At 42.0% G+C, this 144179-nt stretch overlaps 1 protein-coding gene across 1 annotated transcript; it reads right to left on the reverse strand.

The window, feature by feature from the left end:
- Positions 1-31199: 31199 nt before the first annotated feature.
- Positions 31200-112659, reverse strand: ANO6 (anoctamin 6). The gene is made up of 21 exons (XM_075857033.1): positions 112337-112659; positions 100976-101058; positions 91861-91998; positions 75463-75528; positions 73488-73766; positions 67651-67764; positions 66849-66964; positions 63696-63830; positions 61354-61459; positions 60745-60805; positions 58898-59043; positions 58273-58350; positions 55743-55968; positions 51473-51642; positions 50802-50899; positions 50155-50282; positions 46392-46597; positions 42786-42988; positions 35990-36095; positions 34533-34704; positions 31200-33773 (listed from the first exon to the last, which is right to left on the reverse strand). Exons 1-21 carry the CDS (start codon positions 112401-112403, stop codon positions 33697-33699), a joined length of 2775 nt encoding a protein of 924 aa, XP_075713148.1. The 5' UTR covers positions 112404-112659; the 3' UTR covers positions 31200-33696.
- Positions 112660-144179: the final 31520 nt, after the last annotated feature.

A 144179-nucleotide genomic window follows, 5' to 3' on the forward strand; every position in this document is an offset into this window, starting at 1 on the left:
TTACACATCATACCTGTAATGACGGGGGTAGGGAAACGGATAAGTGAGCCCTAATCTACCCGCCACTCTGTCCCTGCCTACTTGCAATGACCCGCCCTAGGCGACGGGGTACAACTGGGCGGCGGTCCCTACGCTCAGTAAGTGCACGAGACAAACAGACAAGGGAACACAAAGCAAAGGGAAAGGGGCAGTTGCCCACGGCAACACCGTGAGCAACAAGAGTGGTGAACGAGCCGAGTCAAACCAGGAGTGCACGAGGTACCAAACGCAGAGCAGGAGAGTAGTCAGTAAGCCAGGGTCAGTATGGAGCAGGATCAAATAGTTAGAAGCTGTAGCTGGGCCAGGAAACCACACGAAAAGATTCACAAGCAAAAGAGGAACAGGAAAGGCAGGTATAAATAGACAGAGGGCGGGAGCTAGCTCCATCTGGCCAGGCTGCGATAGGCTCTCCCACTCCTAAGCCTGCCATCCTGAGTGGTGGAAGATGGAGTCAGTCTCAGAGACATAGACTCAGGTGCAGACTGATTACCTATGGGAGTATACACAGAAGTTGTGCCTGGCAGATCCTTTACAATACCCCTGTTTTTGAACTCCTTGTTGGCTCCATGCATTTGGAGCAGTGCTCTGTACTGTTAATGCAGGGATTATTGTCCGATTTGGTTTTAGGCCTTCCCTGGTTGCAGTTGCATAATCCCACGTTTGACTGGAATTCTGGGGACCTTACCAAGTGGGGTAATGAATGCTTGACGTCATGTTTTTCTGTTAATTCTATTTCTCCCCCTGAGGTGGTGAACACGCTACCTGAGTTTGTTCAGGACTTCGCCAATGTTTTCTCTAAGGAGGCCTCCGAAGTGTTACCTCCTCATAGAGAATATGAGTGCACAATCAATTTGGTACCAGGAGCTAAGCTCCCTAAGGGTAGGATGTTTAATCTCTCTTGTCCCGAACGTGAAGCCATGAGAGAGTATATCCAGGAATGCCTGGCCAAGGGTTACATTCGCCCCTCTACTTCTCCGGTAGGTGCTGGCTTCTTCTTCGTAGGGAAGAAGGATGGTGGTCTTAGGCCATGCATTGACTACCGAAGCTTGAATAAGGTCACTGTAAGGAACCAGTATCCCCTTCCTCTGATTCCTGATCTCTTTAATCAGGTTCAGGGGGCCCAATGGTTCTCTAAGTTTGATCTACGGGGGGCGTATAACCTTATCCGCATCAAAGAGGGGGATGAGTGGAAGACTGCGTTTAACACGCCCGAAGGTCATTTCGAATACCTCGTCATGCCCTTTGGGTTGTGTAATGCTCCCGCGGTCTTCCAGAATTTCATAAATGAGATTTTAAGAGACTACCTGGGGTTATTTCTTGTAGTGTACCATGATGACATACTTGTGTTTTCCAAGGACTGGTCCTCCCACATTAAGCATGTCAGGAAGGTGCTCCAGGTCCTTCGGGAAAACAAACTGTTTGCAAAGACCGAAAAATGTGTGTTTGGGGTGCAGGAGATACCATTTTTGGGCCAAATCCTCACTCCTCATGAATTCCGCATGGACCCCGCCAAGGTCCAGGCTGTGGCAGAATGGGTCCAACCTGCCTCCCTGAAGGCATTACAGTGTTTCTTGGGGTTCGCTAATTATTACAGGAGGTTTATTGCTAACTTCTCAGTCATCGCTAAGCCTCTTACGGATCTCACTCGTAAAGGTGCTGATCTCCTCCACTGGCCTCCTGAGGCGGTCCAGGCTTTTGAGGTCCTTAAGAAGTGCTTTATCTCGGCCCCGGTGCTGGTTCAGCCCAACCAAATGGTGCCATTTATCGTGGAGGTTGACGCGTCCGAGGTAAGAGTGGGGGCTGTCTTGTCCCAGGGTACCAGGTCCCTCACCCATCTCCGCCCCTGTGCCTACTTCTCCAGGAAGTTTTCGCCCACTGAGAGTAACTATGATATTGGCAACCGCGAACTCTTAGCCATTAAATGGGCATTTGAAGAGTGGCGCCACTTCCTGGAGGGGGCTAGGCACCAGGTAACGGTCCTTACCGACCACAAGAATCTGGTTTTCTAGAATCTGCCTGGAGGCTAAACCCGAGACAAGCTCGATGGGCGCTATTTTTTACCAGATTCAACTTTTTGGTTACCTATAGGGCTGGGTCTAAAAATATTAAGGCCGATGCACTGTCGCGTAGCTTCATGGCCAGCCCTCCTTCGGAGGAAGATCCTGCTTGTATTTTGCCTCCCGGTATAATCATTTCTTCTATTGATTCTGATTTAGTCTTTGAAATTGCGGCTGATCAAGGTTCAGCTCCCGGGAACCTTCCTGAGGACAAGCTGTTTGTTCCCCTGCAATACCGGCTAAGGGTACTTAGGGAAAATCATGACTCCGCACTATCTGGTCATCCAGGCATCCTGGGTACCAAACACCTCATTGCCAGAAACTATTGGTGGCCTGGGTTGCCTAAAGTCGTTAAGGCCTACGTCGCCACTTGTGAAGTTTGTGCTAGGTCCAAGACTCCCAGGTCCCGACCAGCGGGCTTCCTATGTTCTTTGCCCATTCCCCAGAGACCTTGGACCCATATCTCCATGGATTTTATCACCGATTTGCCTCCATCTCAAGGCAAGTCGGTGGTGTGGGTTGTAGTAGATCGCTTCAGTAAGATGTGCCACTTTGTGCCCCTCAAAAAACTACCCAATGCTAAGACGTTAGCTACCTTGTTTGTCAAACACATCCTGTGTCTCCATGGGGTCCCTGTCAATATTGTTTCTAATAGAGGGGTACAATTTGTTTCATTGTTTTGGAGAGCCTTCTGTAAAAAGTTGGAGATTGATCTGTCCTTCTCCTCTGCCTTCCATCCTGAAACTAATGGCCAAACTGAGAGGACTAATCAGTCTCTAGAACAATATTTAAGGTGTTTTATCTCTGACTGTCAATATGATTGGGTCTCATTCATTCCCCTCGCCGAATTTTCCCTTAATAACCGGGTCAGTAACTCATCAGGGGTCTCCCCCTTTTTCTGTAATTTTGGGTTTAATCTACGGTTCTCTTCCGTTTCACCTGGTAGTTCCAACAATCCCGAGGTAGAGGTCGTTCATCGAGAACTGTGCACAGTCTGGGCTCAGGTTCAGAAGAACCTAGAGGCGTCCCAGAGCATACAAAAAACTCAGGCAGATAGAAAACGTTCTGCTAACCCCTTGTTTATGGTCGGGGATCTGGTGTGGCTATCGTCTAAAAATTTGCGCCTTAAGGTCCAATCCAAGAAGTTTGCTCCCCGGTTTATAGGGCCGTACAAGGTCATTGAAGTCCTCAATCCTGTCTCCTTCCGACTGGAGTTGCCCCCATCTTTTCGAGTACACAACGTGTTCCATGCCTCCCTCCTTAAACGCTGCTCCCCGTCCTTGGCTCCCTCGAGGAAACCTCCGGTCCCTGTTCTCACCCCTGAGGGGGCAGAATTCGAGGTGGCCAAGATTGTGGACAGCAGCATGGTCCAAGGCTCCCTCCAGTACCTGGTCCATTGGAGAGGATACGGGCCTGAGGAGGGGACTTGGGTACCCGCTCGGGATGTTCACGCTGGGATATTGGTCAGGAGGTTTCACCTTCATTTCCCCAGTAAACCAGGTCCACTTAGAAAGGGTCCGGTGGCCCCTCATAAAAGGGGGGGGGTACTGTAAAGGATCTGCCAGGCACAGCTTCGGGGTTAACGCCCATAGATAATCAGTCTGCACCTGCTTCTATGTCTGTGAGACTGACTCCATCTCCCACCACTCAGGGTGGCAGGCTTAGGAGTGGGAGAACCTATCACAGCCTGGCCAGATGGAGCTAGCTCCCACCCTCTGTCTATTTATACCTGCCTTTCCTGTTCCTCCTTTGCTTGTGATTCTTCTCGTTTGGTTTCCTGGCCCTGCTGCAGCTTCTTGTACCATTGTCCTTGCTTCATATTGACCCCCGGCTTGCTGACTACTCTCCCGCTCTGCGTTTGGTACCTCGTACACTCCTGGTTTGACTCGGCTTGTTTACTACTCTTCCGCTCTGCGTTTGGCACCTGGTACTCTCCTGGTTTGACTCTGCTTGTTCACTTCTCTTGTTGCTCACGGTGTTGCCGTGGGCAACTGTCCCTTTCTCCCCCTAGCTCTCTGTACCCTTGTCTGTTTGTATGTCGTGCACTTATTGAGCGTAGGGACCGTCGCCCAGTTGTACCCCGTCGCCTAGGGCGGGTCGTTGCAAGTAGGCAGGGACTGAGTGGTGGGTAGATTAGGGCTCACTTGTCTCTCACCACCCTCGACATTACAACGTGAAATGAAAAAGAAAATAAAAGAAGAAGAAATAGGGAGAAATAATAACGTGAAAAAGAATTAAGACTGCACCTGAAAAATATATAACACTATTAGTCAGACAGAAACGTTGCATATTTATTGAGCAAATAATTGTACTCTACGTGTTTACTAGAAAAAAATAAATATATATATATATATATATACAGTACTTATATGAAATTCATAAAGGTGCAAAAAGTATTAAAAAATATATAAATACGTAGTGAATATACATTAAGCTATAATCCATATGTGTAAAAATAAAATCTAGATGTGAGGCAATATTAAATTACTATATCAAAAGCACATAGAGTTAAAAATATTGGATATAGATGAAAAGTAAAATAAAGTGCATAGATATAAAAGGTATATGTATCAAAATACGCCAGTAAACGCATATACAAATAATATGATAATATAATATATAAATATGTATAAATATGTAAAGAAGATAAAAGTGCAACTAATGAAAATAATAAATATAAAATAAACTATATATATAATACCATATAAATACATGAAAATATATATTATATTTAATTATTTGATAGGTCATCCAATATGTGGGATTACCACTATTGTATGGTGTAATAAATATAATAGAGTGCAGAAATATAAACGTACAAATATATATCACATTATACCAGTAATGTGTGTATTAGAAATACATGAATATGAGCGTGTAGATATATATCATAATATGCCAATATTAATTTATAGCAGTAGTGAAAATTATAATATAATATAATAGGTACCATAGATACCAATACATACATACCCCTTGAGAAAGCTGAAAAGCGTGCCAAAGAACCAAATGCATATATAAGAAGCTCATCCATATAAGTTCATAGTGTATAAACATAAAATATCACTCCCCTAAATATATAAGAGACCCTCACATAGTCAAAAACCCCTTCCAAAGGACCAAACTACCAGATCAGACAAATGGACTTGATAGACAGTCTCCACTGATGACCTTTCACATAAAGCATGAATAACCATGACACCTGTAAGAGAATGTAAAAGATGGTATAAATAAACAAATAAATACGCCTCAATGCGCCTAGATGTCCATACTACACCAACACAAAATTGCGTCCCAAACGCAGCAATATGGTCATAAGAGTATGACTCTACCATATGTCATCCCATCATACAAATATAGACACAATAAAAGATGATGCTATAGGGCCCAGGGGACACATCATAAGAAGGATGCAAAGGACATCTTTTCATTTAGACCGTAAGGTGAACTGGTATTAAGCTTCGTTATCCACTTACATTCGATGCGCTCAAGTTTACGAAAGGTGTCGCCGCCCCGTGTTCCAGTAATGATTTTATCGATCCCATGTACTTTTAGATCCTGCCACCGGTTGTTATAATGGTCACGGAAATGTCTGGGGATAGATTTAAGTTTGTTAATCATATCCAAGTCATTTACTTCAATTCTTCCTGCCTTTTTTATGTCTCTTACATATTCCTGGATTCGTATTTTTAGTTCTCTCGTAGTCATGCCAATGTAAAAAAGGCCACACGGACATGTTGCCCTATAGAGGACTCCAGACGTACTGCAATTAATAAAATGTACAATCTTGCAACATTTTTTATTTTCAGAATCGGAGAATACATCTGTTTTAACTATCAAATTACAGATGGAGCAATGGCCACAGGGAAAGGAACCCCACTTTGGTCCCTTGGAGCCATACAGATACATGTTGGAATTTGGAGCAGTATAATGGCTCCGGACTAGATGGTCCCTCAAAGTTTTGCTCCTTTTGGCTGTTAATTGGGGTCTTGGAGGTAAATACCTCTTCAAATCAGGGTCTGTCAGCAGGATAGGCCAAAAACGGGTCACAATTTTCTGCATTTCAGACCATTGCGTATTGTATGTCGTAATAAGCCTTACCGTGTCCTCATTATTTTTCTTTTTCAATTGTTGTTGGATAAGAAGACTGTTACGATCAGAGTGATATGCCCTCTGATATCCTCTCTCAATATCATCTTTGCGATATCCACGTTTGGAAAAACGAGCCTTTAGACACTGGGATTCCTTTTCAAAATTCAATTGTGAGTCGCATACACGTCGTGCTCGCAGAAATTGGTCTGTAGGGATGGCACGAATAGTGTGTGAGGGATGGAACGAGGATGCATGTAGAAGGGCATTTACCGCAGTTTTTTTGCAAAAGATGGTGGTACTCAAATTGCCCATAGGTAGTACTGTGATCTTAATGTCCAGGAATTCCATGGAATCCTGACTGATCACATTTGTTAGTTTAATGTTGCATGCATTGGTGTTTAAAATAACTAAGAACCTGTCCAATTCCACTCGTGTGCCCTGCCAAATGAATACAATGTCATCAATAAAGCGCATCCAACTGACATTACCCGAAACCATATCCATGGCTGTTCTCACAATCTCTTGTTCCCAAAAGCCTAAAAATAAGTTTGCATAGGACGGTGCACAAGTGGCACCCATCGCCGTCCCACGTAGCTGTAGATAGTACCTATCCCTAAACGAAAAGTAATTATGCTCCAGGACAAAACGCATTAAACGGATGAGAAAATGAATCAGCTCATGATCATGATCCCCTAACCGTAGAAAATATGAGACCGCGGATAGACCAAGATCATGGTCGATGCACGTGTAGAGAGATTCTACATCGCAAGACACCAAAAACATGTCCTGCTCCATTGTTACTCCATCAAGACGTTTTAAAACATCCGTGGAGTCTTTAATGTATGATTGGAGACCCTCCACACAAGGGCGAAGGTAGAAATCCAGAAAACGGCATATGGGTTCACATAGGCTCCCACAGCCAGATACAATTGGTCGACCAGGAGGCCTCTTCTGGTCTTTATGTACCTTCGATAACAAGTATAATGTGGGAATGATAGGGAATTTGACAGTAAGCCCTTCCAAGATTTTTTTTGGGAATAATATTATCATCAAGTGCATACTATCCAGTTGTCCCTTAAAAGCTTCAGTTGGACTAGAGCTTAGGCGTCTGTAACACTTAACATCGCGCAATTGTCTATATGCCTCGAGTTCGTACATTTCCACCGGCGAACAATACCTTACTAAAGAATTGATCCCTAGAGACTTGCGTGTTCAGGTGTTCCCGTCTTTCCCTTTTGATGACCTGACTTTGCGATCCCGATGGGAGGAAGCCTGCAAATCTTGCTCTCAGACTGTAATGACGGGGGTGGGGAGACAGACAAGTGAGCCCTAATCTACCCACCACTGAGTCCCTGCCTACTTGCAACGACCCGCCCTAGGCGACGGGGTACAACTGGGCGACGGTCCCTACGCTCAATAAGTGCACGAAAGACAAACAGACAAGGGTACACAGAGCTAGGGGGAGAAAGGGGCAGTTGCCCACGGCAACACCGTGAGCAACAAGAGAAGTGAACAAGCCGTGTCAAACCAGGAGAGTACGAGGTGCCAAACGCAGAGCAGAAGAGTAGTAAACAAGCCAGGGTCAATATGAAGCAAGGACAATGGTACAAGAAGCTGCAGCAGGGCCAGGAAACCAAACGAGAAGAATCACAAGCAAAGGAGGAACAGGAAAGTCAGGTATAAATAGACAGAGGGCGGGAGCTAGCTCCGTCTGGCCAGACTGTGATAGGCTCTCCCACTCCTAAGCCTGCCATCCTGAGTGGTGGAAGATGGAGTCAGTCTCAGAGACATAGACTCAGGTGCAGACTGATTACCTATGGGAGTATACACAGAAGTTGTGCCTGGCAGATCCTTTACAGTACCCCCCCTTTTATGAGGTGCCACAGGACCCTTTCTAAGTGGACCTGGTTTATTGGGGAAACGAAGGTGGAACTTCCTGACCAATACCCCAGCGTGAACATCCCGGGCGGGTACCCAAGTCCTCTCCTCAGGCCCGTATCCTCTCCAATGGACCAGGTACTGGAGGGAGCCTTGGACCATCTTGCTGTCCACAATCTTGGCCACCTCGAATTCCACCCCCTCAGGGGTGAGAACGGGAACAGGTTTCCTCGAGGGAGCCAAGGACGGGGAGCAGCGTTTAAGGAGGGAGGCATGAAACACGTCGTGTATTCGAAAAGATGGGGGCAACTCCAGTCGGAAGGAGACAGGATTGAGGACTTCAATGACCTTATACGGCCCAATAAACCGGGGAGCAAACTTCTTGGACGGGACCTTAAGGCGCAAGTTCCTAGACGATAACCACACCAGATCCCCGACCATAAACAAGGGGTTAGCAGAACGTCTTCTATCAGCCTGAGTTTTTTGTACGCTCTGGGACGCCTCTAGGTTCTTCTGAACTGGGCCCAGACTGTGCACAGTTCCCGATGAACGACCTCTACCTCAGGATTGTTGGAACTACCAGGTGAAACGGAGGAGAACCGTGGATTAAACCCAAAATTACAGAAAAAGGGGGAGACCCCTGACGAGTTACTGACCCGGTTATTAAGGGAAAATTCGGCGAGGGGAATGAATGAGACCCAATCATATTGACAGTCAGAGATAAAACACCTTAAATATTGTTCTAGAGATTGATTAGTCCTCTCAGTTTGGCCATTAGTTTCAGGATGGAAGGCAGAGGAGAAGGACAGATCAATCTCCAACTTTTTACAGAAGGCTCTCCAAAACAAAGAAACAAATTGTACCCCTCTGTCCGAAACAATATTGACAGGTACCCCATGGAGACGTCTTGGCGTTGGGTAGTTTCTTGAGGGGCACAAAGCTGCACATCTTACTGAAGCGGTCTACTACCACCCACACCACCGACTTGCCTTGAGATGGAGGCAAATCGGTGATAAAATCCATGGAGATATGGGTCCAAGGTCTCTGGGGAATGGGCAAAGAACGTAGTAAGCCCGCTGGTCGGGACCTGGGAGTCTTGGACCTAGCACAAACCTCACAAGCGGCGACGTAGGCCTTAACGTCTTTAGGCAACCCAGGCCACCAATAGTTTCTGGCAATGAGGTGATTGGTACCCAGGATGCCTGGATGACCAGATAGTGCGGAGTCATGATTTTCCCTAAGTACCCTTAGCCGGTATTGCAGGGGAACAAACAGCTTGTCCTCAGGAAGGTTCCCGGGAGCTGAACCTTGATCAGCCGCAATTTCAGAGACTAAATCAGAATCAATAGAAGAAAGGATTATACCAGGAGGCAAAATTCAAGCAGGATCTTCCTCCGAAGGAGGGCTGGCCATGAAGCTACGCGACAGTGCATCGGCCTTAATATTTTTAGACCCAGCCCTATAGGTAACCAAAAAGTTGAATCTGGTAAAAAATAGCGCCCATCGAGCTTGTCTCGGGTTTAGCCTCCGGTCAGATTCTAGGAAAACCAGATTCTTGTGGTCGGTAAGGACCGTTACCTGGTGCCCAGCCCCCTCCAGGAAGTGGCGCGACTCTTCAAATGCCCATTTAATGGCTAAGAGTTCGCTGTTGCCAATATCATAGTTAGTCTCAGTGGGCTAAAACTTCCTGGAGAAGTAGGCACAGGGACGGAGATGGGTGAGGGACCTGGTACCCTGGGACAAGACAGCCCCCACTCCCACCTCGGATGCGTCAACTTCCACGATAAATGGCTCCATTTGGTTGGGCTGAACCAGCACCGGGGCCGAGATAAAGCACTTCTTAAGGACCTCAAAAGCCTGGAAAGCCTCAGGAGGCCAGTGGAGGAGATCAGCACCTTTGCGAGTGAGGTCCGTAAGAGGCTTAGCGATGACCGAGAAGTTAGCAATAAACCTCCTGTAATAATTAGCGAACCCCAAAAAACACTGTAACGCCTTCAGGGAGGCAGGTTGGACCCATTCCGCCACAGCCTGGACCTTGGCGGGGTCCATGCGGAATTCATGAGGAGTGAGGATTTGACCCAAAAATGGTATCTCCTGTACCCCAAACACACATTTTTCGGTTTTCGCAAACAGTTTGTTTTCCCGAAAGACCTGGAGCACCTTCCTGACATGCTCAATGTGGGAGGACCAGTCCTTGGAAAACACCAGTATGTCATCAAGGTACACTACAAGAAATACCCCCAGGTAATCTCTTAAAATCTCATTTATGAAATTCTGGAAGACCGCAGGAGCATTACACAACCCAAAGGGCATGGCGAGGTATTCGAAATGACCTTCGGGCGTGTTAAACGCAGTCTTCCACTCATCCCCCTCTTTGATGCGGATAAGGTTATACGCCCCCCGTAGATCAAACTTAGAGAACCATTGGGCCCCCTGAACCTGATTAAAGAGATCAGGAATCAAAGGAAGGGGATACTGGTTCCTTACAGTGAGCTTATTCAAGTTACGGTAGTCAATGCATGGCCTAAGACCACCATCCTTCTTCCCTACGAAGAAGAAGCCAGCACCTACCGGAGAAGTAGAGGGGCGAATGTAACCCTTGGCCAGGCATTCCTGGATATACTCTCTCATGGCTTCACGTTCGGGACAAGAAAGATTAAATATCCTACCCTTAGGAAGCTTAGCTCCTGGTACCAATTCGATAGTGAAATCGTATTCTCTATGAGGAGGTAGCACTTCGGAGGCCTCCTTAGAGAAAACATCAGCGAAGTCCTGATCAAACTCAGGTAGCGTGTTCACCTCCTCAGGGGGAGAAATAGAATTAACAGAAAAACATGACGTCAAGCATTCATTACCCCATTTGGTAAGATCCCCAGTATTCCAGTCAAACGTGGGATTATGCAACTGCAACCAGGGAAGGCCTAAAACCAAATCGGACGATAATCCCTGCATCAACAGTACAGAGCACTGCTCCAAATGCATGGAGCCAACAAGGAGTTCAAAAACAGGGGTATGCTGTGTAAAATAACCATTAGCAAGAGGAGTGGAGTCGATACCCACTACCGGGACAGGTTTAGGCAAATCAATCAAAGGCATAGCTAGAGACATAGCAAATTCCACAGACATGATATTAGCAGAAGACCCTGAATCCACGAAGGCACTGCCGGTAGCAGACCTACCACCAAAAGAGACCTGAAAGGTAAGCAATATTTTATTACGTTTCATATTTACGGGAAATACCTGTGCGCCCAAGTGACCTCCCCGATGATCACTTAGGCGTGCAAGTTTTCCGGCTGCTTATTCTTACGCCTAGGACAGGTGTTCCCTTGATGCTTGTCATCCCCACAATAGAAGCAGAGACCATTCTTCCTGCGGAACTCTCTACGTTGTCGGGGGGACATGGAGGCCCCGAGTTGCATAGGTACCTCCGAGTCTTCCGTGGAAGAGCGAAGCAACGGGACCTCGGGAGGCATCATGGGGAGTCAGAGGGGAAAACACAAAAACGTTCAAGCTGTCGTTCCCTGAGACGTCGGTCAAGTCGTACCGCTAAAGCCATAACCTGGTCTAGGGAGTCAGAAGAGGGATAGCTAACTAGCAGGTCTTTCAGGGCATTCGACAGACCCAACCTAAACTGGCACCTTAAGGCAGGGTCATTCCACCGAGAAGCTACGCACCACTTCCTAAAGTCAGAACAATACTCAACAGGTCTCTTACCCTGACGTAAGGTCACCAGCTGACTCTCGGCAAAGGCAGTCCTGTCAGTCTCGTCATAAATGAGTCCGAGAGCAGAAAAGAAACGATCAACGGAGGAAAGTTCAGGGGCGTCAGGAGCCAAGGAGAAGGCCCACTCTTGGGGCCCTTCCTGGAGCCGGGACATAATTATACCCACCCGCTGGCTCTCAGAACCTGAGGAATGAGGCTTTAAGCGAAAGTAGAGCCTACAACTCTCCCGAAAGGAGAGAAAAGTCCTCCGGTCCCCTGAGAACCGGTCAGGCAACTTGAGGTGGGGTTCAAGAGGTGAGGTGAGGGGCACTACCATGGTAGCGTCAGGCTGGTTGACGCTCTGAGCCAGGACCTGGACCTGTAGGGAGAGACCCTGCATTTGCTGGGCCAGGGTCTCAAGGGGGTCCATAGTAGTGTCAGGGAGCAGGGTAGACTAGGTATACGGGCTTGTGATTATGTAATGACGGGGGTGGGGAGACAGACAAGTGAGCCCTAATCTACCCACCACTGAGTCCCTGCCTACTTGCAACGACCCGCCCTAGGCGACGGGGTACAACTGGGCGACGGTCCCTACGCTCAATAAGTGCACGACAGACAAACAGACAAGGGTACACAGAGCTAGGGGGAGAAAGGGGCAGTTGCCCACGGCAACACCGTGAGCAACAAGAGAAGTGAACAAGCCGAGTCAAACCAGGAGAGTACGAGGTGCCAAACGCAGAGCAGAAGAGTAGTAAACAAGCCGGGGTCAATATGAAGCAAGGACAATGGTACAAGAAGCTGCAGCAGGGCCAGGAAACCAAACGAGAATCACAAGCAAAGGAGGAACAGGAAAGGCAGGTATAAATAGACAGAGGGCGGGAGCTAGCTCCGTCTGGCCAGGCTGCGATAGGCTCTCCCACTCCTAAGCCTGCCATCCTGAGTGGTGGAAGATGGAGTCAGTCTCAGAGACATAGACTCAGGTGCAGACTGATTACCTATGGGAGTATACACAGAAGTTGTGCCTGGCAGATCCTTTACACAGACGTTCATAGAACTTCTCATTGGATGGGACAAAAAGCAATTAGAGGAAATTGAAAAACTAATATTACCCTTACAGGATAAAATCAAAACTAATTTAAATCTTGAACTCCTTGCGAAATTCGAACATGAGTTGAGCACTGAGTATACGAAATGGGAAAATGATATAAAAGATTTAAAGTCTAAAAAATTCCAACGTGATCTACAGGTTTTTCAGGAACAAAAAGTGTACAAATGGCAACGGAGGGGTCCCCCTATGATGGGACGTTCTGAATCTCTATCATCATTGGAGAGCACAGCGTCTGGAACATCACAGGAAAGTGTCCCTATGAGAACTAGAAGATATGAAAAGAGACAGACTCCAATCAAAAGAAAATTCAATACAGTGGATGAGAATATGGGAGGCGAGATGAACCTTTCTGATATAATATTGACTCCGAGCCAGAAATCTGTGCTCTCTTTTGGCCTAACATTCTGCCCTGTGTCAGGATTTGATGATTTTACAGCCATCAAGGATGTTTTCTTGTTTGCAAGAAAATTAATATATAAACAATATTTCTCTAAAAATGATCCTTATAATCTATTTACAGCACAGGAGGAATTGGAAGCGGTCCGGGCGTTAGAATCTCTACTTCAGGAACAGGAGGTGAGCACTGGGAAATTTCCAGCAAATATCCGTCCTCGCTCTACCACATTCTCACCCTTGTCTCTGAATCCATCAGTTGACATGTTTGTCAAGATGGTCACTGACGAATTTTGTAAATTACCACAACAACAGGATCATGATAATTTATCATGGGCCCAACGCAAAGCTCTACATGAGCTTAAAGAGATGAAGGGTGTGATCTTCAAACCGGCAGACAAGGGTGGAAATGTGGAGGTATGGCCGGTGGAAGTGTACGAACTCGAGGCATATAGACAATTGAGCGATGTTAAGTGTTACAGACGCCTAAGCTCTAATCCAACTGAATCTTTTAAAGGGACAACTGTATAGTATGCTTGCTGATGCACTTGATGATAATATTATTCAAAAAAAAAATCTTGGAAGGGCTTACTGTCAAATTCCCTATCATTCCCACATTATACTTGTTACCGAAGGTACATAAAGACCAGAAGAGGCCTCCTGGTCGACCAATTGTATCTGGCTGTGGGAGCCTATGTGAACCCATATGCCGTTTTCTGAATTTCTACCTTCGCCCTTGTGTGGAGGGTCTCCAATCATACATTAAAGACTCCACGGATGTTTTAAAACGTCTTGATGGAGTAACAATGGAGCAGGACATGTTTTTGGTGTCTTGCGATGTAGAATCTCTCTACACGTGCATCGACCATGATCTTGGTCTATCCGCGGTCTCATATTTTCTACGGTTAGGGGATCATGATCATGAGCCGATTCATTTTCTCATCCGTTTAATGCGTTTTGTCCTGGAGCATAATTACTTTTCGTTTAGGGATAGGTACTATCTACAGCTACGTGGGACGGCGATGGGTGCCACTTGTGCACCGTCCTATGCAAACTTATTTTTAGGCTTTTGGGAACAAGAGATTGTGAGAACAGCCATGGATATGGTTTCGGGTAATGTCAGTTGGATGCGCTTTATTGATGACATTCTATTTATTTGGCAGGGCACACAAGTGGAATTGGACAGGTTCATAGTTATTTTAAACACCAATGCATGCAACATTAAACTAACAAATGTGATCAGTCAGGATTCCATGGAATTCCTGGACATTAAGATCACAGTACTACCTATGGGCAATTTGAGTACCACCATCTTTTGCAAAAAAACTGCGGTAAATGCCCTTCTACATGCATCCTCGTTCCATCCCTCACACACTATTCGTGCCATCCCTACAGGCCAATTTCTGCGGGCACGACGTGTATGCGACTCACAATTGAATTTTGAAAAGGAATCCCAGTGTCTGAAGGCTCGTTTTTCCCAACGTGGATATCGCAAAGATGATATTGAGAGAGGATATCAGAGGGCATATCACTCTGATCGTAACAGTCTTCTTATCCAACAACAATGGAAAAAGAAAAATAATGAGGACACGGTAAGGCTTATTACGACATACAATACGCAATGGTCTGAAATACAGAAAATTGTGACCCGTTTTTGGCCTATCCTGCTGACAGACCCTGATTTGAAGAGGTATTTACCTCCAAGACCCCAATTAACAGCCAAAAGGAGCAAAACTTTGAGGGACCGTCTAGTCCGGAGCCATTATACTGCTTCAAATTCCAACATGTATCTGTATGGCTCCAAGGGACCAAAGTGGGGTTCCTTCCCCTGTGGCCATTGCTCCATCTGTAATTTGATAGTTAAAACAGATGTATTCTCCGATTCTGAAAATAAAAAATGTTACAAGATTGTACATTTCATTAATTGCAGTACGTCTGGAGTCATCTATAGGGCAACATGTCCGTGTGGCCTTTTTTTTACATTGGCATGACTACGAGAGAACTAAAAATACGAATCCAGGAACATGTAAGAGACATAAAAAGGGCAGGAAGAATTGAAGTACATGACTTGGATATGATTAACAAACTTAAATCTATCCCCAGACATTTCCGTGACCATCATAACAACCGGTGGCAGGATCTAAAAGTACATGGGATCGATAAAATCATTACTGGATCACGGGGCGGCGACACCTTTCGTAAACTTGAGCGCATCGAATGTAAGTGGATAACGAAGCTTAACACCAGTTCACCTTACGGTCTAAATGAAAAGATGTCCTTTGCATCCTTCTTATGATGTGTCCCCTGGGCCCTATAGCATCATCTTTTATTGTGTCTATATTTGTATGATGGGATGACATATGGTAGAGTCATACTCTTATGACCATATTGCTGCGTTTGGGACGCAATTTTGTGTTGGTGTAGTATGGACATCTAGGCGCATTGAGGCATATTTATTTGTTTATTTATACCATCTTTTACATTCTCTTACAGGTGTCATGGTTATTCATGCTTTATGTGAAAGGTCATCAGTGGAGACTGTCTATCAAGTCCATTTGTCTGATCTGGTAGTTTGGTCCTTTGGAAGGGGTTTTTGACTATGTGAGGGTCTCTTATATATTTAGGGGAGTGATATTTTATGTTTATACACTATGAACTTATATGGATGAGCTTCTTATATATGCATTTGGTTCTTTGGCACGCTTTTCAGCTTTCTCAAGGGGTATGTATTGGTATCTATGGTACCTATTATATTATATTATAATTTTCACTACTGCTATAAATTAATATTGGCATATTATGATATATATCTACACGCTCATATTCATGTATTTCTAATACACACATTACTGGTATAATGTGATATATATTTGTACGTCTATATTTATGCACTCTATTATATTTATTACACCATACAATAGTGGTAATCCCACATATTGGATGACCTATCAAATAATTAAATATAATATATATTTTCATGTATTTAAATGGTATTATATATGTAGTTTATTTAATATTTATTATTTTCATTAGTTGCACTTTTATCTTCTTTACATATTTATACATATTTATATATTATCGTATTATTTGTATATGCGTTTACTGGCATATTTTGATACATATACCTTTTATATCTATGCACTTTATTTTACTTTTCATCTATATCCAATATTTTTAACTCTATGTGCTTTTGATATAGTAATTTAATATTGCCTCACATCTAGATTTTATTAGATTTACACATATGGATTATAGCTTAATGTATATTCACTATGTATTTATATATTTTTTAATACTTTTTGCACCTTTATGAATTTCATATAAGTATATATATATATTATTTTTTTTTCTAGTAAACACGTAGAGTACAATTATTTGCTCAATAAATATGCAACGTTTCTGTCTGACTAATAGTGTTATATATTTTTCAGGTGAAGTCTTAATTCTTTTTCACGTTATTATTTCCTCCCTATTTCTTGTTTTATTTTCTTTTTCACTTCACATGCAAGTGTGTTCACTCACCTTATTCACTTTCATCATTTCACTATTTATTTATTTTGAAAATTAATGTTTTTTTTGTACATTTATGTAGTTCTAATCTAGGGTGTTGCCCTTTCGATAGGGGCAATTATGTATACGTATTTATCATATATGCAATCTTTTAATAATTTTTTCTTTTTTCTTCTGTGAGCATATGTATATATATTGATCTATGCATATTTATAAGGGTATAGTGTGTCCAGGTTCTTGGTTGTGTCAATACCTATATGAACTGCCGGTATACATATGTAAATAGTCGATACAAACAGCTTATGATCTAACAATATCTGTCTGTTTGTAGTATAGTTCCCATCTCCCAGTGCTGAGACACGCCTTCTATCCCTTTTCACCTAAACGTAATATTCTGGCATTATGCCAGTCTCCAAGATGGCGTAGCCCTCTTTGTGTTCGACGGACATGGATAGTCTGACTCCTCCTCTACTATTCTGGCTGTTTTTGATGCGCACGCACAGTGCGTACTCTCGTGACTGTTGTCGTCCGGTGCGCTGATTCTGGCGCCCGGATGAGCTTCTGAGCGTCATGTCGCCTGCTGGCACGAATCCAATCTCTGGTCTGTGTTTACATCTTCCGGTCCTTCGATACGGCAGGCGTGCGTATACTGATAATTTCAAATGCCTATAACCTGTGTATGCTCCATGCTTACTGGATGTTGACACAATCCACTCCTAATGCGTCCCATATTTAAGATGACTGTTATCCCATCAGTCAGTACCCCTTGAGAAAGCTGACGGCGAAACGCGCTTCGGGGGCGTCTAGTGTGGCGATACTTGTTTGTGGGAGAGATAATGCAGTCTACGGGTTGGTACAGCTCTCTGAGGCCTTGTCTTTAGGCTCACCTGTATGCTTGCTATGCAGTGTTAGTATATTATCCACTGCTATATCCCTGAATTTGTGTTATGTAACTTGTTTAGGTGTATATGACCATCAGGTTTCTGTCCTATCTATACTGCTTATGCTAGATCTTTTTAGATGGAGAGGTCTGTACCGTACCACATCACATGAGGTTTACATTTTATTAGCATGTTATACGTATATGTCCCTGCTGTATCTCCACGCTATTCTTTTATTGCTTGTATCATTGATTTTATCTTTTGATGGCCAATATATTATGTGTATTTTAATAAAGTTTTTTATATTTTCATGGTACAAATTGTGTGCTGTATATCATTTATCCAATTGTGGATATACTATATATCTTCACATCTCGTGATAGGTATTTAATGTTGTCTTTTTTTATTTGTGTGGACACATAACTCTTTTGGTGAAAGCCCATGGTCTATACTTGAATAGGTATTTATTATCCAAGTTCACAGTAGCCCGTTTTAACTAATAAACTTAGTTCAGCCAAACTCCATATTTCACACATAAGACACAGCAATGAAACCAGCACGCCAGCCGCTACTCTCAAAGAGCAGATTCCGCTCCTGTAGAAGCCCCTGGTGTCACCTTTTTATAAATGGACAGTGGCGTTAGGGACTCTCCTAAAGAGGAATCCACGGCCAGAGCGTTGCCGATGCTCTGGCCGGGGATTCCACCCCTGGGAAAGCACGTGGTGTCACTATCCATTTTAAATTGCCATGGTGCTCTATGGGGGCATTATACAGTGGGGAGGCACTATGGGAGCATAATACTCTGTGGGCTGAGAAACATTGCTTAAAACTGAAAAACTTTGCAGTGACACGCTACTCTTTGTGCTACTTGAATGTGGGGAGGTATGCGTGTGAGGTAACACACGATTTTGTTTTGGGTGGTTGGGTAGTATGCCACTCGTATAGTGAGGGAAAAAGTGTGTTTAGTTACTGCTCAGCTGAGCAGAGGTTATTTTGTGTTTTGTGCCTGAATGTAAAGGCTGTACGTTTTTAATTTGTATTCTGCCACAAAATAAAAAGGACAAACAACGCACCTGTTTGGGAAAAAACCAACAACTTCCGTGGCACTGTCTCGGACTACATTTTGCTTGCCACTGCAGAGCTTATGCCCACAATACATACATGTTTAATAGACTAAACATGTAAATGTAGATGAAAGTTTTGCAGTACTATAGACCTGGTAATTCCAAATCACATCACCATTTCAAATCTACATATGATTTTGAGCACCATCTAGTGGTTTGAGCACTGTAAGACCTATAGCCATTTTTAATAAAAAGTTTCATCTTCCCATTCTCTTTTATGTATATACACTTACTTCCAATATAGATACACATAGTTAAGGTCTCATACAAAAGTTTCTGGAATGAAGTTAAATATGTTGTCCCACAATTCAATTTTTCTTTCCCCAAAAGCCCAGTGAAAAGAGACTCCCCATGCCCAAACGTACATATTTCTACCCATACATGTAATTTCAGCCCTTCTCTCCGGTTTGTGCTGCCATCTCCCTATAACAGAATAGGTCGTCTTGCTTGATGGACCACCGCTTGTTTCTAGGAAACAGGAGTCTCCAGAAGCTCCCTGCGTCTCCTCAGCTGGGCGGCACATAGTGAATACAGGTCTTATTGCAGTGAGAGAGAGTGCATTACATTGGAAGAAACTGCTCATCCGGCGAGTCAAGAACTACTGTAAGACGCGTCCAGTAGCAACATGTGATAATGAAAGCATAGGCAGTGTTTACTTGGGAATACCACTTTAACCCCTTCGTGACCACCAATACGCCTTTTCACGTCGGTTATTAAGGGGCCTTAGGCTAGGCTGCCACCTTTTCACGGCAGCCTAGTCTAAGTTCTGCAAGGGACACTGGAGAGGGTGCTCGGCTGTCTATTGACAGCCAGGCTCCCGCTCTAATGGTAGCAATCAAAGTTTACTTTGATTGTAGCCATTTGAACCCGTTAAACGCTGCGGTCAATAGCGACCGCAGCATTTAATTTGTTTACAGAGGGAGGGAGCTCCCTCTGTCACCCATCGGCGGCCCACAAATGCAACCGCGGGCCTCCGAGGGGGTGCCATGACAGCAGGGGGCCTAACAAAGACCCCCAGGCCTGCCCTGGCTATATGCCTATTAGGACATGCCAGCGGCAGATCCTAATAGATTGCCTGTCAGCTTTACACTGACAGTATACCAAAGCATTATTGCCCAAGTATACCAAAGTATTATATCTACGATCTAAAGACCGCATAGTGAAGTCCCCTAGTGGGACTAAAAAAAATTAAAAAAAAAATTTGAATAAATGGTAAATCAAAATATTATAATTAAAGTGTACAGTTAAAAAAAATATATATATTTTTTTTTATTTAGTAAAAGTGTAAAAAAAGAAATTAAAGTACACATATATGGTATAGCTGCGACCAATGACCCAAACAATAAAAGTCAATATGTAATTAAAACCGCATGTTGAACACCATGAAAAAACAATGGCGGAATTGCTTTTATTTCACCATTGCCCCACAAAAAAGTAAAATGTTAATCAATAAGTCCCATGTACCCCCAAAAATTACCAATGAAAACTACGTCTCATTCGGCAAAAAACAAGCCCACATATAACTACATTGACGGAAAAATAAAACAAAAACTATGGCTCTTGGAAAGAGACGCAAATACAAATAATTTCAGTTCAAAAGTGATTTTATTGTGCAAAAGTTTTAAAACATAAAAGACCTAAACATGTGGTATTGCCGTAATCGTACCGACCCATAGAATAAAGGTAACATGTTATTTACGCCGCATGGTAAACTGTGTAAATTTAAAAATGCATAGAACAATGGCGGCATTTATGTTTTTTCTTCTATCCCCCCAAAAAGTTAATAAAACGTAAATCAATAAATTATGTGCCCCAAAATGGTGACATTGAAAAATACAACCAATCCCGCAAAAAAAAAAAAAAGGCCCTCATACAGCTATGTCGACGGAAAAATGTAAAAAAAATTGATCGCTCCTTAAATGGGATTACGGAAAAGCCAAAAAAAAATTGCTCGGTCATTAACGCCTAAAATAGGCTGGTCACTGAGGGGTCAAAGGGGTTTTCCCCACGAGGGACGTTTAGGACATATCCACAGGATATGTCATAAATGTCAGATAGACGCGGGTCTCACCTCTGGGACCCGCACCTATATCAAGAACGGGGCCCCCTAAACCCCGTTCTACCTCTTTGTATGTCGGCTGAATTCCAACCATGAAGGTGAAAACAGCATAGCTCGCTGAACTACACTGTTTTCGTAAGCCCCATAGAACTGAATGGTTGTTACGGAAACAGCGTAGCTCGCATGCTACACTGCTTCCATAACTGCTATTCACTACTATGGGGGTTATGGAAACAGAGTAGCTCAGCAGACAAAGCTAGAACAGGGTTTAGGGGATAGGTGCGGGTCCCAGAGGTGGACTCCGCATCTGACATTTATGACATATCCTGTGGATGTCATCAATGTCCCACATGGGAAAACCCCTTTAAGTAGTAATTACAGCTATGTATATCAGTGGGTTTCCCTTTAGTTATGGCATATCACTAGTTACAGCCAACCACTGTAAAAACAACTGAACTAGTAGTGATGTTAGACATGTGACATGAAGCCAATGATTGTCAACTCTTATCAGAGTATGGTCACGTTTGATATTTAATCCAATATGCTGCGGACATAAAAACAGTTTTTAAAAGTTGTACAGAGTCTGTAGTGTTGAGATTTTGCTACCAATACGACCCATCATAATGCTGGATGTACACATGCCATAGCAGTCTTGGCCAAAAGCTATATATCTTACGCCTCCCCTATAAACGGTCATGCCTTTCTGGCATAGCTTCTGGGGGAACAGTCAGGCTGGCCCCATACACACTAAATTGCCAGGTTCAGATGACATTTATCGAATGTTTATGGCCAGGTTAAGACTTCTTATACAGTTGCAAACCTAAACACATATTTCTCTATATAATAAAAAAATATATATATAATCTTTACTTATATAGCTCTAACATATTACACAGTACTTTACAGTTGGGGAAGTTTCAAACAAGTAAAATGTCAAATAATCTAAACAAATGAACAATCAATGAGACAAAGGGAGAGAGTTCCCTGCCCATAAGTGCTTACAATCAAAATGGGATGGGAAGAGTGACAATAGGTAAGGCGATAATTTTGTCCAGACCAGCCTCTTGTGTTGGCAAGGGGAATATGAATAAAGTCGCATGAACCCGTCACCCAGCCAGAAGTTGAGCAGACAGGGATATAAAAGTTCCCTTTAGTGAATGGCAGTTATGGAAGCAGTGTAGCACACGAGCCACGCTTTTTCCGTAACGGCCATTCAATTCTATGGGAGTTACGAAAACAACGTAGCTCAGCTCTGACATTTATGGCATATTCTGTGGATATGCCATAAATCTCCCTGATGGGAAAACCGCTTTAGCACAAACTGCATAAAAAAGACTGTTACAAAAACTGCATCTGATTCCAGCATTAAAGCTAGGAGTGTATCCAAAAAGAAGATTTCCACTCCTGTGTTTGGCTAAAAAAAAATGGCCACAAAAACTGCTTGTTTTATTTCAGCCGAAGGCCTTGATCACACGCAGTTTTGATGCAGTTTTTGGCTCAACTTTAAGCCAAAGCCATAAGTGGATCCAAAGGGAAGTCAAGGCATAAAGAAAAAAGACTGATGCATTCGCTCGTGTGTCCACTTCTGGGTTTGGCTAAAAAACCTGAGCCATAAACCGCATCAAAACTGCGTGTGTGATCCTGGCCTAAGGAGGACCTGCCAGCTCTCCTGAAAGCCGCTTTTATTAACACTCAAAATAACAAATTCTGATGCATCTTTTCTTAGAACTCTGCGTTGGGCCCTTGCCAGTAGTCAAATAACTATTCTACCAAGCTAGAAAATACTTTATGCCAAATATTTTCTAGAGACACATTTATTGAAATACAGATTACAATTTACACATTTAGGGTAGGAACACACACAGCGTAAACACTCTGCAAATTTTCCGCAATTAATCCGTTGCGGAAAATCCAGTGTATTACAGTGTGTGTGAGATTTAAACAAATCGCGTCCCCCAGACTGCGGTAAATATCTGCCGAAAAAATACGCACATAAATTTACCTGCGGTGTGGTTACTTCAATTACAGCATGACACTTAATTCTGCGGATACGCAACTCTTCTGTTGCGGGTTAACCCATTGAAATCAATGGGTTGCTTAAACCCGCAACAAAGCAGTGTGTTGCGATATTTGCGGCGGAATCACAGCAACGTACCGCAAAAATCGCAAGTAATAAAAAAAACAAAAAATGAATAAAAGTTACTTACCCAGAGTTCCCTGCTTCTTCTCCAGTCCAGCCTCCCTGGATGATGTTGCAGGCCATGTGACTGCTGAAGCCAATCAACGTCATCCCAGTAGGCCGCACTACGCGCAGAGGGAGGGGGGTAAGTATGAATGTTTTTGGGTTTTCTTCCGGCGCCCCTTCGCAGCAAAAAATTCCGCCGGAAAAACGTATCACAATGTGGTGCCATTTTCCGGATGGCAATCCCTGCGGTGTTCAGGGTGGATACACTCCGCAGCTTAACGCAGTGTATCCGCTCTGAATACGTTGAACACATCGGCACCAGGCGACAGAGGCTACAGTTCATTCTGCAGCAGCATCGGCGTTTGCAGGTAAGTCGATGTAGCCTCTGTCGCCTGGTGCCGATGTGTCCTCGCTCGTCCGACACGATGCAGGACCTGGGGCAGGAAGTGACGTCACAGCGTGATCTCTCGCGAACACGCTGTGTGTCTGAACTGCCAGAAGCTGGGTGTTAACGAAGAGAAGTGGATGATGCCGATTCGTCAGCATCATACACGTCTATTCACAACGCCAAGCTAGTAAAAGAAGTAAAAACGCCCAGATGTACACACATAATACACGCCCACTTGTACTTAAGAAAGCCTCATTTGCATAAATATAAAAACGGTCATAACGTTACTGTAATCTACATTGCAGCGCCGATCTGCTGCAATAGGAGATAGGGGTTGCAAAATCTGGTGACAGAGCTTCTTTAAAAAAGAATCACTGACTAAAACATGTAGATTACCAGCTCTTTGCGATGTCTCGGCAACCCCTTAGTTACTGGCAATAGCTGATCCCCATAGGGCTGTTTAGGATGGCCACCCGGAGCTCAAATGCCCACCAAAAGAATAGAACCACAATTGGCGTCATTTGTATCAGGGTCCTTAGTGTGTGGCACTATTCCACAAAAAGTCTGTGTAGTGCAGGCCTAATAGGCAAATGGGTATTACCAGTCCCTTTGTCAGGAGGATGTGTCCTTACAGTGTGATACGGTCAGTGATGGTTGGAGACTGTCAGTAGGTAGGCTCACAGCCCTTTGACAAGGGGAACCGTAACACCCATTTGTCAATGCTCATGCAGAAAAGTGGGGATGACTATAGGCACAGCGCGACAGGGCAGCGGAGAAGGGGTGGCATAAGTTTGGGGAATGGCGCCATGGTTTCTTGCTCTTAAAATCGCTTGGTTATCACGAAGGGGTCAAAGTTTTTCCATGGTCACATTCAAAGCGCTATAACTTATTAACTTTTTATTGGGGGGGGGGGAATAGAAAAAAAACCCCCAGGAATTACCACAATTTTTTTGTGTCCTAAATTCGGGCCGTTTACAGAGTGCTAGAAATAACTAAATAACACAATAACTTTATTCAGCCGGTTGTTACGATTGCAACAATACACAATTTATATAGCTTTCTTATGTTTCACTACTTTTACACAGTAAAAACACTTTCCATATTTGAAGAGCCATAACTTATTTTTTCGTCGATGCAGTTGGAAGGCTTTTTTTTGTGCTTAATGACTGTTTCTATTGGTATTCTAAATGTTTAAACTTTTCTTTGCATAGTGAAGTCCCCTAGTGGGACTAATAGTTAATCACCTGATCGCTTTTATAATACACTGCAATACTTTTGTATTGCAGTGTATCACTGCCTGTTCATGTAAAACAGACAGGCATCTGCTAGGCCATGCCTCTGGTAGACTCCGGCACCCTGTAATCGTATAGCGGGGTACTGGTGGAGTGAGAGGGAGCCCCACCCTCCAAAACCACTCAGATGCGGCGCTAGCTAAACGGGCAGTAGCTACCTCCGGTAGCTAAGAGCAGGGAGATTTAACTGCTCCAGGTGGTGATTATTCCAATGCAAAAAGGCTACACCTATGGAATAAAGCCCATTAGTGGCCGCCGTAAAAACGCTAATGGACAATCACTAACGGGTTACATTTATACTGTTCACCGTAAAAAAAAAAAAAAAAATGATTTTAGGGGTCTGTACAATTACGTATGGGGCATGGGGAAAAAAAAAGGAACTCTGCCTTGTTTTTTTAAAGTTATTTTACCATGCGTTTTTAAAAACACACATTGAGGGCTTATTTAGACGAACGTGTAATACGTCCGTGCAACGCGCGTGATTTTCACGCGCCTCGCACGGACCTGTTAGTTTATGGAGCCGTTCAGACTGTCAGTGATTTTCACGCAACGTGTCACCGCTGCGTAAAACTCACGACATGTCCTATATTTGTGCGTTGTTCGCGCATCACGCACCCATGGAAGTTAATGGATGCGTGAAAATCACGCGCACCACACGGAAGCAGGTCGGTGGGACGCGCGTGATTCGCGCAACAGCAGTCAAAAGTATGAATGAAAACAGAAAAGCACCACGTGCTTTTCTGTTTAGTGTCAATGATGGCGGCTGCGCGAAAATCACGCAGCCACGCATCATACCCAGCTGACACACGGAGCTGTTAAGTAATTTTTGCGCGTGCAAAACGCAGCGTTTTTTGCGCACGCAAAAGGCACACGCTCGTGTAAATCCGGCTGTGTGCGTCAGGTCATAATCACGGTGATACCATATATATTTGTAAAAAAGGTTACTTCCTATAAATTGTTAGGCATAAAAATTGGTTTGTATAACCATTGAGAAAAGAAGAACTTCAAATAATCTGCCACACTATATCCCCTGGCATCTATATTAATTCCGGTTACAGAAATAAAATCAGGAATCTGGGGATTATATGTGGTTGTGGACAGTCAATTGGGCTCATTAGCGCTAACTTTCGCTCAGTCTCTCCACCTTGCCTTGGGTTCATTGAGGTCACTGGATGACAGCAATAAAAATTGGTCATCAGACTCACTTGCGGTACCCGTGTCTGAAAACATCCTCACAAAAGGCTTCCTCAGCTGTATACACCCGCTGAAACATTACACCTAGCTCTGTTCTCCTCACTACCTCTGACATAAGTGAGATCAGAGCCCTGTACCAGATTTTTCTCCTGCCTCCCTGACATTTAGGGCATGACCACACGTGGCGGATTTCCTCCGCAACTGTCCGCATCAATGCCGCACAGAATCTGCGTTGCAGATTCTGCTGCGGATCTGCACAAAATGTGCAGAAAATTGATGCGGACTAGCTGCTGCGGACTGCGGGAAAAGTGCTTCCCTTCTCCCTATCAGTGCAGGATAGAGAGAAGGGACAGCACATTCCCTCGGGAAAGTAAAAGAATTTCATACTTACCGGCCGTTGTCTTGGTGACGCGTCCCTTTCGGCATCCAGCCCGACCTCCCTGGATGACGCACCAGTCCATGTGACCGCTGCAGCCTGTGCTTGGCCTGTGATTGGCTGCAGCCGTCACTTAGACTGAAACGTCATCCTGGGAGGCCGGACTGGAGACAGACGCAGGGAGTTCTCGGTAAGTATGAACTTATATGTTTTTTACAGATACATGTATATTGAGATCGGTAGTCACTGTCCCGGGTGCAGAAACAGTTACTGCCGATCGCTTAACTCTTTCAGCACCCTGGACAGTGACTATTTACAGACGTCTCCTAGCAACGCTCCCGTCATTACGGGAGCCCCATTGACTTCCTCAGTCTGGCTGTAGACCTAGAAATACATAGGTCCAGCCAGAATGAAGAAATGTCATGGTAGTAAAAACAATACGCTCCGCAGCACACATAAGATCTGCGGACTTCATTGCGGAATTTTGACTCTCCATTGAAGTCATTGGAGAAATTCCGCCATGAGTCCGCCACTGCTCCGCAACAGACAGAGCATGCTGCGGACACCAAATTCCGCTCCGCAGCCTATGCTCCGCAGCGGAATTTTACGCCTCGTCTTAACGAACACTGCTAAATTAAAGTGTAAGTCAATGGACAAACGGCACCGCTGCGGATTAACGCTGCGGAGTGTCCGCAGCGGAATTTTAGTGAAATTCCGCCACGTGTGAACCCGCCCTTACAGCTGTGATAAGGTCAGTCTTCATTGACTGATCAATAACAGCGATCGCCGGGCTGGGTACATTGGGATTGGTACCCCGGCTGCTAACTGAGGCAGCTGTAGGCACAGTCCTGTTTCCTTGTGTTTACACTCTATGACAGTTTAAATTAATGATGAAAATGAACGTCGTGGTGCGCGATCTAGAACCCGACCATGACATTAATTTTAGTCATAAGCCCTTAAGGAGTTAAAGAGCACCTGTCACCATTAGGTCATCAATGTTAAAGGTTTCATTAACAAAGTTTCCAATATTTCAGGAAAATTTACTTCGGAGCAAATGAATCTACAATTGGCAACCAGTCACTAAATTAATCTAAAGACTTGAGCTTTGACCAACAAATATTCAGTGTTGCTCAGCAGTGTATGTAAAGTGACATGTCAGGCTGGGCCATTCATGTAGAGAATATAACAGAACGCTGGCCGCTGCGCATACCTGTGCTGCTGATGTCTCTCTCGTCTCACTGCCACCACCGCCAGTCTCTCCAAAGCAGGCAAACACTTGAAGGTACAGTCCTATGTCAGCTGGTCGGTGCTCAGCCTGTGACTGATCACCTCTGATCATATTAATCTTCTTAGAACTGCCTCACCATGTCTGAGAAAAAAAGGTTATTTGCATCCTGTCAATTTGTGAAGGTGTTTGCCATTTTGGATATGACCCAGCCGGTTCCTAAACCTGCCCTGACCTGTATTTGTCTTATGTTGCTTGACAGTGACAGAGAAGCTAATAAAATACATTGTTTAACCCCTACCCGCACGAGGACGTAACGGTGCGGCGACAGTGTGCACCGGGAAGTCAGCTGTCGCCGACAGCTGACACTCCACTCTTGCCGACCAGCGGTCCTTTGCCGCTGATTTCGGCTAATTAACACCTTAAATTCGGTGATCGGTTGCAATCGCCGAATTTTGGGGGTTTCTAACATATCGGCAGACCCCGGTCCGAAATCGCGGAAGCCAAACAATGGCTTCCGTGTCTGCCATGGACGGAAGCCCATCAGGACCAACCTTCGGCTGGTCCCGATAGGCTTCTTGTCAGAGTGACAGGAAGTCACTGTGTCGTTCCCGACAAGGTGTGCATCGGGAACTTGGAGATCAGCTGTCCCCGACAGCTGACACTCCAGTGTTGCTGATCAGCGGCTCATCGCCGCTGATTTCGGCAATTAACCCGTTACATGCGGGACTCTATTGTGATCTCCGCATGTAGCGGGTTTGTAGCGCATCAGCAGCCCCCATGCAATCGTGGGGGCTTCTGATGCTTGTGATGGCACCCGGGGGCCAGACAACGGCCCCCGCGTCTGCCATGTATGTCAGCCTATGAGGATCAGCCTCTGCTGATCCTCGTAGACTGTCAGTAACTGACGTCACACTGACAGTTGGAATACATTACACTAAATAAAAACTACAACCCGTACCGCAAAAAACAAGACCTCCCACAGCTTTTTTGACGAAAAAATAAAAAAGTTACGGCTCAGAATAGCGTGTCTCAGAAAATATATAATTTTATAGAAAACGTAATTTTATTGTGCAAACCCTGCAAAACGTTAAAAAAAAAAACTATACACATATGGTATCGGCGTAATTGTACCGACCCGCAGAAGTAAAACGTAATTTATTGCGCACGGTGAACGCTGTAAGAAATAAAGAATTTAAAGCGCCAAAATTGCTGTTTTTTGGTCACCTTCGCTCTGAAAAAGATCCTGTGGGGTCAAAATGCTCACTATACCCCAAGAAAAATTCCTTGAGGGGTGTAGTTTCCAAAATAGGGTCACTTTTGTGGGGGTTGCGACTGTTTAGGTATCAGAAGACCTCCTCAAACCTGACATGGTGCCTAAAATATATTCCTAAAAAAAGGAGGCCCCAAAATCCACTGAGTGCTCCTTTGCTTCTTAGACCTGTGCTTCAGTCCATTAGGACACTAGGGCCACATGTTGGATATTTCTAAAATCTGCAGAATCTGGCCAATAAATATTGAGTTGCGTTTCTCTGGTAAAACCTTCTGTGTTACAGATTTTTTTTTATTACAAATGAATTTCGGCAAAAAAAATGAAATTTGTAAATTTCACCTCTACTTTGCCTTAATTCCTGTGAAACGCCTAAAGGGTTCAAATACTTTCTGAATGTGGTTTTGAATACCTTGAGGGGTGCAGTTTTCAAAATGGGGTGATTTATGGGGACTTTCTAATATATAAGGCCCTCAAAGCCACTTCAGAACTGAACTGGTCCATTGAAATTTTCTTGAAAATATGAGAAATTGCTGCTAAAGTTCTAAGCCTTGTAACGTCCTAGAAAAATAAAAGGACGTTCAAAAAACGATGCAAACATAAAGTAGACATATGGGGGATGTTCACTAGTAACTATTTTGTGTGGTATTACTATCTGTTTTACAAGCAAACACATTTAAATTTAGAAAAATGGTAATTTTTGCAAATTTTTGCTAAAATTTGACGTTTTTCCCAAATAAATATTGAATTTATCGACCAAATTTTTTCACTAACAAAATACAATATGTCACGAGAAAACAATCTCAGAATCGCTTGGATAGGTAAAAGCATTCCGGAGTTATTACCACATAAAGTGACACGTCAGATTTGAAAAATCATCTGTGTCCACAAGGCCAAAACAGGCTGCGTCCTAAAGGGGTTGAGGACTGGCCCTAATACAGTTCTCTTAGGGGGCAGTCCCACTTGGCAAATTATGTTGCAGAAATTTACAGAAAATCAGCTCCATTCCTCTTAATGGGGTTGTTTCTGCAACAAGTGCATGTATTTCTGTAAGTCTCATTCTGATGAATCAAACAGATTGTTCTTTTACTGAAAATGTGTGCAAAAAAATCTACTGTGTGTGGCTGCACCCTTATGAATCGGTTGCCAGAAGCTAAAAATTCACAACTAGTGACCATTTTGAGCATGTGCATTGGATGTCACTATCCCAAAACAGGAATGAATGAAGGAAGCAGAATTCATATTATAGCAGCTTTTCTGTCCAACAGATTAATACACCTTGGTCAACCACTTTTGGATACACTTTGTACTGGCCAGTACATTTTTAGTAATATTTATAATAAAACATTTACAACTATGGTAGAATCACATAAAAGTCAGTTCAAACATATAGTATCCAGCAGTTCTGATAACATGATGTGCAATAAGACTTTATACTGCAAAAAGCAAGAAAATAATAAAAATGTTTGAGCAATGGCAAAGTATAAAAAAATAAGGCAAGGCCTCGGATTAGGAAAGTTACTTTAATTTAAGCAGGTTATATAAATTTAAACTGTTCCACAATACAAAGTACACTTAATATATTTTAATTTCGTACATAATTGTGCAGGAAATAAAATGGTGTAGAAAACGGAATATAAATTTAATGCATCACCCTAGATCAGAGTCCTAATGTAACAAACAGAAACTAGTGCATTTTTCTTTAATGTCACAACGTCACCTTGTGCAAACATTACGTATTGGTTTGGCTCATCCATAGAGGGCAGGCACTTTATAAAATATAAAAAAAAAAATAATCTAGTTTTCAAAATCACAGAATGCACCATTTAAATATATACATAAAGGGCCGAGGTTAGACTACAGAGCCAACTTTTCTGGATGTAAATGGAGTGGCAGTATTGTTATGCCAACAACAGCAGCTTATGTTGAAGAGTCCCCATCCAACAGTCCAGGTCATGTTTCTACTGTGTAGCCCCAACAGGATAACGTCTAAGTGTGACACGTCAGACAATAGCATAGTTTTTGACACAGTTGCTTGAACTCTGGACATCGAGCCACTTAAGGCTGTGTTCACATCAGCATTGGCCTTCCGTTCATCAGTTCTGTTCGACCTTTCTGTAGGAGGAACCGATGAACGGAAAGCCAAACGGAAACCATAGCTTCTGTTTGCATTACTATTGATTTATATGGTAATGATTCCGTTGCAGTTGGCTTTCGTTTGTCTCTGTTCCATAAGGTTTCAGCTTTTTTTTACTAGTGGAAACAATAGCGTAGTCGACTGCGCTATTGCATCCGCTAAAAAAATGAAAACCTTACGGCGCGGGAAAAATAAGGGAAACCAATTGCAACTGAAGCACTACCATTGAAATCAATGGTAATGCAAACGGAAGTTATGGTTTCCGTTTGGCTTTTCATTCATTGGTTCCTCCGACGGAAAGGTCAAACAGAACCGATGAACGGAAGCCCAACGCCGATGTGAACAGGCCCTATGAAATGATTTTAGAGCAAATAATATATTGATTAATAACATTGTATCGGGAGATATTTTATGCATGGCAGGCTTTCCATTTAGAAATAAAGAACACAGAAATACATTCTCACACACATTTCTACCGATTGTGTCCCACCTTAATAGGTTGAGCACCTAGGGTGTATTTACAGTAGTTTTTTTAAAAAATTTTAAAAACTGCTGCAGTTTTGCCTTGATTACCAAAAACAAAAAAAAAAGGAATTCATGTAAATACACCCTTAGAGTCCCTATACATTTGTTTTATGAACACATACTCACTCCATGTGCCACTGTATGGTGCATCCATGACCATTGCTTCTAGAGGAAAATACTTCTGTAATACAGCATGCCAGTTTTTTTCTTCTCATGGATCCATATTGATCCTTCAAAAGACATTTGCATGCCTCTTTATAAAATCAGAGGTGCAGAACGGGGCCCGTAGCAGTTTATAGGCACATCATTAAAGGGGTTTTCCCATCAGAGACATTTAGGACATATCCACAGGATAGGTCATTAATGGCAGATGCCGGTGCCACCTCTGGGACTCACATCTATCTCTAGAATGGGGCCCCCTAAATTCCATTCTACTGCTCTGAGTTGTGGCTGAAGCGTGTGATTTCCGACCATGAATTACGGAGCTACGCTGTTTACGTAACTCCCATAGTAGTGAATGACCGTTATGGAAGCAGCATACAATGCAAGCTATGCGGTTTCTTTGACTACCATTCAGTTCTTTTGGGACTTACAGAAACAGCAGAGCTCAGCGAGCTATACTGTTTCTGTAATATTTGGTCGGAAATCACACGATTCAGCCACAACACAGAAGTAGAACGGCATTTAGGGGTCCCGTTCTAGAGATCGGTGCGGGTCCCAGAGGTGGGACCCCCAACTATCGGACATATCCTGTGGATATGTCAAATGTCTCTGATGGGAAAACCCCTTTAAGGATTTGTGCAACATGGATCCATAATACAGACATGTTTCTAAGGCCGGCCACCTGATTAACGTTAAAAAGATTTTCAGATGGAATCAGTTAGTGATTTCGGATCAGTGGTTCTTACAATACAAAATGTATATGAAAACAAAATAGACAAACTACAATAAATACAGAATACCTACATACCCAATATACTGTTAGCTTAAAGGCTATGAACACCTTTGACATGAAAAAAATACAATTCTAAACATGATAGTGGTTACCTGGAGTTAAAAGTTGCACTAAGTTTGAGTGCAATCTTCAATTCTTCATCCATTTTCAGACCCGCTGATATATAGTTTACAAACTACTCTTAGTGTCAGACTTTGCTCATGTGGATGTGTCCCTCCCAGTAACACATGCTGGATTTGAAGTCTGCATGTCCAGGATGCTGCGGTCTTCACTAGTTCTCATGTATTAGCACAGCTTTCTCTCTACACTAATCGGTGTGATTTCCCCCTGTGATCTCCTCCCTATTTCCCTTCTGATACTGACAACCTGTATGATCTGTCCTCCCAGTAATACATGCTAGATGTGAGGTCTATGACTCCAGGATGCTGCTGTCTTCACTAGCTCTCATGTATTAGCACAGCTTTGTCTCTAAGCCAGCCTGTGCCATTCCCCCTCTACTCTCCTCCCAATCTACACTCCTATACATAAAGAGCTCACAGGCGGTCAGTATCAAACTTTCTAGTTAACTAATGCACGTTAAACTGCGGATTATAAAAAAGAAAATAAAGGATTACCACAGTATTCGAGTATATGATGGGGATTCCAAGCATTCCGCTCATAATTGGCACTGGTTATAGAATCATTTAATAGTCAAAGACCTATTTAGTCTCACCAAAGATCTAGCTTTGACACTAAACATATTGGCACACCGATAGGGGATTTCTTTGCAAAAGAGCTGTAAGGCAGTTATTGTTTAATTGATTTTGAAGTAGTTTATCCTTTGGCATAAGAAGAACTTCTATTCATGGCAAAAAGTCATACTTTGACACACAGGTATCTTGTCACAATGCCACTTGGTGCATTAGTGGCTTAGTCCCATTTGATTCACTTCTGACTTGTTGAACGGTCTTGCACTTCAAATGTGATTTCCAAACTAGAATCCGAACAGTAGAATGCTTCCATAATAGCTATGAGAAGTGTGAATATATACTTCACGCGGCCAAAAGTAGGTGTATACACCTTATTAATATTGGATTTAACCCTTTTATACACATCCATAAAAAAAATTACAAGAAATCTACAGCCACGCAACGTCCCTTAATATTAGTCTGAGGATGTGACTAAGAAGTGCTGAAGAGCTCATTTGACTATTAACATGGCACAGTCACAAGACTCAATCACTGTATACAAGTGTAAAGAAAGCGGCCCCTGAATGCTCAAGTGAGTAGTGCATAAAAATTGTCCGGTTAGGTGTTTTCCAAACTGCCTATAGAGGCAATAGTTCCACAGGAGCTTCCTGGATTAGATTTCCATGGCCGATATACTGCACACCACCAATGGATTCTGAAAAAGTGGAAAGTCATTTGTCTTCTATAACAATCTGCTGGACAAATCTAGCTTTAAGGAATGGAGTACTTTCGGTGTAGTGCCTACTTTAAAATTGTATAGAAGAAGAAGAATATTCTAAGGGATTGTTTATGATTTAGGTCCTTCGCTCCAGTGAACGGAAAACGAAATCCTTCAGCATACAATAACATTCTAGTAAAATTTCCCTTACAGCAACAGTTTAGGGAAAGTACTTTGTTTTTTCAGCTTGACCGGGAACCTCATATGCACAAGGCAAGGTTTATAGAGAGATTTGCATAGTTTGGTGAAAGGCTGTAATGGACTGTGTTGAAATTCACACATGGACATAATGGTCAGATATTGACATTATATATATCAGCACCAGAGAATACAATGCATACAAATATAAAACTTCATATAAAACATGTGTCTGAAAACGACCATATTTCGTAAAGAAATATGGTGGTTTTAATTAAAACTGTAAAATAAATGTGATTTTATATATATATATATATATATATATATATATATATATATATATATAGTACATATAGATTATAATATATATATATATATATATATTTATCGTGAATAGACATGCTAGTTCTATTTGCAGGTTATTCTCAATAAACCCTCAAGACAGTCTTCTAAGGATTGATGTGAAGTGATGAGAAACTACAACGTCCTGTACTCTAACACATCACTTAGACACGATGGAGGTCTAATCTAACTTATTCACACTCAGGTTGTCCACACCTTTTAGAATTTTATCAGCCAAAGTTCCCATCTGTTTTTTCGCCAACTTCAGATGTTTCTCATGTAAAAGCTTCTGTATGAGGTACTTTTCTCTCTTGATTTTGTCTTTGGTTTCCTCAGAAATATCAGGAATAATGTATGATATAATGAACTTAACAAAGTAGACAATATGCTGTGGAAGAGAGGATAACAGAGTTAGACCAGAGAATAGAAACACACAACACAGGTAAAAATGCATTCGATATTGTGCTAAAGCCAGTGGGGAGAATTTGTTGTAAAATGCACCTAATTTAGAAAGTAAACTCATGCCAGCTATGAGCTGGCGTAGATTTGTGCTATAATTTATGGTATAGGTCGGGTTGCAGGTGGAAAGTAAAAGGGGTGCGAGTGGCAGGAACAGAGCAAAGTCGCAATTTCTGCGACTTTTGACATTTGCAACTTTTTTTTTTTTTACACTGTAGAAAAGTTGATACACCCCACCGATGTTTATTGGAATTAAACTACTATAGGCATGGCAAAATATGCACAGAACAAGCATGGTCTGCATCTTGACCGATCACCTAAACCCCAGTCTTAACTATTGATTCTGCAAATGCCTCATAAATTCTAAATATAGGTAAGGCCCTGTGCACATTAAGTTTTTGGCCTATGGTTAAACGTAAATGCCGGACGTATACATTAAATGTAGGCGGTGACCGATGCCTTAACAGTGGCATCTGTCACCATAGAGTTTAATATTGTACGTTAAACGTATAAGAGGTCATGAATTCTCCTTACCCTGTTCAACGAATACCATTATAGTCTATGGATGACAGATGTTACCGTTATGCATCTGTTCAACACATACGTCGCGCATAGACTATAATTGTATCCGTTTAACGTACTCGTCATGAAAAGCTAGTAAAAATTCCATGACATTAAACTTATACCTGCGATGTATGCCATACAGTGGAATATGTCAACCATACACTCCCATGTAAACAAAAACGTATACAGCACACTATATTTTATTTTTCAGGATCCCTTGGGATGGAAAAGCATAGTCCATTCTCCAAAAAACGGACAATCTTTTGGCGTTATGGACACATTTAGCTTGCCCGACGTACACGCTAAAAGTAGTGTGCACAGGGCCTAAGAACAAAAGGGAACAAACAAGCAAGCACAATGCAGAGCTTGAGGTTTGACACGTAAGGCTACCTACAAATTTAAAGATACAATTTTTTTAATATATGATTATATGGATATCAAGCGTCAATGGCTATTACGGCTACCATTACTATTTCAAGCACTTAAGATTTTTCCTAACAGGGGAAATTGAGCTACAATATAGTGGAAACCAAGAAATAGTGCAAAGTTTAAAGATGATTTGCTAAAAGGAAAAACTACAAGCTATACCGCTTGGTAGTTTATTTAAACAGTATATTTCCAACACTCAAGAAGAACCTTGATTGACTCACCTCCATAACAATGAGAAAAGACAGCTTGGCTGCTATAACATGCCAGTAAAACATGCTGTGTTCATACTGGTGTTCATGGCCAGGTGGATATCGGAAATCACGGTACCTGGGTAGTGTTAAAAATATTTAGTTACATGTAATACCAAGCAATAACCACAAGATGGAGCAAACCTGTGTCTGGGAAAAGCTTGTGTAATTAGTGTTTACTACGTACAAGAACGGACATTTGCATGTTCTGATGTAAAGGCTTTCTGCATTCTCGGATTTCTGCCTGCTCCTACAGGATTTGTTTTTAAGGCAAAGTTTGACAGAATGCCCAACAAACTATTCCCTTAACTGTGTAGTCTTATTTGAAAACCACACAAATATGGTATGTTGTACAGAAAAAAACAAACGCATTTATTGAGGTTATAAACAATAAGGCTACATTCACACAAGTGTGACAGATTTACCCGTGTAAATCTTGTCGTGTGCATTGCGTTTTTGCATTAGTGTGCTTTGCGTGTGGCATGTGTTTTTCACGCACTTGCAAGCACTTTTTTTTTCCCAACGTAATTGATGCGTGAAACACGGACACCACACGGATGTGCGTCTGTGTGCTGTCCGAGGTTTTCACACACCCATTGACGTCAATGGGCGACTAGGTGCGTGAAAATGCACCAATATGGGACATGCAGTGTGTTTCCCGCAGACAGACACTCGCTGCATGAAAACACGCATGTGTGAATAGCCCCATTGAAATCGATGGGTCCAGGTTGCTGTGCGTTGTTTCAATGCACATCACACGGACGAACCACGCTCATCTGAATGAGACCTTAGCAAGCAGTAAGCACAAATTTCCGAATCATTACACTGCACTTAGAGGCTCTGTCACTAGTTTAGTAATGCCTTATCTCCTTGACAATCTGATAGGAGCGGTCATGCTGATCACGCTAGAGAAAATTGTGTCCCACAAAGTTGTTTTTTTAAAAAGTTAAGCTTTTTTTTCTAAATATCCAAATGAGACTTTACTTGACAAGTGGGCGTCAACACCAGCAATTTTCCTGAGGTGGAGCTACCTCACAGTCTCTGACACTGTCCTATAAGCATGAAGCTGCTTCACACACTGTGAGAGACTGAGGCTGGATGGAAGGGGGATCACTTCAAATAGCCATATCTCCAGCTGTGGATCATCTAGAACAGTGCTGAGATGAGATTCTAATCTTTCATATGCCAAAGAGTTCTAGCTGAGAAACAACCAGAGTTGAAGACACAGCCGGCAATGGAAGCTGTATAGTATATGATCACTCTGCGTTTCTTGGCAGGGAAGGGGGAGAAGCTGTATGCTGATTGGGCAGAGTCGTACAGAAAATATTACACCGCCCAGAGTGAAAAGAAAGAGTAACCTCCCATTTGGCAAGTATAGCCAAATTAGCATATTTAGAAAAATGCTCATAACTTTGCAAATAAAGGACTTTTGAAAAACAATTACGCTGTAGTTATCATCACAGCGCCTATTCGTTGAGATGGAGAATTAATAAACTAGTGACAGATCCTCAAAGAAGCACTCCCAGAACCCCCACCCCCCAATTTTTTTTTCAGGAAGTGCTTCTTTAAAGGGGTTTTCCTATCAGACAACCCTTGTCCATACAGCCGTCATAGAAGGTGGTTCATAAGCAAACGCCCAGTCTCTCGGACCTAGACTGTCCATGTATTAGATGAATGACCATACCTTTCCCAGCTATATGGGCGGATTTACACGAAGGTGTAATACGTCCATGCAACACGCGTGCGTTTCACGCGGGTCGCACTGACCTATGCTAGTCTATGGGGCAGTGCAGACTGTCAGTGATTTTTGCGCAGTGCGAGTCCGCTGCGTAAAACTCACGACAGGTCCTATATTTCTGCGTTTTTCGCGCATCACGCACCCATTGAAGTCAATGGGTGCGTGAAAATCACACATGCCACACTGAGGCACCTCCGTGGGACGTGCGTGATTCGAGCAACAGCAGGCAAACTATGATTGCAAACAGAGAAGCACCACATGCTTTTCTGTTTACAAACATCCAAACAGTGTCATAATGATGGCGGCTGCGCGAAAAGCACGCAGCCGCGCACCATATGATCATGACACACGGAGCTGTTAAGTGCCTTTTGCGCACGCAAAACGGAACGTTTTTTGCGTGCGCCAATTGCACACGCTCATGTAAATCCACCCTAAGGCTGTGTTCACATCACCGTCTGTGTTCCGTGGAGGGGTTCAGTCGGAGGTTTCCGTCGGGTTAACCCCTCAGTGGAAAGCAAACGGAAACCTCGGCTTCAGTTTCCCTCACCATTGAACTCAATGGTGACACAAACCCAGCTGATGGTTTCGGTCTGTCAACGTTGTGACAGGGTTCCGTAGTTTTGACGGAATAGCGCAGTCGACTGCGCTATTGGTTCCATCAAGAACAACGGAACCCTCTCACAGCAGGGACAGATGGACACCATTAGCTAGGTTTCCGTCGCCATTGATATCAAAGGTGAGGCAAACGGAAGCTAGCGTTTTCGTTTGCTTTCCGCTGAGGGGTTAACCCGACGGAAACCTCCGACTGAACCCCTCCACGGAACACAGACGGTGATGTGAACACAGGCTTATAGCTGGGAATGTTACAGGTGCAGGGGTTGAGGGGTTAACCCGACGGAAACCTCAGACGGAAGGGCAACGGTGATGTGAACAGGCCCTAAGAGTTGATCTCCAGGGGTTTCTAAAACCGGACCTGCAGCAATCAACTGATCACTGCACTGGCTTCATTTTCACAAAAGGTTTTCATGTTGAGACAATCACTTTAGGCACTGTTCAAACTGAGTATTTTGCCGCAGTATTTGCCACGGAAACTGCGGCAAAAAACGGCCGAAATTGACTCCCATTGATTTCAATGGGAGGAGGAGGCAATTTTTTTTTACCGCAAGCAAAAAAAAAAAAACTCATGGGAAAAAGCGAAATGCCCTATCTTGAGGAATTTTCCGCCTCAAAAACCCCATTGAAATCAATGGGAGACAGAAATAAAATCGTTTTTGCCGCGATTATTCCATCTTTCTGTTGGATAGCTAAAAAGAAAAAGCCTAAAAAATCACGGCAAAAAACATGCGCCACATGCATGTGGTGCAAAACCACTTAAAAAAAACCGGAGCTGGTTTTTCCAGGCAGAAATTTCTGCCTACAAAAAAACTCAGTGTGAACAGGGCCTAAAAAAGGCAAATTAAAAACAAACATGAATGTATAACATTCATAAACATTACTGCATGCAGAAATAGCTTTTGACTGTAAACGTGTCAAAGTGAAAGACTGAAATTTTGTTGCCAAAACGATAGTGCTTTTTCATACCGCTAATGATTAAAGAGATTGTATTTAGTAAAAACTGTGGTCTTGAATGAAAATCAGAATGACGAGCAAACAATAAAAAAAAAAAATTAACACAAAAACCTATAATCAGGGCCGGCGTCAGCACCTGGCGAACCCGGGCAAGTGCCGGGGCCCACTCCTCTTGTAGGGGCCCACTTGGCCGCCGGTTGCTTTATGCCACCCACCTGCTTAAATTAACTATAGCCGTCCGTGGTAGATTGCAGAGAGGAGCAGATAAAAAACAAAAAAAAACAAAAAACTCACCTAGCACGTTCCCACGACGAGCTGAACGGTCGCTTCACTGCCTTCTTACTGGTACTTGGTCCCGCCCGCATCCACAACAACAATGCATTATGTCACCTGCGCCCACCGCTTTGTTATTGTGAATGCGAACGGCGCCAAGTACCAGTAAGAAGTGACGGGACCGTTCAGCTCGTGGTGGGAACGTGTTAGGTGAGTTTTTTTTTAATTATTTTTATGGGAGCACAGGCAACGGACTAACTTCTATATGGGGGCATGCATGGCCATATATGATACGGTCTGATGGGCCCTGTATCTAAGCCTACCACATGCTAGGCTTAGATACAGGGCCCCAGCAGACAGTAATCTTATACAGTATAAGATTACTGTCTGCTGGGGCCCTGTATCTAAGGCTACCTTGTGGTAGGCTTAGATACATGGTCTAACAGACAGTATCACACATGGGCCCTGTATCTAAGCCTACCACATGTGTTACTGGTTTTTTTTTGTGTATGTTTTTTTACAGGTTCGGTCGTTTGACTACGTCGGATTCGAGGACTTCAATAAAATGGTTAACGAGGGTTGTGTGTGTGGGGGGGGGGGATTTATTTCAATAAAATATTTTTTCTATGTCCTTGTATTTTCTTTTAAACTTTTATTACCTCCTCTTTAATAACGTCCGCTGGCTGATTGACAGCGTCCATTACTAAGGCGGGGCTTAAGGTTAGCCAGTAAAAAGGCTAACACTAACTAACCCCATTATTACCCCAGTACCCACCACTGTCAGGAAGAGCCGTGTACGATCCAGTACCCGACCATCTGTAGCGATGATCGGTCATTGGGGCGGCCGCAGGGTGGTCGTATTAGGCTGGGGAAGCCCAAAAACAGTGGTCCTTCCCACCATGGTAATGCTAGCCTGCTGCTTCAGTGTTGTATCTAGCTAGCTATGAAAAATAGGGGGGACCCCACGTCATTTTTTATTTTTTTTTTAAATTGGAAAAACGATGTGGGGTTCCCCCAAGTTTTCATAACCAGCCAGATTCAACACTGCAGCAGCAGGCTGGCATTACCAGGGTGGGAAGGGCCCACTGTTTTTGGCTTTTCCCCGTCTAACACCAACTTGCAGCAGCCCCAGTTCCCAACCATCGCTACAGCTGGTCGGGTACTGGATCGTACTCGGATCTTCCTGGCAACTCTGGTTGCAGTGGGTACCAGGGTAATAATTGGGGTTAGTGTTAGCCTCTGCACCGGCTAACGCTAAGTCTGCCTTAGTTATGGACACTGTCAGTCAGTCAGCAACCATTACGAAGGCGGTAGTAATAAAGTTTAAAAAAATACAAGGACATGGAAGAATTATTTTATCTAAATAAAACTCCCCACACAACCGTCGTTAACCATTTTATTGAGAATAAAAAAAAAACGCTGTCATCGAAGTAATCCTCAAATCCAAAGTAGTCCAACATCTGAACCTGTAATGTCTGCTGAGCCACCGTATCTAATCCTATCCATAGCTATAGGGTCATAGTGTTATAGATATGCTGTCTCTTTTGGGGTGGACATATTTTAGTACAAGGATACTTACTGCGGGGGCACTGTATAGGTCTATCATGTGTGATACTATCTGCTGGGGCCATGTATCTAAGCCTATCATGTATGATACTGTCTGCTGAGACAATGCCTCCAATTCTATCCAGCGGTGTAGCTATGGGAGCCTTGGTCTTCTAGATATGCCATCTCCGATATGTATGTAAAAGTTAATTTATTTTTCGGGGGGGTAAATATAGCTCAGGTCTTGTGCCCCTGATCTTTTAAGACCCTAGCAATGCCCCTGGGCCTAACTAATATATGGGGGCAAAGGAGACCTAAAAAAATATATAGGGACACAAAGAGCGCCTTACTAATATATAGGGACACAACTAATATATGGGGGCACGAAAGAGAACTACTATGGTTTGGGGGCAATAATGGGACATTACTACTGTGTGGGAGCACAGAGCGGTAATAGGGTATATGTTCACACGGCCTCTTTTCGGGCCGTAAAAGCAGAACGCCTCCAAACATCTGCCCATTGATTTCAATGGGAAAAACGGCGTTCTGTTTCGATAGGCCATTTTGAAAAACGGCCGCATAAAAAAAAGCAGTGAAAAAAGAAGTGCAGGTCACTTCTTAGGACGTTTTTGGAGCGGTTTTTCATTTACTCTATAGAAAACCGCTCCAAAAACGGCCGTAAAAAAACACTGCGAAAATCGCGAGTGGCTTAAAAAAACGACTGAAAGTCAGGAGCGGTTTTCCTTTGAAAACAGCTCCGTATTTACAGACGTTTGAGTTTGCGTGTGAACATACCCAAAGCTTCTCTTAATTTGAAGCTTCTTTTGAGACGTTTTTCATAGTGTTCAATGGAAAATCAGCTCCCAAAAACGCCTCAAGAAGTGACATGCTACTTCTTTTTACGGAGCATCTTTTTACGATCTATTTTTTTTTAAAACAGCGGCGTAAAAAAAGACACCCATATGAACTAAATGCTGTTTTTCTCATTGATTTCAATGGGAAGAGGTTTGTAGGCATTCAGCTTCCATTTTTTCAGGTGCTTTTCGAGGCGTAAACAGCACAAAATACACCTAAAAACTCTGCGTGTGAACATTCCCTTACTGTGTAGGGAGTAGAAAGGTGGCACTAAAACTGAACCATAACTATTTTCTTAAAGGTCACCTTTTGGGGGGATGGTGCCCTGTAACGGACAGTATAGGTGGTATTGGTAGAGGCAGTTTATCAACATCACGCTTACCTCTAATTCCTCCAGGTACTGAAATACTCAAGCCTACAGATACCAGGTCTTCCGAAAATCACAATCTCCATGTAACAGATACATCAAGATTCACACATCGCAGAAACGGCTTTATCTGGATTCATTGGCCCATGACTTACATGTGAATGGTAAGTGATTCAGGGTTACATCCTTCTGGCATTATGTTTCTGCCTTTATACTGCCGCCGCTTGAGTTGCACCGCAAAGGGGCCCACTAAGGTTCTGTCACCCAAGGGCCCACATAAACCTGGAGCCGGCCCTGCCTATAATTCAGACAACCAAAATCTTTCACAATTTGCAATATAACTGGCTTACCAGAGCATGCCACAAGAGATGCTGAAATACACAACTTTAATGTTAGCTCAGGGAAATTCCATCAGTACTTGCCTGCATGTGGTTTCTGTGCCAAACCAAGGTAGTGGAACCGGTTTGCTTTCAATTTTGAAATCCGATATACTGAAGACTGAAAGTGTGCTATTAATGTATCCCTGCATAGTGCTGGATGTATGGGTGCCATAGGGTGGAACAGAAAAGGACCAGTAATAAACCAAGCGTGGTATCATATCAGAGGTGAAAGCAATAATCATAGCCTGCAGCAGGAGTAAAAGAGAAACCATTTTAGGTGTAGGTAGAGCTACAGAAGCACTTGTTACTTGATTTACGTTGTACCAATTATGATTACAGATGTCCCGTTCAAAATTTACATCCTAGAAACTTTCACATGCTAAATGCCTCTCTTCTTACATCATTACCGATAGGACATCAAAGGGCATCTGTTATTTGATGGAGCCAGATTATAAGTGCCCTATCTCCTACATAATCTGATCTCCGCTGTAATGTAGATAACAGTGGTTTTTAGTTTGAAAAACAATAGTTTTTAACCAAGTTCTGCACAATTTTAGATTTATGATAATTCGTTTTAGACAACTGGGCGTGTTTTTACTTTTGACCAAGTGGGCGTTTTACAGAGGAGTGTATGATGCTGACCAATCAGTGACCAATCAGCATCATACACTTCTTATTGTTCCAGCTCCGCTTCTTTCACTGCACAATCACACTGTAACAATGGGCTGGAACATTGAGAAGTGTATGACGCTGATGGGTCACAGATTGGTCAGCGTCATACACTTTTCTTCACAACGCCCAGTTGGTAAAAAAGTAAAAACATGCCCAGTTGTCTATTAAGAAACGAATTAGCATAAATCTAAAAATTGTGCATAACTTGGTCAAAAATGATAGTTTAAAAAAAAAACAAAAAAACATTGTTATCTACATTACACTGCCGATAAGATTATGTAGGAGATAGGGCACTTATCTGGTGGCAGAGCCCCTTTAAGATGCCTTGCCAAATAGAGGATAGTGGAGGGGTATACACTAATTTTGTCACTTCATGTCTGAGTACAATTATTCCTTTCTGCTGCTACACAAGCCCTAACATCATGGCTTCTATTAGGTGTTTCACACGTTTAAATCACGTTTTTTTGCCGTGATTGTTTTAAAATTTACAGTAAACAGGCAAATTGGCCATAAAATCTATTTCTTGTTGTATTCATTGGCTGACACAGAACCATGGTTATAGGCCCCTGCCACTAGAAGGCGGACACCAGGTAGGGAAGAGTCTTTGCTCCACCCTCTTATAGGCAATGGCTAATTTAGTTTTTACAAAAGCAGGAGGAGAGAAAAACAAATGTCCACGGTACCAGGAGAAAACTCAACCCAACAGTCAAAACAGATCCCGAGCCAAGCCAAAATAAGAGGGCTGGGTCTGTGTCCCCCAATTAATACGATAAATATAAATATATCTAAGTACAAGAATTTTGTTTTCTCGTTAATATCATTGGGGAACACTGCACTATGGAATGTCCTAAATCAGTCTCACTTGGATGTTTCAATCCTCTGAAAGTACAGCCATGTGGCCCACCTAACACACAACTACCTGCAGTAACTGGTGACCCAGATGGACATCAGCAGAGGCTAAAGAATTAATTTGGAAAAACTTAGTGAAGGTGTGCACAGCGCAACTGAAAACAGATGCCTGACCGCCCAGGAGGCACCAACAGCCCTTGGAAAATAGGCAGTGACCTAAAGGAGAGGAACTTTACCCCTGGACTGATAGGTTTCCGAAATCATAGTCCAGAACCAACATGCAATGGTGGCCTTGCAAGACAAGGGCCGAAATCAGTCTGATGGCGGTGACAGCCACCAGGAAAGTAGATGCAGCAAAATTTCTCTAAAAAGTTTGTAGGGGGCGACCTGAAGTGCCCCTAAACCATATTAAGATTCCAAGGCTAAACGGCATGTCTGAAAGAAGGGACCGCATGAGCCACCCCTTGCAAAAGAGTCTTCACCTGAGAACGAAATGCTAAAGTCCTCTGAAAAAGAATAGTCAGAGCAGAGACCTGACCTTTAAGGGAATTTTAAGCTAAGTCCCTGTTCAATGACTGATTGAAGGAATGACAGAACTCTCGGTGTGGACCATTTCATAAGGTGGAAATTATTCTGCACACACCAGCGGAAATAAGACTTCCACGTATGATGGTAAAACTTGGCTGACTACGGTTTTCTGGCTTTTAACGACATCTGGATGACTGGCTCAAAGAAACTTGGGCCCTCAGAACCTCCACTTTAATGGCCGCGCCATTAAACAGATCTGATGTAAAGTGGGGTGGTTTAGCAGTCCTCTGAAAAGGAAGTCGGGTAGAAGCAGAAGATGCCTAGGCGCATCCACAAGCAGTTCGACTAGGTTGGCGTAGCAAGCCCAGCGAGTCCAGTCCGGTGTCAACAGGATTGCTGGCAGAACATCTCTCTTGGGTACTCTGTCCAAGAGGGGGAGAAGAGGGAACAGATAGGAGAAAAACGTGACCCATGGAGCGACCAGCGCATCAACTGCGGTGGCCCCTGAATCCTTTGCCCTGGTCACTTTGGTCGGAATCTTGTGGTTAAGATGGAGCGTTAAAGATCCAAGTCTGGTGTGCCCCACTTCTGGATAAGATGATGGAGTATCTCTGGGTGAAGCGACCACTCTCCTGGATCCAGTTTCTCCAGACTAAGGAAGTCTGCGGCCCAGTTATCCACTCCTGGTATGTGGATTTCTGACAAACCCTTGCGTACTCCATAAACCACCATCCTGCCAAAATAAATAGATGACTAGGACCACGGGCACCTGAGGGAGCAGCACCACTCACTGCCCTATGGCTCCCGTAAGTAGAAGGGAGTTTCTGGCCTAATCGTCTGGAAGGCAAGGCACTAAAATTAGAGAGGCAGTGACGGTGGAGTGCGGCCGCCGGCAAACCGGACTAAGATTTGGGCCCCTCCCAGAAAAGCTCACTATCAGAATAGTAGGCCCCCCCCCGGAAACAGGGGAGAGGGCGGCCCAGACCTCTGGAAAAACCTGCACTAAATTAGAGGCCTCACCATCTGTGCCGCTGCTACCAGGACCAGAATGGGGCCTAGAGTAGCTTGGGCTAGCAAATAAAATAGGAAGCCGTCTGGTACGGGAAGGGGGAAAATCTCTCATACTCACCCTCCGGTCTTAGTGTGTGAGGGGTCACCACTTCAGTAACATTGCACAAATAGTGGGGCTACTGGCACTCCACATGCGGAAGCAAAAAAATAGGTTAGATGACCGGCGGTGAGGGAAATTCAGTGCAGAGGACTGCCTGGTTTCAGGGGATTGACTAGGCTTTGAAAAGGCTGAGAACCCACCTGCAGCTCAAGGAGAGAAAATAAATAGATTAAACTATATTAAAAATAGACGTGACCTGATACTCCGGTCTACTGCTTTCTCCTACGGACACGAAGCTCAAATCTAAAATTAGTCGGTGTCTGTGGGAAGGGTATGGTTTGCCTACCTAACTCTTTCCTACCTAGTGTGCTTCTTCGTGGCAGGGGCCTATACCCATGGTGCGGTGTCCACCAATAATATTAACGAGAATTTTTTGTTTTTCTTTGTTTTACATTGTGACAGATTACATAGATAAATATCACACTTACATTTGTTACAACAGCAAGTATTGCCACTCCTTGCATAATTGGCTGCCAGGCTCCAATGTGCTGCGCCTTCTCTGGTACCATACGCCTGAACTGAGTGGTAAGCTTCCAGGCATCCACCCGAATCTCCAATAAGTTATTCACAAGGGCCAAAAGAGGAGCAAGAGGAAATGATGCCACAAACAAAGTAACAAATCCAAACTGAATCACTGGTCAGAGGTTAAAAAAAATAAAAATGAAATGGGTAAAACGTGTGGTTCTTGCTGTGTGTATAATCCTAATGTATGTTCTCAAATGGCAATAAAAATTAAAATACATTTATTATGTGAATTTTTAGTATTGTCATTTGAAACATTTGCTGTTGCCTATTCACTTCGGTTACACTATGAAATATTTTGAGCCATTCCAATAATTACCAGCTGTCCCCCTAAAGCCTTAAAGAGCCTCTGTCACCACATTATAAGTGCCCCATCTTCTACATAATGTGATCGGCGCTGTAATGTAGATTACAGCAGTGTTTTTTATTTAGAAAAAAGTTATGACCTATTTTAGATCTATGCTAATAACTTTCTTAAAGCCCAACTGGGCGTTTTTTAGCGTCATACACTTCTCTCCATTCATGTACTCAGCGCATAGTGATCTTGCGAGAGCACGATGTGCTGTCACTTACTCACACATTAACGTTACTGAAGTGTCTTGAGACTGAATAGACATCGCTTCCAGCCAGGACGTGATGTCTATTCACAATCCTGACACTTCGGTAACGTTTGTGTGGGACTTAATGACAGCACAGCGTGATCTCGCGAGACTAAAGACATATAGGACTATTTATATAAACTTTTTACAGAAGCCCAAAATGTAGTTGCAAAACACCACAATAGATACCACCTGTATGGTAAATAAATATAGTAGTTTTAGGGCCAATTCACACAGAGTTTGACGCGTTTTTTTGACGCATAAACAGTGTCAGAAAACGCGCCAAAAAATGGCCGAAAATGCCTCCCATTGACTTCAATGGAATTTGAAAGCGTTTTTTCCCCACGAGCAGAAAAACCGTCTTGCAAGTAAAAGAAGCGACATGGCCTATCTTCGGGCATTTACGTATCTGACCTCTGGGAGGCAGAAAAAGCGTATTTTGCGTCTATTCACTCTCAAGACACTTCAGTAAAGAGGCTCTGTCACCAGATTATAAGTGCCCTATCTTCTACATAATCTGATCGGCGCTGTAATGTAGATTACAGCAGTGGTATTTATTTTGAAAAACAATCATTTTTTAGCAAGTTATGAGAAATTTTAGATTTATGCTAATTAGTTTCTTAAAGACCAACTGGGCGTTTTTTTACTTTTGACCAAGTGGGTGTTGTAAAGAAGTGTATGAGGCTGACCAAAGTAAAAACACGCCCAGTTGGTCTTTAAGAAACTAATTAGCATAAATCTAAAATTGCTCATAACTTGATCAAAAATGATTGTTTTTCAAAATAAAAACCACCATGCACAACTGTTGGAAGAACGATCAGTGTATGGGAGACAACATAGAAGCTTCTCTCTGCCCACTCAGGGAAAACTGACAATTAGAGAGAGAGAGCATACATAGGGGAGAACTGCTGGAAAAATACTGTATACGTCATATAATGGCTAAGTAAATGACAGCACAGTGTGATCTCGATGTGCTGTAAGTCCCACACAAACGTTACCGAAGTGTGGGGATTGTGAATAGACATCGCGTCCTGGCTGGAGGTGATGTCTATTCACTCTCAAGGCACTTCAGTAACATTAATGTGTGAGTGACAGCACATCGTAATCTCGCAAGAACACGATGTCGGGGTACATAAATTGAGAGAAGTGTATGACGCGGATTGGTCAAAAAGTAAAAACACGCCCAGTGGTCTATTAAGAAAGTCATTAGCATAAATCTAAAGTAGGTCATAACTTGGTCAAAATTGATCATTTATCTACATTACAGTGCCGATCACATTATGTAGAAGATAGGCCACTTATAGTGTGGTGACAGAGCCGCTTTAAGGCCCCATGCACACGACCGTATTTTTCATCAGTAATTACGGACCCATGCATTTCTATTGGCCACGGACACCTATCTTTAATTTTACTGATGGGTGTCCGGGCTGAAAAAAAATTCTAGAACCTGTCCTATTCTTGTCAGTAATTACGGACATCGAAAAGCTTCCGTAAATACGGACGGCTACTGATGTGCATCCGTAAACCGTCCGTATTTATGGAAGCATTGCTAGGCCACATGTTGATGACATCATTTGCAACCTCCCTCTTTTTGTAAGGATCCATATATACAGATGGAATACGGACTGTATTTACGGACACCCTTCTGTATATACGGATGAAATACGGATACCTACTGATCCATATTTACGGACAGTATTTCTGGATAGATAAAAATTCTGTCATGTGCACAGGGCCTCAGACTGAAGTTTCACTGGCATATGACTGCCGTTTCATATCCCAGTCTTAGGCCCCATGCACGCGACCGTAAAAATGGCCGTAATTACGGGCCCGTAGACTTCTATTGGCCACGGGTACCTTCTCGTTTGCGTACGGGAAGGTGCCCGGGCCGTTTAAAAATATAGAACATGTCCTATTTCAGGCCGTAATTACGGCACGGGCAGGCCTATAGAAGTCTATGGGGCTCCCGTAACTACGGGTGGCTACGTGTGTGCACCCGTAATTACGGGAGCATGGCTAGGCGACGTCAGGGAATTTAAATTTTTGAATAAAGAGAAGGAGAAAATGGCATCTGAGCGATCATGTGATATGGGTGGAATACGGATGACAACGGACCAGTATTTACGGGAGGGAAAGAATACGATTGTGTGCATGGGGCCTTAAAAGAAAGAAAAGTTGTAGTAAAATGAGACATTTATTAAGATGACAAAGCCTTTTAAAAAAAAGCGTCTTTCATCCGGGCTGTGCGCCACAACAGCGGCCATGTGCCATCTATTCCCAACACATTGGCCACAAACTTAAAAAGAATCATAAACTCACCTCTTCGCCCCCTCCGGGTCCCCTAATCATTCCAGTGTGGCTCAGACAAGGTGCTAACGACCAGCAGCATCAGGGCCTTATATGCGGCGCACGTCATCAGTGCTGTGGCGCATACCACGTCCTGGCGCTTCTCGGTGTCCGTACATCGTATGAGCCGCATCATACGGAGAGGACCCAGAGAGGAAAAGAGGAGCGGTGAGGTACGCATATTTTTTTTTATTTAAAAATTGAAGAATCTCTTTAGTTAAGAGATTACATATTATTGACCATAAAGAACGTCTTCAGGTCCTATACTGATTAATATACTTCTATTGTAAAATCCAAAAGCTCTGAAAAATCCAAAAGCTCTGAAAAATTATGTAACTTCGCAAAAAGTGTACCTTTAGTTACAGGAAGCTTCTGTATGTCGTAGATACAGAACACAATTTTTTAATGGTGACGTTCCAGGTTATGAGACCTGCACTCTTTGCAAGAACAAAGCTGCTCAAGTGCACATAGCAGCTTCAACTCCTATCCGCTTCCAGGATGGCATTATAGTCTATTAACCGTCTTCAAGTAAAGCAGACAGAAGCTAAAGCAGCTCTAACGAGCGTTCTTGAGAACTGTAGGGGGTCACAGAGTCTGGAACCCCACCAATGAAAACTTCGGACACGTCATATCAGAAGTTTTTTGAAACGCGAAGTAAGATGCAAACGTAAGTGAAAAAAATAAAATAATAATAAATAATAATAATAATTATACGACAACCTACCCATTTCAAGATACTCATAAAACAATCCTAATTTTCCTACAGGTTGCAGACGGTAATCCTGTTCCCACCGAGGCTTAATGGTTTCTATTCCTGAAGAACGACATCTTCCGATTAGATTTTTTATCCAGCTGCAATGTCCAGAAATTTCTGTATTATCATTGGTTGCTGCTCAACACTTGACCATATTGATATTTTATACTTTGTTGCCTACTTCACATTCAGCTCTACAACTCAATGTAGAGCAAATAAATGAACAATGTAGTAGCTAGAGTAGAGTACAGTAAAAGAAGCATAGACACATCAAGGAATAAAAAATAAAATAAAATAAAAAGTCTACTATAAAGTGCTAGATACAATTTTACCCTTGTCACTTCAGAGTAGGATGCAGGCCTGTAATATTCCATCTAACCCACAAATGTCAGTTTGAAAGAAAGCAAATGAATAGTGTAATACAATCCATATAGTCAGGTGTGGCTTCCCCTTCATTACCAGTTATGCATTCCAAAATTTGCAGTGCGGAATAGAGGTGGTCTGAAGCAGATGACCACCACCCTTCTTTTTATTGTACCCCAATAGCTCTTATGAAAAGGGGTTGTTTACAGAAGTCTGTCCCTTTATGCAAAAATTTAAATCGTAATACTACTTACGGCAGAAGAATTTCCTGAATATTATTCCAGACGGCTTTGCCTCCCATTATAATGGTGAGCTGTGTTGTCAGTTCAAGAAGGCAACCACCAGGATCACACTACAAAAGTCAGTCAAATTATATTACACATGGGTTTCAGATCATTACTGCAAAGAACACAAATAAAAGTAGAATGCAGCTTTGTTCACACTGGCACTGTGTTTCCGTTGCCTTTTGGCATCTTGAATAGCTTAGTCTACAGCACTATTCTGTTCGCAAAAATAAACAAACAAAATAAATAATTCTGAGTTAATTAAATCCATCGGGATTTGTTGGGATCAATTTGAAAACGAACCCGTTTAAACTGCCATGGCTCCGTAATTTGAAGCCATGCCGTTAATGTTATTGCGAATACTGTTAATATAATTTGCGGTTTTTGTTTAACCATAGTGGTGCTACCACCCTATTTCATGCACTAAGATCAAGTTCACACTGAATAGTCAGATCCTACTTATTTGGATGGGACTCGAACTTACGCAAAATCATTTTATTAAAAATGTGCTGCAAACGGATGTAAATTTTTAAGTTTTTAAATGAGTTTTGTAAAAGGCATATAGGCCTAACCTTATGAGTACATAAGAGACAGGAAAGAAAAAAAAACACACACAAAAAAAAAACAAAAAAACAACTTACCTCCTCATTGCGATATCTTCCAAACCAATATACTGGATCTCCAGGGTACCCAACAAACTTTCCCTTGAAGAAGGCAATGTAGAAGCAAGAAGAGTAGTAATTGACAAACTGGAACAAAAACATCTTGGTGGTAAGACTGTTTTCATATTCAGTCTTTGTTCGTGGTAGCTCTGCAACAAAACGCTGGTTAATATGACTTTTTTTTCATTAACAGTACAGAGTGAAACAAATAAAAGGCAGACTATTGCACACTTTGGTTATCATTCAGGCACTGGCTTTAAAGAGGCTCTGTCACCAGATTTTGCAACCCCTATCTGCTATTGCAGCAGATAGGCGCTGCAATGTAGATTACAGTAACGTTTTTATTTTAAAAAAAACGAGCATTTTTGGCCAAGTTATGACCATTTTTGTAGTTATGCAAATGAGGCTTGCAAAAGTCCAAGTGGGTGTGTTTAAAAGTAAAAGTCCAAGTGGGCGTGTATTATGTGCGTACATCGGGGCGTTTTTAATACTTTCACTAGCTGGGCGCTCTGATGAGAAGTAACATCCTCTTCTCTTCAGAACGCCCAGCTTGTGACAGTGCAGATCTGTGACGTCACTCACAGGTCCTGCATCGTGACGGCCACATCGGCACCAGAGGCTACAGTTGATTCTGCAGCAGCATCAGCGTTTGCAGGTAAGTCGATCTTACCTGCAAACGCTGATGCTGCTGCAGAATCAACTGTAGCCTCTGCTGCCGATGTGGCCGTCACGATGCAGGACCTGTGAGTGACGTCACAGATCTGCACTGTCAGAAGCTGGGCGTTCTGAAGAGAAGAGGATGTTACTTCTCTTCACAGCGCCCAGCTAGTACAAGTATTAAAAACGCCCCGATGTACGCACCTAATACACGCCCACTTGGACTTTTACTTTTAAACACACCCACTTGGACTTTTGCAAGCCTCATTTGCATAATTACAAAAATGGTCATAACTTGGCCAAAAATGCTCGTTTTTTAAAAATAAAAACGTTACTGTAATCTACATTGCAGCGCCTATCTGCTGCAATAGCAGATAGGGGTTGCAAAATCTGGTGACAGAGCCTCTTTAAACCAATGTAATGTCTGAAATTCTTTAAGGGGACGAAAAGGCTCAAAACAGGACTGGAGATTATACACATTTTCATTTGCATTGCCAATTGCATTTCCATCAAGAGACCGTAATTGTGGAGTGCTGAATTTGCCTCTGACTACAGTAGGATGTGTGCGCGTTATTTGGCAGCTTCAACAAGTGGGAATAAATTGACGAGCGAGGACACATCGGCACCAGAGGCTACATCGACTTACCTGCAAACGCCGATGCTGCTGCAGAATCAACTGTAGCCTCTGGTGCCGATGTGTCCTGGGGCAGGAAGTGACGTCACAGCGTGATCTCTCGAGAACACGCTGTGTGTCTGTGCACTGCCAGAAGCTGGGTGTTAACGAAGAGAAGTGGATGATGCTGATTCATCAGCATCATACACTTCTATTCACAACGCCCAGCTAGTAAAAGAAGTAAAAACGGCCAGATGTACATACACAATACACGCCCAGTTGTACATAACTTTAAACACGCCCAGTTGTACTTAAGAAAGGCTCATTTGCATAAATATAAAAATACTTATAGCTTGCCCAATGTAGATTACTGTAATCTACATTGCAGCGCCGATCTGCTGCAATACGAGATAGGGGTTTGAAAATCTGGTGACAGAGCCTCTTTAGTATGGTCTTATCTGGGTCTCCAACAGATATACTGTAACTAAATGCTCCACCCTCTGCTAACTCTATCCCATTCTACAAAGCAAAGCGGACAAGTGAGCTGCAGAAAACAGGAAGTGTGACTATTGTGACTGCTCTAGTTGTTAAAGAGGCTCGGTCACCAGATTTTGCAACCCCTATCTCCTATTGCAGCAGATCGGCGCTGCAATGTAGATAAGAGTAACATTTTTTTTTTTTTTTTTTAAAACGAGCATTTTTGCCCAAGTTATGACCATTTTTATATTTATGTAAATGAGGCTTTCTAAAGTACAACTGGGCGTGTTTAAAGTTAAAGTACAACTGGGCGTGTATTGTGTATGTACATCTGGGCGTTTTTACTTCTTTTACTAGCTGGGCGTTGTGAATAGAAGTATCATCCACTTCTCTTCACAACGCCCAGATTCTGGCAGTGCAGACACAGCGTGTTCTCGAGAGATCACGCTGTGACGTCACTCACTTCCTGCCCCAGGTCCTGCATCGTGTCGGACGAGCGAGGACGCATCGGTACCAGAGGCTACAGTTGATTCTGCAGAAGCATCGGCGTTTGCAGGTAAGTCGATGTAGCTACTTACCTGCAAACGCTGATGCTGCCAGAAGCTGGGCGTTCTGAAGAGAAGTGGATGATACTTCTATACACAACGCCCAGCTAGTAAAAGTAGTAAAAACGCCCAGATGTACATACACAATACACGCCCAGTTGTACTTTAACTTTAAACACGCCCAGTTGTACTTTAGAAAGCCTAATTTACATAAATATAAAAATGGTCATAACTTGGCCAAAAATGCTTGTTTAAAAAAAAAAAAAAAAAAGGTTACTCTTACATTGCAGCGCCGATCTGCTGCAATAGGAGATAGGGGTTGCAAAATCTGGTGACAGAGCCTCTTTAAGTCCCTGTTCACACAGTTTTTTGACGTGGAAACCACGCCAAAAAAATTCCTCAAAAACCGCCTGAAAATGCCTCCCTTTCAATGGGAGTTGGACGAGTTTTTTTACCGCGAGTAAAAAAAAACGCGTCGCGGTAAAAAGAAGCGTCATGACCCATCTTGAGGCGGTTTCCGCCTCCAAAACCCCATTTCAATCAGTCAGAAAGAGGAATAAAAAAAAACCTCGACGAGTGTTTTGACAAGTTTTTGTCAAACCACTGTGCAAAAACCTACTGGAGCAGTTTTTGCAGGAGGAATTAGCCTTACCGCGACGCGTTTTTTTTTTTACTCGCGGTAAAAAAAAACTAGTCCAACTCCCATTGAAATCAATGGGAGGCATTTTCGGGCGGTTTTTGAGGAGTTTTTTTGCGCGGTTTCCGCGTAAAAAAACCTCAGTGTGAACAGGGCCTAAAGGGTTTTTACTAAGGACGAGTATCAAGCAGACAAGCATTATAACGCTCTTTGCCGATAAATGCCTTGTGTAAATAGGGGAACAATCAGCAGATGACCGAGCAAACGCTCGATCTGCTGGTCGTATCGTTTTAAAAAAGTAAAATATTAGACGCACTGCCCACATGATAATTATGGATGGGGACGAACCATCGGAGTAACGACTGCTCGTCCCCATCCATGGCTCAGTGTGACAGGAGAAAGCAAGCGCCGATCATCGATGTCTCGTTCATCGGCGCCCACAGCACCGGCCGTTGTAAAAGGGCCTTAAAGACGATCTGTCACCACATTATAAGTGCCCCATCTCCTACATAATCTGATCGATGCTGTAATATAGATAACAGTGGTTTTTATTTTGAAAAACGCTAATTTTTGAGCAAGTTATGAGCAATTTTAGATTTATGCAAATTAGTTTCTTAATAGACAACTGGGCGTTGTAAAAGGAAATGTATGACGCTGACCAGTTAGGGTCATATACTGCTATCCATTCATGTCCATTTGTATTCACAGCACATCGTGATCTCGCATACATAATATGTACCCCAAAATGGTGCTATTAAAAAATTCAACTTGTCCCGCAAAAAACAAGACCTTATACAGCTATGTAGACGCAAAAATAAAAACGTTATAGCTCTTAGAATGCAACGATGGAAAAACGTAAAAAATAGCCTTGTCATTAAAGGATTAAACTAAAGACATGTATGACCAACTTACAGAAGCACAAAAAGTAGTTGCAAAACAGAACACAATAGATACCACCTGTATGGTAAATATAGTAGTTTTACAGTTTGGAATATTAAAAATGTCCTTTTATTCCGTATACAGAAGGTATGATAGTTTTGTCATTTTTTTTTCTTCTCTGTAGTTCAAGAAAAACAAAAAGGAACTGACTATTACAATCCTACCACTGGTCCACATTGTTTAAAGCATGCATCCGTGTGTACACAAGGGTTAGAGAAACCGGACTTGTGACAATAAGATGGTCGGGCCAGCTTCTATTTAAAAAGTGGTTGAATTCGCGAGACAAGCCCTTTAGGTAAATTTTGCACTTTGTGTCAAGGTTTATTTTATTTAATTTTTATTGTTAAGAAACCATTGAAGAGCCAGAGCTGTTTTTCTTACCAAAGTCTGTAATCATTATTGCCACCCTTTCATAGACCATGTTCAAGATCATGATAATAATGAAGCTGATGATGGATGCAGTGACTGTGGTTGCAGTCTGTGGAGTTAAGTACTTCTGAATTGCTTCTGTTCCATTAATGTGCCTTGGCAGTGTTGCAGAAAACACCAAGAAGACAGAAAGTCGATACACAATAATCCCAACTACTGATGCAACGATCAGCAGAATCTGTGAAAATAAAGATACAATATAAAGGCCCTGTTCACACGGAGTTCTTTTACGAGTTTTTTGGCGCGGAAACCGCTCCGCAAAACTCGTCAAAAACCGCTCGAAAATGCCTCCCATTGATTTCAATGGGAGGCGGACAAGTTTTTTTACCGCAAGCAAAAAAAACGCATTGCGGTAAAAAGAAGCGACATGATCTATCTTGAGGCGGTTTCCGCCTCCAAAACCCCATTTCAATCAGTCAGAAACCACACTCGATGAGTGTTTTGACAAGTTTTTGGCAAACCACTGTACAAAAAAACGTCTGAAGCAGTTTTTGCTGGAGGAATACAGCCTAAGACGAAAATTCAAGAGCAAAAAAACAATTTAATCCTAGATTCTCAAATGACACAGATCTTGCATAGGAACAGATTACATGTTCTGAAAGAAACAAAAGTTTTACCACTATTTGTTTTTGAGCATTTTGTTATTCTACTGCCATAACAGACCTCATGCATTGCAGTTTTACATTGGGAAGGACCAAATTTAAACGGATCTAGATTAGCCTTGGGACTGTTGCAGATTTATTTCACCGAGGTCTTAAAAGGGACACTAAACCTTTAAATTCCCTCTAAACAGCCATTTTAGGATGTAAAGGCGGATGATTGTATTGTTCTTCAATTGAATTACCAAATCCTCCCATGACCACTACATATTTCCAATTATTAAGCTCGGTGTGTCTGTGCGCATCACCTGGCTCATAGAATCCTGCACCACTGAAGATGCATGGAAAGAGAGTTAGATGGGAAATTGAGCCCCTCTTTGGTACACTTAATTTTGGGGGCACTATTACAAATGGAAGCACTCTGGGGGAGCATTACTACTAATTGTGGTACTGGGGGGAAGCATTTACTAATAGGGCTGTCTGGGGGTTCAATGATTACTATTGGGCACACTAAAAGGGCCACTGTGGTGGAGCATTATTACAAGTGAGAGAATTTTGGGTCTCTCTGGATTAAAATGATTACAAATGAGGGCTTTGTGGGGGTACTGTTGCTAATAAGGGCACTGTGGAGAAGAATTATTACAATTGAGGGCACTAAGGGGCATTTACGAATGGCAACAATGTGGGTTAGCACTATTACAAATAAGGACACTATAAGGGGACTTGTTACTAAGGTGGACACTGTAGGGGAGAACTATTACTAATTGGGGCACTGTTGTAGAAAATTATTACTAATGGAGCACTCTGGGGGAGCAGGATTACTATTGGGGACACTTACTAATGGGGGAACTCTGGGGAAGAATTATTACTAATGGGGGCACTGACTGGGAGCACGATTACTATTGGGGACACTTACTAATGAGGGCTCTCTAGGTGAACATTATTATTATTATTGGGGGCACAATTATTAATAATGAGGCACTCTGCTTCGCACAATTATCTTTGGGAGCACTGTTTGGGCACGGTCAACTTACCAAACTTATTTTTCGGGGCACTTCGTTCCCCTGACAGCAATAATCCCTACGATCAGGTTGGCACAATTATTTTTGGGGGACACTGTGTGGCACTAATTATTGTAGGGAGCACTATCTCTGAGGTATTAGTATTTTCAGAAGGACTATCTGTATGGCACTAATATTTCTGTAGTACTGCATTTGAGAGCATAAGGCAGCACAGTACCCGGGATAGCAGCAGGGGGAGTTTGCGTTGAGAAAATGAGGATGATGGAAAAGTGAGGAACCGAAGATGTATGGACCGCAAACTCTCCAGAGACGTGTCGTGGCTGGTAGAAGTAGCCATGGTCATCTGGGTCACATGTAGGGGATAAGGAAAGCAAACTTATACCATCAAAGAAGAGGTCACCTGTGAGTCAATCATTGTAATGGTTGTGTAGTCTGTATGTGACTGTCTCCGATCAGTGTTGAATTGTCCTGTATGTTCTGTAGAACTACATTTAAATTAAAAATTAATACACATCCAGGGACAGTGGCTTTTAAGACCCCAGCAACGTCCCTGATAAGTTACACGTTATTCCCTCCATGGTCCGGTCACAACTCGGTACCAAGTAGATCTCAAGATACTCCAAAGTTAGAACAGTAGATCACCACCTCATTATGGTTGCCTACCACCTGTATAGGTAATAACTCCCTGCTCGTGCATGCGCATAGATAACTGATTTCCTACAGAAGTTCTCCAGATTATGGGGTCCACATAGGCAAGACTATGGGGGTGGAAACCGTTGACTGTCACTTTAAGTCAGCACAACAGCCGTGAATGACTATTTATATTGGAAAAGTCAGAAAACTGTAGATTAACAACATTACCCAAAAGAACACTGCACTTGAACAAAATGCCATCCTCAGACACTTTCCAAAGGCTGTGTAAGGAACGTGTTCTTCTTGCTGCAAACAGAGGAATGAAAAAGACAATGCTTAACAAGATTAAGTCCAATGACGGTGCAGCTCTTTAACAGGTGTATTCCCAGAATCGACAATCATCACCTATCCACAGGATAGGCGTTATAGGTCTGATCGCTGGGGGCCCCACCGCTGGGACCCCCCTCCAAGACAGAAAATGGGTCCAAAACTCCCCGTTCCTCCTCAGTAAACCCCCGCAGTGAGGAGGAGCTTGAATGGAGTGGCGGTCGAGCATGCACACGCCGCTCCATTAAAGGTCTATGAGAATTACGGAAATGGCTGAGTGCCATATTTGGCTGTTTCCATCATTCCAATAGGCTTTTGATGGAGTGGCAGAGTGCATGCTCGACCGCCGCTATATTCAATGTCCTCATTTGTGAGGTCGAGCAATGAGGAGAAACAGGGGGTTCGAAACCCCCATTTTCGCGATCGGTGGGGGGGTCTTAGCTTTTAAACAATTATCACCTATTCTGTGTGTAGGCAAGAATTTTTAATTCTGGTAGAACCCCTTTAAATTACCATACAAAGTTACCTGAGTGATGGGATTCACAACCACGTGGGTACATTTTGCTTCATACTCTGGAAGAGGCTGCTCTTCTTGCTCTAAAAACTCAACTGTGTCCCATTCGTATTCAAGCTCAGCTTGACGGCGCTTCCAAAACTCGAGGAACAAAGTAACTGTTAAAACATGAAAGTACTATGTTAGACGTGATGCATTGCTTAAAATGCAAATCAATATACAGACAAAATTCTGTCTGCAGTCTTCCAAAATATTATCCACTAAGATCATAAAAAACATTGGAAAGAGATTTTTAAACATTTTTGTACATAACCTGCTTTATATTTCTCAAGCACCTGTTTCTCTGCCATTTCTGATCAAAGATTTTAGCTACTATAGTAACTATAAGATCTATCAAAGATTGTTATTAGCATCTCAAACTGCCCGCTCTTTACGGGACAACTTTTCCTTTAGCTGGCAAGACTCTTTATATTTACGACCTTAACTACGAATCCCCTTTCCCATATTATTAAAATGGACTTGGCAAGATGGGATTGTAAAGAATTCTACTCGCTAGGTAGAATTAATATCCTAAAAATTTACCTTCTCCCCATCTCTTATCGCTTCTAAACTACTCCAATATTTATACAGAGAGTGAACACCCCATAAATCTACCCTACATGTACACCCACCTCAACCTCCTACTAAATTAGTCTCTACCATCTATTCACTTCTCCTATCCTCTTTGTATGCGCGTACATCTACTTTAATTACACTTTTTCCTTGACTAGTTGAGCCTTCACGCTTTTCTAAAAGCTCAGGAAACCTACTACAAAATCTTAGTGCAATGGTACAGGGTACTCGCATTGTTACATGCATTATATCCCTCAGTGTTGGACTTGGGCTAGCATTGCGGGCAGGCAGGAGCTACAATGACTTATATGGTTGGGAAGCTCTGCTCCCCTTGATTCCAAGTTTTATTTAATCTCTGTCAAAAGGTCAGCTTAGGTTTTTTTGTTTTTTTTATAGCTGTGAGACTGATCATACCACGACACAAGCGTTCTTCTAAAAGTACTGATTGGGTCATAGAGCTCCATCACAGCCAGAGCACGGACGAACCGGCTCCATACATGCTTTAATTGTCTGTCTTTACAAAACAACTTTACTATGTCTGCTGCACCAGGCAGATTTTCAAATCACTTGCCAACCGTTTCTTAAATTTCATAGAGCAGAATATATTTACGGTATCAGATTATTCAATTGTGATTGCTATGAAGACCCAGAAAAGAAGCATTTTGGTGAGACGCTCCTTGAGCCTTCAATCTTCTACATTGAAGTGATTCCATATTAGGTGTAAGCAATTAAAAGAAGCCATTGTGATTCACTAGCTTTATGTTAGTGTGGTAAGGAACATTAGCTTGCAAAACAGAAATTCCACAACTTTACCAGAAAGTTACACTATCACCTCAAATACAGAGCCATGATTGCATTAATAAAAAAAAAAAATTAAATAAAAAAAAAGTATGCAAGGAAAATACGCCAAGACACCAATATCTGGTTATTGTGCACCAATTACCAACACTGGCATTACAACCTGGATTGGGGGGGAAAAAAAATGAAAAAATCTTTATGCCATGTTTAACATATTTTTTTAATCAAATCCAGTACTATTGTAACTCAAGCCTGCCCACAATACTAGCACCAGTCTGACACTGAGTGATATAATAAATGTAACAACGCGAGGACACTGTGCCATTGTGATCAGGTATTTCCTGAGCTTTGCATAGAATCTCATTCTTATAGTATCCATAACCATACTGGAGAAAAGTTTTACAATTTTAAAGAGGATCTGTCATCAGACCGTGCTAGAGACAACTTACCCCATATTCCCATAAACACTGCAAACACCAGAGTTCCAAAACTGTCAAATATACAAAGTTTCTGCAACAGAAAATAGATTATTCAGTATATAAAGACCACATTTTGTTTCATTATTGTTCCGATGGTCATCCCCATTGTTGCATTATTTACAAATAGTACAGTACATCTGACTTGTGTGAATGTATAGGGTGCAAAAAGAACACTCATGCTTATTGTAACATTGCAGATTATGGGTTGGTCATTGGAAAAATCAAGCACAAAGCCATGCAATCTCAATAAACAAACATGATCTGCACCGGTCAACTGTAAGTGCGATTATTGCGATGTGGAATCGTCTGGGACTAACAGCTGACAACTATGGTAGAGAGCCTATAAGAAGAAGACAACAGTTCTGGACTGTCAGAATGTCTGGGAGTATCAAACCTGGGATGAAAGGAACTTTACAACTGTACAAACTAACAATGCTGCTATAAAGAGGTTATGGGCTGTGTGTATGTAAAAGATTGAGCATAGAGCAACACATTTAACACGGATGGATACTATAAACAATTCTACACAAAGTACATCACTATGAGAAACGCATCCCCTATGCATTCCAGTACTATTACCTTTGATGATTCACAGGTGATATTAAGATACCAGTATGTACACTCCTTGTCACACTGTGGACACATAATAATGCTTCCTCCAATGCTGGGGTCACAGACTTCTTTGCTGAAACAAAGCAAAAATTTTAGTTCACGTAAAAAAATATATATATGTTTGATGCTTTGGATAGTGGATGCTAGAACGGCTATACAAAGATTGCCAATGTACTGCCCAATATGTATATGCAATAACCTGATCTGTGAAAAGAAGCTATTGTGCAGACATCATTTTACAAGTTTATGTCACACAGTGGGTGTACATAATAAAAGTATGAACGTCTATCATAGGGCACAAAGCCCGGGAAGTCTTAATGCCATAAATATTAAAGTTAAAGATGTTCCTCCACTATAATAAGTAATTGCATATCGCTAGTATACGTCCCCACTTACTGATCGATGTGGGTCCAACTGCCGGGACACCCAGGATCCTTAGAATGAAGGGGCTGCAGCGGCCAAAGGTCAGACCCTTACTGATCATAATCTTACCTTAATATCTCAGTGATAAGCCAAAACATTCTACGATGGCAATAGCCTTTTAAGTAAAACAGGGTTGTATCTAGATTGTGCCAAAAATGTCAACAATGCAGCTGACATTGATTCATATGATAAATAGCAGTGGCGTACCTACAGGGATCGCAGCGGTTGTAGTTGCGACCGGGACCTGAAGCTAGGGGGCCCCCATTTACTTCACATCTGTCCAGAGTTACTATAGCAACTTGGGCCTGTGTAGTAAGCTACGCGGGCCCCTGTTACTACAGTAACAGAACACTTAACCTCCTCACTCCTGAGTCGTGTCCTCAACAGGGGCAGCGCTGGGTTATGTGGCTGTTCAACACCAGAACGTTGCATGCACGGCGCACATACCGCTGTGACACTGAACAGGATCCAGTGTTATGCAGGAAGAGGACCTGACTGAGGAGCCATAAAGAGAAGTTAGAGGGACCCAAGAAGAACCAATACAATGGAACCCATGAGCCTTTAGCTATGCCCCTGACAAATAAAAAGGATATATAATTATGGTCTAATTGAATTCTTTGTTACTAAAATGTTATTTGAATTCTTTGTGATTAAAATTAACAGGGTTGACTATTACTAGAAGGAGAATTATTTGCATTTGGAATGTTGAATATAAAAATGATTTCTCAGATAAAGTAAAAGGTGTGATTGAAATGACTTTGGGCCTGTTCACATCAGAATTGTCTTTCCGATCTCGGGTTCTGTCTGAGGTTTCCATAGTGGAACCCTGCAACGGAAAGCCAAACTGAAACCACAGCTTCCGTTTCTGTCACCATTGATATCAATGGTGACGGAAACATTGCCAATGGTTTCCGTTCGTCACCATTCGGGCAGGTTTCCGTTTTTCCAACGGAATCAATAGCGCAGTCGACTGCGCTATTGATTCCGTCATTAAAAATGAAACCTGCCGGAATGGTGACGAACGGAAACCATTAGCAATGTTTCCGTCACCATTGATATCAATGGTGACGGAAACGGAAGCTGTGGTTTGTTTGGCTTTCCATTGCAGGGTTCCACTATGGAAACCTCCGACGGAACGGAAAGCCAATTCTGATGTGAAGAGGCCCTTTCCTCCCCTTCAATAAAATACAGTAAGGCTGGGTTCACACGAGCACATTAACGTCCGTAATGGATGGACGTATTTCGGCCGGAAGTCCCGGACCGAACTCCGTGCAGGGAGCCGGGCTCCTGGCATCAAACTTATGTACGACGCTAGGAGTCCCTGCCTCACTGCAGGACAACTGTCCCGTACTGAAAACATTATTACAGTACGGGACAGTAGTTCCACGGAGAGGCAGGGACTCCTAGCATCGTACACAAGTATGATGCTAGGAGCCCGGCTCCCTGCACTGAGTTCGGTCCGGGACTTCCGGCCGAAATACGTCCGTCCATTACGGACGTTAATGTGGTCGTGTGAACCCAGCCTTAGAATTTGAAATTCTAGAGAAAAACTGCTATTTTGAATTATTCTCTACAGAAACACATAAAAACGTCCTAATTTCTCACAGCATTTTCCGAAACACACAAAACTACACACATTGACACCATTGCATAATAAAAGTTTATGATATAGACATACATGAAGCGGATTATATTTAGTTAGTGACTGAAATTTCTACGTCCATGTTTAATAAAATAAAAACTATTTCTGGAGAAAAAAAAAAAAAAAAAAACCACACAGAAAAACATCTGTGGCTAATAAAATGGATAGATACGCAATTACAAAGCTTTAACCAACTGGATGCCTAATTCCACAGTAAATCCAGAGTTTTTTCATAAAGGCTTACCTCCAGGTGCAGGATTCCTGAGATTTATAACCATACAAGAAACAGCCAAGTCCAACTATTGCTGCCAGCAGCAACATTCGTGTGTAGAAGCCAAGCCAAGCAAAATAAATTCCAATTTTCTCACCATAGTATTTCCTATGGAAGGAAAATAAAAGCACATGGTTTCTCAGTTTATTGATCTTACAGAGATGCACCACACATTCCCCCTAGCAACTCCTAATTAATTTAGTAATATCTTTACTAACCTTTTTCTGGCCAATAATGTACCTAGTACCTCAACAAACATGCCTCATAATGAGCCCAAAATCAAGGTAGATCAAGGTAGAACCCAGATTTTTTTTTTTTTTTTTAAAGGAAGCAAAGAAGTGCAAGAGTGATCTCATGACCAAAAAGGTGCCGATCACTTCCTGCAACGTCTGATCAGAGAAGTCATATAGACTTCTCTGGTCTAACTGTGAGGAGAGATATCATCTCTTCAGTGAAAGAGAATAAAGTAATGATAGGGAGAGTTCTATATCTATAGATCTACCTATCTATATGTATCTTTGTGGCTTATAAAATAAACCAAATAACTAAAATATGATGAAAGTAATAAGATTTACAGATTACAGGGGCATAAAGGTGGCCTTTTTGCTTCATTAAAGGACAAGGTCGAATATGAAAAATAAAAGAACTATGAACTCAGATTGCCTTCACAAGAGGCACAAAATACACAGTTATTCTATATAAATGTGACAAACACAGTTTGCATATCATATGAGACATCAGAAATTAATACTTAACATGCCACAAAATTAAGTGAAAGTGGAAGAAATCCAAGATAAGGAGAGGACTGTCTGAACTGTACAATAAGACTGGTATTCAACTTTTCCTTTGACGACTGAATCAATTCTGTCGAATCCCCATACAGTACTTGAACAGTGGCTCATTGAAAGCAGAAGGACTATGGTCCCCTTCAAGATAGGGTAGGCAGGCAGCAAAGTTGAACACTGGAAATTTTTCTGTATGGCATTGAAAATAAATTTAAAAAAAACAAAAACTTTTGCATGATTTTTTTTTTTAACAGATGCAATTTAAAAACATTGTGGTAATTACCAGAGAATATGCAATAATAAGCTGCGGAAAAAGGAAAATCATATGGTGAGATTGGGCACGGCATTGCATTCGATGAGACACATCATGTTTAAAGGGGTTTTCCAGCTGATAAAAATTGATGGCCTATCCTGAGGATAGGCCATCAATAGCTGATGGGTCGTATTAGCAGTGATTCACAGGTATTGCAGCTTTTTCTCCTATCACTTCAATATCTGAATTACCGCTAAATGCGTGTCGACGATTCAAAGTGAGCAAGAAGAAATGACGGGGAAGAAGCGCTCGTACGAGCGCTACAGCCCTTCCAAAACAGCTGATCAGCAGGGGGGTCCCGGGAGTCTGACCACGACCCATCAGCTATTGATGGCCTATCCTGAGGATACGCCATCAATTTTCATCGGCTGAAAAACCCCTTTAAGCATTGAGAAGGTCTGTTGGATTTAGAACAAAAGGAAGAGGATAGGGCAGGTTTATGAATGCCAGCATAGAGCTGCGAGGCTTGCAACTATGAATTTTCAGGGTAGTGGGCACCACATTGTATACCACAAGTTGTATTTCACATTGGAAAAGTGGTGGAAAACAAACAGAAAGGGGACGGAAACCTCTCATAAATCTGTGGTTTTTGGCATAAGGAAAATGGCTTTTCCATTGCAATAACTACAAATTATCATTGCTGGTAAACCATAAATACAAATTAGGCAGATTTACCATTCAAAATTCCCTAGAATGCGACATTTATAAACGGTTTTAGACAAAATTTTAGCGCAAAAAAAAAAAGAAAAGACCGCTCAAACTAAGCCAACCAAGAGGTGGTATTAGGAAGAGAAAAAGTCTAACATGTCTTGCAAAATTTATCATACAGCACGTACCACATTGAAATATTTAGCGCATCTTCTGACTGCCTGGTCTAAGTTTATTTACACTGCCTTAATATTAGAATCGCATTAGTGAAACTGCCCCAATGTTCATACAAGCACCATTCTCATTTAGAACAATTGCATGAATACATTTTTCCCAACTAATAAAATCAATAGGAGTTTCAAGATGTTGTTGAGGTCAACAGGACTACTGATGTGGACATTACTTATAAATAAAATAATGAACACCATGCAGAATCCTGAATTGTTGAATGTCATCTGGAGAAGTTTAAAAAAAATTGGCATGTGGAACCGAGCACGACGACTGATAGAAGGAATTGGTCAAGGTGCTGTGCTTGGATAAACCAAAGTTTCTGATATTTTGCACTGATGTCAGACAAACATATGGGATAACATGCAAAATAGGAATTTTTTTTTCTCAGGTGTCCTTCTGGTGTCTTAACTGATGTAGATGGATGAGATTTGTGTATTCTTTGTATGGCTGCCGATGCAAGGAATATCCGTACTATTCCCAATGATTATGTAGAACATTAAAAACAAAGTAGTCTATTTAGAAATAGCGTTCTATTTAAAAACCAAATACGTTCACATGTGGGTGAGAACAATATGGGCATCAATCAAGCCAGAGATGTTCACTGGAGAACCTCCTCGTCCAATCTGCAAAGACGTTGCAGTCTTTAGAGCTCCAGAACATGGTGAGTAGAAACAAAACTATTATTTATTCTTTAAAACAGCTGATGAAATTGGATTCCCTGTGGAATGTCGAGGCGGAGTCGAGTTTTATGACAAAAAAAGTTTTTAAATAAAAAAAAAACAAAAAAACGGACGGTGCAAGGTTTAGTGAATTAATATTACAGTCTTTAAATTGTCAAATGCCTCATGCACATACAGTGTGCGCTGGCCGAGTCGCATCAGTGATCCGTGGAAAGATAGAACATGGCCTATCTTTCCATGGATCAGAATCAGGTCAGTTTTCACTGACCCGTTTCACCCGCTAAGGTGTAAACTATCGGGTACCACTCGGATGCCGTTAAAAACGGCCTGAGTGGCACATCAGTCTAGTGCAACTGGCATATTGCAAAGTCGTGCTTCTGTGGTTATGTCAAATAGATATCAAGTATTATGATATTAATTTTTTTTTATCTTGCATGCATATCTCCTATCCTTCTACAATTTTCCCTACCTTACAAGGTCCAAAGGCTGTAACTTGTAAAAACTCCAAGGGTGGGCCCATTCTCTGTATAACAGATATCTTTCATTCAGGCATCTGGCATCTTCAGACTTTACATTAAACCTACACTGCAAAATGAAAAAACAAAAGCAGATCAACTACTGAGGGAAAACACCTCGGAGAATTTATAACAGAAACGTTACAAACGTTACAATTTGCGGTTTCTGACGGATGGAGAGAAAGAAAATTTTAGCTTCTCAACATATCTGTTAAATAGAGGTCAGTGACGGATGCCTAACAGTGGCATTCCTCACCCATAAGCTAGAATAGTATCCATTTAACGTTCAAGGTGTTAAACCGATAACATTATAGCCTATGGGTGGCAGATGCCAGTGTTAGGGATCTGTCAAAGCCGCCATTTAATGCATATGCTGGAAGATTTTTGCGGAATATACGTTAAACAAAGGACAAAAACGCACTGTGCACAGAGCCTAGCTGTGCATGTGACCAGTCAGTACAAAACCAAAATTTGTACATATTATATATACACAGTCACACATATATCCAAAAACCTGTGATCATGTAAGAATTGTTGAATTTGCCACAATGAAAATAACCGTCTTTATTGTGCAGACTCAACCAGAACACCAAATTAAAAAATACAGACATCTGCATGCATAAAATATTATTTTTACTGAAATGGTTTTAACAAGATCAACATATAATATGTTTTGGAGTATAAAAGTCAATTCTGGAAATTCTATCAACAGAAGAGAAAAATCTAGGAGAAATTCTCCAATTTTAAACTTCTTACATCATGAAGAGGAAATGCTGCCTTGTAGATCCCAGAATCCAGCAATTTATTGATGCCAAATTTTTTCACATGATCTTTTACTGCATATTCCACTCGAGAGAGAATGAATTGAACCTGCAAACATAAAATCCCACAGTTGTGAAAATATCCAGAACAACACTGCTAGAAATGAATGTCTTGTATTAACTGTTGTGTTCATGCAATACAGGAACTAACAGACATACTCTGCAGAAGTATATGGGCACTTAGGGCGGATTTACACGAGCGTGTGCGGTTTGTGCGCGCAAAAAACGCGTCGTTTTGCATGCGCAAAAGGCACTTAACAGCTCTGTGTGTCATGTTCATATGGTGCGCGGCTGCGTGCTTTTCACGCAGCCGCCATCATTATGACACTCCGTTTGGATGTTTAACAGAAAAGCACGTGGTGCTTTTCTGTTTCCATTCATTTTTTTACTGCTGTTGCGCGTATAACGCGCGTTCCACGGAAGTGCTTCCGTGTGGTGCGCGTGACTTCAATGGGTGCGTGATGCGCGGAAAACTCCAAAATATAGAACTGGTCGTGAGTTTTACGCAGCGGACTCACTCTGCGCAAAAATCACGGACAGTCTGTACTGCCCCATAGACTAACATAGGTCCGTGCGGCAAGCGTGAAATTCACGCGGGTTGCACGGACGCAAATCACGTTCGTGTAAATCCGCCCTTAGTACTAAGGGGTTTAGCAATTTAAAAGGGAACATCAAGTATTTAATTTTAGTTTAATTAATTACACGATCATCGGCTGATCTGATCGTTTATGCAACAAGACATTTTATTGTTGCCGGCCTCACATCTCCCTGTGTAAACAGAGACGCGCTGCCGACATAGAAATATATGGGGACGAGCGATCGAAGTAAATCACTGGTCCTCATGCATTTCTCCTTCTGAAAGGAGCAAACGAGCACTGATCAACGAGCGGTCGTGTTGATCTGTGCTCCTTTACATGGCCCATGTCAGGCCCTGTATGAGGACCCTTACTGTCCTGCTTTATCTACAACAGAGCGGTCATTATACCTCCCACATTTTACTCCCCCTATTCCAGTCTATAAAGCAAAACTGACTGAACTACAGAAAACATCAGCTTATTGTGACTGCTCTAGTGGCCAGTGTAAAGAACGGAATATTTAAAGATATTTTTTTTTTTTAATGTTGGGGGAAAAAAATAAGACCAAAAAAACACAAATGTTTTAACCCCTTAACGACCAAAGACGAAACTGTACATCATGGCCGCTACGCCACAGTATGAAGCAGGTTAATGGGCCGGGCCCGCTCCATACTCAGAGGGTATCGAATATATGTTACAGCAGACTTCACTGTAACAGCCTGGATCGACAATAACTCTGATCCCGTCCCCTTCGAACCACTTAGCTGCATCCACGTCGTAAAAAAGAGGGGGACCCTTTCTCACCCCATAAACGGCCCAATCCCCCCCCCCCATCCCCAATCTGGTATTCTGGAACTTTCACATTGATGGCCTGGGGGGCGGGTCAGACATCAATATCAGACCGTTTGGGGTGCCTGAAGTCAGACCCTCACTAATCTTATATTGATGACCTAAACATCAAAATCAAAGTCCCCCACAACCCCTTTAAGCCCTGCCAGCGGCACATATAACCCAGTACAAAATGCAACACAAAGGTATTGCAGTGTAACGTACCAGCGATCAAACGTTCATTTTTTTAAATCCACTAGGGGGACTAAATTTTTTTAAAAACACATTTAAATGGACACTAACTTTTCAGGCAACGGTGTCTAATCTAATAGTATACCTGACATTAACATCTTTTAAACATCTAACAAATTGAAACTTTTCCAATTTATTAATTTTATGCCCGAAAAATCGCTCTATACTTTTAGCCAGTAGGTACCGCCCTAAGGGCAATCTGCAATTTATACCCTTGTCCTGAGCCAAATTCCATCCCTTTTCACATACATACAGGGACAGAATACAGAAAGTGTGTGTGTGTGTGTGTGTGTGTGGGGGTGTCTACCTGCTAAAGGTGCGCAACTACAGACTACTTCCCTGGTTTAGTGTGCAGAGCCACTGCTCATCGCTCCTGGAACATTGGTAAGTAGCACTCGTAGTACTGTTCTGATGTTAACTTTGCAGTACCTCCTTGTGTTTCTCGGTCTCTTCTTTTTCTATTTTCTTTTTATAGCAAGCCACCGTTCTTCTACACAATACTAGTCCTTCTCAATGAATTAGAATATCTTAAAAAAGTTAATTTCAGTAATTCAATCCAAAAAGTGAAACTCATAATTATGTACATTCATTACACAGAGTGATCTATTTCCAGCATTTTTTTTCTCTTAATGTTGATGATTATGGGAACAGTTAATGAAAACCCAAAATTTTGTCTCAGAAAATTAGATTATATAAGCCCAATTTCAAAAATGATTTTTAATACTGAAATGTTGGCCTACTGAAAAGTATGTACAGTATATGCACTGAATACTTGATGGGGGCTCCTTTTGCATGAATTACTGCATCAATGCGGCGTGGCATGGAGGTGATCAGCCTGTGGCACTGCTGAGGTGTTATGGAAGCACAGGTTGCTTTGATAGCGGCCTTCAGCTCGTCTGCATTGTTCGGTCTGGTGTCTCATCTTCCTCTTGACAATACCCCATAGGTTCTCTATGGGGTTTAGGTCAGGCGAGTTTGCCGGCCAATCAAGCGCAGTAATAGTGTGGTTATTAAACCAGGTATTGGCACTTTTGGCAGGTGCTGATTTCATTTTCCAGCAGGACTTGGCATCTCCATAAAGCTTGTCAGCAGAGGGAAGCATGAAGGGCTCTAAAATTTCCTGCTAGGCGGCTGCGCTGAATCTGGACCACTGAGTAGCAGTGTTGGTCCACTGTGTTATAGCAAGTCCAAAGTCCTGTTTTCGGATGAAAGTAAATTTTGCCAGAGTCTGGATGAAGAGGGGAGAGGCATCAATCCAAGTTGCTTGCCATCCAGTGTGGAGTTTCCACAGTCAGTGATGGTTTGGGGAGCCATGTCATCTGCTGGTATTTCTCCACTGTGTTATATCAAGCCCAGAGTCAACGCAGCCGTCTACCAGGAGATTTTAGAGCACTTCATGCTTCCCTCTGCTGACAAGCTTTATGGAGATGTGGATTTCATTTTCCAGCAGGACTTGGCACCTGCCCACACTGCCAAAAGTACCATTACCCGGTGTAATAACCACAGTATCACTATACTTTTCAGTAAGCCAACATTTCAGTATTAAAAATCATTTTTGAAATTGGGCTTATATAAAAACATTCAAATTTTCTGAGACACAAAATTTTGGGTTTTCATTAACTGTTCCCATAATCATCAACATGAAAAGAAAAAAAATGAGGAAATAGATCACTCTGTGTGTAATGAATCTATATAATATGAGTTTCACTTTTTGAATTGAATTACTGAAATAAAAATAACTTTTTGATGATCTTCTAATTCATTGAGCAGGACTAGTATATGCCGTACAGACATTGGTTTACCTCCTTTGTTGATCATCCCTCTGCTGCTGTGCTCCCATTGATATGGCTGCACCTTCTGTGTTTTTTATTTTCATGACTATATGGCCGCATGTTACAACAAAAAGAGGATATGTGGACCCCCCCAATAATGGCTGGCATAGATTTCATTCAATGACAAGCGGATCGACGGTGATGCAACAAACGTATTAAGAGCTGTGCGCCTGTTTAGTCCCTATTCACACCGATTTTTTTTTTGCTGTTTTTTTGCTGCGGAAATACATCCGAAATGGACTCCCATGGCAGACGGAGGAGGTTTTTTCCTGCGAGTTGAAAAAAGCACTCGCGGGAAAGAGACAACAACACCTATCTTGAAACGCTTTCCGCCTCAAAAACCCCATTGAAAAATTAATGGGAGACGGAAAAAAAACGCTGCAGCGTTTGACGTGTTTTATGGCAAAAACGCTCAATTTTTTCTCTTTTGCCTGTCGAAGTGGTAAAAAAAAAGCACCTAAAAAACACCTGTGGTGCAAAACCACAAAAAAAACAAAAACAGCTGATTTTTCCAGCCAGAATTTTCTACCTGCAAAAAAACTGTGTGAACAAGGCCTAAATAAGAAACAAGCAGCAGATGCAACAAAGTTAAGACTGGTGTGTGAAACGGCAGTTTTAATAAATCTACCCTATTGGGTAAACATTCAGAGTGCATGGAGAAACAAGTAAATCAACTAAAGAATGGTTGAAAAACAAGATTTGTATTTTGGAATGGTCAAGTCAGAGTCCTGACCTAAACCCTAAACCGTTTGCTGTGGCATGACAGAGCTGTGTACAGTACACAAGGCATCCCAGAAATATTGATGAACTGAAACACATTTGTAGGGAGGAATAATCCAAAATTTCTCAACATTGTGCAAATCTTTTTTGCAACTACAGGAGATGTTTAGTGGAGGCAATTGCTGCTAAATTGGGATCTAGAGGTTATTAAATTCAAGGGTTCATTTACTTTTTCTGCCTGCACTGTGGTTGTTTACTCAAAGTGCTCAATAAGGCTGTATTCACATCTGCGTCAGGGCTCCGTTCAGACGTTCCGTCAGAGCTTTCCGTCAGAACGGAGCCCTGATTGAAACAAACGGAAACCTTAGGTTTCCGTTTCCATCACTATTGCTTTCAATGGTGACGAATCCGGTGCAAACGGTTTCCGTTTGCCTCCCTTGTGCAATGGTTCTGTCATTTTGACGGAATACCGTAGTAGACTACGGCAGTCAAAATGGCGGAACCCTTGCACAATGGTGACAAACTGAAACCGTTTGCACCGGACCCGTCATCATTGAAATAAATGGTGATGCAAAAGGAAATGGTTTCCGTTTGATTCAGTCAGGGCTCCGTTCTGACGGAAAGTTCCAACGGATCGTGAGAACAGAGCCCTGACGAAGATGTGAACGTAGCCTTAGTTAGATTGTTTACTAACAAAATGTGGTCTGATTGCTATCTAACACAATTATAGACAATCAATGCAGAAACCGAGGTAATTCCAGTTTCATCTACTTTTTCTTGTATCAGTAGGTGTATATACATATATATTTATTCTGTCACCGAATAACACCGTATATGTATTGCATAATGTTGAGTAAAGTCACATTGTTATTCACTTCACTATTATGTATGAATCCAGTTTAAAACAAGTCAGCATGCATGTAGCCTAAAAATTATATATTTAGAAATCTATAGTAGCACACGTTTCATAAGTTGCAGAGACACCCATCCTTAAAGGCTATGTTCACCTTTGAAATCGTATTTAAAAAAAAAGAAATAAAACCGTGAAAATACGTGTGTTTCGTGCAACTTTGTCATTACATTTACTAAAAATTATTTTTAAAGATACAGCTGCCTTGTATACTGTATACAGGGCAGCTGTATCTAGTGCTGAAACCTGTAGTCAGGCCAGCGTCACTGGCAGGCTATGTGCCAGTGGGTCCTGATTGAGCGGTTACTGATCACATGAAAGTTCATAATTTAGAGGTGATCGATAACAGGTGAATCTGACACGCAGGACCCGCTGACAATGAACCAACCAGTCAGTGTCGCTGACCTGACGGATTCAGGTCTCAACACACGATACAGCTGCTCTGTATACAGGATACAAAGCAGCTGTATCACAAAAATAAAAATTTACAAAAAGTATTTAGAAAGTTGCACCAAACACACTGATGGACATTTTTATAAAAAAAAAAAAAAAAAACACATTTCAAAAGTTGTACATAGCCTTTAACAACACACTACGGAAGAAATTAGAGATTGTTTTCATGCATTACTGAAAGCACAATTTAAAGTTTACTCACAATGCGGCTTCGTGTAGCTGGTGTGAAGAAGTTCTCTTTGTCCTTTATATAAAAGTCAGTTAAGCGATCCTTTTCAAATGGAGCAGTGAAGAACTCTTGTTCTGGCTTTATCACATCCTCACTTACACTAAAAATCTTTGTGAACCAATTGAAAGCTGAATGCCTTTGTCTTAGATCATTGGGCTGTATAGGCAGTTTAATATGCATTACTTCTGCATATGTACACAGGACCTCCCACGGGGCATGCACCTTCACATACACCAGTCCGTCACTTGAAACCTAAACCAGAATTTATAAGAGTTATGGAATTATTCAACACAAAGCATCAGATACTAAATAAAGCTTAAAAGGAGTAATAGGGAATATGCATGTCATAGAGGGCGGTCCCTGCGAGACACCCCCTAGGAGCCAGAGCAAAGAGCCACTGAATAGGAGCATCTCCCACATTGGCGAACGCGTCCTGTTCATGTAGAACGTTGACAACTATTCATTTGATTGGCTGGCCGCCACTTCCCCCATGGTTAATCACAGGGGGATTCAGCAGACAACTTCATTTTCTAAAGGGGGATGTTATGATGGGACAACACCTTTAAGCATTGCATAATGGAAAGTGCCGCAATGTTCCATTTGTGTTTTTGTTCCTCACATTCCCGCTCTCGGTCAACAGAAACATTCTTGGTTGTATCCTGGGTCTGATAATCCCGTCCAAATGACACAGGTGCACTGCTTATTATTTGCATATGAGCGCTCAAAACATGATCAAGACAGATTTTCAGGCTTTGGATGTAAACAACGTATGTCTCCATTTCCAGACAACAAGCAGACATTTTGAAAATGGTGAGAAATTGAAATACATACTATATTATGAAGTTGCAACTTTTCAGTGTATGTCCACGATGCAAACTTAATTTTTCCTGCAGTGACCATTGCAGGGTAAATATCTGGCTGGTTGAATGGAAGGAGCTTCAAATGAAGAGAGCTGCCGGCCACAGCATCTAAGCAGAGAATGAATTGAGAGGTGGACATGCATGTGCACTGCTCTACATTCATTTTTAGGGGAGTTACGGAAACAGTTGAGCAAGTGGGCCCTGCGATGAGTTTTCCCCACTATTAATATTTATCACCTATCCACAGGATAGGCAATAAATGTATTCTTGCTGAGGGCCTCACCACTAGGACCCTATGGATCTCTCAAATGGGGGTCCTGAACCCTGTTCCTCCTTACTGCACAATCACGATCTTGAACGGAGTGGCGATCGAACACGTGTGGTGCATATCTATTTTATGTCTATGGGGCCCACGGAGGCAGCCAAGTGTAGCGCTTGGCTGTCTCAGTCAGAACCATAGACATTGAATAGAGCGGGCAGTGGACATGCGCAACCGCCACTCCATTCAAAATCTTCCTCACTGTGATCATAGAATGAGGAGAAATGTGGGTCGGGACCCCCCATTCTAGATATTGATTAGTGTCCCAGGGGTGAGGCCATAGTGATCATACATTAAACCTATCTTGTGGATAGCTGAAAAATGTTAATTGTGGTAAAACCCCTTTAACTCCCAAATAAAAGTGAATGGAGAAAGTCGAGTGCATGCACGGCCACCTCTCCCTTCATTCTCTGGCTGGATGAAAGACACGGGATGGGCGTCAGAGGACCCCCATTCCAGAGATAGGTGCGGGGTGCATCTATTAGACATGTATGGCATATCCACAGAATATGGCATAAATGTCTAAGTTTGATGTGTGGATGTCTTTAAATATCTAACTGCAATGCAACAGAATTATGAATGTATCAACTACATAGGAATTTCAATTTTCTACCTAATGTCATTATCCACAAATGGCAACTTCATGTTTTTATATTTTCCAAAGGCACATTAAATGGCTTTTAGCATAGTGCCCTGACAAAAAAAACACCCTTGATAACAGATAGTTAATGCATGAAATGCAGAAAATAGCAGGAATTTAGAAACTTACAGATCTTGTTGCCTCCAGCTGTAAGCCATTTCTCATAAGATTGGACTCGTAGGCCTGTCGCTTTTTCTGCAAAAACGACATCAGAAAGAAGAATTTCATTACAAGAGAACCACCACCAGGTTATACACAATTATGGAGCTATCATTTTAGCCTGACTATATTTTTAATGTTTTTTATAAACATTATTAGAGATCTTATAATAAAATAAGAACAACATTATTATACATAGCATTGATAGAAAATTGGCCAATAGTGTACTAAAAGAAAAGCAGTTTCTAATTCCTATATACAAGGCCGAACAAACATGGTTGTAATACGGCTGCATTTTAGCACCTGTATTATGATTGCAACAAATGGCCTGGACCCCTAGGGCTCTATGGTGATGTAAGAAGTAAAATTGCTGCTGGCCTGGCTGTTGTGGCCATAAGATGGATGCAAAAATGTGCTCAGTTTACAGCGGTCTAAAATCCGGCCTAAAGGTGTTGTCCACGTGAAGGTTTTATTCAGCTTTAAGACAAAATCAGGAGTGGATTAAAATATAAAAATAAAAAACCAAAAAAAAACACCCACAAAAAACAACAAAGGACTATCTGTCCTTTATATTTTCTCTCTTTATGAACCACTCCTGGTTTTGGCTTAAAACCGGCAAAAAAAAAAAACTAAAAACAAAAACTGCATGTAAACTAGTATCCTAAAGCCTCACTCAAGCACATTTCATATATTTGGTATATGAAAAGTTCAGTGTCAGACCGAATGTATTTTAATGCAACTATTCATACAGTCATATTTTATGTCGACTTTTTTTTTTATTCTTATTTTTAATGTGACAGTCACAACCAATTCAGATCAGCAATTACAAAAAGTGCAATGGAAGAAAATGTCGCTGAAAAAAAAAAAAAATACATTAAAGTGGACCTGTCACGATACAATGCTGCCCTATTTAAGGGTAGCATATAATGGGGACAGGTCTGGTCTACTATAAGCCCAAATGGCAGAAGATACAAAAATATATATTGTGCTGGTTGGCCAATAGCGCTCCCCCCCACCCTCTCACCGGTGATTGATAGCTGCCATGTATACACACATTACTAGTTTGATGTATATGGTTTTAAAACTCCTTACAAATGTTTATGACATGTTCACAAGTAAGTCTATGTTCACATCTGCGTACGAGGCTCGGTTCGAAGTGGTGTACGAGGCTCGATTTTGTCACAAAATCCAAGACAAAATAGTACAGCATTCAGTGGTTTTGTCCGGCAAAATCACGGAAACCCATGAGAACTCAAATCAATGGGTTCTGTCTGGCGCCTTTACGCCTCATGCACAGGACCGTGTGTGCCGTCCGAGTAAAGTCAGTAATCCGAGGAAAAGCTAGGACATGTTCTATCTTTCCTCAGATCGGAGACTCAGACAATTTTTCACAGACCTGTTAAAGTGAATGGGTCCGTGAAGACTGTCGGGTGCCACTCTGATACAGTCAAAAACAGCCCAAGCGGCACACAGCGGTCGTGTACATGAGGCATTAGTGTCCATCATCTGATTGATGCAGCACTGCCGGTTTTTTATTTTTATTTATTTTTTCTAGTTCTTCCGGTCCTATGACAGAACAAATAAACGAACGCACATGTTAACATAGCCTAAGCTTTTTTTTTTTAACCAGATGTTTTTACAAAACCCCATTAACATTGCACACTTTGCAGACCATGTGAGGTTCCCCTCCCCTTTCTTCATTCTAAACAGCAGCATGTCCACGAGAGGTCTAGGAAAAAACATCTGTTTTTACAATGGAGCTGTAAAGCAGCATTTCTATTTTTTTAGGATGTTATTTGGAAGTATTCACCCCTCTTATGGCATGAATTTATTTTTGGAAATGTTTAAATGTATATTTGTAACAACTTGTCATGCGAACCTGCCATAGTTATTTTTTAGTCCAGGCAAATGTAACTGATGAATAAGTGGTGAACGGTGAAAAATTAGTCATATGGGAAGGTATGTACCAGAAATGTATTGTTTCTCAGTTTCACTGTAACACAATAAACAAAAATAAAGGTGTGCTTAGTAACAGAATTTGACATTTCAGTAAGTATGAAAACATTTTATAGTTGCAGATGTGAATGGCCACTATGGCGCTGTGTCAGTGTCACTGCAGTCAGCCATACAGTCATCATCTACAATGAAGGTGTGTCAGACCACTTGCTCAGGCTTCTGCACAGCCTTTGAGGCATCCGTCACTTACACCAGTTATAGACGGACAGTGCCGGATCCACATTCAGAAACACCGAACTTTGTTTGATGAATTCAACATTCATCCAATAAGGCGAAAAAGTTACTTGAACAAGAGAAGAAAGACTTGTTCCTTAAACAAAAGTCTACCACTCGCCCCACGGCACAGTTTTCACTTGACATCAAGCAAAATCCAACAATAATTCATTGTAGGACACCCTAATATGGAATACGCGCTTGTGCGCACACAACTTAATATAGCTTATTAACTAACCCTTCGTGCAGTTTAATGTATGCACGGAACAATTGATCCATTTTTTTTATATATTTTAAAAGAGTGGATTCCACAGAGGAAAAAATTAGTCTATATATTCTACAAGGGGAAGTCAAACAGATGTAGGTGTTCCCAGCAGATGAAAGGGGCTCAAAAATGTCAGTTATGCAAAAATTAGTCGTCAAAAAGCTTGCCCCGTACATAGAACGTGTTATGATCACCTGAAGAATTAACTGAACACAATGAACAATTCGTTTCAGGTAAGACTGGGCAATTATGACCTAAATCAAATTCCCGATAATGTAACCTCGATAACGATTATTGAACAATTAAGGCCAAACCCCTTTTTGCATGCCACGTCCCCTATTTGCACGCTATGCCATTGAACTCATATTTATCCCCTGAACCTGCTGTATATAATATACCCCCTGACAATGTCCCCATCCAGTATATTGCCCTCATAGTGCTCCTCACACAGTATAATGCCCCATAGCTGCCCCCACATAGTATAATGCCCCTATAACCGCCTCCACAGTATAATGCCCCCATAGCTGCCCCCACACAGTATAATGCCCCATAACTTCCCACCCTACAGTATAATGACACCATAGCTGACTTTTACGAAGTATAATGCCTCGATAGCTGCCGTCACACAGTATATATAGTCCCCCATAGCTGCCCCCACGCTGTATAATGCTCTCACTGCTGCCCCCAATAGTGCCGGATAAAAATAATATACATACTTGCCTAACCCCGTTCCAATGACGAGTGGAGGAGATCCTTCTGCTCCTCCGGTCTGTGCAGCTCGGCGCAGACAGGCGCGATGAGGTCACAGTCTCACGTCCATCGACACAGTGACTGGTGTCACTGACATTACGGTCCCCTGCTCTACAATGGGTTTCAACTGTATCTTCGTCCTGAAAATGCAGATACTAATTTTCCTCTCCCGCTCTCTGATCACAACCTTCTCTCCTTTACTATAACAAACGCTCTGCCACCTAAAAACATGCCTACCCATCAGACATACAGAAATCTACATGCCATTAGCACTCAGCAACTCATACAGTCTACAGTTCACATTGTCCCCCATCTCTTCCCTCTCCTGTCCAAATCTGGCCGCCAAACATAACACTCTGAAAAACGCTTTGGATGAAGCAGCCCCGCCTACACTCCGAACCACCCGGCAAAGACATCCACAACCATGGCACACACCTCAATCCCACTTTCTTCAGCGGTGTGGAGAAAAATCGCACTGGTCAGCAGACTTCCTTCATTACACATTTATGCTGAGAACTTACCACTCTGCCCTTCACAGAGCCAAACAAGTCTATTTCATTTCTCATCTCCACACTATCTAATAATCCAAAACGCCTCTGATACTTTTCATTCCCTCCTTAGTCCTAAAGTGCAGACGCCAATCACAGATCTCAGTGCTGAAGACCTGGCCACTTATTTTAAAGTTAAAATTGACAACATCCGGCATAATATTATCTCCCAGTCCCCTAACATCTATCCCCTTCCCTCCCGCACTTCCTCTTCACTTTCAGCATTTGAACCAATAACAGAAGAAGTTTCTAGGCTCCTCTTCTTCCCGTCCTACTACCTGACCTAGTGATCCTGTCCCCTCACACCTAGAGTCCCTCTCCCCAGCTCTCACTAGTCACCTGACTAAAAATTTTAACCGCTCTTTCTTCTGGAACCTTTCCCTCCTCTTTTAAACATTCCATTATAAACCCATTACTGAAAAAAAAACAACTCTTGACCCATCCAGCCTTGCCATCAACCAGCCTCTAATCTCCCCTTCATCTCCAAACTCCTGGAACGCTTGGTCTACTCTCGCCTTATCTGCTATCTCTCTGCTTACTCCATTCTTGACCCATTACAATCTGATTTCCACACTCTGCACCCCACAACTGCCCTTAAAGTCTCAAATGATCTCGAGGGCTAAATTTAATGGCGGCTAAATCTAATGGCAAATACTCTGAATCTTCTGGTTCTCTCTGCAGCCTTTGACACTGTAGACCACGCGATGTCTATTCACAATGCCGACACTTCGGTAACGTTTGTGTGGGACTTACAGTACAGCACATAGAGATCACGCTGTGCGGTCATTTACAGCATTAACTCGCAAGATCACGCTTGCTGTCTTTAAGTCCCACATAAACGTTACCTAAGTATGGGGATTGTGAATAGACATCACATCCTGGCTGGAAGCGATGTCTATTCACTCTCAAGGCACTTCAGTAACGTTAATGGGTGAGTAAGTGACAGCACTTCATGACCTCGCAAGATCACGATGTCGGAGTACATGAATGGAGAGAAGTGTATGACGCTGATTGGTCAGCGTCCCACACTTCTCTCCACAACGCCCACTTGGTCAAAAAGTAAAAAAAAACACACCCAGTTGTCTATTAAGAAAGTCATTAGCATAAATCTAAAATAGGTCATAACGCTGTCAAAATTTATCATTTTTCTAAATAAAAACCCCTGCTGTGATCTACATTACAGCACAGACTACATTATGTAATAGATAGGGCACATATAATGTGGTGACAGAGCCTCTTTAACAAGAGTTTTTCACATTTGGTCTCTCCCTTATTTCCACATAGATTGTAAGCTCTTGCGAGCAGGGTCCTCACTCCTCTTGTATGAATTGTAAAGGAGTTTTGTCACTATGTAATGTCTCATATTGTCTGTACAATGTACCCCCTGAATTGTAAAGTGCTGCGGAATATGTTGGAGCTATATAAATAAAGACTACTACTAATAATAATAATGATGATACACAAGGAGAAAATAATTGATAAAAAAAAGAAGAAATTCGCAACAGGATGTTGATCAATTGAGCTGAATTTCGATTATTTTTAGATTAGTTGCCCAGCCCTAGTTTCAGGTGACTTTTCCACAAATAAGCGGTCGTGTGTACATAAGGAATATCACTTTCCTTAGCCATTATATGACGTATACAACATTTTTCCAGCAGTTCTCCCATATGTATGCTCTCTCTCTAATGGTCAGTTATCCCCTAGTGGGCAGAGAGAAGCTGCTATGTTGTCTCCTATACACTGCTCGTCTTCCCACAGTTGTGCATGGCCACCATTAGAATTCCTTCCTTCAGACAAATTATTTTTTTTAAATAGGAATTTTTTAATGCTTTCTTGTGTGGTGGTTTTTTTCTATTTATTATACGAATAATATGCTTTTTTTCAGGCATTTTTTTAAACCCTATAGAGAAGCCTATGGAGAAAAATGGCAGAGGAAAATAAAAAAAGACAATACCTACAGCATGCTGCATTTTTCAGAATAAAATGCCATTGACCCGAAAAAACGCACCGAAGGGCCAGGAAAACCCTCACAAAACAAAAAAAAAACAAAAAAAAACAATCATTGTTTATGGTGCGTTCTATATTTCACTATAAACTTTCAGCTAAAAATCTATCCACAGAGTTTTTGGGCTAAACAAAAAAATTTTTTAAAAAAAAAGCTACAAAAAAAATAAATAAAGCATTGTGCGAAACTATTCTTATTTTTCATGTGAATTAAAACTCTGCCAAAAATCTAACTTCAAAAACAAAATTTGTTTATAGATCTACCATGTACACAGTAGCATTCCAAAAGCTAGACAGACCAGTTTTGCCCGATTTTCATAGAAGCACTGTGTTGCAAATGGCAGAAGACATTGACGTAAGAGAGCACATACACACACCTTACAGCTAAACATACTGCATAATCATTGTGGCTGACCGCTTCAAAATTAGTATTCATTGCACATATTGACTCTGCATTGGTGCAGGGAACGGTAGGACTTTGCAGTAACAAATTTGCATTTACTCAACATAACCAGCTTGGTAAACTAGGGTTGACAAATTTTCAGGGTATGACTAATTGAACATATATTTTACGTGTCAACAATGGAGCCGACTTTCAATAAGAACCTACATAGACATCATTGGAAAATAACCCAAAAGTGCCATTATTACTTATTTAATTTATTTTTGGCTACCTGAGTTCTGGGATTTGTCCAGCCCTGTCTTAACCAACCAACCTCTTTCTACAATTCCCTCCTCTCAAATAAACAACCCACTGTTGGCAAATATTTGTTCCGGTTTACCCATTAGTAAGTCAATCCACTGCAACCCAACCATAATGTAATAAAAGTCTATGATGGAGATTAAAGGGGTCATCTGGGGACCAAAAATTGCTTTGAATGTATTTTTGTGTGAAAAGAAGTCACTTACCAATGTATTATTATTTTTTTAAATTCTGTACTGTATAATGCAGTTCAAACCCATTGAATTGGTCCCAGAAGTCCTTAAAGAGGCTCTGTCACTACATTATAAGTGGCCTATCTTGTACATAATGTGATCGGCACTGTAATGTAGATTACAACAGTGCTTTTTTATTTAGAAAAACTATAAATTTTTGACAGTTATGACCTATATTAGCTTTATGCTAATGAGTTTCTCAATGGACAACTGGGCGTGTTTTACTATATGGCCAAGTGGGCGTTGTGGATAGAAGTGTATGACGCTGACCAATCAAGTGTCATACACTTCTCCCCATTCATTTATACAGCACATAGCGATATAGCTATATCGCTATGTGCAGCCACATAAACACACTAACGTTACTGCAGTGTCCGGATAAGGAATATACATTACCTCCAGCCAGGACGTGATGTGTATTCAGAATCCTGACCACTTCTGTAGCGTCTGTGTGAGACTACAGCACAGCGAGATCTCGCTGTAAATGACAGTTTACGACTTAATCTCGCGAGACTACACCTGCTATGCTGTAAATCACAGAGAAGTGGTCAGGATTCTGAATACACATCACGTCCTGGCTGGAGGTAATGTATATTCACTGTCAGGACACTGCAGTAACGTTACAGTGTGTTTATGTGGCTGCACATAGCGATATAGCTATATCGCTATGTGCTGTATAAATGAATGGAGAGAAGTGTATGACGCTGATTGGTCAGCGTCATACACTTCTCTCCACAACACCCACTTGGCCATATAGTAAAAACACGCCCGGTTGTCCATTGAGAAACTCATTAGCATAAAGCTAATATAGGTCATAACTCCGTCAAAAATGATAGTTTTTCTAAATTAAAAAAAAACTGCTGTAATCTACATTACAGTGCCGATCACATTATGTACAAGATAGGCCACTTATAATGTGGTGACAGAGCCTCTTTAAATTTTCCTAATAATGATGATGCACAGACACAGCCCCACGTGACTGACTGATTGCTTCCTGTGCCGTGTGTTTTGCCGTATTATCAAGCGAATGACTGCAAGGGACTGGAGTCCTCGAGCAGAGCATCAGCTAGCGCTCTGCCGGAACTCCAGCACTGCTCCTGCTGATGCTCTGTTTGGGGACTCTAGCACTGCTGCAGACGTCACTGTCCATATATGGACAGTGACGTCAGGAGGAGTGCATGAGTGCATGAGTCCCTGGCCACAGCATCAGAAGATGGCTCTGCTCGGGGACTCCAGCGATAGGGAACTCCTGACGTCTCTGTCCATTTATGGACAGTGACGTCGGAAGCAGTGCTGGAGTCCCGGGCAGAGCGGTTTGCTCGGGGACTCCAGCTATGTGCCAGCCCCTTGCATTCATGTGCTTGATAACATGGCAACACAAACAGCATAGAAAGCAAGCCCTCAGTCAGGCTGGGCCGTATCTGTGCGTCAATACGAAAACTGCAGGACTTCCGCACCAATTTACCGTGTTTGAACTGCACGATTTAGTGCAGAATTAAAAATGAAAGTACGTTAATAAGCAACTGATTTTCACATAAAATATAAATCCAAAGCAATTTTTGGTCCCTGGATAAACCCTTTTAAGTGTTCCAACATATTTTTTTGTTGGAAATCGGACTCTCCGGGCTCTCCCTTATTCAGGCTTGTTTGGCTCAGTTTATGTGGGCAGTTACCGGATCTTCATCTTTTTCTCACTGGTGGTTTTGTAGTCTGTACTTCATAATTATTCTGCCCTGGCTGAAATGGAAATCGACTCTCCACGCACAGACCTCCTGGTGAGCTTTATGAACTTGTGTTTACAGACAGCAGCTGAAGAGGCAGATCTACAGTGGGGAAGAAGAGAGCAGCAGCCTGAACCAATGATCAGACAGTAAATGGATTTCAGACTACCTCCGACTCCCTGTAGATACTGTAGTCACAGATCACATAATGGAGCAGAGCTAAAAAGTAGCCAAGCAGCAAGAGAAAAATAAATAGCAGATAAGCATAACTGAGGTACGGACATGAAAAATACATGTAATCTCATGACTGGAAATCCACTTTAAAAAAGGGCTGTCTGGACAATCATCCTCCTGGAGAAACATTTGAATTGCACCAAATACATAATTTCCTCTACAACCAACATATGGGCACATCCTCTACCACTTCTACTCTGTTAAAACTAGTTTGTAAAAATTACCTATTTGGGTCGAGGTATAATTTCCAAGCTTTAGCCTATGTTCATACCATACTGATTTGCCATAAGCAAATCTGCCATGTATTTTGTAAATAATCCACGGCAGTAATCTTCAGCTGAAACTCGGATTTCTGCTGCGAATTGGCCAGCGAACCCACATCTTAAAATCAGCAGCATGTTCATTATACTGCGCTGATTTTTCCTGGATGTGAATCGTGTTTAAAATAAAATTGCTGCCGAAATGCAAATGGTTCTTTCAGGAATAAGGCTTGGAATCCGAGCTTAATTCGACAGCTCGTATGAACAAGGGCTTACGCTTCCCTTAATGCCCCCACTCCCACATCATGTTAAATTAAAGACTATGAAGCAATGGGAAATGGGCATTACAAAAAATAATGGAACAGCACGAGCGCGAAGACCTACGCAAAAAATATATAGATTTTAAATTGCAATTTAAAATAGTCTTTAAATTCTGTGTTTCATATGTCTATTGCATTGTATGCAGTCACACAGCATATGTGCACCTGCACATTTATTTTCATTTTGTTTGGATGTACGGACCAACTTTGCTTTCTTTAATGGCAAATGGACATTGGCAGACCTCGGACATCCTCCCCCTTCAATAAACGTATCCCACCGTCTCCTACAGCAATGCTTCTGGGTGACAAGCTACCAGGCGTTGACAAAACTCATCATCTTATTCAATTGCTCACACAGGCTATCAGAATCCACATAGCCACCAGGTGGAAATCACCTTCCTTATGCTTCAAGGTAGTCAAAGATTGGATTGATTTAATATTCTCTTTTGAGCCCAATGAAAATACAACAATGCAATTAGAGGCTATCGGGCAACTAATCCATTGAATTTTCCACCATCATCATCATCATCAATAGGCAACTCTCAATATGAGATTGCCATTGGTGTGTCACATTTGTCATAATCCAATTTGTGGCCTTATGCAATTGTATTATGATGCATTTACTTTTGCTTCATATTCACGGTGCTGGATTTTAGTTGGAATATCTCACAACAAAATTTTATGAAACTAAAAAGTTTGTCTAGAATCAGAAAAAAGGGTCTGTTTTTCTCCCCTCAGAAAAGTGCCACTTTTGTGCATGGGCTGTGGCTGGTATTGCGGCTCATCCCCATTATAATAGTCCTCCTTTGGCATATATCTACCATACTGTATTGGCGCTGCAAGTGAATATGCAGACATAAAACATAATTAATCGTTTAACGATTTCAACTAATTGTTATATATAAACGTACCTTCTTTTTTACATAACAGAATGCTCCTATTCATTGTGTGCGAACAGGATCATTTTAATAATGTTAAATAAGGCTCTGTTCACATCTATTTCAGGGGTTCCGATAGGGGCCCCTGTCGCAGATTGCTTCATTTTTGCTGAACAAAATAGCACAGCATGCAGCACTATTTTGTCTGGCAAAATGACGGAAACCTGATGGAACACAGTCAATAGGTTCTGTCAGGCGTCATTTCAGACATGCGACGGATCCGGTGCTTCCGTTTTTCTTGTAACACTATTCCTATGACTAAATAGAATAACAGAAAACCAATGCCGATGTGAACGGAGCCCAACACTTACCAGTGTCATTTAGTTACAGAGACAAAATAATGTAGTCTCAAAGAGAAAGAGAAAAAAAAAAAAGCTTCTGAAAAGTTTACACTAATTGTAAATTTAAAAAGGGGTTCTTCCAATTGGGATAACTCTTTCAAATTGAGGGCCCCAGGGAACAAGCTGATCATAGTGGATTCCATTGCTGGTACCGTGATCCACAAAAACTTGCATATGCCGTCCTGCGCTCAGTTTAAAATATAGCAGAAAATCTGTTATACTTTGCTTAAGATGATTTCTATCTAACAAAAGAAAAGGACGCTTTAAGCTTATTACACGTATATCTAAAAGCCACAATACAGAGATAGTAACAAGAGGATTGTTTTGCTTCACTTAGTAGAAAAGCTACAACCCATTGGCCAGCTTAATTATACTACAGAGACACTAAGCTACAGCAACAAAACTCTCCGAGGTATTCTGCTCTACACCACAACAGAAGAACCAGGTTATAATTAAAGCTAAATATATTCACAGTTCACAACCACATCTTGACTTGTGAGAAAGCAGATTTTTACAGGGTAAATCTGTGCCTGGACAAGTTACATCTTGAAGATTAAAAGGTTGTGGGGGCTTTTCCTTTTATGTAGTAAGGTCCATAGAGTTCACCACCACTGCTTTGGTTTTTATGTTGCTAGTAATCAGGAGCTAAAACATAACTGGAAGGATTTCTAAAACGTTAGTAAAGTAGAAACAGGATTACAATCTCCTCCTTAAAATTAGGCTAGATCAGATTTCCTTTATGCAAAAGTGAGCAATTTTCCCTGTACTCAAAATCACGATTCATCTTATGCAGTAGAAATGCTATTTGCTGCGATCTCGAAGGCTGGGTTCACACAGAGTTTTTTGCAGGTGGAAAATCTGCCTCAAAATTCTGTTTGGAAGTTTGAGGCAGATTTTCCTCTGCCTGCATGCAGTTTTATGCCAGCGGCGCTCAATGGAGGTGGGCGAAAAACGCCACCAAATACGCTTTCTCTGCCTCCCATTGATGTCAATGGGAGGTCAGAGGCGTAAATGCCCGAAGACAGGGCATGTCCCTTCTTTCTCCAGCGAGACTGTTTTACCGCTCGCGGGAGAAATCCGCCTCCGCCTCCCATTGAAATCAATGGTAGGCATTTTCGGCCGGTGTTTGACGAGTTTTGCAGCGCGGTTTCCACGTAAAAAAAACTGTGAACCAAGCCTAAACCTGCAGTTTGAGTTAGCCTCCTCCAGACAAGGTGGCTCTGGAAAAAAATAAAAAAATAAAAAGTCTGCCTCCAGTGGTGACATTTTGTAGTGACCAAAATAGACTTGTCTCCATAGATGGTGTCAAACCACTGGACCGCACCAATTCTAAATGAATGTACTGTTTCCATATCATTGATGAAGGGGGAAGAGTGAACGAGCAGCCATTTCTCTGCTAAGAACAGAGACCAGACAACCCCATTCCCAAGATGTAATCACCGATCTGATATGTATTTTTCTCATTTTCTTCTTTGATGGCAGTGATACTGGGTTCTTGCTCCAAACGAACAAACATGCATGATATTTGTACCAAAGGCTGGCGATAAAGTAATATTTGGCCAATAACCATTAAACACATGGTAGCAAAATTATTATTCTTCAAATCTGTTTCTTTAGTAGGATATTTAGTGGAGATGTTCAAATATCTCCCTCGGCAGATTAGTATCTTTATCACTACAACCAACTTTTTTAATTCTATATAAAATGTTAATAAATCTGTATAAAAAAGAAAAAAGAAAAAAAAAAAAAGAAAAAAGATTTTTAGTTTAATTAAAATCGGTTACATTCAAAAAGTCCAAAATATAGCTGCAAATGAAAGTACGGTACACTGGTCGGTTAGACGTCTGTAAAACCATATAACAAATCACTTAAGAAAATGCTTTTCACATCCATTTTATGTTCCTGGGAAAGAATGAAAAATCAGAACCGCCTAGCGCTCACTCTCTCCAATGGATTGTAAAACTGGAAGATTCCCATTAACTGTATGACTTGCACATACTACACATGCGGGGTTAAATTGAAAAAACATGACTACATTAAACACAGCCAAATGAAAATCATGCTGCTTTGTGTTCCACGATTAGAGACAGAAAAATGTTTTCCAGGATGTAGATTTCTAACCAAGCATTTATTAAGCAGAATCCTTCATTAGGAGGCCAAAAAGAGGAGTTTGTGGTATGAAAAATAAAACAAAAAAAGGGGAACATCCTACCAACATCTGGAAATATCCCACTAGTAGGACACAAAAGGATATTGGTGGGCCTCAGGACTTCGATCAGTATAACCAAATCCTTTCATTTTCACTTGAAGCTGGATACAAGCACAATGAATGTCTCAGAGGGGACTTATACATATTTGGGTGGGTGGCGGCTTTTAAGAAATAGGATTACTAGTGTCTAGAAATTACTAGACCCAATAATAACAATCTCAGTCTTCCCTTTATGATGATTTTTTTGGTCAGATTCTCCTACTAATTTTCAGACTAGATCGACATTCAAACAATTCTATACTTTTACATAAAAGTGTTGATGTCACTCGGATGTAAGAAAAAAAACAAATCTAAGCCTTTTCTTGAAGCCATCAACGGTTTCTGCTAAAACCAGCTGCTGAGGTAGATTATTCAACATATTCAAAGTTCTTAGGCTTTGTTTACACAACCGACTTTTCCGGAGGAAAAAACAGCCGTGGAATGAGCAGAAATTATGCAGCAGAAAGCCAAGGCTGACCCTCAGATTTTTGCCATTGTTTTGTAGTACAAACAGCTGCGTTTCTGCATGCAGATTAGCGCCAAATGGGTATTATCTGCGTGAGGCTACCAGATGCAGTATGAAGCAGAATTTGCAGCAGAAACCGCGTCACTTTTTTCAGCGAGGTGGATTTCAATTCTGCCTTGTATGAACAACGGGGCGGTTTCCTATTAAAGACAATGAGAGGCTTTTTACAAGCGGAAAACGTGTCAGAATCATGCCTCAATGAACCTGGTTTTCTCCAGATGAATAGTGTGCTCTGTCTTTTGTGGGGATTTTACATGGAGCAGTTTTTCACCATATTTTTTGATGGGCCTTTAATATACTTAGATAGATTTATCATGTTCCTCCTTAGACGTCTCTTTTTTTTCAAACACTAAATACAATTATTTTATTATTTTCTTATAACTAAAATCTTTCATGCACCTTCAGTTTTGTGGCTCTTCTTTTTACCTTTTCCAACTCCAGGTCATCCTTTCTATGAACCGGTGACCATAACTGAACCGCAAATTCTAGATGAGGCCGCACCAACGCTTTGAAAAGCGGCAATATGTCCCTGTCCCGTGAGTGCATGCCTCTTAATACACAACAATATTTGCCTTAGAAGCAGCTGATTGACATTGCATGTAGGGTTGCACGATGCATTGAAACTTCGATACGGTTTCGATACCGTGCACCCTCAAACGGTTCAATACCGTTAATTCATGTATTTCGATGCGAAACTGTGCAGACGCACAGCTAAGTATAGTAACACATGAATGTTGTTAGAGCAGGGCTGCGGCTGTGTGATGCAGCAATTGCCCCGCTCCCGAGTCCTGACAAGTGCGCGCGCCGCCAGCATGACGTGATGCAACCAGCCCTAGTGATTGCAGGCACTGAAGATCAAACATGGCGGGCGTACTGCAAAACACCCCCCTGTTCGGTCTTCAGCGCCGGTGCTCATTAGTGCGGCGCCGGCCGCATTACCTCATGCTGACCGCGCACACACACTTGTCAGGAGCGGGGCAATGGCTGTATTATACAGCCGCAGCCCTGCTCTAATGGCGGAGATCAGAGAAACCTCTCAACTCCGCCTCTATTCCCCAGAGATCTGCGATCAAAGCGGATCACAGCATTCAATGGGTAAATTGAGAAGGGGGGGGGGGGGAATGCCCTTTGGATTCCGTTACAGGGAATCAAGGGACATAACATATATGGGCAAACAGCCCAGTGTCCATTGAAGGACATATGAAGAATGCAGTTTATTAGTACCCAGATGCATAACTGAATTTATTCACATGGAATCTCATTTGCCAAGTGGATACCAAGACACTCAATGGGGGGGGGGGGGGATATATTTAAGATTGGCATTTAAAAACGCAAGTCTAAACTAATTTACGTTGGCTGTAAATCAAGTTGAATAATAGTGGTCCCAGCACTGAACCCTGGGGTACACCACTTATAACCGGGGACCATTCAGAGTAGGAATCATTTACCAAAACTATCTTGATACGGTCCTTGAGCCAGTTTTCAGTCCAACTACAAACTATACATTTTAAACCTATAGACCTTTAAAACAGATCGTGAGACGCTTTTGCAAAGTGCAAAAAGACTATATCCACAGAAGCTCGCTTGTCCAAGCTTCTACTTATCTTCTCAGGTTTGATAACTTTTGTTCTGGTTATCACATTATTTTTATTCACATACCTTTTTGAAAATAGGAACCACATATGATTTGCGCCAGTCCATTGGTACTTTGCCAGTCATTAGAATCTCTAAATATTAAATAGTCAAGGGTATAGAAAATACTGAAGTGTGTTCGTTAAAGCCTTGTTCACACTTCCTTTATTTAACTTTTCTTGGACTGGATCTACATTCAGCCAATTACGTATATTAAGTTGATTAATAGCACTGGCAGGGACTAGGTCGGCTACTTTAAATTTTTTTGTATATACAGCGCTAAAAAACGAATTTAGTATCGGTCTTTTCTTGATCCCCATTGATAAACTCCTTGTTACCATAATTTAGGGGTCCTTTATGCTCAGACCTTGTGTTTTTGCATTTTTACACTTAAAGAATTTGACAGCCTGTCTTTATCACCTTTTTACTGTTAATGTTTTGGGTTTTTTAAAGCTCTGATTTACAAAGGCTAGAGCTGACCTGGAAGGTGGAGGTGTTTTTTTTAGTTGTTTATACACATTACCTATAGGAATACATTTTGAATTTTTTTGCCCTCCCAGCCCGTGTTTGCTTTTAGAGCTTAGACAAAATTAAATTATATTGTAACCAATGTTAGCAAGGCTTTCCTCGAACAACGACCATTTACAACAAGCTTTGCATTGTTATAAAGTACCAGATCCAACATAACATTACTTCTAGTCCGGTCTACCACATACTGTCCCATAAAATGATCCTGCAAAAATGTGATGTATTTTCTACCCTTTGCAGTTGAAACCGAACCATGACCCCCCAATTAATATCTGGGTAATTGAAATCTCCCATTATCACTACAGTATCAGCCGGTGCAGCCCGCTCCATTTTTTTTTTATTTAGCTGACCTATCCTCCTGGGAAGGGGGTCAATAGATTGAACTCCCAAACAATTTCAGTGTTTACTTCCTTTTGTAATTCCACCCACAAGGTTTCAATCTCCTCACAATCTTCACCCACTATTGCCTCTTTCACAATCTTCATATCACTTCTCACATACACCACCGCCTTTCCTATTTGCCCTGTCTCTCCAAAAGACAGTAAACCCTGAAGATTGAGCCCCCAATCAAATTTGTGTGAAATCCTGTTCCATGTAAAACCCCCTCAAAAAACAAGGGGGCACTCCCTCCGTCTGGAGAAAAAAAAGGTTCAACCTCTAGAGGCGACAAACCTTCTTTACTGTGAGAACTGTGATACTATGGAATAGTCACCGCAGGAGCTGGTCACAGCAGGAACAGTAGATGGCTTTAAAAAAGGCTTAGATCATTTCCTAGAACAAAAAAATATTAGCTCCTATGTGTAAAAATGTTTCCTTCCCTTTTCCCTTCCCTTGGTTGAACTTGATGGACATGTGTCTTTTTTCAGCCGTACTAACTATGTAACATACCATCTGCTTTAGGAGAAGGTTCTTCTTTGTGCTCTTGGTCTGCTCCTTCAGGGTCTCATCTTCATAAACTAAAATATAATCAATTCGCCTTTGATCATCGTTGAAGTATAATGATTCTGAGTTTTCATTAAACTCTACCTAGAATTAAAAATATGAATTGTGAATCAAAACACACTAAAAATAACTGCAAAATAGAGCAACAAGATCTTTATCTAACTGGTGATCCAACATCTTGCTGGAAAGTCCGACTAGTTTCCATAGGAGTTTCTTCTAAACCGCTATGAAACATCCACACCAATGACAAAAACAGGAAATCAACCGAAAGTTGGGAAAGTCAACGCTTCCTGAACTTTGCAATGTAAAAATAAACTCAGTATGATTAATATTCTTTTAAAATAAATATGAATCTATACAAATGTATAATCAAGTTTTATTATGCAAGTCAAACACCTTTATAAAATAGTGTGATTACATCAAACATCATGTAGATCAGATATTTATTTCCAGAATCATTTTATCTATAGCAAGCACACACAAAAAAATTAAGAGCAAATAGGTTTCAGACCAGGGCAAATTGTTAAACAACCTCTCAGCATTCTCTGGAAAGTTGGTTATCGCTTACATATACATATTGTAGGCAGCCATCCATAAATGTACAATAGCGGTCGGCTGAACGCTCAATCTGCTAACAACTTTTCCTCCTGCTTGGAGTGTGCAGATTTTTTCAGTGGGGAGAGGGGAAAAAAGCCACTGATAGGCCCCCCTGGCGGTGGATTATCTGCTGTGGGAACAAAGGATCGGGCACATTGTATTCCACCTTCTTCCATCGGGGGAGGGTCGGGACATCCCCATACACACTAGGTACTCAGCGGAATCGGGTACCGTTAACTCCTTTCTGTATATCCATTTTAGCATTACAATTTCAGCATATACATGTACAGTAGTAAGTCAAAGTTTAAAAACTTCATCTCCCCCCCCCAAAAAAAATAAAATAATTAAACGTTAATCAATACTTTATATGTACCCCAAAATGATTTTATTAAAAAATTTGATTTATTCTGCAAAAAACAAGCCCACATCTATGGTGAAACTAAAGTTGTTTCTCTTGGGCAAATTTTTTGTCCCCATGAAATATGTTTCTTAGTAAAACATATACGTAAATTAGATATAGATGATGCAATTGAAAAAAAAAAAAAAAAAAAACTCATATTGCAAAAAATAAGACCTCATACAGCTATGTCAACAAAAAAATAAACTTTATGGCTCTCGGAATGTGGCGACATAAAAACTTTCCAGAAAGGGTTAATGGTGCCAGGAAAGTCTGAACAACAGACCTTTTAGCTGTAGGTCTGGGCCCAGCTAAATCAGCAGCTAAAATGCTGATTTACAGTGCATACAAGATTTGTCCCCCGTTAGCCTCTCCTCTTTATTTCATTCATGCTTGCATTAAAGTCTATTATTAGGCGTCTTCAGCTCTCCGGGGTAAAGTCAAAGCAGCTATGCGCTCTAATAACCTTTAGCAGCTTTGTTCTAGGGAGGCTGGTTGCTGGATTCAGGACAGATTGGGGAGAGAGAGGGGGGAAAGATAGGGGGGGAATGAGAGAGGCTGTGAGGACATTATGTTAGAGACAGCGGACAGACAATCACTGGTGTTCTGTATTAGAGCAGGGGTGATGTCACAGCAAGAGGCATATAATTGGGCGTCATCAGCTTAGAGATTGTACTGGAAGCCAAATCTGCTGATAGTTTGTCCAATAGGGGCTGTGTAGAGAGAAAAGAGGAGCGGACCTAGGACTGAACCCTGAGGAACCCAAACAGCAAGGGGAGGAAGAGAAGTTGTAATGACAGTAAATAATACACTGAACGAGCGGTCAGAGAGGTGGGAAGAAAACTAAGGGAGCCAAATGTCCTTGAGGCCAATAGAGTGGAGCACACTGAATAGGAGCTGGTGGTCTACAGTGTTATAAGTTGGAGAGAATTAGAAGAATCAGTAGAGGGTATTTGCAATCAGATTTAGCCATCGGGAGATCATTTGTGACTTTAGTAAGGGCACTTTCTGTTGAATGCAGAAATCAGATTGGAAGCAGTCGAGAAAAGAGTTGGCAGAGAGATAGTGGATTAGGCGAGGGTAGACCAAGAGTTTCAGAAATTCAGAGATGAAGGGAGATTATAGATAGGTCGGTGCAGCGCAGGATGGACCAAGAGATGTTTCCAGTAATATGGTTATAATAGCATGTCCGAAAGACAAGGGAAAGATCCCAGGAGAAAGGTTAAAAGGGAATCATCTATTGTTTAAATCAATTTTCAGGTTATATTTTTGGTGATTTTTTTTCTTTGTCCATCAATATTAAAAGAAAATATCCTAAAATCTTGCAGTTTTCACTCTTGTCACTGAGCCTCACAATAGACTGTCACTTCCTGTTCTGTAGAGATCACTTCTCAGAAGTAATATCACAAGAAGGATTACAATGAAAGGTAACACCTATATATAGATATCACAGGATCCAACATTGACAATTGGTGATGGACACAGCTCCACTCCTATCCCTTTCTGCACAGTGATCTCTGCACAGGTCAGAGTATGCAGAGAAAATGCTCCCATAGAAGTCAATGGTTCTCAGGTTCCTATAATCCATGTGGCTGCTGTAAAGCATCTCTCTAAATGCGGTTAAACAGCAGCTCAGGTAAGATGGCTGCCACCATAATCATGTACAGAAAATAAAAATCGACAATCAAAAAATAAAAAAACAGATCAGAAAAAAAGGATTTTAATTCTGAAAAAAATAAAACTAAGTATAGATGACATTTTCCCTTTAAATATTTTAGTTAGGTGACTAGTGACCGCTGGAAAGAGACTGGACGAGGTGTGATGGGATAGGATCACTAAAGCAGGTAATAGGATGCGAAGAAGAGGGGAGCCTAGAGTCTTCTGTTATTGGGTCAACTGCGACTGCGCTATTGATTCCGTCGAAAAAATGGAAACCTGCCAGAACGGTGACAAACGGAAACCATTAACAATGTTTCCGTCACCATTCAGATCGATGGTGATGCAAACGGAAGCTGTGGTTTCCGTTTGACTTTCCGTTGCGGGGTTCCACGACGGAAACCTCCGACGGAACCCCTGAACGGAAAGCCAATGCTGATGTGAACAGGCCCTAAGAGGTTGAACGTTGCAACTTCAACTTATTACCTGCCACAAATACTTTAGGTCACTTTCAACTGACATTTTTTTTTCAAGCTTTCTTTACAGGGGAGGGGCTTACTTGTCACATGACTGTGTGCATCTGCTAAACACCACCCGTGTAGGAAAAGGTGACATCTTTCCTGGTGTGGGAAAAAAATAATTTATGGAGAGAAGACCCAGCATTTGCTACAATATAGAAACTATATTGTAATAGCAAATACCGTAACCTACTTGAAAGCTGTGAAAGAAAAAACTAAGTATGACAGCACAGTGATAGATTTCATGTTTACAGAAATTAATATTACATGAACTGTTTAGATGTGGTTATTAAAAGTTATTGTATACAATGTTCACAGGAGGAAGTAAATAAAGGAAGTTAAAGCATGTCTTGGGTGCGCCTCGCAATTCAACAAAAGAAAAAAATTTAAATAAATATCATAAATTTTTTTTTTTAAATAATGAAGCTGAAATATAGTAAAACAATTATGAACAAATATAAAAGCATGCTACCTAATGTAAAATTCAGAAAAATAAGTATTACTGGTCAATCCTCGCTTTATTTAAAACCGATGAAAGTCCATATATAATGCACACTTATTTTCCTTCATCCTTTACTGGAAAGTTTAATAAAAACGTTGGGGTCATTTTAAAACTTCTCGCATTTACCAACTTCTCTTATTCTTTGACGCACAGCCGCAAACAGAATGTGGGAATAATCTGAATCCCGTACAGACTGCAAGATTTCTAATGCATTAAATCTGCTTTCATGCATGATAACGAAACCAAAGGTTTAAAATGCAATATTAAAGAGATCCTGTCACATGGTATATAATGTCTGATCTGTAGGCAGCATGTTATAGAGCCGGAGGAGATTAACAGATTGATATATAACTTTGTGGGAAAAGATTTAGGATAACCTATATTTTATTGATCTAAATCCATGCCAATACTGGGCTTAGTAGTCCAGTGGGCAGTCCTACTCAGTGACTGTCCGCTCACTGGACACCAGTTATCCTGAAGAACACGGGGGTAATGAAAAAAATATATGACAATATTTTATTAACATCAGACAAATCGTACAATGATAAAAAATCCATAGACAAACAGTAAAAACACAGACACTCAACTGGGAATTGACCCAATATACACAGATGTAGAATTAAACATGCGTAAATCCTCTGGTAAGAATAATAGCTGGAGTATATATAGTAAATTGATAATAACAGATATAGTCAGCTTAAAGCAAATTGAGCATATATATATAAATGCGCTATGGCGCTCAGAAAACATAAATGTGCACAAATTGTAGCCCAACACCATTATTAGCTGGTAACTAGTGTTTAGATGAAGAAATAAAAAAGGTACTGGGCACCATGCACATGCTATGTATGTAAGGAGACTAAACATGCATATAAACAGAAGTAAGAGTAAAGGAGGTATGTTTACACAAATGAATATAGCATAACATGAAGGACCAACATACCCATGATAGAAGAAGCGGGACAAAACACAGTTGAGATCCACCCCCAGACGAAGGCATTAGCGCCGAAACGCGCGTTGGGGTGGATCTCAACTGTGTTTTGTCCCGCTTCTTCTATCATGGGTATGTTGGTCCTTCATGTTATGCTATATTCATTTGTGTAAACATACCTCCTTTACTCTTACTTCTGTTTATATGCATGTTTAGTCTCCTTACATACATAGCATGTGCATGGTGCCCAGTACCTTTTTTATTTCTTCATCTAAACACTAGTTACCAGCTAATAATGGTGTTGGGCTACAATTTGTGCACATTTATGTTTTCTGAGCGCCATAGCGCATTTATATATATGCTCAATTTGCTTTAAGCTGACTATATCTGTTATTATCAATTTACTATATATACTCCAGCTATTATTCTTACCAGGGGATTTACGCATGTTTAATTCTACATCTGTGTATATTGGGGCAATTCCCAGTTGAGTGTCTGTGTTTTTACTGTTTGTCTATGGATTTTTTATCATTGTACGATTTGTCTGATGTTAATAAAATATTGTCATATTTTTTCATTACCCCCGTGTTCTTCAGGATTCGCTCTCTTTTGGTCTTATATATTTAGTTACGATGCGGTTTGGGTTTTACACCCTTGAATCAACCCATTTAATTTACTTTATTACTGGGATATATTGATTCACGTTGCTTATTTCGGTTTGTTACCAGTTATCCTAAGGCTGGATTCGGTCCGTAAAGGACGGAACGTATTTCGACGGCAATTCCCGGACCGAATACAGTGCAGGGAGCCGGGCTCCTAGTATCATAGTTATGTACAATGCTAGGACTCCCTGCCTCTCCGTGGAACTACTGTCCTGTACTGAAAACATGATTACAGTACGGGACAGTTGTCCCGCAGCGAGGCAGGTACTCCTAGCGTCATACAGAACTATGATGCTAGGAGCCCGGCTCCCTGCATTGTGTTCGGTCCAGGACTTGCGGCCGAAATACGTTCCGTCCTTTACGGACCGAACATGCTCGTGTGAACCCAACCTAAATCTTTTCCTACAAAGTTATAGATCACTCTGCTCAGCTCCTCCTGCTCGTCAACCTGCAGATCGGACAGAATGTATCACATAACAAGTTGTCATAAATGCCTAATAGGTATGCGTCGCACCTCCAAGACCCTCATCTATCTGGAGAACTGTGGCCCAGTGACCGCCAATTGCCAGCTACTGAAGACTCCATACAGTTCAGAGAGTTTGCCGCACTTTCACTTACATATGGAAAGAGCCAAGCTCCGCTTGTTCGTCTCTTTCCTTAGGTCATATAGACTTTAATGGAGAGGCCAGTGGGAACAGGCATCGGTTAGGGCCAACAGTATTCTCCAATAGGCATTCTGACAGGACAGCCCCTGTAGGTCTTTTTTAGGCCTTGGCTATCTGAATAAACTATTAGCCGATTGGGGGAAGGGGGTGGGAAAAAAAAATAAAATAAGAGCCCCCTTCTGTTTACACAATTATTTCCTCACTTCACATTCCTTAGCCCAGGTACAGCAAAAGCAAAGGCAACCATCAATAGGTTTGGTAGCCCAAGCTAATTCACACTATATTGGGTGAAAATGTTAATTTACTTCACTGCTACCTGATCTGAAGAAAACCAGCCTCAGGCATTTACAGCAGGGGTTATTTTTATAATAGGAGAAAAAAAACAAAAAAACTGAAGCAGCTGGTAAGCATGCCAAGCAAACAATTTGTCCATACTTTTGGCTAATTTTAAAAGGGAATCTGCCACCGGGATTATGCTGCCTATCGAAGGTCAGCTTAAACTAGTGCCAGAGAACCTGATCCCAACGCTGTATTACTGGTCAGCGATCAGAAGTTTTGATAAAAAAAAAAGAGAGTTTTTTCTCATACAACCCTGCCTGCCGCTTATAGTCCGCTTGCTCCCTATGCACAGTATGGGGAGAAAGAGGTCAATCAGCGGCGGTGGGAGGGGCTGGACCGCTTATGAATACCGACGACCCCATATGGAGTCCTCGATATTCATGAGCTACAGATAGCCCCACCCACCTGCCACTAGCAGCACGCACCAATGATTGGAACTTTCTCTGTATGCACAGTATAGGGGGAAAGCATTCAATCAGCGACCGCTGGGTGGGGCTTGACCCAGCTCATGACAGAGTTGAATGAGAAGAAGGGATTTTTAGAAAAGCTACTGACTAGTATTAATAGCGTTGGGATCAGGGTCTCTGGCACTTCTTTATTTTTCCCTCTGATAGGGCAAAACCTGGTGACAGATTCCCTTTAACTTTGGGGGCAACTATTTTCGGCTCGTTCTTCGAATATGAAATGCTTACTGTCACCAGTCATTCTGCAGGGTGGAGTTTGCCAGGGACAGGAGATAATATATATTTTTTTTTAACTGGTAAACCAGGATGTGTAGGATTTTTATTTGAATAGCCACTTCAAGGGTCCCATACCAATTACCCTGGTTCCAAAAGCGTAATGGATAAATGCACATGTAGTAGACTTTTTCCACTGTGCCTCAACTCTGTGGCAAAATATGCATGAGTTACAGTGGATTTCACTCTATGCATTGCAAAGAGTAAAACCCGCAGTGAAAAACAGCTTTTCTACAAAGGATTGAGCAAGCTGCGGATTTAGGAAGTAGACTGAGGTTTCTTGCAAATTGTAGGAAGTTAACAGGCATCTTACCTTAAGGCTATGTTCACACGGGGTCTTTTGCCGAGTTTATTGACGCGGAAACCGCGTCGCAAAACTCGGCAGAAACAGCCCGAGAACGCCTCCCATTGATTTCAATGGGAGGCGTCGGCGTCTTTTTCCCGCGAGCAGTAAAACTGCCTCGCGGGAAAAAGAAGCGACATGCCCTATCTTCGGGCGCTTCCGCCTCCGACCTCCCATTGACTTCAATGGGAGGCAGGAGAAAGCGTGTTTTCTGCCCGCTGGCGCTCAATGGCCGCGGGCGAAAAACGGCGCGATCATTGCTATTCACACGGAGTATTTTGGGGGAGGAATATCTGCCTCAAAATTCCGTTTGGAGCTTTGAGGCAGATATTCCTCCCCCAAAATACTCCGTGTGAACATAGCCTAATAAGGCCACTTTCACATGGCAGTATTTTGGTCAGTATTTTGTATCAATATGCTGGTTTCCAAATACTGACCTAAATACTACCATGTGAAAGTGGCCTTACACAGATAACGCCCAAGTTGTTTTTTTATGCTGGGTTAACATTGTGCGCTTTTGTTGTGTTTTCAAACGCAGCCTAAAGAAGCGTATCTAAAAAAACGCATGCGATTTTGTCTTGTTTTTTAATACCCATGAGTTTTTTTAAAGCGTTTCAGCTGTAAGTCTATAACCATTAAATTAAAAACCACATTACAGCTAAAATATTGAAATGTTAGTGTCCATTTAAAACAACTGATGCTAATCCCATAGTATACCCGATATAGATCAACTTTGCTAAATTTTACGAGTAAGTAAATTGCCGTTTTATCCATGCAAATTATGTGTGAAGTTACTGCCACTAGGTATCTCCCTTCCTGTAATCTGCTGTGCGCCCCGTTGTGAAGCAAAATCCATCCCTAGTTGCAGAAAGACTGCAGAAGGTAGGGCCGTTTCTCTTCACTGCTTGCTAATACAAGTCTATAAAGAGAGGAAGGGGAGCAGGAGGAGGGAGCAGAAAGAATTAGAAAGAAAGAGACAGACATGCTGCATATAGAAGTCCATGGAGAGGGGAGTATGGAGCAGAGCAAGTCAGACACGCTGCCCACACAAGTCTACAGAGAGTGGAGGGGGAAGAAGGAACAGAGAAATAGAGAGACGTGCTGCTGCTTCTTGGTAAAAAAAGTTATATAGGTCACCCCAGTGGATTCTCAGAAACACTGCTCATTACTGCTGTATATTGTCCTCCATGCTGCTACTGCAGCTTCTATATATTTGTGATAGGATAGCAGGATTCTCCTCTTCTATCTATATGTGTGAAGTATAGAATACATGATAGTCATTAGTCTCCACCCACTAACTCAGAGACAACTGAGAATTCTAGATAGAATCTGCAAAGGGGAAAATTGCTAAAAATATTAAAATAAAATGCAGGATACAAGTCATATAGTGGCCAAAAATAGTATTTTTCCTCTTGTATACACATATGACAGATGATTCTGAAAAGTCAACTGAAAAGTTAGGTACACTTTTAAAAAACGCATGCGTTTCTGAAGGCTGATGCGTTTTAAAACACAGCCTTCAGTAACGTAACAAGAAGGCAGTGTGAAACCAGCCATACAATGTACTTTGTGAGAATTTCTAGATAATGTGCTCAAAAAATTTAACCCAGTTGGCACTGAAAACCCCGGTCTGTCTAATATATTATATTATTATAAGCAGGAAAGTCCTGTATTGAGAGTCTGCGCTACTCCATAAATGCATTGATTTACTTACTAATTCTGCAGTATGGAGTCTAGATGCATTATCTTGCATGGTTCCATAGGTTGGTAAGATAGTTTGCTCCATTTCTTCAGACACTAAAATGAAAAAACAGGGGACGTTAAAAAGAATCCTTGTATTTCAAAGAAGTTTATCATTTCACCTCTCACATATTCCTCTGATAGGTGGGGTTCCAGAGGTGTACCCCCACCTATTAGACATTTATGGCAGATCTTTCTTCAGAAAGCAATATCTCTCTACGAAAGCTTCCGTTTAACACACTAGTACTAATTTAAGCTTGAAGGTGTTATTTGGGGAGTGAAAAGTATTAGCAGTGTACTCACTGCAGTATGCGAGTACACGTTTATATACATTCCGCTTCCTGTCGCGCCAATTCTGAGATTTTTATAGAACTGGTAGGGGACCGGAAGTCTAGTTGCTCAGCCTTCTTCTATGATGCTACGAATTTTCGTCATGTGACCAGCCCCGCTGTACTCTATGTAGAAGAAGTAGCAGTAGTTACGGCTTGTACATAGAGTACAGTGGGGCCGGTCACATGACAAAGAGACGTGTCGTCATGAAGGAAGACTGTGCAACTAGACTTCCAGTCACCCACCAGAGCTATAAAAATCTATCAAAATCTCAATCAGCGTGACGGGGACTGGAATGTATATTAGTGAGTCTACTCACATTCTGCAGTGAGTACACCGCTAATACTGATCACTACCCACATAACCACTTTAACAGTGTGAGTACATAATGGGGCAGATTTACTATTCAAAATGCGCCAGCTTATTAACGGTTATCGACAACAAGGGGTGCGGCTTAACATGGGACACTGTGCCAAAAATTAGGGCCTAAAAAAACCAAACACTGACAAACTTAGCCATTAGGTGGTATAAGGAACAGAAAAAGTAGTTTAGCACGACTGGGAAGATGCGCCACATTTATCATGCAGCACGGACCACTGATAAATTTGGCACATTTACACGGTTTAAAACTTAAGACAGTATTATTAGTAAGTCTGCCCCAAAGTGTTTACAATATCGAATACACATTCCGTTGTAATTCTGCTGTTGAAATCAATACTGACCGCTATAAGAGCAGACACAGCAAGTCTGGGTTCCCTCCCCTCCAGAACTACTCTTACGTTGGCCATACACATTAGATTACTTCCGATTTCCCGATAAACACACACCTGGATCAGCTGTGCGTGCATGTTTATTTCATTGAGAGCGGAGGAGTGCTACCAAACATTTTTGGCAGGGACTTATCTCCCAGGGGAATATGTATGGCCAGCTTTAGGCCCCATTCGCACAGCTGAAATACAGTTAAAAAAAACTAAATCTAATTTATGAACTACAATGATTGTACTTGTAGGATACCTTTTTCATTGGCAAACGGATTACAGATAAAAGCTTTCAAGACAGCTACTTTACTACACAATGCTGCATCATTGTTTTCATCAAATGAGTCATGGCTGGCTGCCAGGATCTTAAAAGACAACATCACACAAGTTTTTCAACTTCAATTGATATACCATAGATCACATTTAGAAAGTCAGGCATAGACCTCATAATACATATATGATCTATATATTTTGATTGCTGCCCTTTAAAAAGTGTCTGTTACTAAAATGCTAACTTTCTCTTTCTTTGGAGCAGTCATTATGCATAATAGATTATATTTATGTGACACTGTCCTGAACTGTATCTATGTACTTTATAAAAAAAATTAAAAAAAAATGGCTGCTGATAAATATTCATGAGGGCCCCCCCCCACCTTGACCAGTCCCATTTTTAAGCAGCGGATTAGTGGATTATGTCACCTGACATCATTTGGGGAATCTTAATTGATCAGAGCACTCACTGCAACTCCAGCCTTTAGGCGGGATTCACACGACAGGGTTTCCCGGCCGGATGCCGGCCGTTCATAAATCGGCCGGCACCCGGCTGCATTAGGAATAATAGACCCCTAATGGGGCTATTCACACGACTGATTTTTTGACGGGCCGGGAAAAATCGGCCGTCAAAAAATGGGACATGCCCTATTTTTGGCCGGGTACCCGGCCCCCCATAGAAGTCTATGGGCCGGGTAATACACGGCCATCACCGGAATGTGTCCCGAGTGATGGCCGGGTCTACCGTCGCTCGCACACTCTCTCCTCCTCACAGTGCAGAGTGCATGTGAGGAGGAGTTGATGCCATTCAGACGAATGGCTACGCTGGAGATACTGTGTGGCAGGGCCGGGGTGTACAGCAGGTGGAAGGGAGCGCTGCGCTGGCTCCCTTCCCCTGCTTGTTACGGTTCCTGACCGCTGACTGTATTTTTACAGCCAGCGGTCAGGGTCCTTAAAACCCGAGCCATAGACTTTTTACGGCTTGGGTTTTAACTTGCTGCCCGCGCAATCGGGCAGCTGAATGTCGGGTCTCTGGCTGTCAGTGACTGCCGGGGACCCTGAGGAGAGGATAGAAGCAGCTTTCGCTGCTTCTGTCTTCTCTGATTACTTGTACACAGCGCTTAATGAACGCTGTGTATAGGAATAGAGACAGCAGCAGCGGCGCGGTCTCTATTCCTGCCGGTGATCATGTGACTGGTCACATGATCGCCGGGTGCTGTTAGTGACAGACAGCTGCTGGGTCTAACTAGACCCAGCACAGCCCAGTTAGTGACAATCGTCACTATGAGAGGGCTGATTTCCCCTGTAACTGGCAGCCCCAGTTACAGTGTAAAAACATGGTGTAAAAGAAAGAAAAACAATATTAAAAAGTTCCAAAAAAGGTCTTTTTTGACCTTTGAGGGACAGACCATAATAATAAAAAAATAAAAAGTAAAGTAAAGTGCAAAAAATTCATCCGATTAAAAAACAGATGCAAATCGGGTCCAAATCGGCCGGTAAAAACGGCAACACGGCCCGGAGCGGATGCAAACCGGCCGGGAAAAATCGGCCAAAAACTGCCGATTTTCCCGGCCGACACTCGGACCCTGTCGTGTGAATGAGGCCTTAGACTCAGACAAGCCAAAACTTCATACTCATTTGCTTTAAAGTGTTAATCTCCACAGGCGAATATGTTATAAACTTTTAGTGATTCCAACTGAAAATTAGTGTCAGATGCACTTTATATTGATTGACTACATGCACAGTATCTGTTAGCCTCAGTGAAAAAAAAGTTTATATTACACTCAGCCTTTGCTAATTTTCTAACCTATAGATATTAATGCTTTTACCTTTTAGATGATGTTTTCAGGCAAGATGCACTCTGAGCGTAGCGTATTCGGCTCGGTTCACATTTGCATTGGAGGGCTCGTTAGGAGCCTGTCGCAAATTCCGTCAGATTTGACCGGAAATACAGCACTGCATTCAGTGCTATTCATGCTGTCAAAACGGTGGATCCCATGAAAAAACATGATGGCATCTGTTGTACGACGGATCCGGGACAGGATGCAGATGTAAAGAGAGCCTTAAAAGGTTGAAACACTTAGGCCGGATTTACACGAGCGTGTGCGTTTTGCACGCGCAAAAGGTACTTAACAGCTCCGTGTGTCAGCATCATATGATGCGTGGCTGTGTGATTTTCACGCAGCCGCCATCATTATGACACTGCATGTTTGTAAACAGAAAAGAACGTGGTGCTTTTCTGTTTTCAATCATCCTTTCACTGCTGTTGCGCGAATCACACGCGTCACACAGAAGTGCTTCCGTGTGCTGCGCGGGATTTTCACGCACCCATTGACTTCAATGGGTACGTGATGCGCGAACAACGCACAAATATAGGACATGTGAGTTTCACGAAGCGGACACACGCTGCGTGAAAATCACGGACAGTCTGCATGGCCCCATAGACTAACATAGGTCCGTGCGAGGCGCGTGAAAAGCACGCGCGTTGCACGGACGTATTACACGTTCATCTAAATAAGCCCTTAGGGGGAAGAGTAATCAAAACTGGTGCAAGAGGAAAGTGGAGTAGTTGCCAATAGCAACCAGTCAGTCAGATTCAAGTTCTTATTTTTCAGAGGCCCTTCTGAAGATGTAAGACACAATCTGATTAGTTGCTAAGGAAACGACTCCATTTTTTTATTTGCACTAGTTTTGAAAAATCTCCCCCTTAATGCTGAATTAATCGAGTCATATTTGTTGATACAAAAGAGCCCCTTCAAAGCCATCACGGAATAAAAACCGCTTGTAAAATATCAGGAGAAATTTATCAAAACTAGTGCAAAAGGAAAAGTGGAGTAGTTGCTCATAGAAACCAATCAGATTCCACCTTTCATTCTGCAGAGGTTCTTTTTGGAAAATGAAAGAAGATACTTGATTGGGTGCCATGGGCAACTACTCCACTTTTCCTTTGCACCAGTTTTGATAAACTGTCCTCATTGACTTTCGTACATTAGATAACATTATCCCTGATTAAATCAACTGCACATATAAGGGTATGTGCACACACAAAATAATAACGTCTGAAAATACGGAGCTGTTTTGAAGGGAAAACAGCTCCGGATTTTCAGAAGGTTTTTAAGCCACTTGCGATTTTCACAGCCGTTTTTTGGAGCGGTTTTTCTATAGAGTCAATGAAAAACGGCTCCAAAAGCGTCCCAAGAAGTTACATGCACTTTTTTAGCGGCCGTCTTTTTACGTGCCATTTTTGGAAAAGGAGGCGGAAAAAAACGCCCCGTCGGAACATAATGCTGTATTTCCCATTGAAATCAATGGGCAGATGTTTGTAGGCGTTCCGATTCCAATGTTTCGGCCGTTTACAGCCCGAAAAATGGCCGAAAATAAGCCGTGTCAACATACCCTAACTGTAAATATAGGCGCCAGCCATAGGAATACATATAGATACTAGAAATGTTTAGGGTCTAAAAACAGATCAGTAACTGCAGTTAACAATCGAGTGAAAGTAATTCCCTTCTATAGAATGAAGGTTCTTCATGCCCCGGAATACAATATTCCTGTTGTGTGGTGTTTACATTCCTATTAGATATACCAATACGCAATGTGCACGCATTATATTCTTTTGTTCTTTTGCAGCCAGAAGAAGCTAAATGTACAGTTACACCCTCAAGTAGAAATGCAAACATTTACCATTGCATTTGTATAACCAAATATACTGCATTATGTGAGTTGGAGCAGAGCATACTCTATCATCATACTTGTAACACAATTTCTGTCCTTCTAATTGACATTACAAGGTTAGCCATCGTACCAGACATCGAGCATCTGATAGAATTACAGCTACATCAAACGAGGAACGGCTACTATTATTGCTGAGACCAAGCTTATTCACGAAGGCTCCATTTACAAGTTGCAGTTGAGGTGCGGTTAGATCCGCTTCACTAAAAAGCAACCCGAAAAACGCATGCATTTCTATGGCGATTTGGTGCATTTTTCTATCCGGTTCTGTTTTTTACCGCAACAGGATAGGAAAATGCATCAAATGCAGTAAAAATGCATGTGTATTTCGGATGTGGTTTTAACCACAGCTCAACTGCAACGTGTGAAGAAAGAAAAAATCCTTTGCATTGCACTTTTCTTTTGAATGGGCCCACCAGGATATTTATGTGCATCAATCGTAAGTAGCCATGTTATAAAAAATATATTTATTTTTCAACAAAAAAAATAAATTGCTTTATCTATTATTTCTGACTGCCCCCCTGTCTAGCCACAGCTGCCTGTAAACATTGCGGCTCAGCCTAAACATTGCGCCACCTAAGGCCCTGTTCACAAGGTGGATTTTGCGTAGCGGATCCCGCTGCAAAATCTGACACTCAGGAGGATTCCTCCTGCCGGCAGAATCTGCCCAAAGATCAAGCAGGACGCTTTTTTTCCCCACTAGACGAAAAAAAAATAAAAAATAAGAAAGAATCCGACTCCTATTGAAATGAATGGGAGGAGATTGAGGCGGAATCCACCACAAATTTCCTCCATGTGAAAATTCTCCCATATATGCAGCCAGCAAGGGGATTGTCAGAAATAACAGGTTATTTTTTTTTTTTTTGAGATTATGAAAATCAATTAGGAAGCAAATTTATTTCTAGTAAATAGCCGACCAAAAAATGTTATTCTTATTAGTTATTAATTGGGGCAGCTTATCCCACTTTGCTTATTGAAGTAAACATGCAAATATGAAGTGCGTCCTCTGCATTTATCGGTTTATTTGACAGGCGGTAACGGTAGCTTTCACAGTTTTCATACAAACCAGTATTTTTGGCAGCATAATTTATGCTAGAACACGGGCGTTGCGTTTTTTGTCTATCACTAACTTTGTCTCTGTACAGTTGTATATGTTTGTAATGCTATTAGCAGCTTTCCATCTCATAGCTATGGCCAGTAAATGAACTACATTTGTCCAGAAACAGAAAGCCTTTGTTTCTCCGTCAGATTCAGATCCTGGCCTTGGTGGTTTTACACTACTAACTGATATATTACAGGAAGTGTAACTCTTCATAACCTGAACAATCGCCATGTTACGCCCCGATTTGCAGACAAGTCTGGATAAGTATAGCACGTTAGTAATGCAGCAACTGTCACAAACTCGCCTCAAGAACTGAAAAAGTGTCAATTGCACAATCCTAGGCTGAAATCTAACGGAATCCTGAAGAAAATCCCAGCTCAGTTCTAGCTGGAGCCCGGCTGTTTGGAATTCCACTGAACAGCTCAATGTTCAGCAATTTACAGTTCAAGATAGCGAATGACTAAAGTGGATGTCAATGAGTTTACTTAACCACATTATCCAAAGTAAATCGGGTTTAGTAACAAAAACCAAAAATAATTTAAAAAAAAATACACACACATAAGGACACATTCAGTACACATTTGTTTTCACTCCAACGTACGATCTGAATTGTTCTTTTGTCAGTGAAACGGGTCATACATGTTGGATGAGCAATGATTCCTTTATTTCCACAGATATATGTGATGTACAATAGTAGGATACAAGCCTTCAGTTCATCCCGGAAAGAACAGTTTTACTGCCACAAGGGATTGTTTCTGATGTTCTATACAATATAACGTAGCATTGCTTCAAATGATAAACAAACTTGCATGGCTACATAAGCGTAATATTCTCCGTGGACTTTATTAGAAATGGAATATGGTTTGTTTTTTATTTGTTTAAATTTACTTTACTTTCCTGGTCTCTGTACAGGTAAGGGGATAGGACTATTGGGTAAACACCTAGATTGTCTTAGAAACTTTATCTCTACAATTATGCGATTACACAAAGAATTTTCTGAAAAATCATTTGGACAGTTTGTGAATGAGGTCACAACCAGAAAACCTCCCATTTTCCATTCCCAAAACAGGCCCCTTTGATGACCATGTAGATATGAACACTAACTAAATAAGTGAATGCAGGATCCACCCAACTTACCCACAGGATTTTTAGTCTACTGCATGTCCTATCCCGACTCCATGCAAAATCTAGCCATAATACCGCATGAGGCCTAAGGCGGAGCAGCAGAACTATCCCATGTAAAGCCACATTACTTCTAATTTGCATCATTAGAACATAAGAACTAGATACTTGTTACCTTCTGTACAAGTTTACAGCAGGAAGATACAGTAAAAACGTCACTGTATCTCAGGAAAAATGTGGGCTCAGGCACAATAAAAGGCCACGTGCACTGGCGCTGTATAGGGGCACACGGACACCCTATGGGATGTTTCAGCCTGAAAACATCCCCGTAATTTCAGCCGTAACGGCATGTGCAGACGCTTGAACGCCGCGTCCATTACGGACGTAATTGGCGCTGCTATTCATTGGAGTCAATGAATAACGGCTCCAATTACGGCCAAAGAAGTGACAGGTCACTTCTTTGACGCGGGCGTCTATTTACACGCCGTCATTTGACAGCGGCGCGTAAATTACGCCTCGTGTGAACAGACAGCTTTCAATGGGCAGATGTTTGTCAGCGCTATTGAGGCGCTATTTTCGGACGTAATTCGGGGCAAAAACACCCGATTTCCATCCGTAATTAGTGCGTGTGAACATACCCTATAGGTCAATATCAAGGCACTCTATGCACTGCCACATGGTGCCTCTTCGAGGTGCCATATTCTCTCCTAGAAGCGATGCTTCTAGAATATTATTTATTTTTGTAATACAGCATGCCAAGAAACATTATTTTATCTCCCACGTTAATATTGAATCCATGGAGAAAAAAACGAAACCCTGTGTGGCTCTGTAAATAATCGGAGGTATACGTAGCTATACTAAAAAGGTCTATTGCAGGCTATGGGTGCCCTATTCGGGACTCGTACAACACGGACTGTATCCTTAGGGTATGTTCACGCAGGTCGGTTACGTTGCATAAAAGTATGCAGCATACCCGACCTAGAACCCACAGGAAAATCTGGCCGAAAACACGCACCCAAATCGCGGTACAAATTTTGTGGTACAAAATTGCCGCTGTGGAAAAAAAAATTAAAAAAAAAGTCGGCAATACTAAGGTCTTATTCAGATAAACGTGTCAAATCGGCCGTGATAAACTGACGTTTTTCATGGCCGATTTGAACTCGTGCGGGAACCATTTTCACAGATCCCTCAGACTTAAGTCTATTGAGGGATCCGTGAAAAGGACATGTTTTTTTTATTCACGTGCCTTTCACACGGTCCGTTAAAACAACGGCCGTGTGAACAGCCCCATAGAAATACACGCAACCATGTGGCGGCCGTTAAAAAAAAAGCTTCCGTCACACGGACGATTTACACGTTCGTCTGAATAAGGCCTTTCCTTCACTGGCAATGCCTTAGCAACGCATCCCTCTGTTCTCTGTGCAGCCCGACCTCCTGCGATGAAACGTCATCCCAGGCTGTACAGGGAACAGCCAGGGGGGCAATGAGCCGTGCCTATGACAACGCCAGGATGGTAAGCATAGACTTGTTTATTAAACTTAAGAAAAAAAAAAAGGCATTTTTGTTTTTTACTCAGATTTGTAATTTTTCCCGCAAAATCATAGTTTTTCTGCCACAAAAAATGCAGCATGTGTTATTTGTTGCAGCTTTTACGTCTCCATTGATTTCAATGGAGAAAAACGCAACAAAACTGCAACAATTCCGCAGTTTAAACGAACATGCTGCGGATTTAAAAAGTACAAAAAAAAACACACTGGTCAATATATGAACGTTTTCTCAGCAGATTTTTTTCCGCAGCGTGTGAATGACATTTATTCAAATCTCATCCATTTTGCTGCTACTAGAATAAGATTTGACGCAATTAAATCCGTTGCAGAAAATCTGCAACTGATCTTTCCAGTGTGAACATACCCTTACAGATCAGACGTTACATTGTTTTTTCACTGGAGATTTCTAAAAATTTATTTTAGAAATACATTGGAGCACATATAGGAAGACTAGTCTGAAGCCCACAGGAGTAAGAGTGCTCGAAGCAGGCCGTATAAACGAGCGCCGACCAGGAGACAGCTCGTTGATCGGCACTTGTTTGCTCCTTTTACAACATGACAGAAGAAAGACCGCTACAAACATTACTCAATGTAACCATACACGCAATGAGAACGGTACCTAAAGGCCCCATGCACACGTAGCGGAATTTACATCCAGATTTGCAGACGGAAAATCCGAAACGGAAGACTGTTGCAGGCAAGCGGATAAGAGTCTTTAATTCTTATTCACATGCTGCTGAAAAATTTACACACATAAATCAGAACATGCTGCAAGTTTTTACATCTGCAGCGCTCATTCTGTTTGTCTGTTCACTCCGGATTTCACCTTTTTTAATCTAGAAGGGGTAAAATCTGCAACAAATCAGCTACTTGTGTAGGTACCGAAAGGGGTATTCCCATCTTATACAAGGGTATGCCATCATTTTATGATTGGGGTCTGACCTCTGGAACCCACATCGATAGTGAAAATGCACTGATTTAGCGCTGCCTCACCCACCCTGTACAGGAAAAAAATCAGGGAAGGGGGACGCAGCACTAAATCAGGGAAGGGGGACGCAGCACTAAATCAGGGAAGGGGGACGCAGCACTAAATCAGCGAAGGGGGACGCAGCACTAAATCAGCGAAGGGGGACGCAGCACTAAATCAGCGAAGGGGGACGCAGCACTAAATCAGCGAAGGGGGACGCAGCACTAAATCAGCGAAGGGGGACGCAGCACTAAATCAGCGAAGGGGGACGCAGCACTAAATCAGCGAAGGGGGACGCAGCACTAAATCAGCGAAGGGGGACGCAGCACTAAATCAGTCATGCGGCTCGTTCATTCTCAGGATCGGTGGGATTTCCAGAGGTCAGACCCCTACCAATCATAAAACGATGGCATACCCTAGTGATATGAAATCACTTTATAAGATGGGAGTAACCCTTTAGATACCCATACAAATAATGATAAATTGTAATGATCGTCAACAATGATGTGTGTGTCACAACAGGTAAAGGATATGCTTTACGTTACAGGATAATCCTTGTCCATCAGCCATAGTGAGTCAAAATCCCATGCTGGGGAATCCCTCAAGAGTTTCCCGCTGTGGAATATTATTCGGTGACTACATGACTCCAAATGGTGCCATATAATAAAGGTCTACATATCAGCTGACCTCCAAATTCTGCTTGCTGCCAATGCAGATACGTCACAAACCAGGACAATCCCTATTAATATTTGCAAAAATTGTTTTGCGTATGGCCAGCCCTACAATTGACAATTTTGACCCCAATAGCGTGCGCATTGACAGTCTGTGGTCTAAAAGCGCGTTCACACCTAGCAGAATTCTTATAATCAACCATAATTGTTGCCTAGTGTAAAAGCACAAAAACACCAATAAATCTATTGCTTATCGCTGATCAAATTGAACAAAGAAATCGTTATCCATAAGTGTAAATGGCACTTCTCCGATATTTACCTCAATGTTCAAGCTTGCGGTAAAAAAAATAAAATTGTGAGACATGAATGAGGATAACGTCCATTTCGTACTCAAACTTTTCTCAAACCAACCAATTGTTGGCCAGCGTTTGGAAAAATTTGTTACATTTATGGTCAGACGGAGAAACCATTAGGTAGGGTTCACACTGCATTTGTAACAAGCCGTTTTGGTGCATGAACTCCCATTGAAAGGCATGGAAGTTTATCAACAAATACAAAAAAAGTATGTCAAATCAGAAGAAAAACGCACAGTGTGAGCCCAGCCTGAGAGAAAGCAACATCTGCTAATTCAGCAGCCCCACTCCAGCAACGTCAGAGTAGCAGTAATGTGAGAAGTTGGCTCTGCTCAGCCTAGAACTTCTGAGAGGACTGTGAAAAGCAATCGCACCATGTCATTGCCTCCTCACAAAACTTGTACCACAAGAGCCTAAGCCAGACAATACACTGGCCCGGAGCACAGCGGGCACACACAGGTGGCACACACAGGTAGCACCCACCTATCATTTCCCCGTCCTCTGACATCTCGTCCAGCTCCAGGGTGGTCTCATCGCTGACAAACGCCATAGTGAGTGCCGCAGGATGTGAGCGCTACTCCGCAGCAGGCAGCGATGGTAACTTGCAGGGTGTTGTCTCCTTAGTTGGCGGGAGGCTCCGCTCTTTTTTACACTGGAGATGTCCGGTCCTAGAGAATGGGGGCGCTACCAGTGCTATGCCCGGCGCTCAGCTCGCATTCTTGGTGGGGTAAAGCCCAGAGCAGAGAAGGGCAGAGCACGCAGGGCGGGAGGAGGGGCCTGAACACACAAATATAAGCTCCCCTGACTCAGAAGACGGGCTCAGCCCGGAATACACGTAGTGTCCGAGGAGTTGGAGATGCTTGACAAGAGGCATTCCTGAACAGCAGCGGGCGGGACGTACGAACACCACAATTCTACTTCAGTTTTCTGGATGTTCAAGTACGGCTGCTGTAAACTACAGGGCACTCCATGAAAGAAAACGTAAAAAAAATAATAATAATACACCCGTAAACAGGTGTAAAATACGGAACGCGGTGCCCTCTAGCTCCCCCTGCTGTCTGTCCATCTCAATGTAAACATAGAGAACTGAGCAGTGTAGGGGTCAGCCGCTAGACAAACAACCATTGCGCTAGTCACCCGTAGCTACTAGTGTCTTAGGCCCCATCCACATGACCGTAAAAAAGCTCTGTAATTGCAGACCCATTCAGTTCTATTGGGCGCGGACGCCTTTCCGTATCGCTACGGATAGGGGTCCGTGCCGTAGAACTGTACCGCAAAAAATAGAACATGTCCTATCTTTTGTGTTTTACAGGCCATGCTCCCATACTTTGTATGGGAACATGAGCCGAAAATGCGGGTTGTGGCCAGCCGTACCCACAATCGCTGGCCGTGATTATGGGCACGGCCGTGTGCATGAGGCCTTAGTATGTGTTAAAGTGAAAAAAAAAAACACCTTAGCTATCGTGTATAGGTGTTAAAATTAGCCGGTTTCCACCGGTTTCTGTGTTCAAATAAATGTCAAGCGTTTAAAGACCATGTCGCCAGTTTTCACCAGGATTTTAAGACACGCAGTTTATTTTTAAATTCATCCAAATATCTTTTGTCTAACATCGGGCGCTGTGATTACACATCTTGTATTGATTATTTTCACGTTATTAGGGCACAATAAAGTTAAAGTAAATACATTTTTATACAAATAATATATAAGTTTAATAAAAATGGATTCTCCGGTCCTTTATTGGCTATTGTGATACTTGAGATATGGCATTTTTTGTTTTTTAAAAAAACCTGAGCTCCTTGTGTTCCACCATCTACTCACCTACCTAAACCCGATGTCTCCATCTCAGTGTTTGGCACTATCATAACTAGGCATCATGCCCGCTGTCTTGGAGTTATGGGTCACTCAGATCTTTCCTTTACACAAGATATTAAATCACCTTCTCATTCATGTTACCTGCATCTCCAGAATCCGCCGTTATCTTACTGTGGAAACCGCCAAAATGCTCATTGTTGCTATGATTCAATCTCTCGCCCTCTCCAATCTATCCTGAGCGCAGCAGCCAGGCTCACCTTTATGACCAACCGCCAAACCACTGCCTCTACCCTACGCGAGTCTCTGCACTGGTTGCCCATTCACTTTAGAATACATTTTAAAGAAGCACTCCGGCAATTTTTTTCCTTTTGCATATATCATGCTAACTCACCAGCAATATATTTCAGCAGTGTCATTTGTTTGTCAGACTGACCACCAAAATAGTCCATGCTCTCCGGTGTGGACAGGAGGTCAGTCTCGCCTGTATGTTTGACTTCCTGTGAACTGCAGGATAACATCATCACCAATCAAATCCCACCTGACTACACTGAGACCCCTCCCCATCCTCCTTATGTCCTCCATGCATATAATGCTGCTGAAGAGATTATTTCTGCCCTATCTAAGGGAACAGGTGTCAGTGATATAATAGGTGAGTTTATACACTGATAGCTGCAGAGTTATAAACTCCCCTCGCACTAAAGGCCTTGTTCACACGGCGTGTATTCGATGAATTTTTGCCACATTTTATGCGCCGAAAACGCATGCTTTAGGCTTCCCATTGACATCAATGCAAAAACGCATTGTAGTGCACGTGACGCATTTTTTTTTACGCGCGCGTGTTTAAAAAATGTGTTGTGTAAAAAAAGAAGGATCAGGTCAATTCCTGGTGCCTAATTCCCATAGTCAATGGGAGTTCTACTTACACGCCCCAAAAAAACGCATCAAAAACGCCTGTACTTTAAAAAGTGCTTTGCAAAAACGCTGGCGTTTTTTACGCGTTTACACTTTGCTTTTTTTTTTAGCACCATGTGAACAAGGCCTTACAGTCTTCACCATCTGTGTGCAGAGAGTCCAGTGTATTTATATGAGATGCTGCACTACCCTGCAGAGACGGTTTTAAAATAGGTGTGGCCCTGGGCAAAGTTAAAAGGGGGGTCCCAAATGCTGAATTATTGTATTAATAATGCAGTCACTTCAGAAGGCGGTGTGCAGAGAACTGCATCGCTGATTTCTAGCACGTCCAGGAGTGTTGCACGCCCCAAAGCATATGTCGCCCCTCTCACACAAAAATGATCTACCGTATTTTTCGGACTATAAGAAGCAGTTTTTAGCAAGAATAAATCCTGCTAAAAAGTCCCTCCGTCTTAGGCTGGGTTCACACGAGCATGTTACGTTCGTAATGGACGGAACGTATTTCGGCCGCAAGTCCCGGACCGAACACATTGCAGGGAGCCGGGCTCCTAGCATCATAGTAATGTACGATGCTAGGAGTCCCTGCCTCTCCGTGGAACTACTATCCCGTACTGAATACATGATTACAGTACGGGACAGTTGTCCCGCAGCGAGGCAGGGACTCCTAGCGTCGTACATAACTATGATGCTAGGAGGCAACGATGCAGGGTAGGTTCCAGCGCAACAAAATTTTTCGTAGAAAGTGATAATTTGAAATGGAAAAAATTCCAGTTTTATTTGAACAATGGTAAAACAGGGAGACAATATCCCACGAAGAAAGGTGGATGAAAAATAAACCACGCTGCCAACGCGTTTCAGACGGCTTCCGCGTCCTTAATCATGGCTGAAGTGAAAGTGTGGTGGTAAGGTAAGAGTTTATATCCGGTCAATAGCATGTGAAATTTTGATTGCGTTTCAAGGTAATCAACCTGGAGCGCAAAGAAGAGGGCGGAGTCAACTTTTCTCGTGACGGATGTTTGTGTATGTCCAAACACCGACCGAACGTTAGGATCCTGCTTGGTAAGTTTTAATTTGTTATATTTGAATACCTTTGAATAAAAGTTTCGTTGCATCGTAATGATATGTTGAATAATGTTTTGTTATGGACGAAAGGAAAATTGCTGTTATGACCGGATATATATACCTCTTCTAGATACTGAAAGTATACATACGAGATAAATACATAGATAGAAAGGCTTAAAAACATATGGTGTGTATATTAAAAAACTGTAAAGGTTAAAAATGAGCCTAAAACACATATTTGTATATTTTCAAACACAGTGTTGTACATTCATGTTACATGATATGTAAAGAGAAAATGCATATTTAGAGGCATATAATTATTTTTGGGGACAAACGGAGACATTTTAAAGTTTATACAGGTACTAGTGTCTTAGAGGGAACCCGATATTCGTTTTTATGGGAAACAGATTCAGGGCTGGAAAGGTCTTCTAGTATTATTTATTTGAATATTTAGATTTTATTCAATGGAAATGTTACTGGAGCAGAGAAATTTTCTTCCCTTTGATATAATTAGATGATGGTTATAAGCATGTAAGAACGGGAAGGATCATGCTTGGAGAAATTTATAAATAAATGGATAGCCATATTTATATAACAATATATGTATTTATTTATGAAAATATGTTATATCTCAATAATGGAAGATTAGCTCCTTTTTGAGATTTAATCCATGTGGATGTCTGGTTTTTAGACTGTAGATCCAATATGCTTCCCTTCCTAGAATCTTGTGTTTTAAATTTCCACCTCGTTTGGGTATATGTACTTTTTCAATAGCATAACATTTAAAGGTGTTTGTAGATCTATTATGGTAATTAATGAAGTGTTTAGCTGCGCTGGATATGTTGATAATATTGGGGTTTCTGATGTAACTGAGGTGTTCTAATACCCTGGTTTTGAATTTGCAGCTTGTACAGCCTATATACTTTAAATTGCAAGCTGTATATTCCAAAATATAGACTACAGCTTCGCTATTACAATTCATATAATTTTTAATAGAAAAATTATTTGTGTCCATATAATCTGAGAATGTTTTTTTTGGGGAAACATAGGAACAAATTTTACACGGGTGCGTTCCGCATTTGAAGAAGCCTTTTTCTTCCAGCCAGGTGCTTTTGCGTTTATCCGGCTGTAACAATGAGGGAGATAGAGAGGTACCTATAGTGGGGGCTTTGCGAGCTACAACCCTGCACCCATCCTTCAGAATATTTTCTAAAATCTGGTCATCCATAAGGATTGGTAAGTGTTTGGAGATGATGTTTTTGATTTCCAAAAATTGGTTGCTATGTTGTAAAATTACAGTTGGTTTATTTGAATTGGGAGAGATCGGATGTTTGGTATCAAAAAGCAAGTTGTCTCTGCTCTTTTTAGAAGTAATTGAAATGGCTCGTTTGAGCGTCCAATCCAGGTATCCCCGTTTTTGTAATCTTTTTGAGATAACTTCTTGTTCATTTTTGTAACTAATTTGGGTATTACAGTTACGTTTTGCCCTGTACATTTCGCATACCGGAATGGAGTTGATTGTTGATTTTGGATGATTGCTTTTTGCGTGAAGTACAGTGTTTCCCGAGATAGGTTTTCGATGTGTTTTGGTATATATTATTTCACCATCGGTTCCCTTTAATTCTAGATCTAAGAAAATTGTATTGTTTGTGTGATGAGTGTGGGTGAAACGAAGGTTATCAGGATTAAAGTTTAGGTAATTAATAAATGTAGGTATGTCTGAAATGTGGCCCTTCCATATGAACAAGAGGTCGTCGATATAACGACCATACCAGTATATGTTTGTATTTAGTACATTTTTGTCTGAGAAGATATATATATTTCTTCCCACCAAGCCATTACCAGGTTAGCCAGAGAGGGTGAGAACTTAGCCCCCATCGAGATACCCTTAAGTTGTAAATAAAATTTGTTGTTGAATTGAAAATAATTGTGTCTCATCAGAAACATAAGGACATCTAGGATGTATAATTGGAGTTCCTGGCTATACAGACTGTGTTTTAATAAATGATGTTTGAGTGCTTTGTAAGCTACATTGTGTGGTATACTGGTGTACAATGAGATAACATCACAATTTAACCAGGTGTAATCTTTGGACCACTTCTCGTTTTGGAATGATCTTAATATATCTCGAGTGTCTCTGAGAAAACCAGGGGTGTTCACCGCTAAGGGCTGGAGAAGGGAATCCAGCCATTCTGAGAGCTTCTCCAGGAGAGATCCTATGGCCGACACGATGGGTCTCATTGATACCCTTGTGTGTCTTCGGGAGGGCATGCAAAATGGGGGTTATCGGGTGTTCTACATCGATATAAATAGATTGCTTTTTGGTGAGCAACCCCTTATCAAGACCTTCTTTAATTAATTTTTTGATTTGGACTTGGAAGTCTTTGGTTGGATTATTACACAGGATTTTATAAGTTGTTTAATCTGAGAGAAGTTTGTTGACTTCGGTTAAGCTCCAAGATTTTGGACATCTAAAGGTGCTGTTTCTTGTTCTTGTCTTTCTGCATCATGTACCATGTCTGGGCAATTCACGAAGTGTCTTCTGACTGAGATTCCTCACAAATTTATTGATGTCAAGAAGGGTGTTAAAAGGGTCAGGAGCCTGGCTCCCTGCAGTGTGTTCGGTCCGGGACTTGCGGCCGAAATACGTTCCGTCCTTTACGGACGTAACATGCTCGTGTGAACCCAGCCTTATAGTCGGCAGTCAAGGGATCCGGCAGCACCAGGCCCCCTGACCGCCCCTTACTTAACCCCTTCCCGACCCATGATGTACCGGCACATCATGGGGAGGGGGATGATGTATGGAGCGGGCTCACACGCTGAGCCCGCTCCAAACACTGAAGGTGTCAACAGCTGATACACTGCTCTAACGGCCAGGAACAGCGATCGTACTGTTCCTGGTTGTTTAACTAGTTAAATGCCACGGTCAATAGCGACCGCGGCATTTATAGTGGTTTTCCCATGAAGGACATTTATGACATATCCACAGGATAAAAATTTGTGTAAAAAATTTATTCAAAGTAAAAAAAAAACTTTTCCCATTTTTCCCCAAGCACAATGTAAAAATAAAAAATTGGTATCGCTGTGTCCGTAAAAGTCTGAAACTATGAGGGTATGTTCACACAACCTCTTTTCAGACGTAATGGAGGCGTTTTATGGCTCGAATTACGCCTGAAAAGACGGCTCGATTACGTCGGCAAACATCTGCCCATTGCTTGCAATGGGTCTTACGATGTTCTGTGCAGACGAGCTGTCATTTTATGCGTCGCTGTCCAAATACGGCGCGTAAAATTATGGCCGCTTCAGAGAAGTGCAGGACACCTCTTGGGACGTTTTTGGAGCCGTTTACACATAAACTCTATTGAAAACAGCTCCAAAAACGACCGTAAAAAACACATGCGAAAACGTCACGAAAAACGCGTGTTGCTCAAAAAACGTCTGAAAATCAGTGGCTGTTTTCCCTTGAAAACAGCTCCGTATTTTGAGACGTTTTTGACACTGCGTGTGAACATACCGGGTATGTGCACACGACCAATTTTCAGGCGTAATGGAGGCGTTTTACGCCTCGAATTACGCCTGAAAAGACGGCTCCAATACGTCGGCAAACATCTGCCCATTGCTTGCAATGGGTCTTACGATGTTCTGTGCAGACGAGCTGTCATTTTACGCGTCGCTGTCAAAATACGGCGCGTAAAATGACGGCTCGTCAAAAGAAGTGCAGGACAGCTCCAAAAACGTCCGTAAAAATGCGAGTTGCTCAAAAAACGTCTGAAAATCATGACCTGTTTTCCCTTGAAAACAGCTCCGTATTTTCAGACGTATTTTGTTAATCGTGTGAACATACCCTAACAATATAGCATTATTTGACTCACACAGTGAACGGCGTAAAAAATAATAATTTAAAATCCCAGAATCGTTGTCTTTTGGTCACCATTGCGCTAAAAAGAATGAAATAAAAAGTGATAAAAAATCGTATGTACCAAAAAAATGGTGCTAATAAAAATTACAGCTCGTCCCGCAAAAAATAAGCCCTCACACCACTCAAACAATGGAAAAATATAAATTATGGCTCTCAGAATATGGTGAAACTGAACAAATACATTTTTTTAACCAATAGTTTTTCCTATTTGCTGTTGTCTAAAACATGGTTGCATCTTATAGTCAGGTGCGTCTTATAGTCCGAAAAATACGGTATATACATATACAGTTATTATATCATACCAGATGAAATATTACCTGCATATTGTTACTGAACACAACTCACTATTACTAATAATAGTGTCCGTGTAGATTGTGCCACAGTGCCCCCTGTAGATAGTGCCACACACCACCCCCTGTACATAGTGCAATACACTTTTCGTGTACATAGTGCCACAGTGCCCATGCAGTTCGTGCCACAGTGTCCCCTGTAGATAATGCACCTGTAGATAGCGCCACACTTATTTGTCCCCGTTCATGCGCTACGTTCTCCTCCAGCGATGCAGGCCTGTAGGTGGCGAATGGCGGGGAAGGGAACCAATGGTACCCTTGCCTCGCCAGTGCTGTCAATTGTATCTGCGTCCTAAGGACTTGGATACAATTAAGTCCGGGGACCTGCATACACCACTGCCATCTTCGATGGGCAAGGTTGGAAGGGGGCCCCTGTGGGGATCGGGCCCTAGGCAATTGTCCAGTTTGCCACACCTAATGCCGGCGCTGCTCCCTTGCCCCATGTAAAAACCGACATAGAGAAACCTATCATAAGCAGAAGACAGGGAGACAAGCTGAAGCTAACAGTAATACACTAAGATGAAAATCCGGTCTATTCCCCATGCTCAGAATTGTGAACTGTCGCAGTTGTAGAAGATTTTGAAGTGTTGAGGGATGGTCTTGAGTGTTGATTGATCTAATACGTCAGTTGCAGCATCGATTTCAAGGATTTGTTCTCAATATCAATTTCTGTTGTCTATGAATCTTAATATATTCACACTCAGGGCCGGCCTTAGGATAAATGGCACCCCATGCAAAATTATCTTTCGGCGCCCCACCCCATCATAAAAAACGTATATTGCCCCCCACAGTATAATGCCCTATATAGTGCCCCACACAGTATAATGTCCCTTTAGTGCCCCCATACAGTATAATAATAATATTTAATAATATATTATAACCCCTTCAAGGACACAGTATTTTGTCCTCTAATTGTGCCTTCACAGTATTATGCTCCCTAAGTGCCACACATAGTATATTGCCCCCTGTAGTACCCCTACACAGTATAATGTCCGCTTAGTGGCCCTCACACAGTATACTGCTCCCTCCCCTGGCTGCCATAAACAGCCCCCCCCCCTTGAAGATAGTGCCCCCCTGTAGATTGTGCCATACAGCCTCCCTGTAGACAGTGCCATCATCCCCCACCTCCTCCATATAGATTGTGCAATACAGCCCCACACCTCCCCCATGCAGACTATGCCATACAGCCCCCCACCCACCCCCTTGTACACAGTGCCCCCAAACAAAAAAATTCTACTCACCTAGGCCTGACGAACTGAGCTGCTCCATGACGTTATCCTTGTGTAGGCGGGCATGATCCTGTAGCCTAGTACAGAGTTTCCCAACCTTTTCGGACTCGAAAATTAAAAATTTAATTTCCTCAGGGCACGCCTACCAAAAATTGTTTAGAGAACGACAGAAAACGGCTGAAAACAAACACTACACTCATAGGGTATGTTTACACAGCGTTTTTTGTAAGGCAAAAAAAATCAGCCTCAGATTTTGAATTGACAGCGTTGTTTGATCTTTTTTGTTTTGCGTTTTTTTAAGCCGGTGATGCTAATGCAAAAGACGCAGGCAAAAAAACACTCCAAACGGGCGCCGCAGGTATTTTCTGCCTCCTATTAATTTCAATTGGAGCTCAGAGGTGGAAACCACTTGAAGACTATCAGCCCCCCACTCACAGTAAAATAACCATCAGCCCACCACTCGCAGTAAAATGACCATCAGCCTCCCACTCACAGTAAAATGACCACCAGCCCCCCACTCACAGTGAACTAACTATCAGCCCCCCACTCACAATAAAATGACCTTCAGCTCCCCACTCACAGTAAAATGACCATCAGCACCCCACTCACAGTAAAATGACCATCAGCCCCCCACTCACAGTAAAATGACCATCAGCCCCCCACTCACAGTAAAATGACCATCAGCCCCCCACTCGCAGTAAAATTACCTTCAGCCCCCCACTCGCAGTAAAATTACCTTCAGCCCCCCACTCACAGTAAAATGACCTTCAGCCCCCACTCACAGTAAAATGACCATCAGCCCCCCACTCGCAGTAAAATTACCTTCAGCCCCCCACTCGCAGTAAAATTACCTTCAGCCCCCCACTCGCAGTAAAATTACCTTCAGCCCCCCACTCACAGTAAAATGACCTTCAGCCCCCCACTCACAGTAAAATTACCATCAGCCCCCTTGTAAATAGTGCCACACAGACCCATATAGGTAGTGCCACACAGCCCCCTTGATGTATCCATCCATATATGGAGTGACATCAGGGGCAACTCCTGAAGCGCAATCCTCGGCCGCAGCGTTGTCGAAGCTGTGACCGGCGATTCCACTCCAGGAGAAGCCCCTGTCGTCTGTGTCCATTTATGGACAGTGACGTCACTGGCTTCTCCTGGAGTGGAATCCCCGGTAACAGAGTCGGCAACGCTGTGGACGGGGATTCCGCTTCAGGAGTTGCCCCTGATGTCACTGTCCATATATGGACAGAGACATCGAGCGCTTCGTCCAGGAGCGGAATCCCCGGCCACACGAGGATTCCGCTCCTTCAGGGAGCTACAGTGGCGCTAGTAGATAGCAGAGCAGGGAGATACCTCCATGCTGTGCTATAGTGGCGTCGCTACCACTGTGGCAGCTGCAGTGGCTGCTAGCTGCGCCGCTGGCCATGGGGGGCCGTCTCGTGCCTGGTGTCGTCGCTAGCAGCTATGGCTGCTACAGCTTTAGCGACACCACTGAGTGAAGAACGCCCGGGCGAAAAGGTAGCTACTGAGTCGCCGGGCCCGGGCACTTCTGAAACAAGCAGGGGAAGGGAGCCAGCACAGCGCCCCCTTCTACCTGCTGGAGTAATGTGCAATGGCACAGGTCGCACACCCCTAAGGCCAGCCCTGTTCACACAATGTATTTAACCTTAATTGTCTTACTGACATTCAGAAAAGTGAGTGTTAGGGTATGTGCACACGATGAGAGGCTTTTACGGCTGAAATGACAGACTGCCTCGTTTCAGCCGTAATTCCTCCTCCTCGCATTTTGCGAGGCTTGTCTGACAGCCGTAAATTTTGAGCTGTGCTTCATTGAGTTCAATGAAGAACGGCTCAAATTACGTCTGAAAGAAGTGTCCTGCACTTCTTTTGACGAGGCTGTATTTTTACGCGTCGTCGTTTGACAGCTGTCAAACAACGACGCGTAAATGACAGGTCGTCGGCACAGTACGTCGGCAAACCCATTCAAATGAATGGGCAGATGTTTGCCGACGTATTGTAGCCCTATTTTCAGACGTAAAACGAGGCATACTACGCCTCGTTTACGTCTGAAAATAGGTCGTGTGAACCCAGCCTTAGGCAGCAGACTTCCAATGACCAAAATGCTCATCATGTGTGGTAGGCAGACACGCAATCGAGACAAGCTACTGCCATTGTGCTCATGCGATCAAAAGTGAGATAATACACATCAGCAGTTGCGCTCCACCAGGGGAGATCAAAGAAACATATAATCTCCGCTGTTTAACCCCTTGTACGTCATGACCATGTGCGCCACACATGACGTCACAACGCTGGATGGTGTCGGGACATCCGCTGCACAAAAGAGCTGGGTAAGTGTAACATCATTACTGCCTGCTGGGGTCCTGTATCTAAGCCTACCTTGTGGTAAGCTTAGATACAGGGTCCAACCGACAGCATCACACATGGGCTTAGATATAGGGTCCATGTGTCATACGATCTGTTGGACCATGTATCTAAGCTTACAATAAGGCAGGCTTAGATACATGGCCCCAGCAGACAGTAATCTTATACTGTATAAGATTACTTTCTGCTGCGGTCCTGTATCTAAAGCCTGCCTTGTGGTTTGCTTAGATACATGGTCCATCAGATAGCATCACACATGGGCTTAGATACAGGGCCCCAGCAGAGAGTAATCTTATACAATATAAAATTACTCTCTGCTGGGGCCCTTTATCTAAACCTAACATGTGGTAGGCTTAGATACAGGGTCTGACAGACAGTATCACACATGGGCCCTGTATCTACCACATGTGTTACTAATGTTTTTTTTTGTGTGTGTTTCTTTACAGGTTCGGTTGTTGGACTACGTCGGATTCGAGGACTACTTCGATGACGGCTTAAAATGGTTAATGAGGGTTGTGTGTGGGGGTTTTTATTTCAATAAAATATATTTTTTCTGTCTTCGTATTTTCTTTTAAACTTCATTACTACCGCCCTAGTAATGGTCGCTGGCTGATTTACACCGTCCATTACTAAGGCGGGACTTAGTGTTAGCCGGAGCAGAGGCAAACTCTAAACTCCATTATTAACCCTATACCCGAGCATCTGCAGTGACGGTCAGGCACTGGGGGGCCGCAGGCTGGTATTATTGGGCTGGGAAAGCCCAGAAACAGTGGCCCTTGCCACCCTGGTAATGCTAGCCTGCTGCTGCTGTGTTGTATCTGGCTGGTTATCAAAAATGGGGGGACCCCAAGTCATTTTTTTTTAAAAATTTGAATAAATGTCGTGCGGTCCAACTCCTTTTTCATGACCAGCCACATACACCACAGCAGCAGCAACCTAGAATTACCATGGTGAGAAGAGTTATTCTTTTTGGCCTTTCCCAGCCTAATAGTACCAGCCTGCGGCTGCTCCAGTACCCAGGTACTGGCTCATACGCAGCTCTTCCCGATACGCCCGGTTTTCGGTGGGTAACGGGGTAATAATGGGGGTTAGTGTTAGCCTATGCACTGGCTAACACCAATCCCCGCCTCAGTAATGGACACTGTCAATGAGTCAGCAGCTATTATTAAGGCGATAGTAATAACGTTTAAAAAAATACAAGGACATAGAAAAAATATTTTATTGAAATAAAAAAACCCACACAACCCTCTTTAACCATTTTATTGAGAATAAAAAAAGCTGTAATCGAAATAGTCCTCGAATCCAACGTAGTCCAACATCCAAACCTGTAAACACACATGCACCAAAAAAATTACTAACACATAAAAAAGCAAAACAATTATTATTAAGTTCCCTGGGTCCAGGGCTGGACCTGCAATGTCAGCAAGCTGGGCCCCATATCTAAGCCTATCATGTGTGATACTGTCTGCTGAGCCACTGTATCTAATCCAATCATGTGTGATACTGTCTGCTGAGCCACTGTATCTAATCCTATCCATAGCTATAGGGTCGTAGTGCTATAGATATGCAGTCATATATATATATATATATATATATATATAAAAGTATCCTGGTACTATATAATCCTATATAGTATCCTGTACTATATATCCTTGTACTATATATATATATATATATATATATAAGTATCCTTGTACTAACATATGTTCACCCCCCAAAAAAAATTGTGGCGCATGCGTGCGTGTATGTACACTACCGTTCAAAAGTTTGGGGTCACCCAGACAATTTTGTGTTTTCCATGAAAACTCACACTTATATTTATCAAATGAGTTGCAAAATGACTAGAAAATATAGACAAGACATTGACAAGGTTAGAAATAATTATTTTTATTTGAAATAATAATTTTCTCCTTCAAACTTTGCTTTCGTCAAAGAATGCTCCATTTGCAGCAATTACAGCATTGCAGACCTTTGGCATTCTAGCTGTTAATTTGCTGAGGTGATAGGGAGAAATTTCACCCCATGCTTCCAGAAGCCCCTCTCACAAGTTGGATGTAAAGGATCTGCCAGGCACAGCTTCGGGGTTAACTCCCTTAATTAATCAGTCAGCACCTGAATCTACATCCCTGAGACTGACTCCAGCTTCCATCACTCAGGCTGGCAGGCTTAGGAGTGGGAGAGCCTATCGCAGCCTGGCCAGACTCAGCTAGCTCCCGCCCTCTGTCTATTTATACCTGCATTTCCTGTTCCTCCTTGCTTGTTGTTCTTTTTCGTGTGGTTTCCTGGCCCAGCTACAGCTCCTTCTATTTTGTTCCTGCTCCATACTGACCCTGGCTTACTGACTACTCTTCTGCTCTTCGTTTGGTACCTCGCACACTCCTGGCTTGACTCGGCTCGTTCACCACTCTGGTTGCTCACGGTGTTGCCGTGGGCAACTGCCCCTTTCCCTTGCTTGTATTCCCTTGTATGTTTGTCGTGTTTGTCGTGCACTTACTGAGTGCAGGGACCGCCGCCCAGTTGTACCCCGTCGCCTAGGGCGGGTCGTTGCAAGTAAGCAGGAACAAAATAGAAGGAGCTGTAGCTGGGCCAGGAAACCACACCAAAAAGAACAACAAGCAAGGAGGAACAGGAAATGCAGGTATAAATAGACAGAGGGCGGGAGCTAGCTCAGTCTGGCCAGGCTGCGATAGGCTCTCCCACTCCTAAGTCTGCCAGCCTGAGTGGTGGAAGCTGGAGTCAGTCTCAGGGATGTAGATTCAGGTGCTGACTGATTAATTAAGGGAGTTAACCCCGAAGCTGTGAATGGCAGATCCTTTACAGTAGTCTCAGGGATGTAGATTCAGGTGCTGACTGATTAATTAAGGGAGTTAACCCCGAAGCTGTGAATGGCAGATCCTTTACAGTAGTCTCAGGGATGTAGATTCAGGTGCTGACTGATTAATTAAGGGAGTTAACCCCGAAGCTGTGCCTGGCAGACCCTTTACATTGGATTGGCTTGATGGGCACTTATTGCTTACCATACTGTCAAGCTGCTCCCACAACAGCTCTATGGGGTTGAGATCTGGTGACTGCGCTGGCCACTCCATTACAGATAGAATACCAGCTGCCTGCTTCTTCCCTAAATAGTTCTTGCATAATTTGGAGGTGTGCTTTGGGTCATTGTCCTGTTGTAGGATGAAATTGGCTCCAATCAAGCGCTGTCCACAGGGTATGGCATGGCGTTGCAAAATGGAGTGATAGCCTTCCTTATTCAAAATCCCTTTTACCTTGTACAAATCTCCCACTTTACCAGCACCAAAGCAACCCCAGACCATCACATTACCTCCACCATGCTTGACAGATGGCGCCAGGCATTCTTCCGGCATCTTTTCAGTTGTTCTGCGTCTCACAAATGTTCTTCTGTGTGATCCAAACACCTCAAACTTCGATTCGTCTGTCCATAACACTTTTTTTCCAATCTTCCTCTGTCCAATGTCTGTGTGCTTTTGCCCATATTAATCTTTTCCTTTTAGTAGCCCGTCTCCGATATGGCTCTTTCTTTGCCACTCTGCCCTGAAGGCCATCATCCCGGAGTCTCCTCTTCACTGTAGACGTTGACACTGGCGTTTTGCGGGTACTATTTAATGAAGCTGCCAGTTGAGGACCTGTGAGGCGTCTATTTCTCAAACTAGAGACTCTAATGTACTTGTCTTGTTGCTCAGTTGTGCAGCGGGGCCTCCCACTTCTCTTTCTACTCTGGTTAGACTGTGTGTGCTGTCCTCTGAAGGGAGTAGTACACAGTGTTGTAGGAAATCTTCAGTTTCTTGGCAATTTCTCGCATGGAATAGCCTTAATTTCTAAGAACAAGAATAGACTGTCGAGTTTCACATGAAAGCTATCTTTTTCTAGCCATTTTGAGAGTTTAATCGAACCCACAAATGTAATGCTCCAGATTCTCAACTAGCTCAAAGGAAGGTCAGTTTTATAGCTCCTCTAAACAGCAAAACTGTTTACAGCGGTGCTAACATAATTGCACAAGGGTTTTCAAGTGTTTTCTAATCATCCATTTGCCTTCTAACACAGTTAGCAAACACAATGTACCATTAGAACACTGGAGTGATGGTTGCTGGAAATGGGCCTCTATACACCTATGTAGATATTGCATTAAAAACCAGACGTTTGCAGCTAGAATAGTCATTTAGCACATTAACAATGTATAGAGTGTATTTCTGATTAATTTAATGTTATCTTCATTGAAAAAAACTGTGCTTTTCTTTCAAAAGTAAGGAAATTTCTAAGTGACCCTAAACTTTTGAACGGTAGTGTATGTATGTATATGTGTGTGTGTATATATATATATATATATATATATACACACACACACACACACACACACATACATTTTTTTTTAGGGGGGTGAACATATGTTAGTACAAGGATACTTACTGCTGGGGCCCTGTATCTAAGTATCATGTGTGATACTGTCTGCTGTGTCATGAATCTAAGCCTATCATGTGTGATACTGACTGCTGGGGCACTGCATTTAAGTCTATCATGTACATCAAAGAAGAGAAAGAACGAAGCAGCACTCAAAAAAACTTGGGTTTATTCATCCAACATCCACTACAACGTTTCACCCTCTCTATGAAGGCTTTTTCTAGTCATGTGTGTTTCAACATACACGTGTATATATAGGGGGCAAAGCCCAGACAATCAGTGTCACATATCAACACATAATAATAAAACAATGTCCAGTTATACAAATATTATAAAATATAAAGTGACCAGTCAAGAAAATATCATACTATACATATGAGTTATAACATGATGCAAATAAAAGCACAATCAATGCAGCATGAATAAGATATAAAATTAAGTGTTTACTGTTAATTGAACATACATAGTGCAATTAGTTAAAAACAAAATCAGCTGGCACTCACCGATCTACAAAGAAGAAACATAGTTATAGGACTCATATGTAACACACGTTGCTAGTTATCGGCGTTCCAAACCTCGAACAGCGCATGCCCAGATGTAACGCACCGATTGGATCAAAGTGAACATCTGATTAGTCGTCACCAGGGCAACATAGAACAACAAGGCCAAAGAATATATTGCGAGAGTCATCTGTATAGCTGCTTCCAGCAGCGTATGTGCGTCATCCATTTCTGAACGCACTGACGCCATCTTTAAAGAGGGAATGCCATTATACTAGTACGTTAAATATACATTTAAATTTCCTCAATCCACTGGGGGGATTTCTATGTATAAATATCAAGAGGCATTAGCCTTCAATGATCTATATATTGTCCACAAATGAGGGGAAAACGGTCCGTCCGCCTACAATAAGCGAGCCAAGTCATATGGCATATTCACCCAGGGTACTAAATAATTTACAATCGAAACAAAGCTTACACATTAACCTCATCACGCGCTGTGCCGCAACTGTACATCCTGCAGAGGGCTTGCTTCCCGCACCAGGACGTACAGTTGCGGAGCGGTTCCCAGCGCACACTGTCTTAACGGACAGTTTCCGGGAACTGGGAGGTCAGCTGTCCCCGACAGCTGACACTCCAGTCTTGCCGGTCAGCGGACAATCGCCGCTGATTTCGGCAATTAACCCCATAAATGCGGTGACTCATTGCGATCGGCGCATTTAAGGGGTTTGAAGCACATCGGCAGCCCCCACAAAATGCATTTTTTCCTATAATAAGACTTTCATCATAGGAAAAAAATGAACACGTTAAAAAAAGTACACATATCTGGTATCACCGCATTTGTAACGACCCCAAATACAAAACTATCATGTTATTTTTCCCGCACGATGAACACCCCAAAAAAAATCAATAAAAAACCACACCAGAATCGCTATTTTTTGTTCACCACCCCTCCCAAAATAAAGAATAAAAAGTGATCAAAAAGTCGCATGTACCCGAAAATAGTACCAATAAAAACTACAACCCGTCCCGCAAAAAACAAGCCCTTGCACAGCTTTTTTGACTAAAAAATAAAAAAGTTATGGCTCTCAGAATATGGTGACACAGAAAACGCTGCAAAACATAAAAAAAAGCTATATATATATATATATATATATATATATATATATATATATATAAAGATCAAGCAAATAGTAGGAGTAAAAAAAACAAAAACGGCTGGTGCTAGCTTCAGATATCAAGGAGTGACGTACTCCTCATGAATAGACAAGAAATAGAGCCCAGAAGCAGCACTCCATAGCAAAAAAATGTGAATTTATTCACCCAACACAGCAACATTTCACTTCCTCCATGGAAGCATTTTCAAGCTTCAAAATGCTTCCATGGAGGAAGTGAAACGTTGCTGTGTTGGGTGAATAAATTCACATTTTTTTGCTATTAAGTGCTGCTTCTGGCCTCTATTTCTTATATATATATATATATATATATATATATATATATATATGGTATCGCCGTAATCGTATCGACCTGCAAATAAAGTAAAATTGTCATTTATAGTACACGGTGAACGCTGCAAAAAAATGTAACTAAAAAACATTGTCAGAATTGCTTGTATTTGGTCACCCAGCTTGCAAAAAAATGGAATTAAAAGTGATCAAAAAATCGCATATACCCCAAAATGGTACCAATGAAAAGTACAGATTGTCCCGCAACAAATAAGCCCTCACACAGCTCCGGTGAAGAAGAAATGAAGAAGTTCTGGCTCTCAGAATATGTAAAAGTAGTATAATATAAAAAAAACTATATAAATTTTGTATCACTGTATTGAGCCGCAGAATAAAGTAACGTTTTCGTTTTTAACGCACGGCGAAAGCTGTAAAAACGAAACCCCCAAAAAATGGAATCAGATTTGTTTCCAATTTCAACCCACAAATAATTTTTTTTCGGTTTCCCAGTACATTTTATGGTACTTTAAATGGTGTCAATAGAAACTACAACTCCTCCCGCAAGAAATAAGCTCTCACATCACTCTATTGACGGAAAAATAAAAAAGTTATGGCTCTTGGAAGGCGGAGAGTGAAAAACGAAAATAAGAAAGCAAAAAATCGATCAGTCCTGAAAGGGTTAATTAATTTCTAATGAAAAAATGTATGACCACATGTGGGGTATTTCCGTACTCGGGAAAAATTGCTTTACAAAAATTGTTTGTTTTTTTTCTCCTATATCCCTTGTGAAAATGAGAAAATTCAACATTTTAGTGGAAAAAATTGGGATATTCATTTTTGCGGCCTAATTCTTATAAATTCTGCAAAAAAACCTGTGGGGTCTAAGTGCTAACTATACCCCTAGAAATTCCTTGAGGGGTTTAGTTTCCAAAATGGGGTTACTTTTGGGGAGTTTCCACTGTTTTGGTCCCTCCAGGGCGTTGCAAATGTGACATGGCACCGAAAACCAATCCATCCGTGCTCCAAAATCCAAATGGCGCTCCTTCCCTTCTGAGCACTGCCATGGGTCCAATCAGCAGTTTATTACCACATATGGGGTATTGCCGTAATCAGGAGAAAATGCTTTACAAATGTTGTGGTTCTTTTTTCCTTTATTTCTTGTAAAAATTAAAAATGTCTGTTTTTTTTCAGAAAAAAAGTAGATTTACATTTTTACAGACGAATTCCAATATATTTAGCGAAAAACCTGTATGGTCAAAGTGCTGACTATACCCTTAGATAAATTCCGTGAGAGGTGTAGTTTCCAAAAGGGGGTAACTTTTGGGTGTTTCCACTGTTTCGGCACCACAAGACCTCTTCAAACCTGACAAGATGCCTTTTTATTCTAAAAAAAAGGATACCCAAAATCCACTAGCTGCTCCTTTGCTACTGAGGCCGGTGCTTCAGTCCATTAGCGCACTAGGACCACATGTGGGATATTTCTAAAAACTGCAGAATCTGGGCAATAAAATTTTGAGTTGCATTTCTCTGGTAAAACCTTCTGTGTTACAAAAACGTTTTTATTAGAAATTAATTTCGGCAAAAAATTGAATTTGTAAATTTCACCTCTACATTGCTTTAATTCCTGTGCCTAAAGGGTTAAAACACTTTGTGAATGATGATTCGAATACCTTGAGGGGTGCAGTTTTCAAAATGGGGTGATTTATGGGGATTTTCTAATATATAATTCCCTCAAAGCCACTTCAGAACTGAACTGGTCACTGAAAAAATGGCCTTTTGACATTTTCCTTAAAATATGAGAAATTGCTACCAAAGTTCTAAGCCTTGTAACGTCCTAGAAAAATAAAAATACGTTCAGAAAACGATGCAAACATAAAGTAGACGTATGGGAAATGTTAATTAGTGACTATTTTGTGTGGTATTACTATCTGTTTTCCAAGCAGATACGTTTAAATTTTGCAAATTTGCTCTAAATTTTGGTGTTTTTCAGAAATAAATACGATTACATTTTTTCACTAACATAAAGTACAACATGTCACGAGAAACCAATCTCAGAATCGCTTGGATAGGCAAAAGCATTCCGGAGTTATTACTACATAAAGTAACACATGTCGGATTTGAAAAAATCGGCTGTGTCCTGAAGGCCAAAACAGGCTGGGTTCTGAAGGGGTTAAAGAGAACCTTTCACCTGCCCATACATGTGCAGCTGAGTGCAGCATCTAATGGGCAGGGCTGCACAAACCCTGTGTGACCTTACATTTTTCCCCTACCTTCCTCTTTTATTTAGATATCAGTGCCGTTCTATTTGGCACCCAATATTTAAATAACCCCCTGAACTGTCAATGGGGCATGTAATGGCAAGGGGGCATGTTACTATGGCTGTGACACTGTCCAAACAGCTACGGACAGTGCCACAACAAGAGCTGGGGAGAGGAGAGCGTGTGCTCGGGCACGCTCTCACTCTTCACCTTTATTCTATGGGTCGGTACGATTACGACGATACCACATATGTATAGGTTTTTTATGTTTTACCGCTTTTGCACATTAAAAACACTTTTGAACTAAAATTATTTATTTTTGCATAGCCTTTCCAAGAGCCGTAATTTTTTTCTTTTTCCCTCAATGTAGTTATATGAGGGCTTGTTTTTTGCGGGACGAGATGAAGTTTTGGTACTGTTTTGGGGTACGTGGGACTTAGGCCTCATTCACACGGCAGGGTTTCCCGGCCGGGTGCCGGCCGTTCATAAATCGGCCGGCACCCGGCTGCATTAGGAATGATAGACCCCTAATGGGGCTATTCACACGACCGATTTTTTGACGGCCGGAAAATCCGGCCGTCAAAAAATAGGACATGCTCTATCTTTGCCCGGCCGCCCGGCTCCCATACAAGTCTATGGGGCCGGGTATTACACGGCCATCACCGGAATGTGTTCCGAGTGATGACCGGGTTTCCCGGCGCTTGCGCTCTATCTCCTCCTCCTCACAGCGCAGAGTGCATGTGAGGAGGAGGAGTTGATGCCATTCTGACGAATGGCATCGCTGTACACTGTGTTGCAGGGCCGGGGTGTACAGCAGGTGGAGGGAGCGCTGCGCTGGCTCCCTTCCCCTGCTTGTTAAAAGCACCCTGGCTCGGCGACACCTTCGATGGCGCCGCTAGTAGTAGTAGCAGCAGCTGCTGCTGCTGCTGCGGCTGCTACTACTCTAGCGACGCCACTATAGCAGAGCAGGGAGGTATCTCCCCGCTCTGCTATGTGCTAGCCGCACTTTAGCTCCTTGAAGGAGCGGAATCCCCGTGTTTTCGGGGATTCCGCTCCTGGACAGAGCGCTTGATGTCTCTGTCCATATCTGGGCAGTGACATCAGGGGAAACTCCTGAAGCGGAATCCCCGAACACATGGGGATTCCCCTTCAGGAGCTGCCGCTGATGTCACTGTCCGGATCTGCCCGGCCCGGCACGGATGCATAACTTTATGCAAACCGGCCGGGCAAAATGGCCGATTTTACCGCCCGACACTCGGGCTCGGGAACGACCCGGTCGTGTGAATCCCGCCTTAGGCTGGATTCCCACGAGCGTGTGTCTTTTGCGCACGCAAAAAACGTGGCGTTATGCCTGCACAAAAGGCACTTGACAGCTCCGTGTGGCAGCATCCTATGGTGCGCAGCTGCGTGATTTTCGCGCAGCCGCCATAATTATGACACTCCATTTGGATGTTTGTAAACATAAAAGCATGTGGTGCTTTTCTGTTTTCATTCATCCTTTTCACAGCTGTTGCGCGAATCACACTGGTCGCACGGAAGTGCTTCCGTGTGACATGCGTGGTTTTCACGCACCCATTGACTTCAATGGGTGCGTGATGCGCGAAAAACGGCGAAAGAATGGACATGTCGTGACTTTTTCACCGCGGACTCACGCGGCGTAAAAATCCCGCACATGTCTGCACGGCCCCATAGACTAATATAGGTCCGAGCGACGCGCGTGAAAATCACGCGCGTTGCACGGACGTATATCCCGTCCGTCTGAATAAGCCCTTATTGATTAACTTTTATTATGACTTATTGGGGGGCAATGGAAAAAAATAGCAATTTTGCCATTGTTTTTTGTGGGTTCTTTTTTACGGTGTCCCCCGGTTTAAACTACATATTAACTTTTTTGTTTGCGTCATTACAGTCACGGCGATACCATATATGTGTAGTTTTATTTATGTTTCATACTTTTACTAAATAAAACCATTTTTTATTGTAATTTACTGTAATTTTTATTAATCATTTTTATTTCACATTTATTACTTATTTTTTTAGTCTCACTAGGAGACTTTACTATGCAATCTGTAGATCACTGCTATAATGCTTTGGTATACTTAGTATAACAGAGCATTATTGCCTGTCAGTGTAAATCTGACAGGCATCTACCAGAGGCACTTCCTAATAGGTATATGCCCAGGGCGGACCTGGGGGCTTTTATCAGGCCCCCGGCTGCCATGACACCCCATCGGAGGCCCGCGATTGCATTTGCGGGCCACCGATGGGTGACAGGGGGAGCTCCCTGCCTCTGCAAATGATTTAAATGCCGAGTTCTGTATTGACCGCGGCATTTAACGGGTTAAACGGCCGCAATCTAAGTAAACTTCGATCGTGGCTAGTGGAGCAGGAGCCCGGCTGTCATCAGACAGCTGAGCTCCAGCCTGCAGGGGACACCTGTGCAGGGCTCAGACTGGGCCGCCGTGAAAAGGCGGCGGCCTAGCCTAAGGTCCCTTAGTGACCGCCGTGAAAAGGCGTATTGGTGGTCACTGAGGGGCCAATGTAAGGCTGGGTTCACACGAGCATGTTACGTCCGTAAAGGACGGAACGTTTTTCGGCCGCAAGTCCCGGACCGAACACACTGCAGGGAGCTGGGCTCCTAGCATCATAGTTATGTACGATGCTAGGAGTCCCTGCCTCTCCGTGGAACTACTGTCCCGTGCTGAAAACATGATTACAGTACAGGACAGTTGTCCTGCAGAGAGGCAGGGACTCCTAGTGTCGTACATAACTATGATGCTAGGAGCCCGGCTCCCTGCATTGTGTTCGGTCCGGGAATACGTTCCGTCCTTTACGGACGTAACATGCTCGTCTGAACCCAGCCTAAGGATTGTGAGTAGAAATCAAAGAAATCACAAATAACTGGGAACTTTGAAGATGCAAATAGGCTTGATGAGAGCTTGAATCTGCATAGTCTCATGGGTAACAGGCCCTTATGATAGATATGACCTATCAACTGTTTTCATAGATCCCTATAATGCTGTCAGTTCGGGTCATTAGACCCACGGTTGGACCCGGGACTTGTGACCTCAATACAAACGTTAAAATGCGACCACTTTACAGCTTTCTGAATGTGGCCTAACTCTGTTGGAAAACTTTGTAGTTTTGTAGAGACATGCCCCCTTGCCTGTTCGGGTGAAAAGACTGTAATTTTTACATTCTCTCTTCTGATGTGGCACTGTCCATATCTGATTGGACAGTGTCACAGCCATAGTAACACGCCCCCTTGACAGTACACGCTCCGTTGACTGTTCAGGGGGTTATTTAAATATCGGGCGCCAACTATAACGGCACCGATATCTAAATAACGGAGGTAGGTAGAAAAAAAATGTAAAGTGCCACAGGGTTTTTTGCAGCCCTCCCCATTACATGTGCACTCAGCTGCACATGTATGGGGAGGTGAAAGGTTCTCTTTAAAGGCTATGTACACCTTTGTTTCACTGACTCTTTTGTGGATATAATAAAACTAAAAACTCACTTTTCTTAAATATATATTAAAATTACAAATAGCACAAAAGTTTCCTTCCTATATTCCACCTAAAATAATTGGTATATTGTGGGGGAATCGTTGCTATAAAAGATCAGACCCGTGAAAAATACAACTCTGTCTGAACTCACAGCTGCATGAACTAGCAACCTACTTTCTGCCCCACATTTGGCATAGTACTCAGAATATACATGAGTGTATTGATATGTGTCTCAACGCGTTTCGTCCGCAGTATGACCCACCGACACCTCAGGAAACAATTTTTTCTTTATCTATTAAGTGGTCAAGATATTGTTTGAAAAGATATTATTAGACGATACCAATTAGTACGAGCGCCGGAGTTATGATATTCAAACTCCAGCGGTCACGATGAGAGCCGCGCGCGGTTAGCCCAGCCCTCTAGAGTGACATGAGCCAGGATTTCCTCCCAAATATAACGGCCACGATATCTAAATAACGGAGGTAGAAAAAAATGTAAAGTGCCCCAGAGTTTGTGCAGCCCTCCCCATTACATGCTGCACTCAGCTGCACATGTATGGGGAGGTGATAGGTTTTCTTTAAATATAGAGATAGATATACATTTCTAAAATGGAACCAAGTATTTAGCTTTGAGAAATTGAAAAATAAAGTATTTGTAGATGGGAAGTTTTATAGTGCATCGAATAATTAAGGTAAGGAATAGGTATTTGGGAAAAAATATTTTAAAGGGAGAATGGATTAATAAAGAAGTGATTAACACTAAAAGATTAAAATGGGTAGACAATATAGAGTAATTTTGCTGTCACAATCGGATACTATTTGGATAAACCTTTAAAAAATAAAGACTACTACATCATATAAAATTACACAATTCAAAATACTTCACAGAATTAGTTATAAATGTAAGTGCAGTTGCACACGACTGAGGGCCACTTGGGCTGTTTTTAACGGCATCCGATTTTACTGACACATTCTTTTTAGCGGTTGAATCGGGTCCATGAAAACTGACCAGATACTCCGATCCGTGGAAAGATAGAACTTGTTCTAACTTTCCACAGATCACTGACGGGACCCGGCCGGCACACACTGTCATGTTCATAAGGCATAAGTATTTATTTAAAACTAAAAAAAGTGAGTGATCTAATTACTCAAAAGGTAGGGAACAGAATGTAATGTAATACATAAAATGAATGATATATTTGTTTTTTCTTTACAACCATCCTTAAAACTGGGTATATTGGGATTTAGAGATAACTTATTTTACTCTCAGCAAGATAAGTTATGGCTGTTAAATATACTATAAGTAGCTTAATATGTTATTGCAAAAAACTGGATGTCATAAATGTCTGCAAGTTATATGCTGTAAAAGGTTGGTGAATGATATGGTCATGTTTGAAAAAATGGAGCAGCAGGAATGTGTGAAAATTAAACACATGCAAAAATATTCAGAATAATTATAAAGTGAAGAAAAGACAGTAGGAATTAAATAATGTAATGCGGTCAGGCCACCGTTTACATTCTAAGACCCCTTACACATCATGTTTGGGAGATTGGTATCAATAAAGTATTTTTAGATAAAAAAGGAAGATTGGGTATTCACACAAGCTCCTTGAGAAAGTTAGGGTGAGGGCACACTTGACCTGACAATTGATTTGACTACAAAACAGAGATCACAGCTCTTGTGAAACCACAACTCCCAGCATGTACAAATAATCACAAATATTATTATGTGTAAACAGGCCTAAAGTTTTACCTTTTTCACATGCTTTTAGCTCAATTAAACCTTTCAGGACCAAACTAATTTTCATTTTAATGCTTTTGTTTTTTTCTCCCCGCCTTCAAAAGGTCATAACTTTTTCGTTGACACAGTCATGTGAGGGTTTAATTTTTACAGGACAAGTTGTACTTTCTAATGATACTATTTAATATTATGTGTGATCCACTGGGAAGCTGGAAAAAAATTCAGAATGGGTTGGAATTGGAAAAAAACAGCAGTGCCTCCATTTTCTTATGGGTTTTGTTTTTACAGTGTTCACTGTACAGTGAAAATTATATGTCATTCTTATTCTGCGGGTCAGTACGATCACGGGGATACCAAATTTATATAGTTTTAGTTATGTTTTAGTTCCTTTGAAAAAAATTTAATGTTTGAAAGAAACAAAAAAGTTTTTGTATCGCCATATTGCGACCCCCTTGACTATTTTATATGTACAGAGCTGTGTAAGGCATCTTTCTGTACGTGGAAATGTGTCATTTTTATTAATACCATTTGGGGGAATGTCGGGCATTTCGATCACTTTTTATATAATTTTTTGTGGGAGTTGAAGTGGCAAAAAAACTGTGATTCGGCCATTTTGACCTTTTTTCCTGCTACGGCGTTCACGGTATTGGATAATTTTTTTTATATTTTTATAGTTTGGGCATTTTCGGATGCGGGGATACCTAATGTGTTTATGTTTAGTTTTGTTTATTTTTTTTTAATATGTGATCTAGGGAAAGGAGGGTTTTTGAATTTTTATATTAGATTTATTTTAATTTAATTTTTTTTAAACTTTTTTTACATTTTTGTTAACTTTTATGTAGCCCCCCCTAGGGGACTTGAACCTGCAATCATTAGATCTCTTATGCAATAAACTACTATATCACAATATTGCAGTCTATAGCAAAATTAGTGCATTGCTATTGAAACCTGCCACAGGTCTCAATAGCAATCTTCCTCTAGCATGGCTGGGAGCGTTCAGAAGGCTCCCAGCTGCTAGAGAATACACCGACTCCCACAATCTCGCCGCGCGGGTACCTTTGACCGGCCCGAAGTGAAATGGGCCGTAAAAACCCCTCAGATGTCGGCAACTCAGGGGTTAAAATGCTTGTGATCAGAAATTTTTCTGGTCGCAAGCATTGCTGCTGGGTCCCTGATATGCAGCACAGCAGAGACCCAACGGCTATGGCGCCCGCTCTGCCTGTGAGCGGGTTCCATAATGAAATACGACTTGAATAGGCAGGTCTGCGATGTGAAAGGGTTAAAGTCCAAGCAGAGTTTGATTTTTGTGTTGTCTTGTAGAATTTTCTATTTGCATGTTGTAGGGCTTTTTGTACAATGTGTTGGTAGAGACAAATTTTTAGAACTAGTTTGTTTGCTGAATACGTAGTGTTTGAGATCAGAGAACTATGGACTACTACTGAGCTGTCCAACAGATGTCTGAACGTTGATTGTGTTTTTACAAATGTAATCTCTATCAGCAGATGGAAATAAAACTGGCTAGATTAAGTTGGACGTCATTTTTTGTGTCTGACAAAAAAAGGGAAAGGTACTTGTAGTGCACACTACATTTGTTGTTCTCCATACATTTTATTCAATTTTGTAACTAACTTTATTGACCAATGTACTGAAAATAAGTGTGAAAACATGCAAAATGTATTCAAACATATATATATTTTAATACGTTTCCCTTTGACATTCATTGGGAAAAAAAATGTCTAAGTTGTATTGGCCCCCCAAAAAAGAAAAAGGTATGCCTGATGTAATAAAAGCAAATGTATACCAAAAGTGAGTACCTCTGGCCTATGTTTTGGTCATGGAATGCAATAGGAATAATTTAGACAATTTGCCCTTATTTATTTAAATAAAAAATGCATAGCAAACATGTAGTGTGAATTTGTCCTTTTACTTACATTGAGTGCGCCCTTTTCCTAATTTGAATTGTAAACTAGTATGGCCTGGGTATGGCCTGGGCTCCTACCTAATGTATCTGTAAACACTGTATCTCTTGTCTGCACCTCACTGTCTTCTGTAATTGTTACAATGGGTTACTCCAATATTATGCCATGTAAAGTTATGTGGAATTTGATGGCACTATATAAATAAATAATAACAATAGCAGATCAAGAATTTTCCATCTAACAAGTTGTTGACTTTAACCCTTATCGAGATCTGCTTTATATATAATGCAGAGATCAGGTGGGGGAGTATGGAGCAGGCTCGCAGGCTGAGCCTGCTCCATAGAACGAGCGTGTCGGCTGCCTGTAACAGCCGACACTTCCGTGTAAAGAGCGGGATCCCGCTAATTTAACCCCTTAGATGCCCCGGTCTAAAGTGGCCGCAGCCTCTAATCTGTTAGAAACAGGGGGCCATCGTGGGGTGCGATCGTGTGGTGCATATGGTTGGCATGGCAACCAGGGGACCTCCGGCAGGAGTTCAGAGGAGACTGTCAGTATAACGATATACTGCAATACATTAGTATTGCAGTATATCATGCAAGTGATCTAACGATCGCTGGCTCAAGTTCCCTATCGGGACTAGTAAAAAAATTAAATACAGTTAAATAAAGTTTTTTTTAATATATTAAAAAAATATAAAAAATTCAAGAAACCCTCCTTTTTCCCTTTTCCCCAAGAGCAATATGTAAAAAAAATATTAACATAACTGGTATCGCTGTATCTATAAAAGTCCAAACCACTACAATATAACTATCATTATTTAACCCGCACGGTAAATGCCAGAATCGCTGTTTTTTTGGTCACTTCATCTCTTACAAAAAATGTAATAAAAAGTGATCAAAAAGTCTCATGTACCCCAAAATAGTACTAAAAGAAACTACAGCTTAACGCCGCAAAAAATAAGCCCTCATACTGCTCAATAGATGTAAAAAAAAGTTATTGCTCTCAGAATATGGCGACAAAACACTAATTTTATTTTTATCAATTAGTTTTTTTCTTGTAAAATTAGTAAAACATTAAAAAAAAACTATATAAATTTGGTATTGCCTTAATTGAATTGACCCACAGAATAAAGTTAACATGCTGTTTTTACTGCACGGTGAACGCCGTAAAAAATGCAACTCCATAACAAATTTAGAAATCAAATTTTTTTTTTAGCCATTCCAACCCACAAAGAATTTTTTTCCAATTTGACACTACATTAAATGGTATAATAAATGGTGCCGTGAAAATCTTTAACTCGTCTCGCAAAAGAAGAGCCCTCATACGGCTATTGGAAAGTGGGGAGGAAGAAACAAAAGTGAAAATCCGAAAAATGGCTGCAGCGGGAAAAGGTGTAAATTTCCTGTGGAAACTCCGGTATCTTGCAGACTGAAAGGAGTAGGGATCTGTATAGTAATCCTGAGAACTTGCCATGTTAATGTTCGACCATCTCCGCCACAAGCGTAACAGATAGGCCTGAGAGAAAGGAAGTCTTTAACAATCATCCAGCTACCATGACCAACGTGGTGGCCAGCTCCATAGCCGCCCTTAGACTGGTTATGCCCTGTGCAGTACCCTTATTGATGCTCAACTCCCTTTAGGTGTACTTTATGGTACCCAAATAATACAATCATGAAAAATGCCCAAAAAAATGTCCAATCAATAATCTAGTAATTTAGCTGCATCTTGTGCAGCTGTCTTTTCATATGTTTCGACACCAAGAGAGAGGTCAGGAGTGCAAGGACACCAAGGCCAGAGGCACCCCATTCAGTTTTGACATGTAATACCCCCTGTGTGGTGCTCAGGTCGCACATAACCAAGCCAGCCGCGATGGGGGTCTCCTTACCTGTTCAGACATCAAATCCAATAGCAACTCCTTAGGTGTATTCCCAGTTCCTTACAGGTAAATCTGGTTTGATACTGAATGGTAAATATAGAAGTTTTTCTTCTTTATAGCAGTATTTTATGGGTTGAAGCAAATTTATTTTTTCCTGTAACTCACGGAAAACTTATTACCTGAAATTTTCATTTCCTAGAGTCCGTAGGCAGCACAGTTAAGGGTTTTAAGGAGATTTTAAGCTTTGGATGCTCCCACTAGCAAGCCTAGCAAGCCTATAATGTTTAATGAAGGTTGAGGAAGAAGACCAAATGGCTGCTTTGCAGACTTGGTCTAAGGGGACATGGCATCTTTCTGCCCATGATGTAGGTGTGGATCTGGTTGAGTGGGCCCGAATATCTAAGGGGGACTCTAGGCCTTCCAAGGAGTAGCAGAGCAGTCCCTGATGACTTCTTTGAGCCATCTAGCTAGTGAAGCTTTGCTGGCTTTTTTCCCTTTGTTTGGCCCCTGGAATTAGAGAAACAACCCTTCAGATTGTCTAAAAGGGGCCGTTGTTTCCAGATACGCAAGCAGGGACCTCCTTACATCTAAGTATTGTAAATCAGTAGGGGCATTAGAGGCTAAGCCTAATGGTAAGACTGGCAAAACTATCTCTTGATTCAAGTTGGAGCTGCATGGTACTTTTGGCAAGAACCCTGGCATTGTTCTGAGGATAACACACTCGGGCAAGATCCTAAGATAAGGCTCTTTACAGGACAGAGCTTCCAACTCGCCAATCTGTCTTGCCGAGGTAATTGCTATCAAGAATAGGGTTTTATATGAGAGAAGCTTAAGGCTTATACTGTGAAGTGGTACAAATGGGGCACGGCCGACGTGTTTCAAAACAATGGGTAACTCCCAAGAGGGCAGAGGATTGTGATAGTATGGCCTTAATTTTTGAATCGCTTTCAAGAATCTGGTTATCTGTGGATGGTTAGAGAACCTCCCCTCTGAATTGGCATTAATGGCCGTCAAATGCACTTTTAATTTATTGGGCTTGAGGCCTTTCTGGTATCCTTTTTGTAAAAACTGCAATACTGTGGATACTGTACCTGGTAACCTGTCATTGTCCTGATACCATTTAGAAAAAATAAGACATATTCGAGAATATATTTTCATTGTACTGGGTTTCCTGGAGGCTAATAAGGTATTGATAACCTCATCGGAGAAGCCCTTATTTTTCAGAGACTGTCGTTCAATTTCCATGCCGTTATATGTAACCTGTCTATCGTGGGATGAAACCAACGCTCCTGTAGTAGGAGATCTGGACGTAATGGAAGTTTCCAGAAGTTGCCGTTCGAGAGAGGAATGATCGCTATGGCCTTCACTTTCTCGTCCCTTATTTTCCTCAATACCCGAGGAATGGGGGGAAAGACATAAATGAAGGTTTTTTTCCCAACTCAATGATAGGCTGTCCATGGCATACGGGTGATCCGACCTGTTGAGGGAGCATAACTTCCCTAATTTGGTATTCTTCGCGGTCGCCATGACATCTAGAGATGGTTTGTCCATTTTCCTGGTGATTTGAAGGAAGACTTCTGGATTCAAGCTCCACTCTCCTGGGTGAATCCGATTCCTGCTCAGCCAATCCGCCTTCAGATTCAACAGTCCTCGGATGTGGACTGTGGAGATCGATCTCAGATTGTGTTCTGCCCACCGCATGATCTGACTGCATTCCTTTTTGAGGGAATTGCTTCTGGTGTTTACATAAAAAACTGCGGGGATGTTGTCTGACTGAATTTGGACATCATTATGATGGAGTACATTCTGAAAGTGTAATAGGGCTAGTTTGATTGCCCTGAGTTCTGAGTTCATGTTGGATGAAAGGCAGCTGTCGTGTTTGGACAATTTCTTCTGCACCCATGATGTTCCCACATGTGCACCCCAGCCTGAGACTGAGGCATCCGAAGTGAGGAGTATCCGATGAACTGGTCTCAGAGACCTGCCTCGATCGAGATGGTAGGCTACCAGCCACCACTGGAGGTCTCGTCTCACGTCCGAAGACATTGACATTAGGGGGTCGAGAGACACTATTTTCTTGTCCCAACATTTCAGAAAGTTGGATTGCAACATTCGGATGTGTGCGCTAGCCCAGTGTACCGCCTCTATAGCCGACGTTAGAAGGCCTAACACCCTCATGGCCTGACGGATGGAGCACTGATTCAATGATATTAGTCGTTGACTCCTTGACGGATAGAATATATCCGGTCGCTGGACAATGTCAGCGACATTTCTTGTGTGTCTACCATGAAGCCTAAGTACTTTAACCTGGTGTATGGTGTTAGATAAGACTTTTGGAGGTTTATCATGAACATGTCTAGAGTGACTTTTAGGTGCTTTGTAAGGATGTCTTCTGACGGGACTCTCACCAGCCAATCGTCCAGGTAAGGACATACGAAGATCCCTTTCATTCGTAGTACTGCAGATAGTACCACCACTACTTTCTTAAACACTCCGGGCGCTGATGTTATCCCAAAGGGCAGGCAGGTGAACTGAAGATGTAAAACATGATGATGAAGAAGAACTGCTACCTGTAGAAATTTCCTGTGTTTCTTTAGGACCGAGATATGAAGGTATGCATCTTGCAGATCGATAGTGGCTAGAAAATCTCCTTCTTGAATAATATTTATGACCGATTGTATGGATTCCATTTTGAACTTTCTCTTTACAAAGAATTTGTTCAGATATGTCAAATCCATCATTAACCGCCACTTGTCTTCCTTTTTTGGAACGGCAAAGATAGGTGAGTACACTCCTCGACCCCGCTGATGATCCGGGACTTCTTCCAACGCTCCCTTCCTTATGAAGTCTTGAATGAGACTGAGAACCACCGGATTTCTTCCTCTGTTTATACAGAATTTGTTTTTTGGAGTGGTGTTTAGTTCCAACGAGTAGCCATTCCGGATGGTGGATTTGACCCAGGCGTCTGTGGACGTTTTTAGCCATAGGTGAACGAACTT

Source organism: Rhinoderma darwinii, chromosome 3 (genome assembly GCF_050947455.1).
Source record: "Rhinoderma darwinii isolate aRhiDar2 chromosome 3, aRhiDar2.hap1, whole genome shotgun sequence".
NCBI lineage: Eukaryota > Metazoa > Chordata > Amphibia > Anura > Rhinodermatidae > Rhinoderma > Rhinoderma darwinii.

Excerpts from the sequence above, each read along its gene's own strand:
- ANO6 (XM_075857033.1), bottom strand. The coding sequence starts at position 112,403 with ATGGCGTTTGTCAGCGATGAGACCACCCTGGAGCTGGACGAGATGTCA. Across the intron at positions 50,900-51,472 it reads GAAGATATCGCAATGAGGAG|TGTGATCCTGGTGGTTGCCT; the intron begins GTAAGTTGTTTT and ends TGACTTTTGTAG. Across the intron at positions 50,283-50,801 it reads ATTCAGGAAATTCTTCTGCC|CTGGATAAAAAATCTAATCG; the intron begins GTAAGTAGTATT and ends TGGACATTGCAG.